This window comes from Festucalex cinctus, chromosome 8, assembly GCF_051991245.1.
Source record: "Festucalex cinctus isolate MCC-2025b chromosome 8, RoL_Fcin_1.0, whole genome shotgun sequence".
Taxonomy (NCBI): domain Eukaryota; kingdom Metazoa; phylum Chordata; class Actinopteri; order Syngnathiformes; family Syngnathidae; genus Festucalex; species Festucalex cinctus.
In genome coordinates, this window is record NC_135418.1 from 11461525 (window position 1) to 11571897 (window position 110373).

Below are 110373 nucleotides of genomic sequence, written 5' to 3' on the forward strand. Positions count from 1 at the left end.
AAGTACAACAAAACCCAAACCAAGGCTGGGAACCATCTTACTAGTTTCAAACTAAACATGCAGGACTCAGAGGTGCAGGGAAACAAGGTGTGATGACGACAAAGACTCGACAAGGACTGAACGAAAGCAGGGAACTAAATACACATAGTAACAAGATCCCTGGACAGGACACAAGTGGCTTGGGGAGCTGATTGGATAAACACAAGGGAACCGCAAAACGAGCACAGGAGGACATGATAAAATTTGACGAGACGGACCGAAAAGGAAACACAAGGAAAACATGACCAAAAAAAACCTCAAACCAAAGCCCAGACCATAACATTAACAAATTTAAACACAATTTACTGTAAAATGACATTTAAAAAGGTATACAAACCAGTAGGGGTGTTAAAAAAAATAAATCGTTTCGGCGATATATCGCGATACTACATCGCGTGATTCTCGAATCGATTCAATAAAAAAAAAAAAAGATTTTTTTTTTTTTTAAAGAGCTCAGAATTGTTCATTCGGTAGTCTTACCGATTCAACGTCTTATCATCATTGTCTTTTTTTTTTTTTTTTTTGGTGTGTGTGAATCGATTTTTAAACTTCTTTAAAAATCTTTAATTTATTAAAATATTCAACAAAACGTCTGACTTCGGGTTAGGATTCACACCTTGAGCATGGAAGAATGTTATATGAACGGAACATTAAGCCTTAATATTTTATTTTAATGCTGTTCACAGATTACAACCTCTATAAGACTGAAATTTCAGATAAATAAATAATACATTTTCATATAAATCTTACACTCTACAAGCTTACTGATTAGTATTTTCTAAATTTGAATGAAAAAAAATCGCAACAATCGACTTATAAATTCGTATCGGGATTAATCGGTATCGAATCGAATCGTGACCTGTGAATCGTGATACGAATCGAATCGTCAGGTACTAGGCAATTCACACCCCTACAAACCAGGTACACATTCATTTCTGAAGGAAATAAAAATAGTTTGTGGGTTTGTCAATATCTTTTGCCATCTGATTTACGCCTTACATACTTTACAGTACCTGTCAAAAAAAGTGTAGCACATGCCAGTCCCCAAAAGTTTTTTATTTTTTAACCAATGTTTTTATCTTGGTCAGAGTAGTGTGTAACTGACTGCTATAGTGTCTGATCATTTCAGACTGTGTTTGTGAGATGACAACAAAACATTTTTGAAAATATGTTTTTAATATGCGTGTATGTTGTGACTGAAGTGTGTCATTTCATGTCAACCGTGGAGGAGTTATACAAATTTAGTGTGGTTTTTCGATAATTGTGGTAATATTTTGAAAAAAAGAGCCCTGTTTTCAAAATTGTGGGTAAACAGTTTGAAAAAAAACAACAAAAAAACTGTAAGAAGGCTTTGATATGCTGCCAACGTCTATTTCTGGGATGTTCGTGCTTATTTCAGCAAGACAATTCCACGACAGTGAAGACACATTCTGCACGTATCCCGGCAGCGAAGCTTCCTAGTTAAAAGTGTGCAAGTACTAGATGGGCCTGCCAGCAGTCCAGACCCGCTGGACTTTTATAATTCCTTATTTTTGGGGCATTTTGAATAAAACACGTCACAAATGTTATTAAGACACATTGGAACCGATTTAAGATGCAAAATACATGTCAATAATATGTGTCTCCTATAAAGTATTGTTAAAAATACAATAAATGACCATTTAGAAATGAAGTCAACGACTAATAGATATGTCATAATTTCAGGCTGAGTTCACTTTCAGAGTTGTGTGAGTTTGACTGACCCCGTTTTCTTACATTCAGTTTTATCTACAGCATTTTTGTGTGTGTCTTATTGTGTGTGGCAACAGAATGATGCTCCGACCCGTCGTGTGTGTGCAACTTATCACCGTAAAAGCTCTCGGTCTCAGTGGAGACAAAATGGAGGAGCAAAGCATTCGATCATATTCATACTGTCAGCACAAAGACAAAGAGCTGCCTCCGAGCAAACAGTCGGTCGCAGGTGAGTCACACAAGCGCACACACAAAATGGATACATACAATATAGTTCAATGGTCCGTGAGCCAAATACACACACGCACACGGAAATGCTGGCTGGCGATCGCTGTCCAGGGTGTCCTTGGCATGATCTTCAGACCTGGCCTCTATTAATGGTCACAGTAGATTCACACGATACATGCCCAACCCACACGCACACGCACGCACGCCCTTCCGCTCACTAACCTTTGCCGTCCTACTGACCCCTCCCCCTCAGTACAGGGCCCCTGCTGTCCTGTCACGGTGCAAGGGGTGTCACCCTGGCTCTCCAGCTGGGATGTGTGCGTATGTCTTCATGGATATTAATGTAATGGGCAGTTTAATGTCCAGCTATTCGGCCACTTTCACAAACCGAAGTAGAAGATTGTCATTTATTTGTTAGAACTGGCAAGTTCATTCCGCATACGAGGGTGAAGATTTCAGTCGAGAGGTGGGAAAAGCTGCAACATTTCACACCCCTTGAGTGCTAAGTGCATGAAATGTTTATCTCATAATGTCAACATGATCAACATCATGTGGCGTGATCTCAGACATGTAAAAAACAAAGTAGAGAAAGAAACATTTGATTACCATGTTTAGTAAAAGAATATCTAGAGCAAGAATGTTGTTATTTTTCATAGGTTTTTTTAAATACGTTTTTAAAAATATTGACACTTCAGTTCTCTTGGTATCTTATTCCATTTTCGTGCAGCGTAACAGCGAAATGCTGATGCACCATGTTTGCTTTGAACTCTGGGATCCTTTTATTGACCAGAGTCAGGTGACCTCACAACCCTACTGGGTTTCTATTTCGAATTCATTTCTTTATTTCTCCAATAAACCTCAACATGACCTATTTGGGAATGTGGGAGGAACAAAGAAAACCCACACAAGCACTCAAGATCAGATGTCAACTCTCAGCATTAAAAACTGTGAGGCAGAAGTCGTAAATTAATAAATAAAATATAAAATAGTTCATAATTCACGTTTTCAGAATGATGCATTATTTTTATGTTGAATTAACATAATTACAATTGTGTGGAAGCTGCTAAAAAGAACAGAATTAATTAAAGTCATCACATCATTTTTTTTAGCAGTGTTTTCTTGTAAGATCTTAAAAGCCAAATGGTTATATAATGCCACATTTCTTATTATAGCACTTTTGATTTAATTCATCCTTAATCTCAGCAGCTGTGTATCTATGTTGGCACCACAGCACGGACCATCTGTATTACACAGATATGAGCGGAGGCCTTGGGAAACGTCCCCTGAAGGATTTTTTGGGGGGAGAGATTTGTTTCAGTAGTCAGCAGCCCGAGTAGAGAGACGGGCAGATTTAATAGCGCAAATTCTCATACGTGTTTCAAGTGTTGTTACAGTAACACTTTGTGTCCTCATTTAGCTCAAGTTTGTCATCTGGTTTGAGCTCATTTTTGTTCTTGTGTTACTTACAGTAATTGATTGCTGTGGCTGTTGAACGGATCCAAAACCTAATCTGGATCCAAGCCGGTTTAAGACTCCTTTTGGAGTTTCTTTCATAAAAGTGTTTTATCTTGTGTTCTTCACTGTGTATACTATTAACTATTTGTTAATTGTGACCAAAGTTTAAGAGTAACAAACTCATATGCAAGTCATTGAAGAGACAAATTGTATTTCCTAAACTACAGATCAGGGTTATAGTAGTTTTTTTTTTTTTTTCATTATATTTACTATAAATTTTTTGTATTTAATTTTTGACTTTTGTTCTTTAAATGGAGTTTATTTTTTTATGTTTTCAAAAAGGTTTCAATTTTCGTTTTCGTTTGTATTAGTTTTATGACTAGTTTTTTCTTTATATTTTTTAATATGGAGTGTTTGTCGACTGTAACATATTAAAAAAAAGTTACAATAAGTATTGTGTAATAAATTAAAGTTAACTACAATTCTCAAATGACTTTTTAACCTTCCTTCTTTTGGATGGACGTACAGCAATAAGACCAAATTAAATGCCTTTTAGGTTTATAAACGTAAGATGTAGTTTCTGTTAGTTTAGATTTTTCTAAAAAATAAATAAATAAATATATATATATATATATATATATATATATATATATATATATATATATATACTTTTGAAAATAGCGTAATTTTAAGATTTTTGATTTTGTAAATTTTTGTGAACTATCAAACACTGTCAAGGCCGTTGCTAGCTACAATTTAGCCTTTTCATTTGCGTAACCCTCCAAGGCCTGAAAATATTTGTCAACTGACGGCTGACGGAAACTTTTGACGTTGATGGTAATCAATGACTGGGTGGGGTGGAGGAGGAAGTGACATAAAATTCAGACAAGTGATTGCCAGTTTGCCATGCACCAAAACTATTTTGTTGAATTTGGGGGGACACAATGGACGCTCGAACCGCAGTGCATAAATATGCATTGTGCGAGCGGCGGTCCTGAACCTTGCTGTAGGCAAACGGATTGGCGGAAGTGGACAGAAATTGAATTACAATTTAAAACTACATTATAATGATATTGATTTTCAAACAAGAATAATCTTTACTCTCATTCGTTTTAAACTTCACACATGCAATTTGTCAGCTGGAGAAAGAAGCCCAAGGAGCAGTTTTCATTTTTTTTTTTTTTTTTAAGTGTTTCAGCGCTCACCCGAATGTCCGTGGTGGGAACGCTGGAGTCAGGCAGTGTTCTTAATCATGACCCGCCACCCCTCTGTAGCGACTGGTGGTCAAAGAGGAGCCTGTCCGGAGCCGAGGGATCTGCCCTCTACACCCTCCTCCTGTTGCCGCTTTGATTTCCAATATGTCCTCCCATCACCACAGATGGCTGCAGAGGAAACATTTCCTCGACCGACAGCGCTAGCACGGCCCCTGGGTCCTCAGGCTGATGGGGGCAGAAATTGGAGAATAATGTACAGTAATAGAATATTTGATTGGGCTCTGATGTGCAAGATACTGTGAAAACTGCCATGGTAGACTAATTGAATGCCTGAATCACCCCCTTTGTCCTTTCTGTCTCAATTTGGTCAGATGCACGATTGGATTGTGAGAAATTTGCATAATAGAAATAAACAGAAGCAAACAAATTGATCCTCAGAGTCAAGTCCCATGGTATGCTCACTCATGCAAATAGCAACCGCCACTATAGAAATACACAATAGAAATATAGAGGACAAATCTAAATAATGCACAAAAACAGAAAAGATGCAATAATGCAGACAAAAGCAGTAGAATTAGTAGTTCAGTTTCAGTAGTATTTCAGGCAATACTATTTGTCATCTGCTCGTATTGAAATACCGCAGGCGCTTCACAGTGCAGATGGACAATGACCCGACGCATACTGTGAAAGCAACCAATTTTGTTTTGTTTTTTTCTATAAGGTTAAAATGTGGTTAGCACGTCTGCTTCCCAGTTCTGAGGACTCCGGTTCGAGTCCAGGCTCCGGCTTTCCTGGGTGGAGTTTACATGTTCTCCCCGTGCCCGCGTGGGTCTTCTCCGGGTACTCCGGTCTCCTCCCGCATTCCAAAGACATGCATGGCAGATTAATTGGGTGCTCCGAATTGTCCGTAGGTGTGCTTGTGAGTGTGGATGGTCGTTCGTCTCTGTGTGCCCTGCGATTATTTTTTATTATTATTGTTTGATTTATTATTATTTATTCTATTTTATTTATTAACTGGATTTACTAAACATTTTGTGATATTTTTAAAATATATATTTTTTATTATTTTAAAATTTATTATTTATGTTTATTTGTATTATCTTGTTTGATTTATTAGTAGTTATTGTATTAATTTACAACACAGTGATATTTAAAAAAAAATATTTTGTGATTATTTTTAAAATATATTATTTGTTCATTTTTTTTAAATTATTTTGTTCGATTTATTATCTTTTATTGTATTTGATTTATTTACTAGATTTACCACAAATTTTGTAATTGTAATTCATATGACAAGGTCATGACAACTGTTATGTTAACATGTCATAGGGCCTCAGGACAACATTTCATTCAGTCATCAATCAACATGGACATTTGCAGCCAATCACACCCTTCCCCAACCAAGCAGAAGGTAACTCCTCCTCCCAGGTGGACGGACAGGTGAATCTTTGCTCACCTGGCAAAGGGACCACCAGACAGAAGCAGCGAGGGCGAGACGCGTCTGCAAAGAGCGCAAAGCAACGAGGGAGCTTTTCATGGGTCCAGATGGTCACGACTGGTGCTGAGAAGCGTGGCGGAGCAAACTTGATGACTCATCAGAGAGTCACAGTGCGACAAATCCTAATTTCATTGTTAATTTACTGTCATGCCTTCGCCCCTGCCCGAGTTTTGGCGAGAAGAGCGTTACACTGTAAACAGCCCGCTGCTGTTAAAGCGCCTCAGCAGCGTGAAGCCCGAGAAAGAAAAGCAATGGAGGAGTTTAGATTTCACGCCTGTACTGAGAGAGGAAATTGAACATGCGGAGTTTTGGACAAGGTGTTAATTGAGGAGTTGATGCCCTGCGCGCAGGTGTATCAAGGAGTGCATCCGTTTCAAAATATGATGCAGGGCCTTTAAAGCTCCCGACAACGGAGGCTCATTGTTTTTCTCACTGAAAGGATGCTGAGAGAACCCCCACTTATAGGAGTACCGGATGTACTAACTACACAATTGGTCTGAAAGTGGCTTGAATGCGGGAAAACAGTCAGTTTTTTTTTATTTTTTTTATTTTTATTTTTATTTTTTTAAGAGTTTTGGATTTTTCATAACATTATACTTTTTATTTCATTTTGACTAGGGATATTCGATACCACTTTTTTTTTCAGACCAATAACAGTATGAGTACTCGAGTAGTCACTGATACCGATACCACTAGTATTTTTGATACAGTCCACAAAATTTCTAAAAATAAAACAATGACAGATCATTTTAAAGAAAGACCTCTAGAGAATTCTTCCTTAAAATTGCATGGAATTAGTGGCATTTTTTAAAATTGTAATTTCTAGTTCTTGGTCCTAAAATGGCCACAAGAGGCCGGCCGATACTGGTAATGGTCACCTTCATGAGTATTGATACCTTGAAACACGTCCTGGTATCGGCCTGATACAGATACCTGTTATCAGCCCAATACGGTACCTGTATCGGCCCAGGACTGAGACTTGGCATTGGTACTTGCCCATCCCTAATTTTGACTTTTGGTTTTTAAAAAATTCAGTTAGTTAGTTGTTTTTGTTGTTGTTTTTAAATACGTAATTTTATTAGTTTTCAAACAGTTGCACAAGAATTGAACAAAACCATAAGCAAAAACAGATAATAATAAAAAAAAAAATCCTCGGTACATAAAATGTAATTGTTTTTTTTTTTTTTACTCTCTTATTATACTGCAGGTCAAATTGACCCATTTGAAAAATCTAGAAAAAAAATTGCCTTCATTTTTACATTTTTTGTTTTAAAAATATTGCATTGCGTTATGTAATATTTTTTTGATGATTAAACATTAGAGCGGGTCACATTGACCCATGAAAGTTGTAAAGAACAAACAAGAGGGCTACAAGCACTCATTTTGTCATGAGCTGGAGGTTGGATCCCAAAGCGCAGACACAAATAAGGTTTAACTATTTATTCACATCGAGAGGCGTGGAACAAACTTGACTAGACGAGAAACAAAGAGTTGTACAGAGAGACAGTGGTAACAGAAGTAATAATCCGACAAAGACACACACTTCTCAGGAGGCTTATATAAACAACGAATCGATCTGATTGGTTGTGGCTAGACATGTGGGTAACAGGACTGACATGGAATTATCTGATTGGCTGTTGACCAGGTAAAAAGGGATTTGCTGACATCACATAGCCCTTGACATCACATAACATCACATAGCCTAAAACCAGTTGAAACTAGATGCTAGTTACATCAATTCAAAACAGACACTTGTTACATCAGTACATAAAGACACTTGACTTCACGGTCATGAACCCAACTTAACAGGTCATAAATTCAAACTTAACCCTGGCGTTATCCCAGCCATGACACACGTTATTTTGTTAACAAAAAGCTTTCTCAAATTTCATTTTGTTTCTCTAGTTTTTATGACTTTACAGCGTTAGGAATAAAGTACTGCGTTTCATTAAAATGCGCTATTTGTTTTTAATTTTTCACCGTTTTGACACAAAGATCTTTTTTTTTTTTTTTTTTTTGTCAGTGGCAGCGGAGCCAAACTCAGATGTCCACCTGACAAGAACGGAAATGCTGTCATGTAAGGCCGTTTGGGGGAAATCACACCAAAGTGAAGAAGTACTGCTGCAGTCATCAATCACCGGGCCCGATCCTCCTCGGCCTCCAGCTCCGGGATCCATCAGAGGGGACAGGGGCTGACATGGAGAAAAATGAGCTCAAGCCCTCCACGCGTCAGGCGCCCAATGTCACCGACTCGGCCAGCCTGAGAGGCCCCCACTCAGGCAGGATCAAAGATACAGACGTGTAACTGTATCGTATCCTCTTCTATTTTTACTCCCATTCTGACAGTCGGACCTCACAGGACTACATCCCTCCTTGTGTCAAGAGCTGTACCGTCCCTGTCGTTCTTTCAGCCCCCCCAAAAGTCCGTCTCAGTGACACATTCACACTCAACAGTCTGAAAATGATTAATGCCCCTTTTTGACCAACCTGCCATCCGGTGCGCATCCGCCCCAACTTCAGGGATTAAGCTGCCGGGCCTCTCGTGAGGCGGCAGGGAAAGAGACCCATACCTGTAGTTCGACCACCCCCTATCAAATCCCGACGGTTTAGGACCACCTTGGAGCTCAGCACTGCAAGTATGGATGATATTCATGATGTGGAAATGACCTGCTATTTATTCAGCCTCCAGAGGATGTGGAGAAGATTCATTGTCGTCTTTCACGATTCCTCTGTCTACTGTTAAACCCTTTTTCACACTACATTTTTCTCAACTATTTAACAATAGGCTGGGCCAGAAGTTTCCATAAATCGGATTTGCAACCTATGAAACTTAACGATAAATTCTAAAAACAGTTTTGTTTTTTTAAAATCTGGGTTTAATCCACTCCTTAGGTCAATTTGACCTAATTCCCCCCCCGACCCCCAAATTGGATCATGTTGTATAAAACAGCCCCCACATTGGGTCGTTTTGTACAAAACAACCCAAAAGCGTATTGAAGAAGTTAAAAAAAAAAAAAAAAAGTGGTGTCAAAATTAGTGCGTTAATTTTGAGTTAATTTAACGCCACTAATTATTTTTAATGTGCAATTAACGTGCTCCTTACTTGGAAAGCCTGTGCTGGGGGAAATTTCAGTCACAGCACACCAAAGTCCACATCAAAATTTAGCAGAAATAAATGTAATAATAATAATAATAATAATAATAATAATAATAATAATAATAATGCATAGATTTGTGGAGACAGAGGTCAAGTTGTATTTTACAAAAATGTGCAGAATTTCACAAGTTACTTCATGCTAAATATTAGCTAGCTCTAAATATTTAAAGAAAAATGCACTCAGCTGTCACAAACGCAATTATGCAATCTAGTGGCAGAAAAAAATACCTCAATACAAATTAATATCACACCTGGTACATCTTTTTTTCTTTTTCTTTTTTTTAAACTCAATTTTATAAATTATTAAGTTACTATATCACTGACTAAAAGATGCAGCCATATTTCTATTAGTTTAACCCCCCCACCACCCCACTTTGTTAACGAGAGTATGAAGCTTACAAATATTTTATTTATTGTGCTCTTGTAATTTATCCACTTTGTTAACTAGAGTATGAAACTTAGCAAATAATATTTTATTTATTATATTTATTTATTATATTTAATATGTACATTTTACTGTACAATTAGAACAAATATAGAATTTGCGATTAGCCTTAAGTTGAAGTCATGCGATTAATTAAGATGAGAAAATTGAATCGCATATGAAACCCCTATAAAAATAAATAAATAAATACATAAATAGATAAATAAATAAATAAACAAATAAATAAATAAATAAATAGCAATTCATTCTCCAGCCTTATAAGATGTGACACAGTGGACAGAGAGAAAGCACACAACATTTTTCTTCAGATTTACCTCTAACACAAGCTTGTTACCAAAATAAATCCAGACTAATCAAAGAAAGCTCCATGCCCCGATTCTTTTTTTAAATCTTAAATCTTGTCTTTTTTTAATCTTTAGTCTTAATCTTGACAATATCTGGAACGGCCAGGATGATTCCAAATCAAAGAATTCCCTTTAACAGTGTGATTCCATGTCTGTCAAGTACAGCAAGCTTTTCATCCAATGATGTCGGTTAGGGTGAGTTACTGTCTTGCAGTCAACATATTTATATATATTAAAAAATATATATATCTTTGAATGCAACGTCTTCATGACATGCCCATCTATGAATAGACACCCATAGAATCAAGAGAAATATAATGCAAAAGCCAAAGTCCACTGGATACTCAGGACACCAATAACACATCGATCCTCCACATCCCACATGACGGGATTTGTGACCACTTTAGAGGATATTTTTTAACCTGACACACACACTGAAGCCAGTCGGAGAGAAAAGCTGAAGGGAGGGAGGAGAGTGTGAGGGTATGACAGTGGATCAATAGTTGTGTTTGTGGCAGCGCTCCCACAGGAGTGGAGCAGTATATGAAAAGCTGCAGCTGATGGCTGAAGGTCCCCTCAGTACATTCCCTGTGTGTTTAGCCCGCAGCCAAGGTTAACCCCGGCACAAAGACGCCACCAAACCTCAGCTAGTCTCCCCGGGGCGACATCCACTCGCACACACCGAGACCCACGGGGGGCTTTCTTCTTCCTTAGCCATGTGTGTGCGTGTGTTGGCATTAAAGATAAATACGTCGCCACTGGGAAGAAACAGTTGCTGAAGCCATTTTCACACATTATGTGTCCCCATTAATATGTGTCACTTGAACAAGTAGCTGCAATTAAGCTGGTTATATGGCTTCCGAAGTGAAAACGTTCAAGAAAATGAGCTCCTTCCACACAGTGCTAAACACATCCTAAGTACAATAATAAATGTTATGTTAGCGTAATTATGAGCCAACGCGGAGAGGAGCGCTTGTAATTTATCCAGAATTAATTTCCATCTTAACAATTTATTTCTTTCACTAACATTAAAGCGTCCCGATGAAAGGGAGGCAATAACTGTGGGGCCATTATGCTGTTAAATCATGCAGTACAATCCATATTACAAGGAGCTTTCAGTACACCCACAGTGACTTGAGGAATGTGTACAAAAAAAAACGAGGCTCCAAAGGCCCATTTTCAAACTAAATGACATTTGTATTCACCATTAGTGTGCATATACATTTACTGTACATGCATTCATCTTCTACATATACAGGCCAATGTGTGCCCTATCATGGCCGCAGAGGAATGATGGATGCTAATTAGCGTGCCACCACTTGAATTATTCATGAATCTTAATTAGGGTCGAGAGTTCCCATTAGGCTTTTTTTTTTTAATGTGTCCGAATCATTTGGCGCCTATTTGGTATTAAGTGTAAATGCACAAGGCCACACAAACAATATGAGGCAGTATTTTGCAGAAGACCTAATTGAATATCCATCATTCACTGAAAACATGAGGAAGTGTGACATTTAGAGAGCACACTACAGCGACATCTAATTAATTTATTCAGCAAACAGGTAGTAGACAACTCCATAAAAACAAAACAAAATGCTAATGCGCAGTTCTTTTGTTGTGCTGACAGATAGTAAATGTTTTATTTGTGGTTTTGTAGATTCATAAAAATATTTAATGGAGGATAAAAATAATACATAAGATGGTTAGTGACACCATTGTGTGTGTGTGTTTTTTGTTGTTGTTTTTTTTGTTTTTTTAATGAAAAGATCCCTAAGTGCCCATACTGGCCTCTCTTTATAATAATGGAACCCTTGTATAATGTGTTATTAGTGACATAATACAATGTAAATGTATGTTTGTAAACAACAAAAGCGTGGAACTGCGGAGTACTGGAATAGAAAGTTTCGACTGGGCTGATATCGTTGGAACGTGCTGCAAATTTGCTCGAGCATATTGATGAAGTCATTTGAACATATTGGTAAGTGTTTACGTTAGCATTTAGCCTACATTTTAACAATGCGTTTGAAGACTTCACCAATACATTCAGATGACTTTACTAATACTTTACAACACTTGTTTTTATCATGGGATCTTGGTCATCATGAGCTGCTACGACAAAAAAGGGGAAAAAAAAATAAAGTGTATAATTCAACATTTACAAGTTACTGCTGTAACATTTACTGTAAACGTAGCAAATCAAAGAGCAAGTGTAGTGTTGCAAAATTTAGCCTCACTGTGTCACAAAATGGAACCTTCACTTACTTATCTGATAACAAAACTCTTCACAGCGGATTAATCAAATAAGTAATCAATAAATATGTGAACATTTGATAAGGTACCCTTATCATAAATGTATAATGAATGCATGATGCTGTATTCGGTTGTAATATGCTGAGGTACTGAACACTACTTTTGCGCTACCGTCACGTCCATCTGCTGCAGTTCAATGGGGAAATTAGGTACCTAATGTAGCATATGTTTTTTAATTGGAAAGTATTTAATAACTTGACAACAGAACATAATAATCAGCAGCTCTTGTTCCACAGTCAGGTGAAATGAACTACCTGCATGTGCTCAGCTATACTGAAACAAAGTATTTGAAAACAAAAACAGGAGTGGAGGGTTATATATATTTGAGGTATTAATAAATTGCTCAACATGCCTGTGCTCACGTGCTATCAAAAGCCTAAACGCATGCAACATACCATACAAGTGGAGACTTTAAATAAAAAAAAATAAAAAATAAAAATAAAAAAATCTGAATAATGATACATGGACTTTACACCAAACCACACTTGTGATTATTATTATTTTTTATCTGATGTCCATGATTTGATTCTCTTAGCAGCAAAAGACAAGTGACACATGTTGTCCAATTACACAACAAGTAGGAATGTACAGGAACAAACAATCTTGCAGTCAGAAGATGCTTGAGAAATGATGCCTGACAATTTGATTTATGAAGGTTGAACGTTACTTTGAATGTATCTCCCGCTGCTTTTGCGATTTGACAAGTAAGAAAAAGATTGATGGCGGTGAGTACAAGTAATTCAGTTTGAAACTGCTATGCCAAGTGCTCACACAAGTCGGTATTTTGCAGCAACGTTAAAACAAGAAAACCTTATCATAAAAAAAAAAAAAGTTATCAAAACACATTGCCACATGCAATTGTACAAAATGAAATTAGTTATGGTGGTAAAAACATTTTTTCTGTAATTCCAAAAAATGTCTAATGACAAAGGCACCAAAAATAGTTAATATGCACTTATGTCTTATCAAGTATAAAAAAATAAAAAAAATGAACAAGTTGAACAATAATCATATAATCAAGAAAGTAAACAATAATGATTTATTACTTCATGATTCAGCAACATTTTCCAGAGTTCTAATAATTGGTTGTATTAGAATTTGCAGCACTACTGAGAGCAGGATCATGACAATTTGAGGCCAACACCTGTTTGTAATTATTCCAGACTGACAACAATTAGGTTTGATTTTCCGATGGCACACTAAAAACATTTTGGTCAAAAATAACCCAAACTGAGTCAAAACCAATCCAACTTTTGAAGTTATTCATTTACATCAAAATGTTGGGTCAAAAAACCTACACAGTAAATTCGGTAAATTTGAGTAAATTTGACACTATTTAGAGTGGGACCAAATAGACTCAGTTTTAGATAAATATTTACAATTGGAAGACAGTAAGATAAAGAATAAAAAATAAATAAAAGTCACTCAAGGGTTGAGGAACAAACTCACGATCTACTCCCTGAGCCACGCAGCTCCTGTTGTGTGTCAGTATATAGCTCATGGATATAAGCAAAGAGTAGGAGGGGCATATCTCAGGTGGGCGTGTAGCAGTCTCCAGAGCTGAAGGTGATGAGTTTGGTCCTCAACTCTTGAGTGACTTTTATTTTTTCAATTCTTTATTTTACTCTCTTCAAAATGTGAATATTAATCTCAAACTGCGTCTATTTGCTCTAAATACAATCAAATTTACTCTGCAGAATTTACCGTGTACAAAACAACCCAAAAATCGTGTTGATTTGTGGTTTATTCATTTCACACAAACAATGGACACTCAGGCTATGTGGGTTATTTTTGACCCAACTGTTTGTAAAGTCCGACCCGGCCTCACCTCTTAAAGACAGATGCAAGATAAATGCACAACTAAATGTGAATTATTTGCTGTTTTAAGTTGGTTGAGGGTGTGCTGTTTAACTCATTTGCTCCCAAAAACGTAGACATAAGTTCTATTTTAAATGTTACCAAGGTCCCAAAGATGTATTTATACGTTTTTTTTCTTTTTTACGTTTTTTTATGGTTGAGCTTTGATGCAACCTCTGAACTGAAGAGAACGATTGATTACAAACACGGCCAGCAGGTGGCAGCAGAGTATAAGAGCTCAACCAGGGCCATGTTGCAACAAGCTCTTTTTGTTAGTGTTTTCATTAGTAAGGTGAATAATGATTAAACAGCTATATTCTAATGCTAATTGCTGCAAAACGGAAACAGATAGAACTATACTTGTTTTGAGTTATCTATCCCACCCAGGGATGGTTACACCAGGCCTAGTGCCGTCAGAAATCTGTGTAGCCTCAGTTAAGCCCCTCCCTTATTTTCTAAAATATAGGGATGGACGAGCACCAATATCGTTATTGGTATAAGTCTGATGCCCAAACTTATTGCTCATGATGGCGCCATTCTACGACCAGGAACTAGAAATGAGAAGTAAGAAGAATAGAAAATCGCCATTCATTTTGTAAAATTAAAAGAAAACGCTATTGGGATATACTGTATGTTTTTCTTAAAAAATACAGGTAATTGTTTTTTTTGGGAAACATCAAAATTACTAGTGGTAATTGGTGACTACTCAAAAGTTGAGTAGGCTATTCATAATGGTATTGGTCTGAAAAAAAAGTGCTATCAAAGATCTAAAACTAAAACATAATTATAAATTATTTACCCAGCACCCCTTTAGATATAAAAACAAAAAAAACAAAAATGCTGGAGCCGTGCCTGACCCCACCCAAGGATATCAGATACGACTCAGTACTTTTGGCCATAAAAAAAGAAACAATTAGCCGACTCGGTCAGAAATTAAAGTAATCTATTTACACAGTGGCAACAGACTTAAGAGTGTGTACATTGTTCTACAGGCGAGCCATACGGCTTGTATGCCGAACGAACGGTTGGTACTTAGCGTGATGATGGAAGGAGAAAGGGAGGGCTGGTGAAAGGAGCAGTGAGCCGAAGCTCCGCGCAAACTCCAACGTGAACTCTACTGGTTTGCATAATTTAAGGTTAATGAGGAAAAACAGCAGATAAAAATCGCTCTCATTTTATGCCGTCTGGCTTTGCTCTACTGGGGCGCATTTCATTAAAAAGGCATCAGAAGCGGCGCTTTAATGAGGTGCGAATTCATCCCGCTTTCACCTCGTTTTATTTTGCGACATCAAATGCGGATGCAAGAATACATTTCCTTTTCAAGGGGGCGGATTTAACCGCACTGGTGCAGAGCAAACTTGTCATTCCTCCATCTACGTTGCGTGTAGTTACGGCAGCAAAATGTATCCTTGTCATGTCGTTCAAATATAATTTACAATGTGAATTACTTGAAAGTAAGGTACATGCGTGGCCTTTTCATCGCCAAAAGTGCCGAGGAGTGTTTTGGATGCAAATGCAGCCTTTTGCCCTTTTCTTTCAGTAATCCTCACAGAGGTAATTGGACGCAGAGCCACACAGCGTCATCCTCAAGTCTCCATGGCGGCCCTCCGCCGTCTCGTCCCACCTCCATTTGCATGCGAGGGCCCCGAGAATCAGCCTCAATAACGCGGCGGCGCTTTGAAAGATGAGTTTTTAATCTTGGGGAGGAGATGAGTTTCTGACCTGCACCTGTTTGTTTCGCTACCTCCTTTTCTTTGCTGTCATACAAAAGTGACCTGCGGGGAAATTTGCCGAGGCAGAAAGGCGGCCTGCTTCCCTAAGTACTGTCATTGTGCATTCATTAAATATCCCCGCATCTGACATGGCGGGGAAAATGCCTGTTGGCGAAAAAGGGCATTTGTCGCGTTGGGTGAAACTCGCTAACAGGCAATCAGATGGGCTGACAGCAAGTGTCAGCTCGTGTGTGTGCGTGTGGAGGCAAAGGACAACGTGGACGTATTTATTCTTCTCCCATTGCCCTCTATTGACCCATGTAATGGAGAATTTTACAAGAGGAAGTGTTTGAAATATCTTTTGGATGTGGGTAATGTGTTCATCAAAGGAGCGTGTGCCCTATAAACATTATACATCGTCTGCCACTTACACACATGGACAGAAATATCAAGCATATGATTCTCAACAGTGGAAATGGCACTGAGCAATATATTGTAACAGCTTATTTTTATGTTACCTTACCAGACACATCAGGTACTACCTATGCAAAAGCTGCATCAAATATTCTGACAGATAAGAAATAAAACGTACATGGTCACAGAACTAATAGTTTCAACATATGGTTATATTGGCAATGTTTTAGGCTGATTATTTGGATTTATTTGAACTCAATTGCAGTCGAATGTAATATTCTGAATGTATTCTATGTAATATGAAGTACAGGCATCTATATATTAGGGATGTAACGATAACGGCAATATCATGATATCGCAATATTAAAACTGCCACAATATATCGTCGTAATCATGTCACAATATTAAAAGCAGCACATCTGCTAAAAAAAAAAAAAAAAAAAAAGTCAGGTTGATTTCCATTTATTTGTGCAGTTCCAACACCCTCTGGTGGCTAATTTTTTATTTTTTTAGTGCAGTTTCATTTTCACAAGGCATGTTTTGGCCCTTCTATGTTTAAAATCCACGCTAATGGTCAGATGAAGGGACACAATGTGCTTGTGAACTGAGTCAATATGTGATGGAACTCAATGTGTTTTCATTAGCAAGTAAATACCTCAATATTAAATGTTATCAGAGATTGTAGGTTTTTTATATGCATTGCTGTAATGTAAAAAAACACACAATATTGCATTTTTTTTTACGATGAGCTCTTTATTATTATTATTATTTATTTATTTTATTTATTTTTTTACAATATTGTGACCTTTTTTGTATCCCCAACCTTCCCACAATATCGTGGTAATTGTATCGTGACCTTCATATCGTGATTAATATGGTATCGTGATGTTTGGATATCGTTACATCCCTACTATTTATAACAGTGTTGATTATACTGAATTATATATTTTCATAATTTTCAATTCGTATTTTTTCTCTAAAACCAACTTTGATAACTGATTGAACTTAACTGCCGTACTATAGTGCCAACTAACTAGCATGGAGGACTTAATATCAGATTTTCTGCATAGGTATTTGCCTATCTCTATTTTAGAGCATAAAGGTAGGACATTATGTATCCTTAAGTGGCAAAAATTAGGAATATGAATATTAGAACACATTCTAATCATAACAGTAAACAGCAGAGGAGGAAGAACACGTTTTGCTGGAGGGCGACTGGCCTTGCTTAATGAGCGCGTGGCGTAGCTAAACACACCGCAGGAGGTCACAAACACGTGGCAAAGTTCACCCAATTAGTCATCTTGTTGCTTTCAGCTATAAAAATTGCCACCGCCTCACTTTCCAGGAAATGCACCTAACTACAGAAGAAGCTGAAATGATTTGTCACTTCTTTCTGTTGAAAACACGGGCACATCAATGATTTTCTTGTGTATGTATCTTATGGTGTGTCGGTATGTCGTTGAAATGTGTATTACATATCTTGTGGTGTGTGTGTGAAACAGACCGCAACTGTATCGCGCTTGTCACTGGTAAAATCACAGCCGACAGACCACTTTTCCGATGGGCTCGTGCCGCCGGCCGAGTCATTGACTGCGATTGCACCCGACACGCACGCACAAGCTGGTTTAATTTATTCCACTTGAATATGAGATGGTCGAGGCAATGTTACCGTTACCGCTGTTAAGCGTCAAAGTCACCTTCGTCGCGTACACACAAACACGGCTCGCAGGATTCAACAGCTCGCGCGCACCATCACTTCAACGTAACAAAACAAAAGATTAAAAAACAAAAAAAATCTCTCCGCTCATCACACCTGCGTTTTTGTTCTTCTCGTTAAGTGTTATGTGACAGCAAGCACCTGCAGTGACTTCGACAAGGACAACTTGGGAGCATAATTATCAAAACTGATTCTGTCATCTGGGCCACTGTTTTAATCAGCGGCGTTTGCCTTTCACAGGTCGCATTAAATGAGCTTTTAAGTACTGCGGTATCCAGGACGGACTTTCTCTGCAATAGTTCAGGCCTGAACCACTGATTTACACTCTTCAATTAACATTTCAAACACGACAACAACAACCGAAAATACAAAATCAACTTTTGTAAAGAAAAGTTTGGTGTCAGGATTCTCTGGAAACATTCCTTGCTGCAGTGACTCAGAAAGGCTAAGTAGAAAGATAAGAACAAGTAAGAGATCATTTTCAGATTGCTGGCTGAACAATGCGAGTGTTCAATACTGAAAATGAATATTGACTGTGAATATACTGCCAGACCATGACAGAGGCTGGGACACAAGGTGAAAACAAGAGATTGTCACGGCAAAAAAAGGAATGCGATGAAGATGATTACCTTTTTAAACCCGTCTGCATCTCACTCAAATTCTCCAGGCAGTCAAAGTAATTCAAATCGATTCCAACTCCTCCAGTTACAGACGTCTGCCGACAACAGTTTTGGAAAGGAGGACATTGATTTTTCTGTTCATTTGCGAGCCAAGGCCAGCGCAACGCACACTCATGGCAGCACGACATGCTCGTTCCTCATTTTGACCATTTTTAACCTCCTGCACTGTGCGACTTTCCCGTCTATAAAAACCGGAAAACAACCACATAACACACGGAATATGCCCACTCAACAACAGGGTAGAAAAAGGAAAATACTCATGCCGATTTTTGGCAGAAAAAAAATACCGATCACTTTAACTCATTGGCTCCCAATAACATGTAAATACGATTTTTTTTTTTTTTTTTTTTTAATGCTAGGGCATACAGAAGGCTTTGATGCAGTCTCTCAACAGCAAAGAACGGTTGTAGAAATGGTAGTTATTACACAAATGGCCAGCAGGTGGCAGCAGAGCAAAGGGGAGCAACCATGGCCATGTTGAAAAAAAAAAGAAGCTAAATTACTCACAATTTTAAAGGAATACTTCACTTATTTAGCCCATTATAGCAATAAAAAGTTAATCTTTTGTCTATAATTAATTTGATACTTTCATTACTTTTCACGTACAATTAGTACCTTTAAAAACACATTTTGGACCTTGCTGTCGACTGAAAATTATATCACAAGGGCTCAGGTAGCCAATCACAGCTCAGCTTGTGAATGTCACATGAACAAACCTAGAAAACAGATGAGCTGATTGGTTACCTGAGCCCTTGACTATCAAAAATGGCTAAATAAGTAAAGTATAGATTTGCATGTGAAAACTGATGAAACTTGCTCTCTTCTAATGCTAATTGCGGCAAAACTGAAACAGGTAGAAACATACTTTTTTTTTTTTTTCCTGATGAAAGAAGGTACTTTAATCTTTGTTTTGATAGGCTCCCTGTTTTATAGCAATAGAACACAATATTCTGTGGGCCTTACAAAATCAGTCAAAATCCAGTAAAACAGCCTCAAGCGAACTGGATTGCTTCTGTGAAAATGGCGGGGAGTGAATGACTTAAGAATAAAAAAAAAAAAACGTCCACATTTTCGCAAAGCAAAATGAACAAAGACAAAGCGAGCCACTAAAAGTGCCTCGGCATAATAAATAGCTTCATTAGATGAGCACCTCTTGCTCCAAGGGCCGTCGAAAGCAACCCCACCTACAAAGGTACCGTATTTAGTGCACTTAAAAGCTTGCTTGACAGAAGTCTTCAGGCTGACCTCCAAAGCTTCTTTACCCTCATCTATATTTATATGATGGAGCGGCACTAATTTTGCCCAGTAAATCAGTGTGCACATTTCATCGTGACCTCCAGCCTTGACACTGAATTAAACAATATCAGGGCCCGAGAAGGCTGCTTTAACAAGCCTTAAATTCCTCCGTCCAATCCATCAGCGGAGAGGTTTCTGACACACGCAGCCAAGAGCATGAAATAAGGCAATTATTGAACCCTTCAGTCCATTTCTACGGCTTGGCTGGCAGGCATGAGCGAAGCTCAATGAGCCCCACACACCTCCGACTTCTTCAGATGACTCTTCGACACGGGTGACCAAAATAAAACACGATAAATAAGTTAAGACTCGAGGTACGGAAGTACTTTCACTTCTCACACATCCATAAGTTTCTGACTTGGATTTTGTTTTACTCGAACGTATCACATCTACTGTATGTGTATGGAAGACTGCAAGTACCAGCAGAGTTTTCTTGAGTCCTCCTGATTTTCCCCATAAATAGTCAAAAGTTCAGCTTGAGACTGTTTCTCCGCTGTGTTGTGCACAAAAACGACTTATTTTGTGTTTTCCACGCAGACGGCAGTCAAACCCGTTTTGTCTGGCTTTCCTTTCAGATTGAACTGACAGATAATCCATCACACAGTGAGCGCTTGTGTCAGGAGGAAGTCTCAGTCAACACTCTATCAAGTCCACCAAGGACAGTCACTCTGCTCAAGTCTGCCTGGGGAGTTGTATCAGAAAATTACAAGAGGGAATTTCCAGGAACTTGTGTGTGTCACTCAAGTAGAAGTAGATAAAATATCCTTTTTTGAAAATATAGAAATGCCAAATGATTTGCACAAAAGTAGAAAGGTATAGGGGTCATCTACAATTTGACTATTTATAGAATGTACAATTTAGGACGGACATCTACCACGGAAAGCTTTCTACAATGGTCGCACCAGATACTGTAATATTTTCAACTTAAATTAAAAGTTATGAGGCTAACAATTAGCCGTCTAAACAACACAAGCTAGCTAGCCACACAAGTCAAATGATAATGAAAGGTCATACCACATTACATGCAAATATGACCACTACATATCAGTGGGTAACTTTTTAAAAATTTTTTTTTTAAGTAGGTTTTTATTTTTTTAATTTTTTAGTAGTTGTGAGTCGGTACAAACCTTATATCTGCTCCCATGGGTTCTTGGCTGTCTTGTGGAAGATAAAAACTTCAACTTTAAACAGATTTCAAAATAAAAGTCCCAAATTGGTCATTTCTTTTAGGACTTTTTGGACACATGACAATTTATAAAATAGGCGTCATCGGACAAAACTTATCTGTTAATATGTAACAGAAATTGCTAACCACGGCTGCACAATTCTTAACAGTTTTTGCTAATTGAATTGTTACATGATTGTTCTAATAGACGTGACTTTTGTGGCTTTAAAAAGTGAAATCACAGGAGGTTTTGTGTACAGCATATAGCTGACAAATAATCATATTAAGGTATGAATCCTCACCTTTTATATAATCATTCAGATCACCTAGTGCAATTAAATAATTTTGCTGTGATGTGTATTAAACACGAGTCTCTTGCACATAAATAGAACAACATTGTTCAAGAATGCAAACTTGAATAGGAGCCAAAAGGGAAGCACTGAGCGTCGTGTCTGAACAATGTTGACTTTTATTGTGACTGCACCACACAAACAGGCCAAACATTGATTTAGAAATTGATTTGTGATTGTGTTTTATAGCTCCCAAATGACAACAGTAAGAATGTTACTGAATGAAATCAGGCACTCATCATATATTTGAATATTCATTCATTTCACCTTGGCCTTTTTTCCACACCCATTTATATTGTAGTAAAACGTATATACATTGTGTATATATTTATATAAAATATCTGAGGTTGCCCTTTAGACACTCCCACATAAAGGCTACAGCATGTTTGCAAACCACATGACACGGATTTACAATGTTGTCAAATCACTAAGTGAGGATCACATTCATTCGTATTCATTAATGCATGATGTAGAAAATTCACAGCACTTTCGTTTTATATACTTCATGTGAGACACAAGGCAGATCGGATGGATGCGTTAATGGAGACAAAAATAAGCTAAAATGATTTAGCATGACTTATCTTTGCTGAAGTCAAGCAGCATTTGATTATCTCAGTGTGAGCAGCTGCCTTTAACCTCAACGACCGATAAGGTGATTTATTTTTTCTTCCGATGCGGCTTGACAATACATCTTCATAAAAACGACACATCTAATCAAATGCCCGTAAAAGTGTTGCGGCATGACAAAGCAGAGCAGCACAATATGTGTTTGAAAACGGAATGTTAAAAGTGCCGGGGCTCTGTCTAATCTGTCTCTGATATCTTTACTGCGTGCTGATGTCAAATGAAAAGTGAGGAATTGTCAGTATCGAGAGCAGAAAAAAAAATTGGCAGAAAATTTGCACAAGGGAGAAGAAATGATTGGCTCTATGGTTCAGTAGCTTATAAACCAATGGACGATCTGTAGTGGTAATGACAGTTGTACAAAAAAAAAAAAAAAAAAAAAAAACACGTCTAAGGAGCTCTTGGCCTGAGGTCAGCTCAGTGACTGGAACAAAAAGTAAGGCCACCTGGAGGTTGCTGAGGAAGATAAATTGGACGTTTCTACTTCTTGATGGCGGCCACTGCTTTCTTGGCAGCATCGTCTAGATTGTCTGCAGCCGTGATGGGCAGGCCGCTCTCACTCAGGATTCTCTTGGCCTCATGCACGTTAGTCCCTAAACGGCGCAGGGGAAAAAAAAAAAAAGAAACATGAATCCTCACTAGATTGATATGTACTCACCTTTTGGATTTTTTTCCATACATCAGTAATTAAAATGAAAATCGCCCAAGGCCTTCAAAATACAATACACACACTGGAAAAACACTTTATGTTTTAACTAATCAGATGACAAATTGACCAAAGAATGTTTGCTAGGTGACATCAAAATTTTCCGCCCTCTGACTGGCTCAGCTATGTTTATCCCTCCGATTGGTTGAGCTTAAAATGCACATTTTCAAAGTGCACTTTCCAATAAAAATGTGACTTTATGGGGCTGAGTCAACCAACACTTGCTCGCTAACTTGTTTCAAAACAGAAACAGATTTTTTTTGGCACTTTCAGAGCAGCATGTATGAGCGGAATAGTTCACTTCCACAGACAGGCAACAGTAAAGAAGGGGTCTGCTGCGTCTGCATTCTCTGGTGATTATGATGCACTTTGTTTAAAGCAGGGGTGGCGAGATCCGGTCCTCGAGGGCCGCAGTCCTACAGGTTTTGGATATTTCCCTTCTTCAACACAGCTGATTCATGATCAGCTCATCAGCAAGCTCTGCAGGAGCCTGTTAATTGGAATCAGCTGCACTACGAGTAGGGAAATCTATAAAACCTGCAGGACTCCGGCCCTCGCGGACCGCAGTTTGCCACCCCTGATTTAAAGTGAAAGTGTGTAGAATTTAGTGCCATCTCGTGGTGAACAAATAGAATGCACACACTAAGGTGTCTCAGAGGGACCACGTTTCGCAAGCCCACTATCAATTAGAACCAATTATTTTTAGGGAGTGAGTGAGCGAGCAGTTCGGCCAGCAGGTGCTAGTAGGAGCGCCGAGCAAGAGTGGCTTGCAAGAACTAGCTGGAGAGGCTAACAAGAGCAGCTAGCCAAGCAGAGGGAGACGAGCAGCATGAGTTCAAATCACGGGACTCGGAAACGACCAGCTGCTCCCAGCTGTGCAAGGTAAGCGGGCGTTCAACCTGACCCATTGGGTATGACACTAGCTTAAAGCACCAACAGAGGCTAACTATGTTGGCGAAGTTCTTCTCCTTCGAGTATGAGCAGCAGAAAGATGGCGGCGAAACATGTCAGCATTATGTAAGGTGCAGCACAACCTATGTAATTGTGGGAATGCTGAAAGCTCACAAAATACCACGTTTTTCGTCTTTTTATTCTCCACACTTTTTTGTCGTGTAATAACTCAAACATAATACTTCCGATTTACACCGTTCAAATTTCAACTTGCTTCAAAAATTCACGCCATCTTGGGATATATGGTCTGATTTCACAGTACTCACACAATTTAATGTTAAGTATCAACTTTTCCCCATTCATTTTCAATGGGACTGACATTGAACTTTTTCCAAGTCCCACTTTCCCACGCCAAATTCCATACATACAACTTTTCATCATTTCCAGCTCTGTGATACTTCTCAGTGGAACACTTGGTAAAATGCATTGTCAAGTAACCAGGAGGTCACAGGTTCGAATCCCACCTCAGACTGTAAATTGCAAATGTATCCATGGCAATTATGCTAATTGATTACATGTATACCAACTATCTTAGTTCCACTTTTCTATCTAAATGAATGGCGGGTACTGCATGCCTAGGTGGCACTATTGCGTGAATTATATTTATTTTTTTCATTTTTCCATTGGATATCATTAGTTCCATTTTTCTATTTAAATGAATGGAGGGTACTTTCAGATAACACTTTTACATATAAATAAGCCATTGGCCATGATTTTCAACAAGCCAAGTTGGCTCACATGTCAAATACTTGCCTGGCATTACGGAGACAAGCAAGTGCAAGAAAATATTTGTTGCACATTATTGAAATGAATAATGGGTTTTAATAATGAATGACTTGTTAGTTCACCACTAGACGGCACTAAATTGTCGCACTAAAGTTCTTATATTAAAAAATATCGAACTTGTGGGAACAGTATTTTCTCTATGTCCTATACTAATAAGTTTTTGTGTCCCAATATTCACAATGTTTTAAAACGTGCTTTAATAATTTAAATTTGTTTTAATAAATTTAAATGAGCTTAAAGTGTGTGAGAGGGAACACACCAGTATTTCTGCTGGTACTTTATAGTCCTTTCATTGTTCAAGTTGATGTATAATAATCATCGCATCACTAATCACTCCCTTCCCCCGTCAACGAATACGATTTGGCGTGTCATTCGTTCACGTCTCCACCACCCCACCTTCCCGTTGACGAATAATTGATTCCTTCCCAGCCCGTCCCTGACCACCAGGCTTAGCAAATCTCTGGTGGAAACCCTGTAAAACACCATAAATATGCTTTTCATCTGTTGTGTGCTGAAGGGTTGGATCCCAAAACGCAGACACAAATAAGGTTTTAACTATTTATTTACATAACTTGACTAAGCGAAAAACAACGAGAATGCATCAAGAATCTCCAAGCCCCACTTGGGCAGCGGAGAAGCACAGCGAAACAGTGAGCAATAATCCGGCAAAATACACACAATTCTCAGACTCTTATATAGGCAGTCAATCAATCTCATTGGTTGTGGCTAGACATGTGAGTACTAATACTGACATGGAATTCTCTGATTGGCTGTTAACCCAGTAATTACAGATAGTTCCTGACATCAACAAACATCATATAATATAAAAGATTCCTGACATCACATAGTTCAGACATCATATAGCCTAAAACTAGTTGAAACTGGATGCTGTTACATCAATACCCAAAACAGACACGTAAAGGGTCGTGAACTCTGGCGCACGGTCATGAACTTCTACTCAAACTTAATCCAGGCGTGACCCCAGACATGAGACAATACCCAAACATTATTCCTACGTGACCCGAGTCATGACACATATAGTCCAACTACATCACAGATTTCGCAGGTGTGTCTGAAACGTATCGCCTCGTTCAGTGCACAGAAAAATGTCTTCCCGAGATAACAGCGCATCCGTCAGCAAACGAACACAACGGAGCAATCCACACAAACAACAGATGGGTCAAGTTCACTATTGCTTTGTCTGTAAACACTGCAGCTGTTTGTATGTGTGCGCTCCTCTGGCTGCAACATGGACAGAGGGTAGCAGATGCTGCCTGACATGGTGGCCCGGGACCGCCGTGGAGCAGCGCCCGAGCAGAGAAAGGCGCGCACATAACACACAGATCGAGCCACACGCATGAGCCAGCAACTCTCGACCGGCTGCCTCTGAGCGCTGCTCTCTATGAAAGCAAACACAAAGCTGACAAGGCTGTCACAACACGGGCAGGGGGCACCGCTGTGGACGGAAGGGCACGGCGAGCCGGCGAGGGAGCCCGCAGAGCATCAGCGGATATGATAGAGGCCAAACTGCACAAAGGTTAAGTAAAAGCAAAAAACAGCCCTGATGCTGGGATGCCGAGACATTCATGTAGCATGACAAAAAAATAAATAAATAAATAAATAAATGTTTTGCTTCCTGTTTGATCATAGTTGTTCATTCATTATACACATTTATTGTTAGGATTGTTGTAGGCCTATAAGACAATTTAAATTGTCACTCAATTTATTTTACAACTGAACAAAAATAATACAATTTAAATACATCCTCAAAAATATACTCAAAAAATTCTGAGAATAACATAACACATTTAATAATCCAAACACTTAAGAGGAACAAATGCGTCTCCTAATTATTTACCATGCAATTAATCATTTAAAAATAAGAACGTACAGGTTTTGAGGAAAAATTAGGGGGAATGTGGTGACTAGTGCTGTCACTATCGAATATTTTTAGAATTGATTAATCTCTCGATTACGCAATTGATTAATCAGAGTCATTGTAATTTTGCATTAATGTATTAAAAAAGCATTTCCCCCCCGATTACTGTTATTAACCAGTGATTGGTGTATATTTCATACTTGGTATAGTGATTAAAAAAAAAAGGGGGGGGGGGGGGGATTGATGTTGTATTATGTTACCCATTCGGTTATTGTTTTCCAAAGTAAAAACAGATGTTTGCAAATGTCTTGTTTTGATTTAAACACAGAAGATAATCAGTCTTCTTCCATGAAGGACTAGAGTAATCGGTGAACAATTACTATTGATATACTGAAACCAGAGGATTTGGACCATTTTTAATTTATTTTTTATTATTATTTTCTTTTAATTTAAAAATGGCTCCAAACGATTCCGCGATTATAAAATAGTTATCGATTAATCAATTAATTTTGACAGCTCTAATTTTAACCCATTCAATCACGTCATACAAAAACTTTTAAGAGGAACAAAACATGTCTATTAATCATTTACTTACCATCCAAATTAATCACTTAAAAATAAGGACTTAAAGGATTTGAGGAAAAATTGGGAGGGGGTCGGTCTAAGGTGATCTGCTGCCAGAAAACGGACCAGATTTAACAAGTTAGAATGTGAGAAGAGAAAAACGAACACCAGTTTGTGACACATATTTACAACATGTAAGGTAAAGTGTTTTGTTGTGTTCATTGGTTAACTTCTTTTAAACTTGTGCGAAGGTTCAAATCAAACAGATGTTTGTCATGAGAATGTTTCTTTGAAAATAAAATAAAGGGTGTTTTATTATTTAAACATTACAGTTTTATGTCAGCTAAGAACATAAAAAAACACTAAAATATCGCCTTCATATTTAATTGTAATGCTGGTCAAACAGTTGAACAGATGATTTCAATCTCCAACAATTGCAAAATTCTTTTGATTACAACTTTCATTCATGCATTTCACTTCGATGTGTCAGGTGACAATAACTTCCTCTGCTTTCCCTTTCAGCAAACACGAGCAGGTTTCACATGATGTAACCAAAGCTGTGTGTGTGAATGCTTGCGAGGCCCCGCCAGCCTGATCAATTGGGCTTTTGTCAGGCGTTGCATTACCAGTGCCACTTAACGCCTAATATTTCATCTCTTTTGTCCAGCCGGATAATAGGTCATTCCAAACACTGTGCACTGCAAACAATCAATTTTGCAGTGTAATTAATTAGTATAAAAGCAGGACGAGGTCCTTGGAAACAAACAAGAAGATATTTTTGCATCCACAAAGGGAAGCTGCAGATGCTGTCACTCTTACTGAGGGAGATTGTAGTCAGAATTCAAATGATTGAATTGTGAACTTCAATTGGATTGGCTTTACATTACCAGATGGAACAAATCGTGTCTGTCATTAAAACCAATTTTGTATTTTAAAAAACAACATGGGACAAACAAGTGAGTCATATATGACCAAGGCAAATCTATAATTCATTACATACTGTATTTTATTACAGACAAATGTCTACTACAAGTGCATACAGTAGTGAGAGAAAATAAATCAACACAGCGCTGCTATTTCTCCATCCCATAAATATTGATGAAGTGTGGACTGTGTACGGCACTCTTTAGTTACATCTGTGTTCTCCAGGTGTGAGAACACAACACACATTTACCTGCGATTTTGCAGAATGTGTTGAGCGTGTGAACTGGCAGCAAAGGCAAGAACGGAACTGAACTTGATGAAACCCTTCCGTGCGTGTGTGTGTGTGTATTCTGTGACTAAAATAGACGGGTGTGTGTTCACCTGCAGCCACTAGGTGCTGCTGGAGACCGACTCTCATCTTGGATGGAGCCACACATTCATGGACTCCACTAGAGAACACATATGAATGACTTACTATATATACCCTTCTTTTCTCATTGTATAAATATACACTGATACAGCTTCTTCTTTTTTTTTTTTTGTAAACAAGCCACAACTGGAAGCTCAAGTCTAGACAAACCCGTACAGTCAATCCGCTAACTTTTGAACTCCAAGCTACTGAATGATGCGTCTAGTCAGCATCCTTCCAAGCCCGCACAGCTTAAGGGCTTTAAATGCAGCGTTGGGGCCGTGACGATACAAGACAGAGCAGTTGGCCTTGTGATAGATTGCAAATTTCACAACAGATTTCTGTTGCATCTCCGCTGTAATTAGCAAGCTTACGAGACTATTGTGAGAACGTCCCTTTAATGTGTGAGTCAATTACAGGCCGCCATATTTCAATGGGATAATAAGGTTTGGGGCTGTGCCAAAGATGGTGCAAGAGAGTTTTGTTGACGAGGAAGCTCTTAATTGTGTGCCGGGTTCTGCTTTAAGGAGGTGGAATTACAAAGGCTTAGAACTGATGAGGAGGAAACAATGTCTTAGTAGTTTCATGATGCAATGGAGGGTGATTCGTTATAGAACTAAATGCAAAATTCTTATACATGTTGCAATTTATACAGTAAATGTATGAGTGTTTACAGTTTTGAGGTTGAGTGTTTGTACCAGGCTCGGACCTTCCTCCCACATTCCAATAACATACATGTTACGTTAATTGAAAACACTAAATTGTCATCTGAATGGGACTGTTTTTTCAAATAGCCCAATATTCCCTTTTGTTTACTTTAACTCTTTGTCCACCAAAAACGTTTAATAACGATCAGTAAAATCACGACGTATGCCGCCAAACATGTTAAATGACGATTTTTTTTTCTCTCAGTGCAATGTCTAAGTGCAGCGCTGCCTCGTCAATGGGTTGTGGAATCAAAAACACTAACTATGGCCAGCAGATGGAAGCATTCTATCTTTTTTCGTGAATGGTCAAAGCCTTTGTCATACCAAAGTTGTTTTTTTTTTTTTTTTTTTTTTTTTTGATAACGTGTGGCAATAAAAGAGTTAAGTTATTTATTTGTGCTTTGTAATAGAATGTGCAGTGTTCCCATTTCTGGGATTCCCCTTAAAAGTAATGTTTGGCTTTATTCACGTTTGATGATCCCTTATTCATAGCAAAACTGTATAATGTATATTTGAAGACTTTTGCAAATGTAGGGTTTAAAATGTGCATCTAAGAAACAAATGGGGACTGTAGTCAAGCGGAAATTGTCTGCAGGTGGTTTATAGTCTTTTTCATTTATTTATTTGTTTTATTATTAATTTTTTTTAAACAATTATCAATAACTTTCCACTGTTATACAAGATTAAGTTAAATTACAGGTGGTAATATCGGCTGTGGGCGGCACGGTAGTCGAGTGGTTAGCACGTCTGCTTCCCAGTTCTGAGGTCTCCGGTTCGAGTCCAGGCTCGGACCTTCCTGGGTGGAGTTTGCATGTTCTCCCCGTGCCCGCGTGGGTCTTCTCCGGGTACTCCGGTCTCCTCCCACATTCCAAAGACATGCTTGGCAGGTTAATTGGGCGCTCCGAATTGTCCCTAGGTGTGCGTGTGAGTGTGGATGGTTGTTCGTCTCTGTGTGCCCTGCGATTGGCTGGCAACCAGTCCAGGGTGTCCCCTGCCTACTGCCCAGAGCCAGCTGAGATAGGCGCCAGCAGCCCCCGCGACCCTTGTGAGGAATAAGCGGTCAAGAAAATGGATGGATGGATGGAATATCGGCTGTGCATCAGAAGACCAATTGAATGCTTGGGTTTCAATTTGTGCTAATGACTAATTTGTCGTACTCAAGTGTGTTTACTTTGAGCAGAAATAGCCATGACTTTATTCAAAGAAAGTGGCATGCAAGTGAAGTGCAGCATTTTTTCTCCTTAGAAAATGTTAGACACTATACAGTTGAATGGCAAGCGGCAATCACTAGATTGACGTTAATATCAAGAGTTTGTCCTCTTTCTGATTTACTTTCAATGTGCTTTGTGACTAAACAGTAACCTTATGCTAAAAACTAACCAAGTATTGGTATGCCAACACTGGACAACTAATCATTTTGGACAAAACACAGTACTTAATCAGGGACAGTAGGTTCATGATATTTTAATTATGATACATATTTCATTAATCTGTCACTGTAAGTAAAAGCACTTGAATTTGTGTGGACCCACGGAAGTTGAACACAGTCTGTTCCGCGATGCTTGTAGATTTTCATTTGATTTAAAATGAATGGTCTCGTGAAATTAAGGACAATAATCTGTCCAACTATCATAAAACCATTGGTAATGTTTAAGTAGTTTTACGGTGTGTAAAAAGTTCAACATAAGTTAACGACTGTTCAATATTGAAACGGGAAAACAACAAAAGCTCATTCAAGACGCATGCCGAAAGCGTAATCGGAAACTGATTCATGTTGCAGATGCACTGAAAGCATGACATATTTTAACATCCTTATCAGTCACTAAACGGTAAAACGATGTTAACCATTCTAAGATAAATACAACAACATCCCTCTAAACAAAAGTATCTGGGCACACTTGGCTGGCATCTGACTACTTTCCAAAATAAATCTGCTCTTGTCACACAACTCCCAGTTTATATTGTTCTTCTCTGAACACTCCTGAGTGAATTTATTTCTTCTTTTTGAATAAGTGCCACAAATTAGCCACCAAAAGAATATGGTAAGCAAAATGTGCAGTATGACATTGATAATCTAAACTGATCTAAAGTGCTGCAAAAAGCCCAATTTTTCCTGAAATCTATAGTTGAAACTCAAATTGTATTCAACAACACATGAAACTTCAGAGGTTCTGCTGAGCCAGCTTATATCAATTAAAGGTAACTGTTGCTTGGGTTTGACATATTATTATGTCAAACAAAATATGAGCTGACTACAAGTATATTACTATACTATTTCTGAGATCTACTTCTCCAAACACTTTCATCACACTTGTGTTAATCCTCAAATTATCAGTAGCAAGCAGCATGAGTTTTCTCTTTGCATCCAAAAATGTTTGAAATGTTCTCCTCCTATCACCATCCCGTGAGTCAAACATCAAATGTGCTCATCAAAAATGCACTCTCGATAAGCACACACAGTTTTCCTTTTGATGTGCTGCCAGTCAGTAAGCAGTTTTTACGTCGCTAATATTGTTTGGACTTTTGTTGATGATATAAACACTGTTAAGCACATTAGAATGACAAGCAATTGATAGCCAAGTTTACAATACAGCTTAAATCATAAGCAGAAGGCAATGAACGATTTGTTGTTGTAATGGATGGATGTTAGAGTGAGGTGCATGTACTGCACCAAACAATGGCACTGGCAGATATGATGGAAGTGATTTAAAAGGACCCCTAACTTTAAAAAAAAAGACAAATAAAGCCAAATCACTTTCCAAGGAGAAAGCAATTTTGTTGTTTGACAGGCGGTTATGGGACAAAGGGGGAAATTAATAGGGCAGGACCCACAGCTAAGCCAAGCCTTTACCTTTGTTACTGAGCCCGAAAGGGCTATTTTCAGTTTTTTGGTTTTCTTCAAAGTGTAACCAGAGTTACATTCACTTAAACATGCGTGTGCGCACATGTAAATTCTCAGACTTCTCCTGCAGTAAGGGATCAAAGGATGTTTAGTTTGACGCTTCCATCCTACAAAATGGCCTCACGCAACAAGTTGAATTCCCTCCAACTCTGCTTGCATCACAAGCACATGCCCCTTTCTTCTCCTTCACAAATGAGAATACACAACACTTGGGCCAATGCAATCATGCCAAGCCATTTAAAAGCGCTTTCCCAATTAAAAGTGCACCAGTTAATCCATTCTGATCCCGTTGGAGAGCGTTGGGCTGTGCCCACTGCCCTGCAGCCAACCTAGCAAGTTCAGCTGATTGATTCCCAACCAATCTTCTCCACTAGACTGAAACCCAAGATGTAATAACCCAAAGCTAAAGTGTGAATAAGGCCCAGGCCCAAACAAACATGGCTGACAGTGAGTGACCTTCTGAGGTGAGGTGAGTCATCTTCGATAATAGGGCTTGGGAGGTGTGTGCTTAAGGGTTGACGTTTTCCACTGTAGATCTTAACACCATCACAATTGTGTTAAGAATCATAGTAGTGTGTTAAAAAAAAAAAAAAAAGGTGAATAACTTTTTTTTTTCTTTTCTTTATAATGGAAATACTTTTGGAACACACAAATCATGTTAAAACAGGAATACAGTGTTCCCTCGTTTTCCGCTGGGGTTAGGTTCCAAAAAATACCCGCAATAAATGAAATCCGCGAAGTAGTTAGCTTTATGTTTTACAACTCTTATAAATGTTTTAAGGCTCTAAAATCCCCGACCGCACAATTTATACACTTTTCTCATTGAGGCATTTACATGTTCTTACATTTCTCTCTTGTTCAAACATTGACAATGTTCAAACCTTCATAAATTTTATAAAATGGGTATATTACTGTAAAAAAATATGCAAAATTGCACTTAAAAAAAAAATCCGCGATACAGCGAGACCGCAAAAAGTGAACCGCGTTATAGCGAGGGAAGACTGTAATAAAAATATCAAAAGCGCTATCCTTTTCCAGAAAGTGAAGAAAATAGAATAGGGTGCCTATTTTTCCCCTTTGAAGTGGACAATATAAATGTGAAGAAAATTTTTTTTTTTTTTTTTTTTTTTTTTTTTCTCTTAGCGATATTCCATTTATGCTACCACTAAAATAGTTCCTATTTGTAGAAGTGTCGCCCAGAACTACTGCATTTTTCAGACAATAAGTCACCCTTTATCCCCCCGACAGTTTGGCTCGCCCTATGATTTATACTCAGGTGTGACTATATTAAAATTAAGAGCTTGGCTGCATCCCCATTCTCGAATCGTGTTGACTTTCTGTACATTATCTCCACCTTCTTTCCACTCTTGGTAATGCAACAGTATTTGTGAACTGCAAAACAGCAGCACCAAGAGGAGGACGTGTAGGAAGAGTAGGAAGAAGAGGAAGAGGAGGAAGAAGAGAAAGAAGAGGAAGAGGAAAAGGAGAAGAAAAAGAAACTGAAGCAGGTGAATGAGCAGAAGCAACAGCAGAATCTGAAGAAGAAGCCTAAGAATGAGAAGCTGAATAAGAAGCTGAAGTAGAAGAAGCAGAAGAACAGCAGAAGAAGCTGAAGAAGAAGCCGAAGAATAAGAACCTGAAGAAAAAGCCGCTGAAGAAGAACCTGAAGAAGAAGAAGCCGCTTAAGAAGAAGCCGCTTAAGAAGAAGCAGCTGAAAAAGAAGAGGAAGAAGCTGAAGAAGAAGCTGAAGAAGAAGAAGAAGCAGCTGAAGAAGCAGCTGAAGAAGAAGAAGATGAAGCAAATGAAGAAGAAGCTGAAGAAGAAGAAGATGAAGCAAATGAAGAAGAAGCTGAAGAAGAAGAAGCTGAAGCAGAATTAGAATCTGAAGAAGTTGAAGAGTAAGAACCTGAAGAAGAAGCCGCTGAAGAAGAAGCCGCTGAGGAAGACAACTCTGGAGAAGAAGAAGAAGGTGAAGAAGAAGAAGGTGAAGAGGAAGAAGGTGAAGAGGAAGAAGCTGAAGCAGCAGAAGAATAAGAAGCAGCAGCAGGAGAAGAAGTCATGATTTACTGCAGGTGACCACCTTCTTTCCAGCGTACTAAAGCAAGGGGTGGTAATGCACCAAAATCTAATGCCAACTGCCAAAAGAAAGTAGAATAAGAAATAGAAGTAGAAGAACAACCCGAAGAAGAATAAGAACTATAGTCGTGACAACTATTTTGCAACATAACTGTTCCTGTTACTAGCATGTGGCATCTGCCGCAAGGATTTACTGTTTACAGGAGTAAAAGGCACAATAACCGACCGAGATTCTACCTTTAGCCACAATGCAATGTGGGATTCTAGTTAAGGTAAGCCATTTTAAACTAAAATGAAAAACTACTGTATGTCCGTAAGGTAGAAGTTAAAGTTATGTCTTAACACCACCAAGAGTGTAAGTGTTTGGATAGTCAGAGAGCCATTCCTTTTCCATTAATTTTTGAACGTAGCCTATATTATAAAGCAATCAGCATCTCGTGTTTGAAGTGCTTCCTTTCCTTGTACAGTCTGACACACTGGACTCCGGCACTCCCTTTTTTGGGGCACTGAACGGCACATTTGAAGGCGTTTGCGAACGGTCGGAGTGCAGGAGTGTGTGCTCAAAGCTCATTTCCAAATACACCCACGATTAGGGAACGGCGATTTTGGGGGCGAGTCAGTTTTTCACCTGGCCTTGTTACAGGCCCACAACACTATAACACCTGGTGTTCATATTTTTTTAGATGGTGATTGTTCACATTAGTCCTCCTCTCATTTCTTTGTTGAGCAACCGTGAGAATACTCCCCTGCAGTACGTTTACATGCCCTGACCTACAAACCCTATTACCGTGTGAGGACATACAGTGGGAAGTGATGCTATACACTCTTGGTGAGCTTCTGAGAGTCACTATTTGTCTCACATTCTCCACATGCACACAGCTGTACAGGTTACATTAGCATACACAGGTTGAAAGGTGATCTTATCAGTGGTGTCTCTACTCTTATTCTGGCCACCCTTAATGACGGGCGCAGCAGAATGTGACACATTTGAGAAATGCGTTGCTCGTCGTATAGGGACACTGGGATGCAATGAAGATGAATAATCTCATAGAGCGGTAATAACAAAAGGTTTCAAAGGTAAAAATCAAGGTGAAAAATAGGCACTCTTTAAGCTTTAGCTTTATTCTCTTGTTGATAGCAATGATGTTATCTCAAAAGAGTCAAGCCTGGCTTTTTTTATTTATTTATTTATTTTTTTAAGTAGAAACACACAGAGAAAGGTGTATTAAGCCTCATTTTACACTATGTTTCCATCTGCCACAGCAGCACTGTTTCAGGTAACGCGCACAAACCTAGATGAACGTGTCAGGAAAGATTTTATTTTATTTTTTAACTGTCCATATGCCACTGTCCAAAACTTAGTTGGACACTGTAAGTAACCACATGGATATGTGATAATATATGTACAGTAATAGGGTGGAAGAAAACTTGGAGCTGGTCCATAGTGAATGCCAGGTCACTGTGCAGTATGTGGGAAAAAAAGAAATAAAACAGAAAAAAAAAAAAAAACGACCTTTTGTTTTGGTACATGAGATGGAACAGGAAAGTAATTGATGACAGAAAAATAATGTGAATAAAAATTTACTGAGTGGTGGTTTGTGCCCCACATGCTGACCGAGTGCACCAATTGGGTGTGTTTTGATACTGGCTCTAAATTGGGTATAAAGTCATGTCTGTGGACTCAGAGACAAACCATAGTGTTCTTTGGACTAAGGAATTACTTCCTATATCATTATAGACCATGAGACAACTGAGCAAGACTTGAATATGGAGTGCTATGAAAAAATCCTATGGCACATTACATTTCAGGCTAACGGCTTCCGTGACTGCTCAGAACATCACAGCAACAATAAAACCATCAGCTAGCCAATGGGTGTGAGAAAGATCCTAGAAACATGAGTGATTTCAAGGTTATCATCATCTGAAAAACTTAATAATGCCCTTCCAATACAATTGAGGTGGTTATGGACGCATTGTTTTGAAGCACTTAGTGGTTCAGACCAGGGTTATTATAGTTTTGGAATTTTTCATTTTAGTTAGTTTGAATTTCGTTTTGAGCTTTGTTTTTTAAATTTAATTAGTTTGAATTCGTTTTCAGGGTGGTTCTGTTAGTTTTTATTAGTTTTAGTTATTTAATAAATGCTTAGTTTTAGTTAGTTATAGTTAGTTTCAGTATTATTTTAGTTTAAAAAAAATTTGTATTACTTGTGCGCAATATTTAAAGAAGGTGCTTTTCTATTGGCTGCTGCTAGATGACATCAGTTCTGTGTGACACACTTTCAAACGTACTTATTCCGGGTAATATCAAAATAAATCACATTTAAAATCATCCCCAAAGGTTCATGCATTGAATTAATTATCAAAGACTAAAACGAAGGACATTTTTGCTATAATAATAGTTAGTTTTACTTAGTTTTGTAAACATAAAATGTAGTTTCAGTTAGTTAGTTTTTTTTTTTTAAAAGCATTTTCGTTTTTTTTATTTATTTTTTTATTTCATTAATTGTTTTTTGTTTAAATTATTATTATTTTAGTTTTTTCCTTAGTTTTAGTTAACTAAAATAACCTTTGTTCAGACCTATCACAAAGCAATATTGTATTCGGGGGTGGGATTTGCTGCTGTGATGAAAACAAGAAGCGTCAAGGGCGGGGGGAACAAACAAACTAAACATGACACTGTTGGATGAATGCATGGATTTATGGAATTAATGCTCTTCTCGCAGAATTACCAAGTTTCTTTATGAAAAACAGCGAGATACGCTTTGTACATTTTTAGCTGGTAAAAGTGTTCCTGATTTTTTTTTCACCTACGAAAGCCACGACATTTTCGTCTGTTGCCGTGATTGGTCAAAACAAAAGTTTGGTAAGCGTGTACAAGGTGCCGCATCACCCAATCAGCTCTAAGTATTGTACTGAATGTCCCGCCTTCCCGAACAGATCATATTGGAGCAGTCCCAGATAGATATTTGTGGAGAATGCCTGAGTGATTCACATTATCAATCTAGCTCTTGCCAGGTTAGCATTTTCCTACCTTCAAGCCTGACCACCAGGGGCACCTTGAGTTCCAGCTCTCGACAGGCCTTGGTGATACCGTTGGCAATAATGGCACAGTTGACGATCCCTCCAAAGATGTTGACGAGGATGGCCTCAACCTGAGATGTAAAACATGAATGCTCAGGGACACACTTTGTACGCTATACTTTCTGCAATTAGCTAGAAGAACAAAATATATATAGAAACAAGGTTCCCAATAAGGTACACATTCTTGCTTATTATACATCCAAACGTGTTTTGTGTACAGTGGCCATGGCAGTGAACACCTGCGTACTTTCATAATGAAATCTGTCTTGCCATTTATTTTCAACTAAAAAAAAATCAGTCCGGGATACATCTTCACTATATTTTTGAACCCATGACTTCCCAATCTCAGGGCAGACACTCTACTACTGGACCATTGAGTTGGTTTCACAAAAATATACTGACTGCATTTTTCAAATCCAAACTACAGTACATGTTTTCTAGCCCTAGACAAAATAGTAACTTCTTACTGCTGAAAATGGCTAAATGAGTCAAGTATCCCTTAAGTACAATGTGTGAGTACTTTTACTACCTCTGCTGGTTAAACAAAGACGACTTCAATTGTCGCCAAGCTATCAAGAAGACACAAATACATTTTGCAATGTACCATCCAACCTCTGATGTCATTGTCTTTACCAGAAAACCGTAGAGTTCATTTGCTTGGAAAATAAAACCAGCAGAAAGCCATGTATTGAACAAACAAAGAAAGCAAGCTTAGCACCTGTGTTTGTGTGTCTAAGTTGCGATTACATAAACGATCTCCTACTTGATAATTAGCCTGGCTAGCTGACTGGAAAAGTAGACAGAACGCACAGGATTAATCCTCTATGCTTGTTTATAATCACTGCTAATCTGCTCGTGCCGATTTGGATGGATAGCTTGTAAGTGTCTCATGCGCGCGTGTGTGTGTCCGATGTGATGTGTATGCTTTCAGCATGTGGTAATGATGTTTACTGGAGAGAAGATCAAGGACTTGGGATAGCTAATAGAGTGACAGTCAAGGCATTGTCCTTTACATGCTGTCCAAATGAATCTCCTTGTAAACAGCACGGATCAGGACCGAGCGCTGCACAGAGAGAGAGAGAGAGAGCGAGGCGGCAGCATGTCGAGAAAATGGGCAAATAACTACCTCATGGCGATTAAGCAAAGGGACTGCAAACATCGAAGGGAAAAAAGTGAGATGGCTTTAGTATAAAAAAAATGTGACACCACAGCACTTTGTCTGAGGTTTTTCTGATATTTAGAATTTGGAGGGGGCCACCTCATAAATTGTGCTGCCTCTGGCTCTAAAATGAAATCTAATCTAATCTAAATCATGGCACACTTTCTTTCCAACTACAAATGTGTTAGACCACTGTGGATTTTTAAACAGGTAAATATTATATCATAACTCATGTTGATAATGAGATTTTTTTTTTTTTGTTAGGCTAAAAGTAAGCCTCATAAAATGGAGTGGATTAGTGAATGCAAGAGTTCAGAACAGGATATGGTGAAGGGAGGGCATTCAGCTAAGACTTAGTAATGTTATATTGACGCAAAGCCAACATTGGTAACATCAGAAAAAGTGGTGTGTTCCTCAAAACATCTGTCAAATAGTTTAGAGGCAATGGCTGGACAAGTTTGGTTCAGACACAATAAGGAAGGCATATTTGATAATATATGCCAGATGCATTCACTTGTGGCTGCTCTTGTGAAGCAGCTGTCCACCGGCACCAACTACAAAAAAAAACAAAACAAAACCCCCCGACAATTCTGGGGGTTCAAAAATAATGTGTCATATCTGCACATATTGTGCACATGCATCTTGTTTATTTTGATCATTTGAAGTAAATGCTGTTATTTAATTGTGTGTTAAACATCTTCAAATTAACTGTGGGCCTGTATTTTCAGAATGTATTTTAGTATATAATTTAAAGAAGAGAAAATGTAAAAGAATAAAATACAAATGAAATCTATACCTTTTTATTCTATTCCTATGCAGTTTACCACCATTAGATTTATGGAAAAGTCTTGCTTGCTACACTCTCTCACAGCAACACACAAAAAACACACAAATAATACTTGCTTGATGTCTGCTGTTAACATAGACTTAAATGGAAGACAGTGAAGAAAAAGGAAAATTCATGCAATAATTATGTGTGACATGATGAGGGTTAATTTTCAGTTTCGTTGACAATCTGTGAACATATTTATAAGTATGTCTACAATATACTGCTAAAACTGGCACATGTGCACTTCATAACCATACTGAGCAAACAATTTATAGCAGGGGTCAGGTGTAAGGTCAATACTGTTGTTATGGCCATTAAATTTTACACAGCCAATATTTAAAATAACAATAATAATAAGTCTGTATGGAATGCACAATCTCATAATGAGCACCAGCAAAAAAAAAAAAAAAGGGAAAGAAAAAAAAAATACACCAGATGTATTGTACTAACTAACCCAATAAACTAACTGGCTCCCACTAGGGGGCAGCATAGATTCAGAAGCCTTTTTGATTACCTCACTAGGCAAGGTTCTGCTCTCTTGGTGTTTGCAAGCCATTTTTCAACCCTGTCTCGTTTGGGAAGAACAATATTTCTTCCATTCATGCGTCTCCTATTGACATCCATGTATATAAATGATACATAAGAAAAGATTTATGTTGCTTGGCACAGAGGTAAGTGTTGTTTATAACAATGTGTATGTGCCGAAGACTTTTTGCAAAGTTTGCGTTTTCTTATTACTTGTGGTACACATGCGAGTACACAGTCTGTGGAAGATAATATTCTCTGTATAACGTGGCGAGTAAATGGACCGTTTAAAGTAAAATAGTCAAAGATTCCCAAAAAAGAATGAGAATTCGAACACCATTGGAAGTGACTGGTGTGTGACCAGAGCAAAGTTGGTGTAGAATGTTGGAAAGTAAATAATAAATAAATAAAATAAATAACTGACACAATTTCTATTGAAAATCGTGCACCAGTGGCCACTTTAGTCTTGCAGAAAAGGCTCAAGGCTTTACGGGGTTACAATGCCACAGTGGGAACTGTCAGAGTAGATAGCAATTTAAGGCTAATCTTCACAATGTGACAGCCACTCCAATCAGAAGTTTTGCCCTGCTCTATGCCAGTTTCAAAATTCCTACCCTAAGATATGAAATAGTGCCAATCTGTTTCAAACATCAAACTCCGGAGCAATATACTTTACTTCTTGTCACAGAAACTGGTGAGCATGCTTGGCAGCGGGGAGGATTTTTGTCATCAAAGCTCAGCACATGTGAAGAATCACATATAATGTGCCAACTCTCTCTTTTTAGGCGATCTTTGTGCAATTTTTACCCGGCAATGTTATACAGCATGAGACATTGCTCGCTACCTACCTGGGTGCCATGTGAAATTATTCAAATTTTACTACATAGGATCATTGCTGCCGGCATTCTGAAACCTGTCAAGGCATATTTAAGTCAAACTGGATAAAAAGGGATACTACAAGTTAAACAAACACATCAGAAAGACATAACGCTAGAGATGTTCAATACCACTTTTTGTCTGACTGACACCAGTATAAGTACAAAACTTGAGCAGTGACCAATACCATTACTACTTGGGATACATCAAATTTCCCCCCAAATAACAATTACAGATAATTTTAAAGCAAGACTTATAATATATCCAATACATTTTGCTTAAAAAAAAAAGAAAAGAAAAAGTTTTTCTTGAATTAAGGCCAAGTATCGGTACTCTTTCCTACATAGTGTCTATTCAAGCCAATATGAAGAGAGAGAGAGAAAAAAAAAACTAATTAAGACAATTTGTACGAGGTCAAGCAGTATATTTGTTTTATTAATCAGTGATCATCTGTACGACCTTTACAAATAAAACATGAATACTTTTTGTGAAAGTCAACAAATTCTATCCATAGACTAATAGAGTGTGTGTACTTCTTCCCCTCAAGATTCAACCCAAGGGCGGAACAGAAGCATTGTGTTCCTTCTCATTCTGCCAGGCTCCTTTCAAGAGTTGTGCAAGCGTTGCTGAATTATCAGTCAGATACACATTTTCATGCCCATATCCCTGTTAAGCGCTCTTAATCTCTCCTCAGGAAGGGACGGAAAGGGAGAGCATCGTGTTTTCTTTGTTACCAGAAAGGAGATAGGGTTCGAAAAAGACCAGGCTGGAGATGGGTATGTGTCCCTCTGTGGCCTATTAGGGGGCCATTGTTCTGTCTTATCTTCAGCAGACAGCCTGTACTGTCACCACGTGCTCTGGCAGGCCTTGTTTATTTGTTTTCGATCACCACTCTATGCCCTGCAGCCACAGGTTAACATGCACAACTTCAAAAATAAGGCAGGCCTGATGTCTGTAATCACACTTCTTGGAATAATGGGACCGCTGGTGTTACTGAGCAGCAATTACAGTGTTGCACTCAATTATGGAGTAAATTCGCATTGTGATTAGTGAGTTTTAATTATCTTTTGAAACATCTTTTGTTTCTAATTTCTACTTGTCACCTTGAACAGAAACTGCAAAGTGGAAGGCATTTGACCCACAATTTTATCAAATAGTAATTTAATTCACAGATGCAGACCCGGGTTTACTGAGGAAAGGAGAAAAGATGGAAACAAAATGCCAACTTTGCTGGAACAAATGCTTTCTGTCATCACATTTCTTACTCACAAATGTTATAAAGGCCATTTACAAATTCTTCAACAAATACAAGAAGATGTTAATGGATGACGAGGCTATGAGTTTTTTTTTTTTTTTTTTTTTTTAATGATTACTGCTGTACAAAATGTACAATTAATCCAGTTCTAGCATGCCTGGATTTCTGCAAGGGTGTAATCTCATCACACATACTAAAATGAGAAAATGATAGGCAAACTATTGAGAATGTGATTATCAGCCACAAGAAATGTTTAACAAGCATAAACAGGTACAAATATAAATTTATCATATTGTAATTAGATTAATTGTATATGTAGGGCTTTTTATTTTTTTTTTGAGTAAGCGTTTATAACGTACACTAATATTCGGAAAGTGTATGTTCTGTTTATTTTCCATTCTTTTTTTCCCTTCATTTGCTTCTTTTTGCTATTTTAATGATATATTATTAAATATAATAACTTATACATTACAGTACATTATCATGACACAAGTTAACGGGGGTAGGAGTAGATAAGTTATTGTACTTCTCCTATTCCCTTTGAATATATGAATTCTGACTTTGCTGATAATTAGTTCCCTTTTTGGCTTTATTTTCTTTCCTTCACTTTTATTTTATAATTTGTATTGCATGTTCGATGTTGAATAAACCAAACCTTACCAAACCAAACCAAAGAAAAGTGATATTTTCTACACCTAGCAAACAGGATTCAGCTGTGAAGCAGGCTGCATGTGGATATCTCAACAGCTTTATTTGTCACTAATCTTAAAATATGACACATTGCTGTAAACATCTGTGATGGCAGCTCATCGCTTAAGCAGTAGCATAGTAGGAACACAGAAAGAACGACCCGCTCCAACATGCATCCTCTCTAACACCACTCACTATTGCCAATCATTTGCTACAGAAGATTGACTGTTCTATGACATATTGTTTTAGACTGTAACGTAGCTGAGGCTCATAATCACGCTAAAAGGTGAAATTCCTATTCAGTGTGTACTTTTACCATGCAGTTTTTGTACACAAGTTTTTGCTGAATTTAAAATTTATCCAGACCCGGAGGCTTGTGCAAAAACAGTACTGTGCATTGACAATGCTCGTAGTGATGAACAAATAATTGTGCTACCATTCATACATTCACGGCTAACACCATTATTTAGTACGTTGCTTTTATATATCATTGGAATCTGGCTAAAACCTTATAAGTCACAATTTGGTAAAATTGTTAAGCGTTTTATCAAAAATCTACACGTTTGGGCACTCCACAGATGTGGGTGTTATTTTACCAAATTATTGACCAATTAGAAGTGTTGAAAATGGCTTGCTCCCTTTGATGATGCAATTTTAATGCTTGAACAAACCATGATGTTCTTGGGGTCCCCTGAAAAGTGACAAAACATTTTGGAGGTACAAGGGTCAGCCCGATGCCAGCGATATAGCAGTTGCAGTTTAACCAGAAAGGTCTGACGCTGAGTACCCTATAACTAAACTAAACTAAACTAAACTAAACTAAGATTGAATTTAAATTCCATAAATGCCCAGATCTCCTTATATTAATAAAATTAAAAACACATTTGAACATGAATTGCAGGACATGCAAAGCCTGTGCTCTAAATCTAAATGAGCAATATCCTGCCCTGATCCAGGTTTCTGACTTCAGGCATCGGTAAATGTGATGAGATTGCTTGAATGAAATCAAGTGTAAATGTTCATGCCTTTGCATAAGTGAAGGAGATTAAAATGAGCAGTGCAGGCTATGTAATAAAGATGCTCCTTCCACACATTCTTTCTGGCGCATTTACCTTTTGAACATGATACTGTTACAAAACTGAAAAGCTATTATGCCCGTGCAAATCTCTTCATAGGGTTGATACAGGAAAAAGAGAGACTAAACAAATAGAGGCTGCATGAAAAGAGAGTCTTGGCGTCTTTTTGGAGTGAGGCGTACTGAAACCAATGGAAGAAGATAGCTGGAGAAAAAAGAAGATGGAAAGAGGTGATGGGAAGTGGTGCAGTCCCTGACTCCTATTGAAGACTAAGACCGGCCCTGGCAAGGACGGATAAGAGGGAAATAATTATCCGGCCTGCTGAAGCATGACAGGCTCTTCTCGGGTCTGGAGAGACAGACTGAGCATTATGTCAAAGATTGGCCATGTCACTAGCAAAGATACCTCTTGACAGACAGTGGCGGCTTAAGTTTTACGTGACTGTAGGAAAGCGAATGCAACTGGTGACTGCTACTTGCCTTGAAAAAGGCAGAGAATCTTGGGGAGGTTAAGGTTAAGGTTAAGCAATAGTTTGTGATTGCTATAGTGTCAGCAACTCAATTATATTACTGTCTCCTACATGAGATTATTGTGACACAAACCAAATCAAAGGCCCTTACAATATCAACAAGTTAGAACATCTAAAGGCCTCTAAACTGTTTCAGCGGCGGAAAGTCGAATTGTTTACATTTTTTATATCCCGCCCCCGTGAAGAGCTTTCCAATTGCCTTATATAGAAGAATAGTGACTACTGTCGTTGATGTTATGAAGGGGTTTTACTTCTCACGCATGCTCAGAAGGTACTTAGTAGTCGGCATCGTGATCGGTTTGTTGAGGTCTGTATTTACATCATTTTTTGGGCGTGATGTGCCGACGTGAAGCGACAGTGGGTTGCCATAGGTCATATTGGCCGACACCGTCTTGCTGTATTGAGGCCTTTACAGGTTGAACTTCTACTCAAACCATCTAGGTGACATTGTCATTCTTGCATGACAACTAAGTACAGTTTCCTTTTTAAATCTTTTTGTCACGTTGTTGACACAGTATTGTTGTGATTTGAACTTTGTCAGGTTTGGTCAATGACATCCATTTATGTGCAGTGCCCATGATGTTATATGCTCCAATGCATTTGCAGGGACTTTTTTTCCCCCCTTTCTTTTTATTTATTTTTTATTTTTTTTTAAACAGGGCCATTGCACAACAAATGTGTTGCACAGACCAGAAATAGTTAGAAGCTAATTTTAATCCCTGGTAAAAAGCAGTGACAACATGTCTGTACAATAAACTGATAAAATCTCTTTCTTCTATGTTTAAAATAGGCAATCAGTGACTGTAGCCAACTCACAACATAGTGCATTCTGACAATCAGGAATATTTTACTGTATGGCATATCTTTGTTTGCATCATGACATGACTTGAGTAGACCTATTTACATACCCACAAAGAAATTCTGATTCAGTCTTGACATCAATTTATTGACTAATAGTAATAATTGTCACAACATTTGTGAGCGAGCAAATAATGGACTTGCAACTGTTATTGTTGCTTACAGAAAAAGTAATTGAGAGGTGGCAAACATAATTGAGGGGAGACAGACTCCTGCAGGCAGCGGGAGGTTTGTCATGTCAGTGAGGGATGTAGTGCTGCTGCTCACCTCAGGCTATGAAGATGTCCCTGGCCTGAACACACATGCACATATTGAGCGCACATATACACCACTTTGCGGCAGACCGGACAGAACAATTGGGAGCCGAGGTAGGACAGACATATTATTCATCTCCAGAGGGTGTCATGTCACTGCTGACAGGCAGACATAAATATTCGTCAACCCCGTCACTGCGGGTTAATGGTTGTCCATCAGGCAGCCGTGAGACATGTGAGGGGCCACATGGGTCTGGTGTAGACACACACAATATGGACACCTTCAACTGAAATAGCAAGGTCACTTATGGAGATTGGAACAACTGATAGGTGGTAGGTAAGGTAGGTGAGAAAATTGCTTTGGAGAGCAAATAGTGAGGTTTTGTGGCGTACAACTCACTCTGAGCATGTACTATACTGAAACAATGCATATAATAACGAAATGGCACACATACTTAGGTCATAGGCAGGGTACTATAAACCGACAGCTGAATATTAAAAAGCCAACATTCTCCGCTTTGTTCCTAATGTTGCATGCCTGACCCAAATTAATTTATTGTAATGTATGCACACAGAAGGTCAATTAACCAAATAATTCCAGTTCAGATTGTACCATGATCTCGGGAGCCAATGAGCCACTGAAAGGGCAGATGGGTGTATTTTGCAAGGCAAATTATTGCCCCAACTTTTTTCTTTGACACTCCCACAGTATTTGCATGTCGATTTGCAGGCTATCCACACAAGTTTTACTTACTGCGACGAACGAACAAGTACGTCTTGTATCAATGGTCACCTCATTCAGTTAAATTCAACATTTGACGGATACTTAACAGAAGATATAAGAGGTTTGGAAAATGGATGGATGGATTGTGACTTTGTTGAGAAAACTAATTCCTCACTTCAAGGATTGTTCACAGGTACTGTGTAAAACAAACATCATTTTCACCTCTATAACTGAACAACATCACAGGATACACAAGTCTCAGGTGCTAGCTTTTCAAGCTGCTAATAACCTTGTGTTAATGTCACATTTTGTCATCACACATATAGTGCAGAAAGTTGAGCAAATATATAGTACTAGATGGTGGAACTGTAAAAAATAAATTCCATGTAGCTCACTCGACCCATTTTACTGGAAAGACAATTCGGAACAGTTTAACCTTGGGTTCGAACCACAACATATTTTTCAAACGTGTTGGAAGATTTCAAGTGTTTTTGCTAAATCTTGAAACCAAGGTTGAACATTTTGGCCATATCCTCCTGACTACCATCAATTCAAAATTGTCCTCTGTAGTGGACCTTTTAAAACATGAATATCTCCCACCCAGTGCATACGATTGAATTAACTCCTTTTGTCCTCTATAGAGGACATTCAGAGCTTTCCAATGATACCAAACGTGCAGGGGTGGGGCTTTGCTACCTTTGATTGCATCAGACAAGAAAATGGCTTCCCTCAGTACAAGCACTTTTTAGGGAAGTGTATAACACTTATTGAACAAATTTAGGCTTGAAATGTTAGCACGTTTTCTATAAGACTTAAGAACACAAAGTATTGTTTGAATTATTTTAACTGTATATGAGCTTAGCATTTAAGTTTTAAAAAATGTCCTCTGGAGTGGACACATAATAGCTTAAAAATAAAAACTTTTTTGTTTTTCAAAAATTTGTTTTACAGTATTACTTCACGAAGATTGGGGAATATCAAAATAAACATGATTAGACAATATTTTTTTTCCTGGTAGTCAGGAGGATATTCCAAAAAGTATGCTTGACGTCGTAAACACAACATTGGTCATCCATCGCCTGATCATAACCACATCACAGCAGTTATTAAAATCTATTTGAAGTTCGTTTCGTAGTTTGAAATCCGATAAATAGACCTGTTTAACCATAATTATAGTTTGTTTTCAATTTGTGAATTCTGGGTGGCAAAATTATCAGATATAGTATAGGCAAATCTGGTCAAATACGCACAATTCCTTTCTTTCCAAAGGGGGTAAAAAGATGTGCATGTAGACTGACAAACTGAGTCATAGGTTTGCCTCATATGTAAATGAGAAGAATTTTTAGATGTCTTTAAGGGGAGGAGTGTAACAAATGGCTCCAAATCTGACATTTTGCCCTACAGACATTTGATGGAGCTCTAAAGAACAGAACAGCATATCAATTAGCCATTAAGGTTTTGCTCAGGTATTAGGAGGATCATCGAGACTAATAAAAGCCTTAGGAAGGGAGAAAAAGAAATTGAGTAGATCTCAATCGATGGAGGTCTCATTGAGGAGATTTGCCCATGTCAGAAATGGCATATGAGATGAGAAAATAAAGTCACCTTTGAACTGTAGGTGGAGCTTTAAGTTTGTATCCAAATAAAGATTTTAGAACAGCAATTTCATTTCTCCTGGTGTCTTGTGGATATTTTGCATCCTTAGACTAGGGCAAGTTCACTTCATATCCCGCATTACCAGCTACAACATTACCTTCGCGAATGAGATATGACAAATTGCCCATTGGGCGTATGGGACCCAAAAGTAAGGAAAGGTTCTTAGGCTTCATGCATCATGCTTTTTAATATTCTTCGTAGTCTTACAAATGTAAAAATATGCTAACCACAGTGTAGTAAAACAATGAATTATGCATATGTACTTAACTAAGGACGACACGGTGACAAACTTGAATTGGAAGGATTACTGTGCATATCTATGACAGGAGTCTATTCCCATTTACAGTACACACAACATTGCAGTGTACATTCAATTCTTCTTCTTTTTTAAATTTATTTATTTATTAATTACGTAACCTAAGGCTTACTGTCATTTTAGCAAAAGAAGCCAGGAAAGAGTGTGCATGTGTGTGTCACATGCACTGCTTTTCTACATCGCAGAAGTTAATTTCCCAGTCCTGTGGATATCATTCATCACTGCCATCACTGACACTCTTCTGTGACATCGAAAAACAACAAAACAATGCCGCCCCCCCAAAAAATAAAATAAAATAAAATAATAATAATAATAAAAAAAAAAAAAAGAGGTACTAATCACCAAAGAGTCTTGTATGACTTGTATGACCACATTGTAAGAAGCATACTGACGACTGAATACAACACTGAGGCTGAGTCTTGAAGTTATGTGGACAAAAGCCTGTACCGGCTGTAACTGGGTTGTATAAGGGATGTACATTAATCCCCACAGGTAATAATAATTCATCTACGACTCTCAATTTTAAATCGCAGCAAAACTACTTGATGATGGTCAAATAGTCGAACCATACACAGCACGCTACAGTTCAGTCATGTCTGATGGCCTCGCTTGGTGTGAGGTTTGGTGGGGCCCTTACTAATATTATATATCGCAATGCCTTTAAAATGAGCTCACTTCTCTTGAATGCATGCACACTAGGAACATATGCAAAGCACATCAGTCACATCTTTTACAGTCTGCCTGCCAAAGTGGTAAAACTTCCATTAAATCAGTTTCACAGGCCATAAACCCCGAGTTCCTCCATGTTCTCCATTGCTGATTTCAGTGAGCCCTGAAAGGGTGCCTGCCACACTTGCCTCCCCTCCACCCACCTCTGCTCATGGTCTTTTTCAGTTCCTTAAGAATAAAGTGGGACACTCCCATCTTAACACTCTATCAAGCCACTGCCCCATATACCAGTCAACTACAAATGGCTTGGACTTGCTGTTTGTGTGTGAGTGCGCAACTATGCATGTGTGTCAGTGACAGCAAATGGAAGTCTTCTCCTGCAAGATGAGCTCCAGTGATTACAGGCTGAGACAGTTTTCTAATTATTCTGTCAACCATCAATCCTGTGGGTTGATGCAGGCCATCCTGTGCCCTGATGGACAATGTAATCACTGCGAGAACCCCTGACTCTCCCACTCCCACAACACTGAGCTCTCTTTTCCTCCAGTTTTCCTGACTCTTGAACATAGCAGCTATCTTTAATCTCTGTCCTTATCTTTCTAGTCAGCTCTCACTTAGGCAGGATTTACACTGCAAGTGCCTCGTTTAAGTTTAATTCCTATATCTGATCTTTTTTGGACGTTTGTTTACATGTACTTATACAAGTGACACTAGACAAGATCGACTAGCATAAACTAAACAATAATAAATGAATACAGAAATAAATATATTAAATACAGTTTAATTGGTATGGGCCATTGATTTAAAATGAGGCTAACTTCCACATTATTCCACTTGCTGCCTTTGGCATTTATGTTCCTTGTTTAATGTTCAACAAAACTCTATTAAAACATACTTAGACAATATTTATTGGTCTATATCTTGACTGTAGTAGTTTATACAGTATTTACAGATTGTGGTTTTAAAAGTGTTTATTGGCATTGACTGGGCAGATGAGAACTATATACATCAGTGATCTACAGTATTTTGATGATGTCTAGCTCGCATTGACAGGGTATATCCGATCTGTACGGGTATGATGCAGTCACATTGACAAATATCCAATATGTATAAGATTTTCATCTACATTTCCATGAGGCCTGATTACAAGATATCGGATACCGAGCATACGCTTCTCTTTTTTGTTACTGTCACATATATCCGAATTGTACTTGTGTTTCATGTCTTTGTCACAGTTGGTCGTTAATGCAATACTAGACTAGTGTACTATAATAGCTCATACAATTTGTTGCATGTTTACATACTTGGCCAATAGAGAGGATTCTGATTCTAAATTGTTCCATTCCAGCCATTTTTGCGCCGTCTAAGTGGTCGCCTTATATTATCTGTATTCTTGACACCTACACCTGCATAATAACACAGAAGCCAAAATCAACGAAAGATAGTGTGGGAGAAAAGAACAGGAAAGTGCTGTTGTGGTCACACACTGAAAGATGATCACAGATGGTATCTCGCTGTTTCACGGACACTATAGATATTAAAATGAGCTGCTTAATAATATGTAAGTTGTTTTGATTAAATGCAGTAGTAGAGCAGTTACCGTACCAGCTCATGCGTGCGGCAGGGCTGCGTAGCCGCCACCAACTTGTTCAACGTTGCCTTTGACTAATGGGTCACATCATTCCTCGCTCGCTGCCCAGAGGCAGGTGCTAGTCTCCACTCCACGCAGTGGAATCGTACATGGGTATCGATTCCCAGGTACCAAGTATTGGAACAGTACCGGTTCAAATGTGAAAGGTACCCATCCCGAGTCAGTAGCAATGGACCTTCACAGTAGGGATGTAACAATATCCAAATGTCACAATACGGTATTATCACGATATGATAATTATCACAATATTGTGGTGGTGTTGGCAATATAAAAAAAACTCAATACTATATATATCAAGTTTTCTGCTATATCCATGCCACTATGCCAGTATGATTGTTCTCCGCCATCTTGAATTACATGGTAAACAATGCACAGCGTATGTTACTACTGGCTCAGCAGCGTAAAGTATCCGACTATGTAGTTCATAATGGCAGAAGCAGGTGAAAAATAAAGTTTTTTGATAGAGATGTGGTGCTTTAAATACAGTAGCATGACAACGACAATATTGTGGCAATAATAATAATAACAACATGACATCACGATATTGTGGTTATTGTTACATCCCTACTTCACAGTCGGTCAATTACGGAGGCCCGTGTGACGAATGACAGGAGCACTGATGGATGCCGACTTTGCTGACGCACCGCAGAGTAACCGAGCCACTCTTTTTCTCCTCCACTAAACAAGTAGATTAACCAGGTATGGAAAATTCCTCGCAGACTATTCTCCAAGCTTTCTCCCTTCTGGCTCTGTCCCAATATTGATAGTTCACCGTGTTGTTGCGCTCGGGTGACTACAGACCATGATGATCATGTTTTTCTCGTGTTGTAAATGCCTCGTTGTTGCTACGTTTTTGCAAGCATTAGTTTAGTGCTCATTTGTTTATTTTACATCAGGCATGTTTTTAGATAGCTAAGGGGTCATTCGGTATTTCATTTTATGTCAGGCAGGTTATTCATCAGCTAAGGGGTCCTAAAAAATAGGTATAAGTATTGAGTCCGTTGGCCGCGCAGTATTCTCGGCAGTTATGACCGTGCGCACATACTATATGTGGCAAAATTAGTGAGGAAAAGAATACTTAAATATCATCTAGCGAAAATTTGTATTTTTTTTAATTTAGCATGACAGAAGCGTGCTTAAAATAATTTTGACGGATTAACTATACCAGTTGATTCGTCTTAAAATATTGAAGGACTGACAATGTCAGAAGGGCCCGACTTTGACTATTGCCGACTGACGGACTCTCATAACTCATTGATGAGCCCACCTCTGATAATCCATCAATTCTAAATTGTACAAATATGGTGTCACAGAAAAAAAAAAAAAAAAAAAAAAAACTACAGTACATAACTCTTTTTCTTCTGTGATAATGTTCGGTTAATCCAGTACAAATCTCTTGACTATCTGCAGCCTCATCTGGCAGTAGCAGATACTGTCTGTGATAACAACTTCACTAAGGCATTCTGCATTGTCTCGCCCGCTTACTGAACATGGCAGATTGCTCTAGCATCAGATTGTCACATCAGTCCAGACAGCGAACGAGGATCGTGCCGGCTGATACTGATATTTTCTTCTGGCTGACGCTTATCAGACTGCAGGGACAATAATGTATGGATGAAGGAACTGTTCAGCAACATGATGTTCTCCATAGATGTCATAATGCAATACAGGCCTGAAAATCTGCAGTGAGCTACTGAGCTATATTAACTTGAGTGTTGCATCTGTGCAGTTCATATTACCTTCTGTCCAAGACCCAGTACATAAAAACAAAAAGGCAGAGGTACATATCTTTGCAGATATCAGACGGCCAATGTTACGAGTGAGGCTCATCATCTCTCCATTATGCTAGATAATATAGACATAAGAGAATCACAGACGAGGGTAGTATTGAATCAGGCCTGGAAAATTCAATTACACTGACAATAATCTCTTGCTCTACTTTGGCTGGCATGTCTTACAAAGCAACAAACACCTACAACATGGACAGAGGGAAAGTGAGGTCAATGAGACATGGAAACTCATTTTAAGTACACAAAACATAGTAGATATCTGCATTAAGTACATGAACAATGAACAATCCTTTTTGGTTAACAGTATTGCTGCCAAGATTAATCGAAAAGTCACATTTACATTGATGATCAAAATCAACAATTGATTTAATTATCAAAATCGTCTTTTATTTTTTCTGAATCTTCGAATTAGTAACTACCTTTTTGTCCTTGAACACATGCACAGTAGCAGTAAACCAGGTAAGCTGTGATATAAACAGAATAAACATGGTTATCTGCCAGAAATGGACCTTGAATGTTTTTCAGCATTTACTAAAAATACTAAAAAAAAGAATGTGATGCAAAACCTGCAAGGCAGAACTTTCATTTCATGGCAACACGACCGTGGTGTGCATATGCATCTAAAATGTGGCTGATTCCAATTCTGATGAAGAGGCATGAATAGCAACCGGAAAGTGGTGGCTACTTTTGGTGAATACATTGAAAATAAATTAGAACTTGCTCATTTCTCAATTGACTTTCATAATGTTTACTTTTTTGAAACCATCAAAGCATGTGCTATTTATACAGAACATTTGAAAAAGGAGCCCAAAAAGTTCTTACCACAATGTGCAGTCATCCTTATTTTGTTTTATCTGCCGTCTACAAACACTTTGCATAGTACGTAGGTTTTGGTTCTATTTTAACTGAACTTAACAAATACTGTACAAATATTAAAGACAAGACTATCACCTTCAATTTATTTGGTACTATCATACTGTATACAGGAAGTCCTCGAGTTACGAATGAGTTCCGTTCCTACGCTGGCGACGCGGTCCGAATGTTTTCATAAGTCAGATTTCACCACTAAAGTCGAAATTTATGTCAAAATACTTTGAACAGTAATTTTAAAATATATTTGCGGCACCCGGAAGTTGCCGGAATCCAATACTTTGTGTTTCCGCACGGATATCTGACGGATGGTAAAGCGAAGCTTGGAAATACTCAAAGCATCTTTGTACAGTTTGTCTTTTTTTTTTTTTTTTTTTTTTTTTTTTTCTTTTTTTTTTTTTTACTCGTGACTGCCACCTTTTTTATTTATTTATTTTTTTTTTTTTACTCGTGACTGCCACCTCTGGCCCAAACTGTAACTGCAGCATTTGTCAGGCTCATTCATGGTGCATGTGCGAGTACGTGCATGATCTTAAAGCAACAGCCACAGTTGATAAACGAAGACTCTGCTAATTAATTTGCAGCGGCATTGAATTGCTCTCATGGCAATTAACTTGAGGCAGACCTAACCTCAATAAATGGCTTAAAAATATAACAATAATAGCTCAGGCGGACAAACAAGGGTATAGTGTTTACGGTTTTAGTAGATGGCTCTGAGAACATGAATGATTTCATCAAGCCGGTATTTGAGTGGCTTCACATAATCTCATTGCATGTGAACACATAAGCGCTAGGGGGGCGTGAAATGAGGGAGATCTAAGAGCCACACTACTCCTGCATTGTTTTTCAGCTCTAGACAGGAAGAAGTGGTCCATGACAGTGTCAATCCCTCAAATCTTGGGGTGGTGCTCAATCCTCCCTACGAATTAAAACCCTCCTCTGTCCTCGATGTGTCATCCAATACCCGCAAGTCATATTATTGAAGAGCTCACCTAGGTGCAGAAGATCAGTTTTATAGTTTTGGTTACACAAGAAACATAAAACTGCCGTTGACATGTTGCAACAGTTATAAAAACAGTCTTGCACTGTACTTGGTCAGCGTGAAGCGTCAATTACAAAACAGCCACCTCACTACATATACAATGAATGGGTTTGTCGACGGCATTCTGTACGCGGCAGTTGGTCAGTCCACACCTGTGGGTGTTTTACAAATTATTGCCCAATTTAAACTGTTGAAAATGGTTTGCTCTTTGATGATGCAATGTTATTGGTTGGACAAACATGCTGTTTTTGGAGTCTCCTGAAAAGTGATGATTTTCTGAGGTACGAGGATTGCACCTGATGCCAGCGATATGTACTTCAAATATTTTTAGAATCAATTATTTGTTCAATTCGATTAATCGAATAATCAGTTAACATTTTAATCTGCATAAAATGTATTTAAAAAGACATTTTTTTTCATTTTTTTGCGATACCACTGGTATGGCTGAGTGATAAAAAAACAAACCAAAATAAAAAAATCAAACAAAAAACATCAATTTAGCAACAAAACAGACAGATTCATGTTGTATTAACCAACCCTTTTGAAATGGATTCAGATAGTGATTTTTTTTTTGTTTTTTTGTTTTTGTTTCAGCTTTGATAAAGGATTACAGAAATCAGAGAATAACTCATTTTTGAGAGGATGACAAATGATTTTACGTTAAACAATGGCTATAAATGATTACTCGATTATTAAAATAGTTGTGGATTAGTTTGATAATCGATTAATTTCATCAATGAATTTTGATGACCGTGATTTCAATACTTCAAAAGAAAATGGAAGTTAAAAAAAATGACACTGCCTAACCTCAACCCTGTATAGGCCTGTTCTATAAAGTTCACCCATAAAAAGAATGTATCACCAATCATGGTAAATGTAAAATAGAACAGAAAATCATGGCTGCTATCGGAATACATAAAATATCTGGAGGTAACCGCCTTGCGATATTGCAAAGACATTGACTGCAGTGAATTTTAATTTGTTCCCTTGGCATCTCATAGTTAGCAGTGGGATGTAAAATGGATGCAAATAGATGCAAGAATTTCCTTCATTGCAGCAACTGACAACCTGGTAGCATCAAACCGAAAATGATATTTGCAATCAAACCATCAAGTACTTAAAACTGTGCAGTACACTATTTCGTTTTTTTTTTTTTCCATTATCAGAAATGAATTATAATTTCCAATGCCATTCTGGCTGCTCGACTATAATGTTACTCAGTCACAAGCATTTTCCTCCCCCGGTGGATCCAAAGGGCCAATTTGATAACGGAATGGCGCCCCTTATTCACACAGTGTGAAGCAGGTGCTGCAATGACAAAACACTCCTGGCAGCAATAAGAGAATAGAGTGTGCAGAGCTCAATTAGCTGCCGCTCCAATCCCGGATTCTGTATTGATTTCCCACAGATAAGGAATGCCGGACAGGGGAACACTCAACCAGACATGCCGTTGGGACCTGTCTGTTGGTGTGTGAGAATCCACAGGGACAAATTGGACAAGGTGACATGATGCAGACAATGTATTAGCGGTCCGTTGTCTTCATACATACTGTAGAGTATGGTTATGTAATACTGCTGTTTAATGATGCATAGAAACTGATATAACTGTTTTGAAACATACAAGGCACTGTACTAACCCTTACGCAATGGCAGAGACAGACAAGACAAAGGTTCTCTGAGGGGCAAATCAGCCTGACAAGTCTTCAGTTCCCTTGTGCATTTCTAGACAATCCCCTCACTTCTTCAAATTAACCTTCAAAAGACAAATGTGGGCCTGAATGTGTGGCAACCCATTAATACTTTTCTCCATCCTTCCAGAAAATGAAGCAAAGTGTACCGTATTATTTTTATGTATTTTCTGGAAAGGTGGTTCAAGAAATTGGTAAATGGAATGGGTTCATTTTAAATTGATTTGTGATTGAATTGTGATTTAAAACATGTTTGTTGTGCAAATTTTAACTTGTTTTGGGGTTTTTTTCTGTTGTTTTTCTTTTTTTTTTGTGGGGGAGGGGGTGGTGGCTTGTATTAGTAGCTGATTTTTGCCACTTGCAGCAGCGCTCTGTCATAAAACAGTACACTATAGTAGTATAATGTTGTTGACAAGCGTATTGGTCTAACAATGTGGGTTTCAAAGGACCATACAACCTATTTTGTGCTTCTCTCATGGTCTATGAATGCATGAATTAACAGATTTTTCATGTTTTTTTTTTCCCCCAAATTATTTGAGTTGATGCATTCCCTATCTTGTCAGCGCGAATTCTGCGATAAATAAATAGGCTAAATTAAGATATCGGATTAACTGATTACAAAATCAGCTCAAAGTGGCATAAATTACATAACTCACAAATGACTAGCTACGACTTGGGCTACAAGCAGCGATGTCGCCACTCGACAGCCGGCCTGACACTGCCAAAGTGTGATTGGCATCTCGTGCAGTGATTATGAAGGAAACTAGTAGCTGTGAGAGCTACCGTCATTTCACGAAATTAACAAGCTTTTTTGTTTGTTTGTTTGGCAACAAAATAAGTAAAAAAATTGTTTTTTTTAAAAATCAGACATCATCATGCAACATCATTATACAAAGATTTCTGGAAAAGACAAAAGGAAACTGCTTTCATGTCACTCGTGTGGACTGAACAAGACATGCTACTAAACAATAATGACAAACACAGCTCTGCTATATTTATATTTATCGCGTATACTGTAAATGGCCCACCCAGTAAAGAGAAATATGTGAAATACTGTACAGCAGCAACCACAACTAAGGCAAAGCAACAAGTTGAAATAGTGACAGATCAAAGCTCTTTGTGTGAAACACAGCAAGATAGAGAACGTGTGCTACTTCTTGAACAACTGCATTTTGAACTATTGCCTTCTCTCTGATACAGAGATACAGTATTAAAATGTATTAAATGTGTGTCGATATGTAGCCATATACTGAAGAATTATAGCCCCCTTAATACAAGGTCACAGGGTCAGTGCAATTTAGCTTTACACTTTGCATATACCATTGTTAATTCAAATGTACCAAAAGTATCTCATAATACAAAAAAACCCAGACTGGTCACAAGAGGAGCATTTTAATGCATTGTAAGCAAATCTGCAGAAAAACATTGGATGAAGTCTAACTTCTCGCTTGTAATGCAATGGCTTTGTCGCAATAGGTGAACAATTTGAAAAGAAATGAATCACAAAGACAGTTCATTCTCCTTTAAGCACACAAACCCACACACTAACTGTCACTATGGTAGATCATTGGCCAGACTAAATACATGTCCCCTCCACGGCCAGCCCCAATATTTGGTTCTTTTGTAATATTCCGCACCCAGGGAATGAACTCAATTATTGTGGTATGTTGTTTTATCCTATTTTCCCTCCGATTCTTGTTGCCTTGCATTGCTTGTGTTTACAACACAGGGGACCAGGCATCTCCCACAGGCCCTCTGATTCAGGCGCAGTGGTGATTTCTCCTTCGAAAAAAGCCAGGTTGTGATTAAAAGTTGCTGTGATCCTATTGTATAATATGTGTGGGGTCTGACAGACTATATAAGCATTCACGCTCCCTCCATGTGTGAATAAGATATGTGATTTCCATTGCAAGCTTTTCTTTGTATCATTATAAAGTATGTACATTCAATGCCGATGGGCTGAGGCGACGCAATGTGTCTTCCGGTTCAAATTTACCGACTGGAGCAAATGTGCTAGTCTACACTAGAGTCACCTGACCTCAAACATGTCAATCGTGCCACCCGGCACTCATTCATTCACACACAGCCATCATGAACTGCATCACATCCTGAGAATAGGTACATTTGCGTTGGGTCTGACCGTAGCATAATGCAGATGCTACTTTCTCACCATAGACATAAATTAGACATGGTATAAAACAGACAGAGAAAGATTTAGCTACCATGTACGTAAGTAAAGAAAAGGGGAAAAAGAGAGAATAATACAAAGAGGAGCCAAGAAAGAACAAGGAGAGATGGCGTGAAATGAAAATTACGGTAAATAGTTGGTGGAAGATGCAGTAGAGCATAATCTCCAAATCTCTAGGTATGATTCACCATGTAAGTGATTAGGAAAAACAACACTCTTGAAGGGAAAATGGGTTTGAAAGAAAGTCATCATAATATGCTCCATGTGAAAAGGGCGAGATAGGACATACGAGCTCTTAGGTTCAAGTGAGTCACTCCAACACTGAGAAAAGCCAAAAAGGATCACGAGATGAAGAAAAGGCACTGACGTATGATGAGAAAAAAAGACATTGAATAGAAGCTGGGATGCTAGGTGGACATGTCTAATGATTATACACAAGTGGAAAGACAGTGAACATCAGAGCAAATAATTATTCTGAACAGAGTCAAAAAAAAAAAAAAAGAGTACTGTGATTAATATTGCATTAAATAGGATAATTAATCAACTTAAGTGGGGGCACCATGTTGGGCAAAATTATTATCAGCCGCAGGCCAGAAGACAGGAAGTGACGACAAAGAGCCAGTGGAGAATTGCCTGCTACCTCAGTGCTCCACTGAACTGTTGGCTGACAAATTGCAGAGAGTGACAGATTTCGCAAGTGCAATACTACTGGTCAGTTCCCACGCCGTCTGCTATTTTTACGCATGATTAACCAATGTGAAGTGTTGAGAATAGCTTGAGAACAAATCTATTATAGCTCTTGAATGCTCCACAGTCTGCTGTAAAACTCCACGGCTTCCCTCACTTCTGCGAGCCATAGGAATGATCTCACCTCACGATTGAGTCTAGATGTTTTTCTTACATAATAACGAGTCAAAGTAGTTAGGTTTGATACATTTGAGTAAGCTAGTTTTGTTCAAATGCACAGCTGTGATGCTTAGGTAGGACTTTCTCAGCGACTATGGTGAGTGTGTCCAGTTTTATTTCCACTTCTAAAACTACTCATCGTTTTATTTATTGCCTCACCCATGGCTCTAAGACCAATGAAAAGAAGTTGACCACCCGTGCGAGCAGGGAGTGGCTGGCCATCCCGAGCTAGCACCATAATATACAATTTTAATCAATGACATAATAATTAGTGATTTTAGAGATTATTAAATTAGAGTTTGAACATAATTTTGGGGTGATGTGTTGATATATCTGCCAATAACAGCTTATAATGCAGCTTCATCTACGAAGGAAACCATACAGATTCAAGCAAATATTCAACAATAAGCTACATATCACTGTCAGCTGGATTTTTCACAGCTCTAAATTAACTTTCTTTTTTTCTTCTTTTATAAATCTTGCTTGCACACCAATAACACATTCTCGCCGTAGTGAAAACACTTAAAAATGGCAGCCCCATAAATGATGTCTAATCATATTTTTTCAGAATAAAAACTTATTACTTACAAACTTCATAGATTTAATTTAACAGCATCTGATAAAGAAGATACTGGATATCCATCCATGGCACATTTGAAATGTTTACATCTTTAGTTTCAATATAGACCAATGCCTATTATTAGTAGTCAAGGAGGCCAATTACAATTATTGGAAGCAAATGTTAATTTTCGATAAATAGGGAAAAAATATTTGCAATTAAAAAAAACAAACAACAAAAAACAATACAAATTCCAACTCTCAACTTTATTGAAATGTCTGAAAGCATGTTTATTGAACAACTTATATATGAGATTTTCAAAATGTTTATTTTTCTTTATTATTATTATTTTAATAATTTTAGACAATAAACATCCTTGTTTTAAAATTCTAGCAAGAAGTTCAGGGAGCTCCCACGGTCACCAGTATGCCTTAAAAAGTTAAGTGAAACCTTAAACACGTAAATACCACAGCTTCCTATATTGTTCTGCAGTAAATAAATTTAGTCAGCACCATCTCTTCTAAGTGAAGTCAACTGAAATGGTTCCCTAAAGAAAATACGGCTTTAAACTGATCATCAGATTTTTAAAGAAAAGGCCGATACAAATATTTGTCAAAATGTCGAATATTGGCGCAGACTACCTGTCAACCCGATAATTGCCCTATCCCTATTCCCTAGTTAAGTTCCCCTTTCCGTGTAGGAATTTTAAACCACAAATCAGGATCTGACCACGTTTGCCATTCTTCAGAAATGTCATTATTTACTCAACCCTATAACATTTCAGAAAACAGCCTTCAGCCCTTAGAACAAAATGGATCTTGAGTTGGACAAAACATCAATCTGTCACTTTCTTTGCTGCAATGGCACAAGGCAATAAAAGGCTTATTTGGTATTTTCTGCCTTCACCAGCATCTTGCCTACAGGTGAGGTGAAGTAAACCTCGATGAATTCAGGAATTTTGTGCACAAACATTCCTATATGCGGCCATGGGGAGAGTTGTGCAATATATCGTTGTTTGGAAAACAAATCTGTGTGCTTTAAACATGCTTGAGGCCTAAATACAAAGCTGAATGGTCTGTTTCTGACCCAAGATACAGAAACCTGTTACAGGAATACTTGGTAAAACAAACACACACAAAATGATATTTTCTCCTTACAATACTTTGAAACATATTTTCCCAGGTTGCCTTCTCATACAGCAAGGCAATTTTCTCAGCATTTCCACCTCCATTTCTTTCAGGAAGAAATTATGGTTAAGGCAATAAATGCGCTAATGGCAGATAGAAGTGTGCAGAAACAGAAAAGGGCCTTTGTCATCTCAGGCCCAGTGTCTGCTATTCAGTGCTAGCAGTGCACTTATGTCACTTCCATTCCTCTCAACACAATGAGCTTGTGACATCAAAGCCAGTGACACAGTGGGGAGGAAAGGGGAGATGTAAAGAGGTAAGACGTGTGTGAAACAGAGGGAGGGTTTAAAAAAGACCGCCACATAATATCTGTTATTGTGGAAATGTATAGCATCATTACAGGGAGATGGGAGTCAGTTATCAAACAAGGGGAAAAAAAAATGTTTTGATCTTACCTTTGGGTCAGCTGTAAGAAGCTTGAATGCCTCATACACCTGCCTCTCTTTGACTCCTCCTCCAAGATCTAGGAAGTTGGCTGGCTTTCCTCCATGCAAGTCAATGATGTCACATGTGGCCATGGCCAATCCAGCTCCATTCACTACAAGCAAAAAAAACAAAGACTTACATCAGCACACTAAGACTTGAATTCAAATATGAAGGACAACCAAAATGACATTCATTCTTAAAGCGTGGTACTAGTACCATTAGTGGTACTCAGGTTCACTTTAGTGGTATTTGAAAGAATCACGGTCCAAGTACAGTTCAGTTTGCTGTACTTAACTTTTGAGAACAATATTCCTACATTTAAAAAAAAAAAAAAGTCTTTACTACTAAGAAATTACTACAATAGATGGTCAAAACTTAAGAAATAGCTAATAACTACAAAGACAGCATTCTTTTTGAGCCTACCTAAAACTACATTATCAACCAAAAGGGTACCCTGCTGGACGTCTCCTATTAAACAAAAATAAACTGCTTGCCATATAACACCCCAGAGTCAATTAGTACGATCATAATGACTCAACAGTCAACATCATAATGATAAGCAATTACGAGTCATTGTTTTTGTTTTGTTTTTTGGTCTTTACAACCTGTCATCATGAAGCAAACGACTTGAGCAGGTACCCTGCTGAGTTGTGCTCGAGCAAAGGCAACAAAACTGTCTAACATTACCTCTGTAACTCCATCCTATTATGTCCGCTGATTGACACAGTGCAAAATGAAATTCAATTATACAGATGTTGCTATGGTGGTTTATTAACATCTTATTGTAACTGGGCCCTACAAACTGTTGTTACTTTTAGAGGTGGGCATACAGTAGGGGTTGTGTGTATGTGGATTGAGAACAGTACTATGAAAAAATCTGCGTTTACGAGGCAACGGGGTAAGAAGGCAGTGCACCTGTTGGTGCTGCTATATTCTGTAAAAGCTTTGATTTATGACTATAATGTGGGCCTTTAATGAGAATGCTAACAATTCAGCTCACAAGAGACTTTCTGGGTGGATTATCACTAATTAGAACACATTGGTTATGGTGGCATCCCTTCTGGAGTCCTCTGAAAACTGCTTGTAATGTGGATTAGAGGAGAGCCGAGAGTGTCTTTACTTTGGCAAGGATTTAACTGTGTCCCAAGGGAATTCACATCTACAGCGGATACAAAGAGTCACCCCTGTTCAATGCAAGTTTTTGTGATGTAAAAAGAGACCAGAATATATATATATATATATATATATATATATATATATATATATTTTTTTTTTTTTTAATCACTTTTAATGTATGACCTACTGTATGACCTGTACAACTCAACTGGAAAACAAATAAGTCTTTATCTAGTTGAATAAACATGCACACTATCCAATTAGCCAATTAACCTGTACAGATTATAGGTCTCCTTAATGATTCAACATGTTTTGAGGAGAGAAAAAACAGGGATGTGTAGACTTTTTAAATAAATAATAATCTGTATTTGTGTTCATGCAACTTATTTGGCAAATGTTTAAATGTGCGTGTCAAAAAATAAAAATAAAAATCTGTAAAAGAACCCCTTCACATTGTGTAGGTTCCATACCAAAGCAGGCAATGTTTCCATCGAGACCAATATATTTGAGATCCCACTTGGCTGCCTCCATCTCTGTAGGGTCACTCTCAGTCATGTCATCCATGGCAAAGACAGCCTTTTGACGGAACTCAGCGTTGTCGTCAAAGTTGATCTTAGCATCAAAGCAGACCACTGCTCATGGAAGAAGAGAGGGGACAAAAACAAGCACTGGCTGTGGTGACAACAGGAGAAAAAGCACAAATTTGAGCCATTGAGGGTAGCGGGGGAAATGAAAGCAGCTAATTATAAATAATAATAATAATAATAAAAAAGAAATTTTAAAAATGAAAGGTTTCCCGTGGCCTGCTCGTATAAATTATTTCAGAGGTTAGCATGCTAATAAATTGTTGCTCAGTGCCTTCTTGGTGCCTCGAAGGGATAGACCATTATAGTAGACCTCATGGACATCTCCTTTACACTTCAAAGATTAAATTTCAAAGAGACCACATTCATTAACTACCTACAAAAGACAGCAGGCAAAAATATTCACTAGTTAGTCTCGGGCATTCCTTTGAAAAGAGCAAGAATATAGTGACAAAAATGAAGGCATCAAATACATAATATCAGAATAAATATTTGCAATAGGCCTACATGACCTTTTAATGTGAAAGACCCACAAGGCTATGAGGTAACCAAATGTAATGATTGTATTTATCAACCAAGTACATTGAAAATGTTGAGTTTTGCCAAATCAATATTAAGAGTTAAATATGCCAGGCAAAAACAGATGGTCTGAAAAAATATTTAAGTGACAGTAGTCCATTTATGTTACGTGAACTCCATAAAGATTCATTTTTAAATTAAAACAATTACTTATGTTCACTGTTCAGTCAAAAATACTGTATTTATTTCATCTTGAACTTTAAGAAATAAATAAATAAAATAAATAAATAAATAAATAAATAAAAGGTTATTCTTAAACATCCCTGTTAAAAATACATAATTAAGTGATTAAGTGTTAGCAAAACTGGTCGTCAATTTTATGTTGTCCATCTGCTGACTTTAACGTAGTTACTTTGACTTTTAAAGTCAAGTCATCACTGATGTAACTACTTTTGCAAGGTAATTGCGACATTCAGTAAGGTATGTAATTTGTTGAGGTGTTATCTGGTGTAAAATTTTGAAGAACTACTGCAAAAAATATGAAATTTTCACTCAACTGAAAATCTACATTTTCAATTTTAGATTTTAGTCGAAATCTACATCAACATGAAATACCTCCTCTAACATTAAATTCACGGTTCTGAACGAAGTCATCCATTAACATCCAAGGAGAACAACACATATCTCTTGACAATCTTTGAGTAGGAATGTGAATAAATACCTGACTTTGAGGAATCTAAATACCGCCAAAGCAGTAACATATGCTTAGTTTCTCATAAGAAACCTATCACTTGTCTGTGTGTTTCACATTCACAGCAAAAATTGTCAAGTGAATGTTGTGAATTGAGTCTTTGATGACTGAAGCGTTGACAATAAATTCAGGGGACGGGGTTCAATAAGCCACGGCTTCAAGCCATCAGCCTTTTTTTTCCCCCACAGATGTTGTTGATGTTGCAAATGAGATGTGGTCGGTGAAGTCTGTTGTAATAACATGTCCGAAAGAAATAATAAATTAAAAAAAAAAAAAAGTAAAGAGATGAGATATTATCATCGCAAATCTTATCTAAAGAGTTCAAGAGTATGGGCATATATTAAAAGTGAAGGCAAAAACATTTTAACGACACAAATTTAAAGACCTTTTGATCTAAGCACTCGCTAAAGCCTTGGATATACTTTTCAGGTTGTCCTTATACTTATAATAAAAACTAACACATTTTACATGTAAAAATAAAATGTATTTAAATAATGATAGAAGGCACCTTGTCCTTCAGGAGTCTCTCCAAGAGGGTTGACTTCAACTTGAGTGGCGTCGACTTTCAGAAAGAGATCATAGAGCCTCTTAATCTGATCTGCTGCCTGCGAAGTCCATAGAGGAAAATAATTACCCGATGGTTCGGATCTGAGCAGCCGGCCCAACCAAGATCAATCAGCCTCCCACATACGCAACAAAACATGGCAGATCACCTTCACTGTCTGATTTTGTTTTGCATGAATGTCAGGTACCGATAAGTTACTTTAACCAAAAGGCAACAAATATGGCTTACAGCACTTGGCAGCAGACTTGTACCTAAAATACACAAGGTTCCACATTGATGTAAGATGTGAAAATGTTGCTTTTTTTTTATTGCTTTATTGTCAACAAGGCAGACAAAATTTCCAATGTGTGAAATCATAAAACTCATGTAACTCTCACATCCAGACCAACATGCGTGTTCTTTCCTTCTTTTTTTGGGGGGGGGTGGGGGGGAGGGGTTAGTAAATACAATTAAATAATTTTCTCCCTCTAAACACAACCTATGGATATACCACTTGCACAGCACTGTACAGAGCTGCCAGATGTGACAGTTGACCCCCTGGCAAGTGTGCTTTGTGCGTTGACACTTCACAGAACACGTGAAAAACTAATAATATCAAGTTTGATCCGTTTATAAATAATCATGCAACTGTCTTTGGGCACACAGTGTATATGTATATTTACAGTACAATATATATCAGTGGGTCTGCGTCACACTTGATTATGACTTTATAAACACCTTACTGTGCTGATTACCTGTCTCTGTAGAGGTCCTTTGAAACCCAAATTAGCTGCCATGCGAACTGCCTGGTCATCTTGTACACCTTCGAATATATCTATGACTTCCTGTGAGAGTTGCAGTACAAGTGAAAGGGAAAACAAGATAGAGGACCAAACATGAAAAATGGTGACAACATCTTAAACACTAGGGTTTAATTTTATACCAAATGTCTGGTCATATTAAACTATAGATATCATAAGGAGGCATATCATAAGGAGACAGATAAAGCAAAAAAAAAAAAACAGCAATTGAAAAGATGAATACCTGTATGATAGGAACTGAATTTGGGTGTTGTGTGATGCCATGTATTACAACAAAAGCACCAAAGAGTAGTGTGTACTGCACAGTAGACGTGCCTATTTTTATGCTTGAACAAATACTGAGCCGTCAGACTTGAAACAATCACAATAATGTTTATTGGCCAAGCATGTAAAAACACACGGAATTTTTCTCCGGTACTATGAGACGAGGGATGTTCGACTTTTTTTCAGACTGCTACCCGTACGATGACTCAACTCTTGACTCATCACCGATACCACTAGTACTTTTGATATGTAAAATGTCCATTAAAAAAAGACAAAAAAAAAACAAAACAATATATCCCAATATAGCATTTTTTTATACTTAAAAATGCAATAAATTGATGACACTTTTCTATTCTTCTAAGTTCTAATTGGTAATGTCTAGTTCCTGATCATAAAACCCTCAACACTAGTTCCAATACCTTAAAATAAGGCTGGTATGTGCACGGTCACATCTCTATATGAGACACACTTGTATTGCAGTAACAAGCAACGCGACACGTCACGTATTGTGAGTTGATCACAATAAACTGAATTCTAGATTCCTCTTCCTACTACAGAGTGTTAACAAATAATGACATACCTTAAAAATGAGTTCTGGTGTGCTGGCTGCAACTTCCTCAATATCCATACCTCCCTGGGGACTTCCAACCATAACAGGACCATTACAGGATCGATCCATTAGAATAGCAAAGTAGGTCTCTCTGGTTATGTCCAAAGCCTCAGCAACCATCACCTAGACATGGATGACAGTGTAGAGGTGACTGATGGATGACTTTAGTTGACTATAATGACGGTCTGACACATTTGAAAGCTAATAATTTGCTGATCCCCTTTGACCATGGCAAATACACAACCACAATGCAAATGCAATGGTTTGAATAGTAAACACCAGGCCGAATTGGCAGAATTACTTGAACATGATCTGAAGAAATGAGATCAGAGAAGGCACACAAGAGGCTAATTTGGAGAAGCAGTTGAGGGACAGTAGGGGTTAGGTTAATTCTGCTTCCAACCTATCACCTAGTAAAATACAAAAGGGTTCCTTATCTACGGTATTTAAAGACTATACATTTAGTGCTATTTTTCCCTGATCCGTTGTTGTCTCACAATAATTTGCCTTACAATAGACACCCCAAAACAAAGCAATCTTTATTCCGCTTTTTCCCTATATTGTCTTATTCCACAACAATATTTCACATGCTTCTCTCATCAACTCTGCTCAATCCTCTAGCTGCAAATCCATGTAGCAGATGCACACGTGCTTGCCACTGTATGCCATTCTCTGCTCTGCGGTGCAGTAAGGCCTGGGAGTGGATTCAAGCTTCATTGGAAGGTTGACAAGTAAGCTCCGGCTGTCATATGATTGGCCAAGCTTAGACTAAAAGGACTACACTTACTCAGACCTTCAACTCTTGCCAGTGGTGGATCTTCACTGGTGGTGCCCAAAAACGGCTCTCTATTAAACTTTCAAGAAGTCTAGTTTGGCAAAAAAAAAAAAAAAAAAGTCTCAAGCTGAGGTCCACAACAGAGTAACGCATAGAATGCAGTCCCGTTCTGTTAGCACTAACCATTGAATAAGATGAGAATAACAATTCTCTAGTAAAATATTCCAATGAAACGTATTTACTAAATTGGAAAAACAAATCACTTTTAGACTAAAGCATGATGAAGAATACTGTTAATATATATATTTTTTTCTTTTTGAACTATAAAATGCATTGGTCCATGTGATTTAAACATCCCTTGTGAATTTTGCCATACAGCTCCTTGCAAGGGACTACTTAAAAGGGATTACTTAAACAGTGGCCAACTGGCCATGTGTATTCAAAAGTTTACATTAAGCATTTTACTGCATTTTTTGTTAGGTTCACTTTAATATTTCATTTTCATTGGCACATAGACATAAAAGGCAATACCTTTAACATGTAACATTGAAATATTTTTATGTAAGAGAGATCAGAAAACCTATAGGCCTATAGGTTTTATATTAAATAATAATAAGAAGAAAAGAAATAAAAGATTTCACCTCATTATACATGATCTTTATATTTGAGATACATATTAAGTACAACAAACAATATAAAAAAATAATATATACGGTAATATGAATATCTATGAAATGAATATATACATAATATTTCACTCAAATATACTTTTGCTGTGAGCAGTGTCATTTGAGGAGCACCTTGCATTGTAAAATAGACAAGGCACTTTATACCTGAAATGCATATTACAAAAATGTGTCTTGTTTTCTGGGGGGACGAGAGAGCAGAATCATGTGATTTCCTTTTAAATACGAGTGTTTGGCGTTATGAGAACAAAACTGACCAAATTAAAACTAGTGTCTCTAGGCACCATTGTACCTTCAAATAAGAAGGTAAGGTAAGATAAGGGGGGGAAATAATAATAAAATACAAAAAAATAAAATAATAATAATAATAATAATAATAAAGCAATCTTCCCTGGTTAACAGCTTACCGTTTTCACTTTAACTCCATCTTTAGGTGTCTGCTTGGTTGTCAGATTGAAACCCAGCATCTTATTGGCCAGCTCACCAACAACTGCAGGGCTATGGGAGACGATAACACATTGCCACTACTGTATACAATATGAAGGACTTGACAACAGTCCAAATGACATAAAATTGTGGACATCAATGAAGTGACTTAAATCATAGCTCCTCTTTGCAGTACTGTCAATGAACCTCATTTTTATCTATATGCAAGGATTGCTTCCAAAGACTAAGCCAGATTTATAAATGAATACAAAAGAAGCAATAGGACTGATTATCGAGAAAAGAAAAGTGCTCAATTCATTCCAGTTTCCCATTGCATATTCTGGAGTACAGATGCACACACAATTATTCAATTCCCATTGCAAATTGTATGTTTGCAAACATTAAAAGCATAAAAAGCATACAATCATTAGCAATAAACCAACAAAACTACTATGTAAATAGCTCATCACAACTAATATTAGAAACACTCGTGATTTTGCATCTACTACTGTAAATGTAATTATTTTTGCATATACAGTACTGTAAATCTAATTTGTAACATTACTGAAAAATGTTCAGAGAAAGAAACAGACATTTTGATATTTTGAAATTAAATTGGCAAAGCAGTAATATTCACATACATGCTCTTATTTAATAGTTTAAAAACAACCAAAATAGTAAAAACAAATACAAAGAACAACATTTAAAAATATTCACAATACTTCAGGGTAAACCCTCCTGCAAGACTTCACCAAATACATTTAACATGCAAAAATCAAACTGTGACTGCACAAAGCCCAAACAGAGGAAAATAACTATGTGGATCCACCATGCGGCACAATCAAATTTGTAAGTAAAACTCAAGGTTGCTGCATAAAACAAGGCACACAAAGAAGAAAAAAAACAGAACAGTATTTTCATTTCAAATAATACTGACTACTATGTATGCACATATGTACTATGTATATGTAGATATGTACTATGTATTGTTTTTGGAGCACCCTTACAACAAATAATATATTTTGGTTTGTAATAGCAAATAAGGGGCATACTCACTCCTTAGTTAGATGCACTCCACCTTTGAGGCCACTATCAAATACACCCTTGCCTCTCCCACCAGCCAGAATCTGAGCTTTTAGCACAATCTCTTTGACATCTGAAACAAAAATAGGCATATATGGAACACACAACACAAGGAAAGCACATAAACTAGAGTGTGCTACTCATCTGATTGAGGGAAGAAAAAGAAAGAAATATGTCGGGTGTACCACTGAATGTGATATGTGAAGTCTAAGGTGAAATATACAATGACAGAGAAAACGAGATAAATGTTGTTCCAAACAGAAATGAGTCTTTGTACTGTATACAGAACATGCAATGTAAATTTACTTTTGTATATTAAAAATAAACATGCTCAAATTTATGCATTTTTAAAAACCCATTGTCCTTGCGCTCATACAAAAATCAAACAGCCTCTCCTTTCCTGTCACTTTTACCTGACAAGAGCAGAAAATTCACTATGCCACTTTGTTGTCTCTTCTACAGTCATCCTACAATAGCCCCATTTAAATGGAGTTGGTGCTCTTGATGAAAGATGGTTCCAGGCAAGGTTATTATTATCTAAGGGGACAAGTTCAGCCATTGACAGGAGGCTCCCGTCAGGTAGGGAAATGCTTGGCGGAAAAAAAAGAATGGACAGCTAGATGGACACCTTGACCCTCGAGGCAAGAAACAAGCTCATCCTATGTCAGGAAAGGAAGGAGAACATGAAGACAACCTGGGAAGTCACGGAAGCCTTAAAAACATTTCCTGCAGGAAGAGCTAGAAAAAAAAAGCACCAGAGAAAATAGTCTCTGACAGGATGGCAGGGATTAAACTAACACTGCATTAGTGAGGCGCAGTCTTCACAGTCTGGAGTTTAGAGGAAGAGGAAAAAATAAAAAGGTGTACTCGTACACAAAAGGGGCTTGAGGAGTCATAAATGAATAAATATGTTAATAAAAAGTGCCACTTTGCAAAATTAAAAAGAGTTCAAAGTAAGATAAAATAGAGTGTCTTGCGGGCATAAGCAGCAGAGGGATGACATCATAAACAACTTGAGCTTTAAACGGGGGGGGGGCAAAATAACACTGTTGCATGAGAGTGATGCTGTTTTGCGCTGGCTTTTGAATTGCTTGTAAACAAATACTTGGAACTCTACAGTGCATTCCCATCCATCAAGTGTGAAACTAAACAACTACAAAATCTTTTCCCTCGTCTGGACATGGGCCACAGGGACCCCACTCTCGTGTCAGGCTTGGTCACTTGTACAGACCACTTCATGTTGGGCAAAGCCTATGTAGAGTTGTCTGGATATTCTAAGTTTAGCATTATGCTGCGACTTACGGTAAGCAAGCTAAAGATGCAGCATCGACTACAAGCACAGGTGATTGATTCGTCTTCAAGAGGTATGGTTTTACACTTTTGCCCAAATAGCGTAGAAGCCACTTACATTTGTGGACTGATGAAGAAAATAATTTATCATGAAATATATATTCATAGTAGCCTACATATCTACAACTACATATCAGCTTGTATATGGCTATCTACTGTGAGCTTTGAGGCTCATTGGTCGTATACCCAACGCTCTGTGCTTTTGAAAATAACTGACACAAAGACCTATTACAGATACTATTAGACATAGTATTAAGTTAAGTCTGCAGATGCCTTGCACATCTATAGAGTGATTAAACATTCATTACTGTTGTGCAATTTTTATTATCACATTGGCACAGAAGGGCCAGAAAATGTAACAGCTAGTGTTAAAATGTTTAAATCTCCTCCGAGAGGCTCATTTCAGAGTAGCGGTAAAAGTGTATCTTTTTCAAGTTCAGCTTTTTACCTATTACAATTCTGCAAGAGAGAAACTGGTTCCACATTGCTCATGGTGGGCGGTGAAGTATACATTACGTTAAAAATGAAATTCACTACATCTAGCTTGAAATGTGTTTAAAAATTAACGATAAATTTATTAGTCTGAAAAATTCATACAAAATACATTTTCTTTGCTAAATTCTCCTTTGACTGGTACATCTGTGCGATTTATAGTGAAACAGATAGAAAGGTAAAAACAAAAACTTTTCAGTTTAAGGTCCTCATTCTAGAGTCCATATGTCCCTCAGGCACAGCTCCAGGATATTTTCTATCCTGTTGCTAAAGGAGGGCTTGACCAACGTGTAGGGGAACTGAGAAAATGATTTATAAATATGTTTTTAATAATAAAAATAAAAATGCTGGAGGGGCTTAACTGGGGTATTACAGATTTCTGATGGGGCTAGAGCAAACCTTCGCCCCGGTGTAGTGCCCCCCCCCCCCCCCCCGTCTCTCTGATGAGGCAATCTCAGTGTAGTGCCACAAACCAATAGTAGGCTCTCAATAAACACTTGTATGATAGACACATTCTCATTAGAGTACATATCTCCCTCTCTTTTTTTTAACTTGAAACGCCAGGACAATATTGACTGTTGATCGATTGGTTGGTTGGTTGATTAATTGATTGTGCCTAAAGGTACAATTATATTCATATATTTCAAGTAACAGTTTACAATTTTATTGACTTAAGTAAAATCTAGTTCATATCAATTGTTGTGTAGCTTACATGAATGCAAGGCACCATGGAAACAAGGAATAGCCTCCAGTTTACTTCTGCTGGAACATTAGTATCATGCTAATTCAATAGAGGGGGGATGTGTGTCTAAAATAATTCCATGTCTCACCCTCAACGTGAATAGGTTAGGGTGCGTAATGAGGAGGTGGAAACACTAAGCTGCTTACAAAAATCATCTCTGAGAGAGACAGGCGGCTTTACCCTGCAAAGCCTATTTACAGCTGTTAGGACAATTTAGAAATTCATGGCCTTTTCAGAACCAGCGACTTAAGAACAAGCTAATTTATGCTGTGACATCGGGTCCAACGACAGGCCAGTGAACAGTGGTTGTGCATTCATGTGTCTCTGTAAGCCCTTGTGTTAGCTGAACTCTTTCTTTGCACATTTTGTTAACCATTAAAAATGTGTTTGTATCTTTTTTTTTTTTTTTTTTTTTTTCCAGATACTTGAATTCTATATCTCCAGCCTCCCAAACCCTCCATACTAATCGGATATTTTCCACAATGGATAGAAGTTCAGAATCATCTGTCTTACTTTGTCACAAGTGAGTACTCTTAAGGAACAAGAGCTGCTCTGTTCATCCAGGGACTCTAGGAATCTGCTGGTGAAGCACAGCACTCCCTTAGTGCACTCAATTTATTCACCCTATGTAACACAGAATTGGCTTGAACTAGGACAGTGAGGTAAAGCTACTGCACTGCTGTTGCTTTACTATTTCATCAACACAAAAGGTTAGGCACAAAATTGAGTTTTATGTACTTAACATACCTGTTTATAATGCTTAATTTTAAATGTGAGACTGACAGACAGACAGACAAAACTAAAGGAGTGTAGAACAAAATCAAATTATAGTAAAATGTGGGTCAAAGGTTGATTAGATAGATAGATAGATAGATAGATAGATAGATAGATAGATAGATTGTCAGACAGACAGACAGACAGACAGACATTTACCGAGAGTGACAGAGACACAGACAGGTAAAGAGTGTGGAACAAAATCAAAGAAGGAATAGCTAAATATGGGTCAAAGGTTGTTTTGATTTGCTAAATTAAAGTCCACTTAGTACTTAAAATTAATTCAATGGATGCAAGTAAAACTGTTGCACTCAAGTACATCAAGGCCTTCAATACATACACTGCACTTTCCCCAGCCTCTTACTCATCCATATAAAATGACCATAAATGAATAGGCCAGCTCTCGCTATCATGGGGAGATTCATATTAAATCACTTGTGAAACTTAAAATGGTAGCAAAAATAGCACACCAACAACTGTGGTTCTGTATTCTCATAAAGTTTAAGTACATTTTTTTGTAAAACCACTTCCTTCAAAATAACCCCATCTAGTAGACCATCAAGAAGAGGACACAACAGTCTCCATCTGCTGCACAGTTAACCACACAAAGACAACGCACACACGAACACACCATGCACAAAGCTATAAGAGGGTCGTCTTATCCCTCAGCATTTCTGACAAAGACGGTCGCAAAAGGGCTGCGGTTAAGCCAAGTCTACTCAGCACGAAATGCTACTGTCAGCACTTTTCACCAGAGACACTGCCTTATTTTTCTGAAAGGGAAAGATGAAAGTAATTTGAAAAAGGCACTTGAAGTGTTAAGGGGCACAAGGCGACTTCAGAGGGGACAGTTGGAACAACAAAAAGAGGGTTTGTGGACAGAGGAGGAGGACCAGTCAGCCATATGCCGTACTTTCACCATATTTGATGCGAGTATATTTGGCTCAGAGTACACTGTATGAATTAATCCCTTTTCAAGCCTTCTAACTGCGATACGCTGGCAACCAGTTCAGGGTGTACCCTGCCTACTGCCTGAAGCCAGCTAGAATAGACTCCAGTACCCCTGCGACCCTTGTGAGGAATACGCGGTTCAGAAAATGGATGGATGAATGGAAGCCTTGATAGTTTGAAATAGTACATTATCGTCAGTATACATTGATGCAGTGAAGCTGAGTTATGACTAAATGTCCCAATATATGAGTGCTTAAAGTTTCTACTCACTCTGAAAATTTGATGGCATACCATATCCCAGGATATAAACTCTCAGAAACGGTAACAATTTAGAGCTACATTGATTGTCATTTGTTGTGTGGTCTCAAAAGAACTGAGGAAGTAGGTAATGACCAATCATGGCTCACCTGTTTTCTGAGTTTGGTCAGTAATCTGAGCCATGATTGGTCGTTACCTACTTCCTCAGCACAGGTGATGTCATCGTCAGTCGGCAGCAAGTAGAAAAATTACTTTTTAAAGGCACTAATTTTCATCCATCCATTTTCTTAACCGCTTGTTCCTCACAAGGGTCGCGGGGGGCGCTGGAGACTATCTCAGCTGGCTTCGGGCAGTAGGCGGGGTCCACCCTGAAGTGGTTGCCAGCCAATCACAGGGCACACAGAGACGAACAACCATCCACACTCACAAGCACACCTAGGGACAATTCGGAGCGCCCAATTAACCTGCCATGCATGTCTTTGGAATGTGGGAGGAGACCGGAGTACCCAGAGAAGACCCACGCAGGCACGGGGAGAACATGCAAACTCCACCCAGGAAGACTTAGACTTAGACTTTACTTTATTGATCCCTTTGGGATGGCTCCTTCGGGGAAATTTACATGTCCAGCAGCTATGAGAACAGATAATAAAATAAAAAAATAATTCAATCAATCAATGAATAAGGTTATTACACCAGAGATTGAATTAACAATAATAATAATAGCCATTCAACAAACACTGGCTTATAGTCAGTATAGGAGGATCCTGTGTGACGTTTTGTTTATGTTCATGTGTTGCATCAAGAGCAAGAAGTAATGTATTTTACATATAGTTCAATGGTTTTTGTACATTCAGAGGAAGATTAAGAGAAGCAGATGGTTAATTCTTGTTTTGTCATCAATGTACAGCCTGTTGGGGGCCTGATAAAAACTTTTTTTTTTTTTTTTATTACAAGGAGCCGCAAAAAGGGAAAGAAATGGCTTCGAGCCGGCCGGGAGGGTATAACTTGACGTTCAAAACCTGCGTTCCGACTGATGCTGACGGGTTTTGTGAGGCTCACTTTGCCAACCACGCATGCGCTAAAAAATGTCAAAAAAGGATCCTCCTATTATCATTTGTAATTCCTTAAAGAAGAAAAAAATAAATGACTTGTGGACATAGTAACAGATTATGTTGAGAAATGGACCACAGAACACAATGTCTTCAACAAACAGTGCTACGAGAGTCCCAAACTGTTTCACTAGCTCACTGTAGTGCTTTTCTTGGCTTTTTAGCTCTTTCTTTTTTTTTTTTTTATATTTTTGAATCTCCGTGTTTTTCTTCTTTATTATGGACATGGACGCACAGTTTGTACTGGGTAAGATCTATACCTCCTTTGTTTATAGTCAGTATCAACTGTTAGCGAGAGCTCCCAGAGCGTAAATCGACATTCGCTGTGTGCCAAGTTGAGCAACAGAGCGCGGTGTCGTGCCGGGACAAAACGTCAAGCAAGGAGGAGAAGATAGCAACCTGTTCTCCCCTATTTTATTGTGGGGAATGCTAGATCTATTCCCAATTAGATGAAGCATTAGAGGGACTTTCAGGAGGAAAGCCTGCTGCTCTTTGCAAAGACGTGGCAAACAGCACTATTACCGGACTAGTCGTTTTATGAGGCATTGCATGAAACTTTTTTCCCTTTACACTTTGCACAGGATCATGAATATTTGTTAATATGCTTAATAAGCAAATTAGATGGATGTATTTTCTGTGTGTGCTGTGTGTAGTCTGGTGCTGCATCTTTAGCTTACTTACTGTAATTTTAATAAAATATTTGTCCCTTGAAATTATATTAATTTGTTTAAAAAATACATACTTTTACAGACAGTAGCAGCAAGGTAAACAACAATATGAACGATAAGGATTGTATTGTATGACAGATGTTTTGTGACACATCTATGACATATCATTAAATCACACAGTTCTATTGCATGCTATTGTTCTTTTCTTTTTCAATTTCCTGTGTCCACTCTGTCGCTGAAAAGATGCAAAATTCCCCATTGTGAGATAATGTTATCCAATAGGTGTACAAAATAAAATAAAAAAATAAAAAACTCATATAAGACTCGAGATTCTCATTTACTACGATTCAGAATCGATATAAAATGTCAGAAAATCTGTTATTCATTTGTTTATACATTTGTGTCCAATGAGTTAATTAATGACAAAGCAATTAGTAGCAACAAACAAAATTAACGGGAAACAACATTTTTATTAAAGAATTTTACAGACATTCAGATGTTTTAAAAATAGAGACACATCTGAAAAGGTAAAAAAATCACACTTTATACTTCACGTGCGTTTTAGTAATGGTTCTGGGCAATTAACTTTTGACTGACAGAATGCTAAAACTGCCTGTTTTCTTTGAGTCCCGTGGGGTATGCATTACAAAAGCTTTGACTTCCTGACAGTTCCTTGCATGTGTCTCCCAGTATGGGTCCATAAAAATTAAAACAATGAGCCATTATTGTTTGAATCACCCATCTGCCAAAAATGTTAATAACCCCATATCAACCTGCTAAATTGTCATTAAAGTCAGTGGGAGTCAATGAATCAAAGTATTTTACTTTTTATGTTTTGATAGGAGCAATGGAAAACCTTTAATTAGTTTTCCAGTAAAAGGTATTTAATTCACATCCAATTGTACAGTGAAATTTGTTCTCTGCTTTTAAGTAGTCACACGCAGGGATCAAATTCAGATCTTGTGTTATTACACGAATCAAGGGAACTGTACATTAGTTAACAGTACAGTGGTGCATGTGGTTTGCACGTCTGGCTTAGACTCAAATGTTACGGGTTTGACTTGGGGTCCAGACCTGTCAGTGTGGAGTTGCATGTTCTGCACGTGCAGGCTTGGGGAGTAACAGAATACATGTACCGCCGTTAGGTATTAAAAATACAAAAATTTTTAACTGTATTATGTTACAGTACAGGGAAAAAAAACGGAATAGATTACAGGTACATTTGTTAAAAATGGGGATTATTTTGAGGGATTGAGATTTCTAAAATGAGAGAGAGGAGAGAAAGAGAGAGCGAGACAAAGTGAGAGACGCCATCGTGTCTTCCACATGCGGCCTTTTTAAAAAGCTGCACGGACGAAAGGAGGAAGTGGCAATGTGGGATCTGATTTTTGGTGCTGTCTCTTGAACTATTGACCTATTCTAGGCCAAATGTTCAAGTGAAATCCTTTTCATGCTAAACAACTTTATGATTGCTACTTGTGTTTAAATAGCTTAAAGGAACACTTTACTTATTGATCCATTTTTAGCAGCAAAAAGTTGCTACTTTTTCAATAATTAATTTGGTGACGTGATTATTTTTTTATGTACATTTAATAACTTTTAAACCGATGTTAAAATGAATCGAACGCCGGCATGTTTGTTACACGTGACTAAATAACCCGGATGTTTACGTCACTAGTGTGTAAACGCTACACTATGGAAGCACTATGCAACGCAGCCGTGCATCTCGCGTCAAACCCGGAAGGATTAAACCTTATCGCTTCGAGCCAACACGACAAAATAACTCTACCGAAGGAAAGTCTGCCTTGGATGTGAAAGTTGTGGCGCCAGATGGTCTTTTCGGGCACAAAATAAACTTTGACGAACGAGTGAATCAGGCGGGGGGTGAGTGGTGTTCGTGCGGGAGCTGCACATGAATGGACAATCCGCAAATGAATGTGTGCTGTCTGGAAATGAAAAAACTCGAGGATCGGTTCCTTGCGGACAATCTCAACTGCATCCTGGAACATCAGACATTCAACATGGCAATACTAAATAGACATTCTCAGGATAGCTTTGGTTGCGATGAAAGATGTGAAGAAGAAAAGTCTTGGAGGAGCAAATATCCAACAGGTAATGTGACACACAGTACGAGCAATGCAAAACGTGTGGAACTGACGAAATATTTCAGGAAAAAGAAAAAATAGTAAAATTAAATGTATCGTCGTTACAGCACCCAACCTCCCCTAGCTGTTTTTTTTTTTCTTTTTTTGCGGAGCGTCCCACTGCGGTCAGGCCAGCCGCCACTCGAAAAGACGAAGTCAAGCCAGCCGCCCCAACGATTGTTAATACTGTGCATTACGGTAACGTGCCGACGTGCCCCTGCGTTGGCCACCTTCAAATGAATTATGAAATAAAACAGTCCGTGCAGTATAATAACGAATGCCCCCCCACCCCCGAAACATGCCTACCTTTCGCTTTACATTTGCTTCGCTTCTCCGAGATCTTTCAGTGGCCGTAGGGAGACCTCGATTTGTGCCGGCTGTTGTGAGAGTGAGCTCCGTGTTGCTAGCAGAAGTAGCCGCCAGAGATCCTCCATCGGCTTGATTATTTCCCACGTCTGGTTCTTTAAAGATACTCGGTACTGCGTTGGGCTTTAGTATTAGGCGTGTGGCGTACCCCATCTCAAATTGTAACATATTTTGTATGTAAGTCCTCATGCCTGAAATGTTCGCTGCGCGCACGCCTGCTTGTCCTTCTACTCATGTCGTTTTTTTTTTTTTGTTTTTTTTGTTTTGTTTTTTTTTTAGGGGGTCTCGCGGGTTTTTCCTTGCCGACGCCTTGCAAAATTTTGCAATACACAAAGGCATAAGTGACAGTTTGTGTCCTCCCCGTTGTTATGTCTGCGTGAACTACTGTTCGCCAAGCGAGTATACACACTAGTGACGTCACCACTCGGGGGCGTTGCAACACGGAAGTACTTCTATGTTGAAGAAAAGTTAAATAAATCAATATAAGGGTGTATTCTTCAGCTCTTATGCATTTTTCGTAGCTAAACTAACTATTTACTGCCGATCAAGCCATACATGTAAAATTAAAGGAGCCTTCCTTTAAGGGAATTGAATGCCAGTGTGTATCCTGACTTGTCACAAAGGGAATCATGTATTTGTTACCAATTAATCATTTTACTTAATTTTGTAACTCTAAGGTGCCAGCTGAAAATACCAGAAATCACATGTTCACTATGGTCAAACTGTTGAAAAACTGCTCCTTCGCAATCACCTGTTCACTAGGGTCAACGGTTGAAAACTGCTCCTTCACGCCTAAGGGCTAACGAACAAGGGATATCCTGAAAAGCTTACAAGCATGACGGGGAAAAAAAAGGTCAGAGCAAGAATCTTAATTACTTTATGACTTCTAGTTGACAATCATAGGAGAAGCTCAGAACAAGGATCTCATTATCTTACAAACTGTCAGATGGCAGTCAAATGACTCAGGACAAGGGTCTCGTTATTGTTAGCTGAGGGACGATGCTTAGGACAAGGCTCTCATTATTTTTGGGTGTCTGCAAAAGGTTAGTTTAGCAAAATTGTTAGATTATACAATGTAAATGATAGATCACCTTATTTTTATGAACGAATAAGTTCTTTTGAATGTAAATGATAGGTCACCTTATTTTTATGAACGAATAAGTTCTTTTGATACCAGTAAAACTTGTTACTACGTCTGGTCTCAAGAATGGGGGGGGGGGGGGGGGGACGTATGATCTGCGGGCTACTTAACAATTGGATACCAGTAGAAGTCACAAAACTAAGCTCGCACTACCCCCTAGTGGTCAAAAGCAGATACCATTAGCATTCAATAATTTGCATCTCATAATAAGTGGGTTTGGCCGAGGCTTTCCCGTGCCAATAAGATCTAAGCGTGAAGTGGGCAGACAAGTTTGATAGCCAATCGGGAAAGGAGGTTGCACCATGGGTGACGCCTTATAAACTGTTGCATTTCCTGAGATCAGATTTTTTCCATTTGCGCAAATTGAATGGTCTCATTGTGCTTTTGCCAATAAAGCCGCTTTTTGTTCAGCTTGACTTTGGATTCCCGCCTATTCTTTTCTCCTGACTCGCATCTGATTTTCAACACACAACGCTAAAGGGGACCTGGGGCACCAGCCTGCCAGCAGGTGCTGAAACAGGTGACGCTGCGGCCAGCCTTCCGGCTCCAGGCCTGACCAGAGAGCCGACAGCAACCTGTGTTCACTGTTTAGAACATACTTGGCTTGCTGAAGGAGAGATTTATCTTTAACAAATAAAAATTTGAGCTGAGAGTACTGTGGCATGCTACACTGAGCTTCTTGCTAGCCGCTACTACACCACAATGTGAGTTACATCTTCCGAACAAATCTCCCTCCTACCAATTCACTATTTAAACTCCATACACATTATATACGGCTAAACTCGAGACTGGGATAAAAGTTCATTTTGCAGTTGACGCCGATAACATGTAGTCATCGTTGTATCATTATTATGTGTGCGTGGGTGTGGTTGAAATGAGCTACCATGGGAAATGTTGCTTTCAAACGCCTAATTTGTCCCTTTTCTCCCCAACAACAGCTTTGTTTGCAAGAAAAGTTTTACTTTACCTCATTAGATTGATTGATTGCTTTCTATCTATCTATCTATCTGTCACTTTCAGTTTAAAAACAGCATACTGCCTTGTCTCAATCAATCAACCTTCAATACATGCATTTTAATAGGTGTCAATACAAGGACTTGCTGCCCGGATCCCTATCACCCTATCAACAGGAGGGTGGCACTGTATAGAAATATATATTGTGCTGATATTTATTTTCATTTTGTCTTCATGAGCACACTTGGTATTGTTGGGGTAATCCAAAAGTAATCCAAAGTAATCACGTTACATTACTTTAATGTTATGGTACTTGGATTACTTTTCTAACTACATTTTTTTTAGCAGGTAACATGTAACTGTGACGGAATACATTTTAAAAGTAACCCTCCCAATCCTGTCCATGTGTTATGTGTCGGGATAGGTATCAAAGTTGGTACTTTTTCTAGTACTGACTAATTTAGGTTGATACTACAGAGCAAACAGCGATTCATATGAAATCAAATTGGATCTGTTTCAGTTCCTAAGTACACTAACAAAAAAAAATTAAATCTGCCAATAGGCAGGATTAGTTAAGTTAACCCTCTCAATTAGATATAATAATACAAAATGTGTATGACCTTTTGTCGAGCAGGGAGTAATACGGTTTAAAAAAAAAAAAGGTTTAATGCAAGTTAAACTTTATATTTTATGCTTTGCCCTCATCCAATGCCATACAATCCCCTGCTTAATCCTACCAAAAAAAAAACCCCTCAAAATACATCTTCTGGCGCCAATTCAGTAAAAATGTGCATTTAATGAGGCCCTCGAAAGCCTCCAATTTCCCAAAGCCAGACAGTCTTTGCTAACCACAATCCTGGATGCACAGCGCAATAGCTGCAGAGGGGACCAAAAATAAAAAATAAAAAATAAAAAAATAAAAAAAATAAAAATAAAATAAAAAACGAAGATGGTGATATATGTGTTGGGTAATTTGGTGAGTGGGCAGAGAGACGAACATAGAAGCTGGTAGTTGCAAAAGCAAAATATGTTTGTGTGAGTGCATACGAATTCAGTTCTGTTCTATTTTATTTATTTATTTTATACTATCTTGTCACTTTTCAGCATAAACATGCAGGGGAAATGATCCAAATTGCAACAACGGTTCAAATAAATTATAAAAAGAAAAAAAAAAGCCATGCAATGTGTAAAAAAACTGAACATGAGAGGCTGTAAAAAAAAAAAAATAATAATAATTTGGTTGCGTGCCATGATGAAGAAACAACAACAACAACAACAATAAAAAGGCAGGCTGCGATGCATTAGCAAAAATTTGGAAGACATGATTAATCTTGATAAAACTTCATCCCTGATAAATCACGTCTTGTAGCACAGCCAAAGAGTATGCAATGTAAATAAGACTTTATTATACAGTAGTTTCACTGTGTAGAGTAAGATTATATAGCATTTTACAGCCACATTATTGTTTCTAAAATCATTGGTAAGTAGTAATGTAATGAAATACATATCTTCATCTTAAGCAACACACATATTTTCAGATAAATGTATTTTTCCTGTCCTGAGGCAGGATTAACAGCAAAAAATAATTCTAAAATAAATAATTTTGGACGTGATATGGCATTTTGGGGGTGAAGGATGATGTTTGTTTTTTTTTTTCATTTGTTGAAAAATACAACAGAGAAATAAACTTGGGTCATGCTTCCAAGTGACTACTTGACACATGCATATCATTACAAACTTCATAATAATGCATTACATTTTATATTACCGGTACATTGTACAGTGCCTTTCTTGGCACTGTACAATATGTTGCAGAAGACTAGACAAAAAAAAAAAAAAAAGACAAAAAAAAAAAGACAAAAAAAAAAAGACAAAAAAAATGGTGTTTTGGGAGGTTGGGGCAAAGCATAATGACATTACATTGGATCGGCAATTTTAAACAAGTTGTGTTTGAAAGAAAGTTTAATTAGACATATGGACATATCCTTTTATTTAATAGAATACACAGAAAAACTAAAGGTATGAATGCAACATTTAATACAAATGTAAATCTTATGTTAATGTAGACATAGTAGTAAGACATCAATCTCGTACCTGATCACTTTGATTTCCAGTCCAATACATTGTGTGTGTAAGTGTGTTTCTTCTACTCACCGAGTCTCTTTGCAGCCTCTAAGGCCTCAGAGGCTGTGTCGGCTACAAAGAAACGTTGAACAGCCACGCCACACTCTTGCATCAACTTTTTGCTCTGGTATTCTTGAAGATTGAGCCATCTTTTAGGACTCAGCCAGGTGCATCGAAGCTGATAAAGGAAAACAAGACGTCAGAATTCAACAGTGACCTAAAGCCTAATGTAGTTAAAATAGTCCAAATACAGTCTAAAATCTACACAAGCTCTAATGGGAACATTTCTCTTCTTGTGTGTCAGAAAAGGTCTATCACAATACACGTGTCTTACTGAGATATACACAGACTACATCCTCTCTCGACTCCCTGACTCTGTCTTGTCTGCTACCTCCAAACATCTCTCGTTCTCCTTTTCCAGTAATGAGGTGTTAAGTCAGGTTGAGCAGCAGGACAGCTCTTGAGCTATTTGCACCATCAGCAGACACAGGCCCTGTCAGCTCCAGCTGCTGTTGCTATTAAAAAGAGATTGAATTTTAAATGTGATGGAAAGACAAAGGCATGTTGGAGGTAAGATTCCCTATAGTGCTGCTGTGTGTGAATGGAAACAAGGATTCTACGCCAGGCATACATGTAATTGATTCTCCACTGTGCAGATCTTCATCAATTAAAATCAAATCTTTTATATTTAAAGTGAGACTCAAGTGACAAAATAGGAACATAGACTTATTAACTAGTGTAAACTATGCCAGGTTATATAGCCACACTTTCTCAACCCTCATACCGAACACTGATGTTCCACAGGGCTGTGTACGGAGCCCTCATTTATTCCCTTTTGGACATTTTTTCCAATTTTTAGCACACCTGTGCATTTTCTCTAATAGCATTGTCAAGTTTGCAGATGAACATTAAGTGCTCTCATCAGCATCAAGATGTTATCTAATATATAAATATACCTGAGAAAAATAAAATACAGCTTAAAATACAATTGAGCCTGTTACTGATCCAAACGCCTTCTCTTAAAGCACAGGTCTCAAACTCCAGTCCTAGCGGGCCGCAGTCCTACATGTTTTAGAGGTTTCTCTCCTTAAACTCATGAATCAATCATTATCAGGTTCCTGTAGAGCTTGCTGATGAATCAGGTGTGTTTGAGGAGGGAAACTTCTAACACATGCAGGACTGCAGCCCTCAAGGACTTGAGTTTGTGAACTGTCTCTTAAAGGGACATAACAGCCTATATTTGCAGAGCTCTAGTCAAAATGATAATCACCATTATATATGTATGTTTTTAATATTCAACCAATGTATATGCGGCACCACACTGACCCTAAAACATCAACACACAGACAGTGGGAGTAGTTTTCAAGATTTTTTATTTTTATTTTTTGTAACATACACACATTTCCACATGATATGGGACAAAATATGACGCTCAATGTCCCAGGATAACCCAGTAAGTGGCAGGACTGGAGAATAAAAATAGAACAACAAAATAAGACAGAATAAATATGATAAATACATAAGGGAAGATGCTTATTCATGGTTTGACTGTGTGCAAAGATGCAATTCAGCAAAGGTGTGGGGATGTGGATGCAGCAGAATAAAAATGCAAGATGTCTGAATTGCACATCTTTACAAGGTCATTTTGTTAAAAAAACAAACAAACAAACAAACAAACAGATAGTGTCCATTAAGAGTTGATTATGCAGGAATGAATAGGCACGGGGGGTTAAATGATCGTTTTGAGTAGGTGAGATATGGTTGTCCTATTTACCATGGGCTGGTTAGCAGGTCCGCCTCCCAGTACTGAGGACTCGGGTAGTCCTATTTACCTAATCATGAATTTTCATACAATGTGTTTCTTTCAAATTATATCAGTGTAATGTGCACACAACCTTGTTTATTTAAACACCACTTAAAGTTGATAAACAAGAAAAACTATCTACTGCCAGGAAAATCATCCACAGTGAGAACGTTTCCATGGTCGCATGTGTAACTGGAGATTTACTTTCCTCGCCAGCCATAATTACAAAATTAGGGAACATTGACAGGCATGACCCGATGGACATTGACTTAGATGTCACTCAACAAAATGCATTGTGGACAAAAGAAATAGGACACACTTCATTAATCATATCATATGGATCAGGCCAACTCTGCCTGTTGCATCAAACCTCAGTATGGTGCCAGAAATGGGTTGCCCTCTCCAACAGCAAAACAATCCACACAGCACTAATCATAAAAATGTCATATGCTGTAATTCTATGTTGAAATGTTCAAATTGTCACAATGATGTCCGAAAGGAAAAATGAACAAAATAAACCAAACCAAACCAAATTTTCAGAAGACAAGGAGAAGTATATTAAAGATGGCAGTACCGGTACCTAAACGCTCAACTAATGAAGTTACAAAAACTAAAATAATATAAGTTATATAGATAGTTAAAGAAATATATATATTTTTTTTATCTTTTTTTGTCTTTTTTTTTTTTTTTTTTTTTGTCATGGCGCATGATCACGATGGTAGCACCTCTGCCTCAATTTGAGCCAGGAAAAACCCTGAAATTGTCGGAAAATTAGAAATAAACAGATAATTGAATGATAGCTGGATAGCTCAGTGGCTGGATGTGCATTTGTCAGTTTGGTATGTGTCCAAATAACAATGATAATACTGTAGCATAAATTATTAAATTATACTGAATATGTACACTGGCCGTCTGCCTTGTTAACAAGGCGTGGACAGATGGCAAAATTCCTTTTATGAGCAACAAAGCTTCTCATTTTGTCACCATTACAGCTGCACAAAGAGAATGAGAGCAGCTGCACCATGATCGTGCATCAGCGTTGCACAGGATATATGAGGACTAGTATACCAAATACAAGTGTAATTACTAATACATCATATCTATTGGTGTTGAGTAATTAGACCACAATCATTCACAGGCTGTGGGCCAACAGTTTACGCAGTCTATGTGAATTAACACGGAATGACCAGAGTTCTAAGTCTCTATCGTAGCTCAAATTGATAGTCTACCACATAAACTGTATGTAGTATAACACATAGCCCTACCTTAAGAGTAAGTTGTGTGATATACCATACTTTATGCTTTTACACTACAGTCTGTCATAAAGCAAAGCAGATTTAGACGTGCCAAGCTGTTTTCACTGTTAACATTTTTTTCTGCGCTCAATGACTCCAACTTAATGATATATCCACATTTTCCCAGCGCTGCATGATTAGTAGGAAAACATGGGCAACAAAGGTATCTCAATGAGACTCAACCCTGAATATTTTACACAGAGGGGCGGAGAGCCCTCTGCTTGCAACAGCACTTGCAGGATCTTCAAACAACGGGCAGCTTCTCGTTCTGTCTCAGCTAGAGAACACATTTACATTTCCTCCCCGCAAGGGACAAAGTTAGCTCTAACTAGATTTGAATACTGCTTTACCAAGGTTAATAGGAATTTCTGTAACTAGTGAGGTGCTTAAGGCTTTTCAATAATTTACATGAACATTTGGAAATGTTGCAGGTTTCCAAAACTGAGAAAGTGATGTGTGGTGTAACAATCCCAACGTCTGTCATAGTAAGAAAAAAGTACAGTATGTGGCACATAAAACAGTTGATGCCATGTAACTTACTGTTGTTTATAAGAATATGAAACTGCAGTGCTAAGGATTATGTATTGTTGGGGCCAAGCCAACCCTACACCAAACATTATTATATAGTTATTTATATAATGATGCTGCGTGCTTTCCATTCTGAAACAGAGCTTGCCAGAGGGGATTCCATAAGACATTTTATTAAAGTCATGGAACATTTTATTAAAGTCAAGGATACCTTACTTGCCTTTATCAGAGGAAGATAATTTATCAGCCAGACAGTGTCATTTTTGGGCAATAAATCTAGTGATGGCAGTGTTACTACGCGATCGGACACGTTGTTATACATCAATATGTCTACTGCCTGAGGCATTAAAAAGAATGACGATTCAGAAAGTAATATATTTTCACCAGACCACAAGCACTTGCAAAGTCCCATGAAGATACTTAAGTTGTATTTGAGACATTAACATGAGGTTCGCAAGTTGTAGCCCTCTAAACGTTTTTTTTGCCTCTCAATAAAAGGCAACAAAACTAGTGCTGCTGTCCCACCCAAAGGAGACTGACTGGTTTGCCCCTATTCCTAACAACCCAGTGATTTAAGTGCTGACAGAGCATAGATGGATCGATATAATAACTATTTTCATACTATATTTACACACCAACAGTTTTGTAGTTTTGCAGTGCCGTTTCCTAACTCGTCCGTTATCTTTTCTCAAGTATGACACCTTTGAATACAATTACATAGATCCAAGCTTATTAACTATGCTAATTACTTAAATACCTGTAGAGACACAACAGTCAGGCTTTCCATTCTTAAGCCTGTCTGCTAGAGATTAGACCGACCCTGCCAGGATGCAAATCTACCAGATCTAAATCCAGGAGGCCATGCTCTAATGCTCCTGCCTCTGCTCATCTGTACTATTTACAGGTCTTTCACAGACAGATGCCATTTTTCTCTATACCCTAATGGTTTGGAAGTGACTTTCGTTTTCAACAGACAAGGACACAGAACAACACGTTAAAGGGTGAAGAAGTAAAGTAAAACTATTTTGTGCTATTACAAATATCGCAGAGTAAGAAATAAGAATACATTCTCTTCTGGTAGTTTTTCATACTGCATACAAGAAATAATACTGTATACAGTGTTCCCTCGTTTTCCGCTGGGGTTAGGTTCCAAAAAATACCCGCAATAAATGAAATCCGCGAAGTAGTTAGCTTTATGTTTTACAGTTCTTATAAATGTTTTAAGGCTCTAAAATCCCCGACCGCACAATTTATACACTTTTCTCATTGAGGCATTTACATGTTCTCACATTTCTCTCTTGTTCAAACTTTGACAATGTTCAAACCTTCATAAATTTTATAAAATGGGTATATTACTGTAAAAAATTGTGCAAAATTGCACTTAAAAAAAAAATCTGCAATACAGCGAGACAGCGAAAAGTGAGCCGCGTTATAGCGAGGGAAGACTGTATAGGACATTTGAATAACATTGTACTGAACTTCTTCAATTTCAATGAAAGACAACAAAATCTATGGTGTTTTAGGTCACAGTAGCTCTTGTACATTCCACCATGTTGACTTAGAATCCCTGGCGTCTTACCTAAAGCCAACAGAATCAAACTTCATTCCATCCAACCATCCATCCATCCATTTTCTACCATTTGGTTGGGCCAGCGGGCCAGCAGCTTTATCAGGGAAGCGCAGACTGACCTTTCCCCAACCACTTCTTCCAACTCTTCCGGGGGATCCCAAGGCCAGCCGGGAGACTTTAGTCTCTCTAGTGTGTGCGAGTCATACCCGGGCCTCTACATGCACGGAACATCTCACTAGGGCGGTGTCCAGGAGGCAAGCTAATCACATGTCCAAGCCACCGCAGCTGGATCCTCTCAATGTGCAGGAGCAGCGGCTCAAGTCTGTGTCCCTCTCGCAAGACCCGAGCTTCTCCCACAATCTCAAAGGGAGAGCCCAGACTCCTTGTGGAGTAAACTCATTTCGGCCACTTGAATCCAGGATCTTGTTCGTATAATAATAATAATGCCTTCGTTGCACCTCAGAAGGATAATTGTAATGCATTTTATTTAGGAGTCAGCCAGTCCTCTCTCAAGCATCTCCAATTGGTCCAAAATGCCGCTGCCCAACTCTTAACTGGAGCTCGTAGGAGGGAGCACACAATTCCAATTCTGGCCTCACTTCATTGGCTTACTGTACACTTAGTACAAATGGTCTCGCCCCACCTTACCTCTCTGAGATCCTCCACCACTCTTGTCATAAAAAATTTTGGAAGTTGATTATCTTAATTGTCATTTATCTGTCATGCCAGTCATTTAATCATGAAATATAGATTATGCTGTTTTAAGAGTAGTAAGGAAGAAAACAAATATATTTACTTTGATAATGGGAAATCATACTGAATCGCAGACCTTTGCATTGTAACAAATAGAATCATAAGACGATGAAACATTACCATTAACAGAAAAATACAAATATAATCTATATCTAAGGATCATTATTCAGATCCTAGTAAATGATCCTTTTTGACTCACTGCTCCAACTAATCGTTTTTGTATCAAGGAATAGTCAATGTTTTTAGGTTTTATACAGCAAGATGCATATGATACAGTGGTTTAAGATTTTGCTAAGCGTTAACAAATAGAGATACAAAAACAACAACAACAACAACAACAACAAAAGTACAGTACACAAAGGAACATCAACACTAATTTAATTAATTAGATGAAGTCGAGTTAGATGATTTTATGTTTAGCACATTCACGCTCCATAAGGCATACAACCGCTACATGACTGACTTTAAGTGGAAATATGCTAATTATTATCTCTTGTTAGTTTATGCGGAAAATTCGCATCAACTTTGAAACTTTGCCTCCATTTTATTTTATGTATCACCTCTCTAACAGCTAATTTCAACACAACCTGTATTCATGAGTCATAAAAGAGAAGCTGCCACCTCATTAGCAGAACAACAGTCGACGGGCAGTAGATATGCCAATGATTTTCATGTTTCTCGGTTCGTGCTATTTGATGTCTGTGCTCATGAAGGTGGACACGATTAAGTTCCCTTAAATTCCGCCCCACATGGTTTACTAAATGGTCAGGGAAAATACAAGCGTTCATAATGTGACTGGGAACAAATCAATTACTTGGAATTAGTGAACTAGCAATCTGTTAATTTCTTGAGCATTTGAAAAAGCCCATGTAGGAGCATTCTGGTTAATTAACTATGTAGCCATATGACATTACCAATCAGGTAGTGTCATTTGGAAGGGGTTAAGGTCAGTACATGACAAGTAATGAGGGTGTTAACCTCATCAGACTTGGGGTAGACCAGTTTGTATAAATTAGACTATGATTTGCCTCTGAAAAACCAAACAATGCAACATCCAGGACAATGTGCAAAAGGTAATTAAACATTGTTGTCACAATACCAATGTTCTGCTTTCGATGCTAAACAAGCATAAAATACCCAGCACAAATATTGACACTGAAATGATACCATGGCAGAAACCTAAAATATCACTAAGAATAAGAGCAGTGCAATAATAAATGATAAAACATGGAACTTCAAATTTCTTGTATTTTTATGAATTTAAAGTAAGATTGGGCAGTGAATGATAAATCATATATAATTTAGTGTTTTCATTGGACTTTACACGAATCTGATCGGCTATCTTGGATCGGCCTATATTCAATTTATGCACATTTTGTGATTGGCTGTAATGTCTTAATTCTCTATGGATCGGCTCTGCGAAATTAGACATTACAGCTGCAGTGTTACCCATATACACCTCATACCTGTTCATAAGCATCACCTTTTCACCATTGACTGTTTTGTGCTCCTCCAACCACCATTGCTTTTTGCACCTAGCTGTTTTTTAGAACAACTGGGATGTCTGCTATCTTTTGTTGACACACATGTTGGACGAGCCAAACCAAGTATCCAGACTGCAGTCATATCTGATACATATTCGATTTATAATCAGACATGCATATAGGGAAAAAAATCTGAACTGACCTGCAGCACGAACATAGCCAAATTTACCACAATCCTCAACACAGCAGTCAATCACAGGGAGTACATGGACAAACAACCATTTATGGGTACATTCACACTCGAGAGAACTTTTTCTGTTTCAGTCAACCTAATAATATAACACAAACTCACACAGTAAAACCCCGGACGGAAAGATTCGAAACTAGAATCGTTCACTGCTTTAACACTTACTGATTCTTGCACATCCCTATTTATTTATTTAGCTTGAATAGACTCCAGATTTCCAGTGACCGTGAACAGAGCAAACTGTATAGAAAACAGACAAGCGGATGAATACAAGGATGACATTCAAGCCTACACTGTACATACAGGACTATAGTTTTCATCTTTAAAACATAAGCACCCCTGAGACCAAAGTACCCATCCCTGCTACAGGATATTACAGTGACATTTTGTGATCACTCTTTGAATGTCAAGACTCTTGCTGCAAGTCTGCTAAAAGCTAAATTCTTTCATAGATGAGGTGTTACTTTATTCTCAGTTTAATTTGAATTGCGAGAGAGGTTTTAGTCCTTTTACCGGAAAAAAAAAAAAAAAAATGCAGTGCCTTTGCAATACTCCTGGAAATAAAGTGCGAGTGTGAATTGCTGTCGCATCAGAACTTTGGAAGAGCTTTGCAGTAGTTTTTACCTTTGGTAGCTGATTACCTGCCTGAGCCTACTCTAATCTAACCTCCCAGAAGTTAAGACATAATAAATCATGCTTAAATTGTGATAGAGGGGTTTAAAGCCCGCATACCACTGAGGGGTGAACATTTCCAAAGGTAGCAAATGTGAATTTCTCGGCAGGGTTTGTCCAAGGTCACTAAACGTTCTCTACGTTCGCCTAATGTTTTAGTAGGTTTTCTTGCCGCAAGGAAATTTTTAACAATTTGAGTCCGCAGATTTGGATGCATAAATTGTTTTACTGTATGTGTTCTATAGAACTTACTTGAGACATACATGTTAATAGACACGCAAAAAAATTGCTATAAGCATTAAATTGTAATTGGGCACTTTAGATGTGGAGGGTAAATGCAGCCATCCAGATATTATGTCAGCCAGAGCACATTTGTGTGCATACACGCGTTTGTTCAGTGAAGAAGTGTTGGGGCGGGTCGTTGTGCTGCATTCTTGTGTGGTATTAAGTACAGCAGCAGTTAGGTAACAGGAGGGAGTCAGGTTGTCCCCAGAGTGCCGTTGACGATAATTACTGTCGAGAGAGTGTCTCGCGAGACAGTGAGCCAGCTGCCTGCCTGGCTCCATCCCGACCATATGCCACTTTCTCATTCTGGGCATACATGTAGCACTCGGGCTGTTCATCCAATGTCAAGACCGCAACGGTATCAACATTTGACAGTCTGATAACACGAAAAATGAAACGATAAAGTAACAGAACTATGATGGAATTAAAAAAAAATGTCCCCAACGGAACATGACTATAAATGTCAGTAACATCAAACCAATGTGAGCATCATTACTGCTAAACACTTTCTATTTATATAAACAGTGGTGACAAGCAGGTGCACTGGCACTTTGTCAACAGCATCATCCCCACTCGCCAACTGCTTTTATCATTAAATGTTGTTTTTTTTTTATCATATTTAATATCCTTTTATCAGGTTTGAAAGATCATTTGCGTTGAAAGTTATATTACGTTATTTTCGTTGGTCAGATTCCACAGAGGAAAGCTGGAACCTGGATCGACACCGCAACCTCTGAACAGTGCTAACCAGTAATTTACCATGCCGCTGGCCATTATCTACTTATGTTCAAAGAAATTAGAGATGGAATTACACTGGCAAACATTTTTTTTTCTCAAGTGCGTAAGATATTTTAATGGTTTCTGGGTAACTGACTTACTATTTAACTTACATATTCTAAGCACATATCTGAAATAAAAAAAAAAAAGTTTGGAAGAAGAAAAGAAATGTTTGGTTTCAGTTACATCAAAATACTCGAAAACTGTTGAAATTTTCTTGGCACCAAAATGTGTGTTTTCAAATTATCCATCCATCCATTTTCTTGACAGCTTATTTCTCACAAGGGTCGCGGGGGGGGGGGGGCTGAAGCCTCAGCTGGCTTTGGGCAGTAGGCGGGGTACACCCTGAACTGGTTGCCAGCCAATCGCAGGGCACACAGAGACGAACACCCATCCACACACACAAGCACACCTAGGGACAATTGGGAGCGCCCAATTAACCTGCCATGCATGTCTTTGGAATGTGGGAGGAGACCGGAGTACCCGGAGAAGACCCACGCGGGCATGGGGAGAACATGCAAACTCTACCCAGGAAGGCCGCAGCCTGGACTTGAACCCGAGTCCTCAGAACTGGAAGGCGGACGTGCTAACCAGTCAACACCGTGCCGCCCTGTTTTCAAATTAATCAATAATAATTTTTGATAATTGATTAATCGGTTTGATACTTTTTTTTTAAAAACTAAAAATTGTCCAAATCATCTGAATTTCAGCTTCCCAAAGGTAAATATTCTCTGATTTCTGTTGCCCTTCATGATAGCAGACTGTCATTTCCCCCCTCTTTATCCTCTTTTAAAATACGTCTAAAAACACATCTGTATTCTTTGGCTTTTGGCGCACCATGAGACTTGTTCTTGGTGTTTTGTGGTGTGAGTTTGATGTTTAGTCTACTTATTTATGCATTTATCTCTTTATTCACTCGGCTACTTCTTATTAATTTACTGATGTAAAATATATTGTTAAAAAAAAAAAAAAAAAAAAAACTTGTATTCACACTTCAAAAATGTTTGCTTTGATCTTATTTTGTTACCTTATTCTTTACTGCACAGCCGATATTTATGTTTATGTACAGCACTTGGTATGCAGCAATGCCTGTTCTTAAAGCGCTTTATAAATAAAGTTGAGTTGAGTTGAGTTATTTGATAAAACAAACCATTTGATTATACTTTGGAAAACAATGATGAACATTTTCACTTATTTTTCGACATGTTATGGACCAAACCAGTAACTGAATCATAATTATTTTTTTCTCTGCACTATTGATTTGAAATAATGTCCTGTTTTTATAATAAAGTGATGGAAATTAAAAATAATAATAATAATAATAATAATAAATAATTAGTTGAAGCCCTAAAACATTACCGTTTTCCTGGCAAAGAACCTTAATGTGGCCAAAGAAGTGTCCAAACAATAGGTTTGACGCTGTTTAATTAGGGTTCAATACCACTTTTATTCAGACCGATACTAGTATGAGTACTGAACTCTTGAGTAGCCACCGATACCAATACTGGTACCACTCGTACATAAAATTCCCCCAAAAAACAATGACGGGTAAGAGGTAATTTTAAAGACCTATATTCCCCAACATAGATTTTTCCTTAAAACTGCGTGAAATTAATCGCAATTTTCCATTCTTCCAATTTGTAGTTCCTGATCACAAAACAGCGAAGAGAGAGTGGTCGATACTTGTATCGGCCACCGTCACGAGTACCGATACCTTTAGATAAGGTTTGTATTGGTGTAACGTTGTTACCTACTGGAGTGATTCCAGTTGGTTTCACATAATGGCGCAACAGCGCCCCCCTCTTGCATGCAGCAAGTATAAATAGCTGGCTGTGCCGCAGGTGCTGCCAGTTCATCTGCGTCACTGCCAAGGTGAGATGGAAGGGTTGTGCACTTGTGAGCAAGAATGCTAATTTAACAATTTACTCTTTAGTATGCAGAAACTGCCGATTAGACCTTGCAGAACTGACCAGTGCACGCCGTGTGTTCGTGCAGATACATTTTCATTATATTTCATTTTTTACATTTATATGTCTGTTTGTTTGTTATTCTAATACGTTTGCAAAGCATCTAAAAAGTGTTTTCAAAAGTTTAAGTGTACTGTATTGCAATAAATTTTAATGTCCTGAATAGTATTGAAGTATGTTTGAGGGGTTAAAGTACTATTTCAAACATGTTTTTCATGCTGTATGTCTAGCACTTTGTCACTTAGTGTATTGTAATTCTTGTCACATATAACTGTTAGGGGAATTTTTGTTGCATTGTTTCTTCACTTTATACATTCAATGTAAACAATGTGATAGTTAACTAGTTGCCATATACAGACTACAGATATAATCAGGACAAACGTGTTGTTCAAAGTACGAACATCAGTCAACAATTGGTCAAAGTACAAAGTTTGACCTTTACACTGGTCTTATCTGTAAAGTTGGTGCTCATTGGGGGCTTGAGGCTGTTCTCTGCTTCAAGCTTTAAGACAAACGGTTCTGCTCAATTCATCACAATAATATGACAAGGTCACTGAATGTGATTAACGATGTGCCTGCGATCTTTTATGGAGTGTCAGATGATAATCCGAATGATGCAATTGTCATTTATTATGACCTGTCATTCTTTCTCACATTTGTTCATTGTGCAACTGGAGTGACCGAACGCCAAGTTACAATTATTACAGGGCAACAAAATCGTGATGTAATGTCAACAAATGACTGCTGTCAACTTTATCTTGTATGCCTCTCGTTCTTAGACGCGCTAACATGCTAACAGAGTATCAACTGAGCATACCATCGAGCAGACATTCATCGAATCTGACATGAGAGCGCAGCCCTGCATTCTGACGATGAAGGAGAAGACAGTACCTTCGGTTTGTTAAGAAGCAGGTGCTTTGACGTGGCTGCCCGGAGTCCTCTCGTTGCAGCCTGGGCTGCCATGGATGCCGCCATGTTGATACGGAAATGCGAGTGCCAGACGTCACGGTCACGTGCTCGTTTCCAGGTCAACTGACACACAAGGGCGGTGCTTGGAGAAAGTTTTTTTTTATTTTTTTTATTTTATTAATATATGTATGTACATATATATATATATATATATTATTTGCAGTAAAACATACAAACATGGCAACAGTCAAACATTTTCAATACAAATCGACAATAATTGCCAAGAGAACAGTAGTCTACAAAAAGAAAATTAACAGAGAATCAACCAGAATGCACACATAAATAAAACAAATGACATTACACAATTGAAATCAGAATATTCAACTCAACACAAGAGGTAAATTCTTCAAAATATTATATATAATTTGTACTTTAGGTCTTTTAATCAATTGTAAAGATTTAATATACATACCAAATTCGTTTACAAAATTTTGAGAAATGGGTTGAGATTTTTGAAACTTTTTTTTTTGTGAATGAAGAATTTTGCCATACATAAAATAACATTAATAGACATTAATTTCCTCATTTTTGTTTTGAAGTATGAGTCCAAAAGTGATGGCTTGGAGAAAGGTACACTCCCCTTGCAAAAAATCAGCGTCGAAATGTAATAAAAATAGAAAAAGAAAAAAAAAATTAAACCATCATATAATTTGCTGAAAAAAACATTTTTAAAAACTCAAAAATTATTTACAATTTAGCTCAAACAAATGAAATGAGGTATATGCCACGGAAGAGGCGGGACGTGATTTTGCACATCAGTTTATTTCGGGTCCGGGTTGCGAACGCCCACACGTCGCAAACCGAACCAGAAACAAACTGTTGTTCTTATGTGGGAAAAGAGTTAAAATCAGCTTACATATATTTTGATTTTACCGCAATGCAATTTATTGTTTTTTAATCGTTAACACTAATACTAATTTCACCAAGTATTTGTGTACTTAAAAAAGGAAAGGTAAAGAACAAAGCATGTTGTGAGTCAGATTATTTTTGTCCGATGCTTTCTTTACACAGTCATAAATTGTATTTTGATTTTCCAGTGACACTTAGATTTAAGGTCAGCAAGGACAAAATGATGCCTATTTCTATAAAATAATATAGATGGAGGTATAATATTTGTGCTGTTTAAAATTCACCAAAAGTTTGCTCGCTAAACCTTTGAATGCCTGTCTGTGTTAATGACTTGTAATTGCAATAATTTCAGGGCGTCACATTGCTCACAGCTTGGTTCTTATGCAACTACTGTGTTTTAATGCTTTATGTATGCACAACAGAGTGCCACCTGTGTGTGAACCTGTGATATAATATCATTCATCCAGCCTGAAGGGATGTGTGTGTCACTGCCGGCATCAGAGCTGCCCAGAGTTAACTGCCAGATGCTATGGGGCTGTCATCGTGGTGTCGCACCACTCACCGAGTATTTCCGTCTCCAGCATCGGCACCCAGCTGCCGCCTGCTGAGAGCAACTTAGTCCAAACAAGGTCGAATAAAGGTCAGCTAGTAGTCTCTGTGGCCCTTGTGCATAGTCTGCTTCAGACTGTGTGGGAAGTGTATTCTGGCCTGTGCTCAGTCTCCAACAAGCTGGAATGAGTCCCTCCCCTGAGAGGCGCTGTCATGGGCGGGAAATGTGAGGAGGAAGACACTTTCTCCAACCACTGAACAATGGCTGACACAGGGCTGCGAGGACATGTATAAGAGACAGATTTGGAGCAGCAAAGAAAACATCAATTATTTATAAATGGTTTGAGAGTAATATTATCAAATCATGCATTTAAGTGTTGGAAACAAAACAGGTCTGGATAGAGTTGAACTCCACCTTCCTTCATGTCATGAAAATTACACTCCTAGTATATCCTCAGCTAATTGTTATCAACATAAAGTACAATACACTATAAATATGAAAAAAAATACAGTTATTAAGGCAACTCTTGTAGAAAAGAAATTGATTCAGAACAGGAAAGATATCGCATAAGACTTGCTTCACAAAAGGAATGATTTATGTTTGTAAGCTACTTGTTGGTTCCACAGAGATCCTGTGACTGAGTACAGCAGTGCTTCTCTCTCTCTTTCTCTCTCTTTTTTTTTGTTGTTCCACTTCCACCCTAAAGGAAGAAACTATTTTGCGCCAAACTATCCGCCACAACTATAAATAGAATCATTTGTCTATAAAATTGTTGCGCATACAACTCTGATCAACCAGTATAAAAGTAATAATTCCTCTGTCCTTATGAGCTTTGTAGATGCTTCTAAAGCATTTGATCGAATTAATCATAGAAATTTATTTGAAAAACTAGATCGAAGAGGTGTGCCTAAATACTTGCTGAGGATCCTGGTATACTGGTATGGCCATCAAACTATGCAAGTAAAATGGGGGAGTAGCGTCTCGGCCCCATTTGGTGTTAGTAATGGGGTGAGGCAAGGGGGAATTCTTTCCCCACTACTATTTAATGTATATATGGATGACCTCTCCAAACAGTTGGGGGCCTGCAAAACTGGTTGTATGATTGGAAATTTATTAGTAAATCATATTATGTATGCAGATGATTTGGTGATTTTTACTCCAAGCAGTGCAGGTCTCCAACAGATGCTAAATAAATGTTCAGAGTATGGGGTATATCATGATATAAAATATAATGCTACTAAGAGTGTAGTAATGATTTGTCGAACAAAGGAGGATAAAATTCTTAATTTTCCAACTTTCAGGCTTCTGAATAATGATCTTTTACTCTGTGATAAAGTCAGGTATCTTGGCCATTTATTTAAAGACAAAATGTCTGATGACGAAGATATTTGTAGGCAGCGCCGGGTTTTATATGTACAGGCAAATATGCTTAGACGTAAGTTTTATGCATGCACTAAGGAGGTGAAGCTGTCGCTGTTCAGAGCATACTGTACTCCTCTGTATACGGCCCATTTGTGGCTAAATTATACCCAAACTAGTTTACAAAAAATTAAGATAGCTTATAATGATGCACTGAGAGTATTACTAAATAGACCTCGATGGTCTAGTGCAAGTGAAATGTTTGTAACTGAAAGAGTTAACACACTGCAGGCAACATTGAGAAATTTGATGTTTAAATTTGTCTGTCGGTTAATAGATTCGAACAATGAAATTAATGTACATTTGTCAAATATCTGTCGAAGTGCTATACGATATCAGCCCCAGTTCTGGAAACATTGGTACTGTTGTCTTTTATATAATGCTTCTTAGTGTATATTGATATGTATGTATTTCTGCTTTATTTTTTATTGGTCTGTGTGTGTTTGGACTTCGAGTCTGTAATAAAGCTTCATCATCATCATCATCATCTGCAGAAATGCTGAAAATGTGAGCGCCATTACCACCTAATGGAGTGGATGTGCAATTACACTTCATTCTGGTTAGAAAAACAAAAACAAAACACATAGCCTATGTTCTCCGAGGTCACATGTCACATGTGAAGGAATGGTATATAGGAATGTGTAGATAGAACAACAATATTTGAGTGTATGCACGCGTGCACTACAAGCAATGTGGTTGTCTCGAGGCCAGTTTCGCTGCACATTATGCTAGTTTAGTCAGTGACCTTGCTCACCCCATTCTTCTGCATCTTCTAAATTATATTTAAAAGTGAATGGAGTTTGCCATAGATTTGCAGATGCACAGATTTATGAACCTATAACTGTAAAATGTTATCCAATAGTCTGTCAGTCTATCCTGAACTGGTGGCCAGATAAGTGTAAAATATTACAAATGTAATGCATACATATATATATACCGGTAGTTGTCTCAAGAACAAGTAATTAACTACTTAGTAGCTACAAATCCTCTAATCAATGCAAAAAATATGGTGAGCATACCCCAAACAAAGATACAGTATGTAACTTCTTTCGAGTGACAACAGATATTTTTGTTTGAAATGGAATGCGTAGAGAAATGAGAAGGGAGAGAAGTGAGTACATTAGGCACACAAACACAACCTAACATAAAAATGATCGAACTGCACAAAATCCAATTCCGAGGCCTAATCATAGCAATGCTAAAGGGGAGTGAAAAGCAGGAGCTGAGGTGGAACAGCGTGTCTGATGAGATTATTGGAGCGCACATCAACATCCATCTCGCCCTGTGTCACGGACGAAATAGAAATTGTGTGCTTCGCTTAGAAAATCTCTGAATGGTGACAAATCAGACAAAGTATTTTACTACAAAGGGTCAACTTATATAGATCACAGATTCGATTAAATGCAGGCGGGCAAAAGATAAGAACGAATTGTACCTTTTGGATTTCAAAACCTTTTTGTCAGCGCTCCTTCAACAAAGCATTATATTCCACTATTCATTTCAAGCCATGTTTGCACAACACAATTGCCTCGTCTTGCATCTTAATACGAAACATGAGAGCGTAACATCAGGAGCTGACATGTGAGTTCATGGCTGATATCACCTGCTGATGTGAAAGCCCACCAGCAAGATCTTTGAACTATTCGCATATAATGCTCGAGGCGGTACAGCAGGGGGCTGATTTGAGGCATTTGATAGAGAATTCCACATTCATCATGGGGTATAAAGTCTGGGCTACAATCCCATAAACTAGTTTTCATTAATGAAATCCGAAGCTGTGCATTTTGACATATCTATCCATCCATTTTCTTGACCGCTTATTCCTCACAAGGGTCGCGGGGGGTGCTGGCGCCTATCTCAGCTGGCTCTGGGCAGTAGGCGGGGACACCCTGGACTGGTTGCCAGCCAATTGCAGGCATTTTGACATACTTTAAAAGAAACATGATGACTTTTGAGACACTTACTTAGTGTATTTTTTCCCCTTTCTGCACCAAATTCCTTGATCAATATGTATTCCAAGTGACTACAGTATGTTACTAGTGAGTGTATTTCAAATAAAAGGCTGCTTGACAAATAGCCATTCTTGAGTGTTATGGTTTGTGCAAGAAAAATGCATTTTGGGTGATTGAGTGATGTCGATATCATATTTCAATTTTACTTACATGGATTCATACATCATGGACAAAATTGCCGAATTAGTGTACAGTTCGTACCGATACTGTCCGTCAGGGGTTTCGAACATAAGGCCCGTGTGCAAGAACCTGGCCTGTGAGGACAGAACACAAACAGCAGCTTTTGTCCACTGGAGGGCGCACCGACAACCACGTAAATGACATTCGAAATTTAGCGGTTACTCAGGACTTGATGCAAACATTTTGTGCTATTTATAGAAAATTTTGACTTGAATAATTTTTGACCTGTTTATTTATAGCTTATTTTGGCACGGGCATACGGGCACTCCTGACTATGCATGGGAAATATTGTCCATTTATCCAGTTAATGGACAAGTGAGTGAGTTGAAAGGTTATTGGTTTTGGAGAACTGTGCCTGGTTCAAAATTTGTATCCTAGTTCTCCCCGAAGGAGTTTGTTAAGGTTGAAGTTAGGGATCAGTGAAAGGCCAGGGGATTTCTTCCACTGTAAAAACATGCCTTTATGGACCTTGCCACAAATTTAAAAGGATGGAATTGTCCAAAATGATATGGACCAAATTAGCATGTGTGCTGAGTTCAAAAGTTGAAAAACAGCTTTCTTAATTAAAATAGAATCAGTGCATATCCTGAAATGCTAATGACTATGACTATAAAGAATCATTCTCTTATCTTGTCTCCCGCGGGTATATGAATAAAATACACAATAAATCTGAGCTTGACACCATATTGGTCCAAAAGTAAACCCATTGGGTCTCCATGTCCTAGTCTTCCAGGGCGCCCCTTGTTCATAATGTTCTTATGACTGTCTGCCAATTCTCCTGGAGCAAGATCATATTTCACATTTCTTTTGAAAAGAGTGTACATTTGAGTTCATAATCACTACTGCATTACGCCAGAGGCCCATTCCTCTTTTGCTTCTCTGATTTATGTTTCACTAATCTCTCTTCCTGTGCTGCCTTGTTTAGAGCATATTGTACATATAGTGGCAGACCTGAATATTTGAGAGCTTTGATAAAAATGTACACAAAAAGCACACAAGTGAGTATATATACAGTATGTCCACTACTAATACGTTATCTGTATTAAGGTTAGGTTAGGCCACATTAGGTTTGACTGCAGTTTTCAACATGCAACCCAACAGATGAACGTGATGTATTCAATATGACATCCACTGTACAACATTTGAATGGAAGTTGTCTAGAGAGTAACCTTACAGTCTGCTGCGAGCTGTCAACACAACAGCTCACTAAACTCCCCAAAACCCCAAATTGGGTCAAAAAGGAATCGGACCATAGTTTTGGTTGGTCAAATGAATAAGCCGGAAAACAACAATTTATTGGGCCGGCCTAACTTTTTTAGAATGCGTTCATACTGCAGGCATATCTGACTCCAACCGGATTCCTCCTCAAATCTGATTTTTTGAGCTGACTGTCCAGAATGTTTTTAGCAAGTGTCCAAATTGACCCTGTTCAGACCAACTAACTAAACTAACGAAAAAACTAAAACTAATATTCTAAAAACAGTTTCATTAACGGAATACAATAAAAACTAAAATGCTTAAAAAAAACAAAAAACAAAAAACTAACTGAAACTACATTTAATGTATTCAAAACTAACTAAAACTAACTATAATAATAGCAAAAATGTCTTTCATTTTCATCTTTGGTAATTAATTTAATGCATGAGCCTTTGGGGATGATTTTAAATGTGATTTTAAGTACCGGTAGATTTATTTTGATATTAACCGGAATAAGGACGATTGAAAATGTGTCACACGGAAGTGACATCATCGAGCAGCAGCCTATAGAAAAACACCTTCAGATGACATCGCTCCCATGGTGTTTTTGAATATTACAAACAATTAATACACATAAAAATGGTGTTTCGGACCAATCACAAATCAACAGTGTGTTTGGGGGCGCGATATGCGGCTGTGATGAAAGAAGCGCCAAGGTCGTGGGAAATAAACAAACCTACAAAACCGACACCGGTAAACGAATCATGGACGCTGCAATAAATTCAGTTCATATTTGTTAAAAGAAAAATGGTTACCACCATATTATTTCCATATTATTTCAGATTAGACTGAGCAAATTAGTTCCTATCTTGTCACCAGAATAGACTCAGTGCCATTATCAACAAATCAATCACACTTACTTGTGAAATGCACGCATATTCTTACAACATTATCTGTGCCTTTCCTTACAGGGTACTTCTGTGCCCCGCCATGTTGTGGTTTTCATGTGTTTGTTGGGTTTTGGGTGTGTCAGTGGGTACGATCATGGGGATGGGGGGGCTTTTTCTTTCTTTTATTTTATTGTATTATGGATGTCCAGCACTTTGAGTTGCATTTTAAATGTATGAAAGGTGCTACATAAATAAAGTTGATTGATTGATAAAATTGACTTGAGTCTCACTTCTGATGTTACACATGATACAGGCCAGACATTCTTGCAATATAACTAAAAAGATGTGTGTTTGTGTGTGTTGCAGTATAGGAACATATTGGATGAAAAGGAAGATAAATAGAAAAAAAAATCAGAGGAGTGAACCGAGCATGCTAAATAAATGTGATTGCTTTGTTCTCATGCCATGCAAATCAAGTAACCACATCAATGATGTTCTCTGTTAGCAGTGAGTGGGAGATAGAGCAAAGCAAGAAGAGGAAGAAAGTGAGCGTAAACCATTTAAGATTCTGGAAGGAACTCAGTCCTCCTTGTCACTCGTCCATCCTTCCCAGGAAACACAAAGAGCATTATGCATGAAGCCCAGAAGGTGTCTGAGCACGTGCCATGCTGTCGCCTCACTCTGAAAAAGTCGACCCGACATCAGTTGCCTGCGAACACACAATGCAGCATTACACAATATAATACACAGAGATCAATGAGTGGGTCAGAGGTGTTAAACTTACAACTTTTTCCTTGACCACTTCCTAAATCCTTCGGCTGAAATGTGACTAACTGCCAGCTACCTTTCAGATCTGACATCTGTTTCCCTATGGGAAGGGATTTAATACAAAATGTCACAGAGGGAGATGGAAAAGATACTGAAGTGCATCGTGTCCTTTCGATGCAAAATCTCAAAGTGCTGTCAGGGAGTTTTCACATTTCTGTGGATTTTCTCTTGGGTAGAAGTTCAAAACATCCATCCACTTTGCTGCAAAATTCAGTGAAGTGGAGCAAGGTAGGGATGTGTCAACCACACAAACCTTGTGCAGGTTTTTTTTTGCAGATAAAGTAAAACACACTGGAGAGAGAAGGAATACAAAGAAAAAAAAGAACACCATGTGGTGGCATATTGCAACAAGGAGGTGGATCTTCATTCATCATTTTAGGCATTTCATTTTTTCCCCCGCTGGAACGAATCCCAGAATGACAAGTAATCACAATTATATCTTATTAAAGATGTTAACTTTCTCTTGCTTTCATGCAACCATGCTTGTCCATCTGGTTTTCAAGGTATGAAGTGAGGTAACATGTGGTTCCTAGAGACAAATTTAAATTTGTCTACACTACAGTAAAATGTTGTACATCACCATCAGTCTGGTCACGCAGTCAATACACACAGGAATAACAGACCATGTGACTCTTCTTGGCCTTCTGCTGCAAAGTGTCGATACTGGTATTGGCCTCCATCGTGAGAACCGATACCGTCAAATAAGGCCGGGTATTGCCCGATATTGGTATTCCACCATCTCTAATTAAAATGAGCGCACCCGATGGAGTCCACTACATGCAGTTCTCTAGTTGCACATTATCAGATAATGTAATGTATCGAGAATAATGCATATTAAAAAAGAAAAAAACAATCATCCAAAATCTTCCCACACCATAAACCATCTAGCTTCACTTCTGCCTCAGGCTTAAGTGTGTTATTCGCGACTGTTGGCAGTTTGGCTTTTTAGTGTGTTTCGATAAATGACCTTGAATTATCTATTATTGTTGTTAAGATCCATCTATGTGAAGACACTGATCATGTTAATGATATCAATAATCAAACAACACTTTATTTCCATAAACCTCTGCAAGTGTTTGCATTTTCAAATGATTACTTGTCCAACATTCAAAGGAAATCACAATATCTCATCACTGCTGAGCTGTTTTTAGAACATACCAGTTAGCTACTCAAGTGGAGGCTAAATGTCAATGTGCTTTTGACATCTTGGACAAAAGATTCTTTTTTGAAAATGTTTTCCAAGAGAATCTATTCTGCCTTGTTCTTGAATATTGCTGCGGTTTTGTATGACGTCGTCAACCTTCTTATTTACATCCATTAAGGATTTTCTTAAGTGTAGACTTTGACAATAAAACACCCACGAGATGACTGCTGTAGATGTTATGAAGGGTACTTTATTCTCCATGGAAAAAAATAAATAGATAAATAAATAAATACATAAATAAATCAGAATTAATCTGCTTGTTTTCCACCAAAGAAAGCTTTTTGAAGAATTAATTATGCACAATGAGTGGGTGAGTCTCCTGAACTCATCTTAACCATGCTGTTACTTTGACTGAAAGCAAGACCAGCAAGTAAATGACCAAGGCCTGTATGAATTAATGTACATTTGATATTTACATTATATTAGCTTGAGGGGAAACCAAATTTTGAATTCTTTATTGTTTGCAAGCAACCCACTTAACACAAACTGTCGATTTGCTTAATCAATTATTTGGTGACTAAGGTTTCCGTAATGTTAAAACAGGTGCCTCTAAGAATTAAGCTTCGGTACTCCTCATAGCGTTCAGGTACAGACAAATACTGGTTTTCTGTCAAAAAGGTACTTGAGAGTTGGATGTGTTTATCTCCCTGCTAATGGCCAGGCAAAGGCCTCCTTATTATTCTGGCCCCAGCCTCCTTTGCCGAAGGTGTCTCCTCAAGGTTAATTAGTGGAGGGTCCCCTGAGGTTCCTCAAGCAATGTGGGATATGTTTGGGATAGTGGAGGTGCTTCTGCACAAACAAGGTTAATGGAGCCTCAGACAACTTCCTCCTCTCTCCCTTATCCACTTACATCCACATGTGTGACTGTGCGGGTGGGGCTGGCTACCTTGGGACCACGAACTGTTGGCATTGCCTATTATGATGACATATATTTACATTACATTATTTGACTATTATTTCTGTTTGCAGTCCTAAAGGGCAGTATGGGAAACAGACAAATGCTTTTTTCAGTTGGTAGCTTAGTGCTCAATCGTGTGTCAAGGTGCAGAAAAAGGCCTTTTCTTCCACTGAAATTGCATATTGCCCTAAATTATGACTGGAAAAATAAACATCATTATCATCCATTAGTGCTCTGGCGCTATGTCAGCTATTTGATGAGCGTTATGTCCTTCGGTGCTGTTGCTGTAGGAGTGAGTGCATTTATCAACATTTCTTGAGAAAGTAGCAGAGGTGGACGCGTCAGTAAATTTTGCCGGTCCGTCACCACCATCATCATCAGTTATTTTTACCATGCTTTCGTCATCGCTAAATTACAGTTTGTCATCACTATTGTAGGACTGTTGCGTCAACGACAGCCAATCACCGTCAAGAATATACTGCTAAGTCACACGCAGGGAGTAGCACAAAGCACACACAGACAAATATAGTAAAAAACAAAACATACGGATGCGCTGTGGAGAGGTAAGACTGTATGGAAATTTAGGGGGATTCGCTGGAGCACCTGATCCACACACCCACTCAAGTTAAAGAGTGTGACCAATCACAGTAGGAGTAATATTGCGGCTTTAATGGTGACTCAGTTCCAATTGACAAGATTGAATAATTCACTCAGCTCGCCCGATATTGTCTGTTATGTTCCTAGTCTCTTCCTTTCTCACAAATGTCGCTAGTACTGCCGTGAATGGCCAAACAGACTCCTATAGATTCTATCATAGGACCCCTTAGCTGTCCAGCAATGTGCCTGACGTATAATACACTAACTGAGCACTAAACTATTGCCTGCATTCGTCAGTAAAATAGAAGTCGGTCAGTAACAGACTGATAAGTCTGTCGGTACTGACTCGGTTAGTCCATCAGTTTTATTGAGGTGACCCATCATTCGTCAGCAAAACAGGCATTTGTCAGTGACAGACTGACGGACCTTCCATCTGACTATCATGTTTCGCATTTGATGCTTTTTGATGATATGGTTGGATTTTACTTGTCATGTTTAATGGCCACGTTTATGTAATCCAATTAGAATGAATCCGAACGGCCAAACGGAATGAAAATGCTCCATATAAACACCTCAGTCGAAATAAAAAGGATTAACATCCATCCATCCATTTTCTTGACCGCTTATTCCTCACAAGGGTCGCGGGGGCTGCTGGCGCCTATCTCAGCTGGCTCTGGGCAGTAGGCAGGGGACACCCTGGACTGGTTGCCAACCAATCGCAGAAAAAGGATTAACATGGGTGTGTAATTCCTTTTGCCAATCCAAACAAGTGTAATGTAAACAGGATAATCGGAATGGCGAGACTGAATGCGCATGCTCTGTTTTGACACAAATACGTCCTTTCCGGCCATTAAAATGGCGACGTATTGACTTGAGCTCGTCTGCGAGGGGAGAACTTTTTGAAAGTACCTGCAACTTGTTTTTATCAAGATGATGCTTTAATAAAAGTGTTAAAACTATCACAACTACTGTGCTAAATGACGAATTAACTCCTCTTAATCAATGTTCGCCCGTCTTACGGCTGCTACGGTCTGATCAGATTAACGCAGCGGAACGTGTTAATGGCAGATCGAAATGGATCACGTCACATGTAAACAGGTGACCACAAATCTTCAATCAAGATGATTTCAATTGGAATGAGAAAAATGTTTCTTTGATAACATGGCCATTGTCTCGTTAAGTTTTATTTTGCCTCCACCTGTGCTTGTCATACCGGTCCATGGTGTCATATACTTGTCCAAATGTCTTGTTTCGGTAGCATGTGTATTTAGTTCCCTGCTTCCTTTCAGTCCTTTTTGATTATTTGTCTATGTTATGTCCTTGTTTTGTCTTGTCCCCATTGGGTGTTTGCGACCTTGAATCTTGTTTTGAACTTTATTCCTGATACCTTGTTTTCCTTTTTGTTTTTAAATAAATACCTTTTTTGAGTATACCTGACTCTTCTCCCTGCTTCCCTGCATGCGTTTGGGTCCTCAACCCCATACCGAAACCTGACAATGAGGACTGATGAAATGCCCACCTCTAAAGTAGCATTAATACAAATAAAAGAACACGCACATGCGCACACTCTGAATTGAACCTGTAACAAAGTCCATCTTCAAGCTATTCCTTGAGGATGATTAAGCAAGCTGTGCCCTTACATGCGCAAAACTCTTCTACTTGCCGCCTCTTCCTCCTCCTCTTACCTCTGTGACCTCTGTCAGGAACAACATGATTTATCACACCAATATCCCCTTCAGCACCTTCCTGATTGCTTTGATTCCTCTATTGACATTTCCTACCTCCCCACCTGCATGCATTTTTCATGCTTACCCTGGGAATACGCAAAGAATAGTCATAACGCCACGCTATATTTCACTCTATATGTTTAGAAGTGTACGTTCAACAATGATGTTCACTTACGGACGGAGTTTTGGACAGCATGTCAAGTGCATGTCGGAGTGTTTGTGTGTGACGTGCGAAGCTCACTCGATGACGCGTGTCCTTGCACAAAATGGGGCCACTCATGGGTACGCACAGTGCGTGATCTGCGTTTAGGGAAAGGAGGCCCTAAAATATACCTGTTAGCAGAATTCCAATTATGTATTCTGATTATGTATCTTCGACAACCTCGACACAAAGGATGTACCGCAACATTCAATTCGGACAAGCAGCCCAACCAACCCCCCTTTTCCTAGTCTAGAATTTTGACTTTAGGAACAAAACATCAGAAAAAGCTCCTGTATGAAGCAGTAGGGATTTAATATCCAAACTTCAAAATACAATAATTATCATGATATGAATCTCACGATACAATAATTATGATATTGTGGGATATTGGCAATATAAAAAGCTATTTTATAAAAATATGCAATTTTTTTTTTTTTAAATCTCATAGTGACATACATAAACAATCTACAATTACTAATATCACTGAATATCGAGGCCCTTACACGCTCATGCACACCCACATTGTGAATCGAGCCTTTTGTGAAGGACGTGTCACATTCCCCTTCAGCTGGCCATTAGCGCGGGTCTTAAACGTAGGTGACCAAAACATGCCTAATTAAAATTAAACTGCACTAATAAATTAACCACCGCAAGGTCCTGGAACTGCACAAATGGAATACAACCTTGCCTTTGAACAGATTTTCTGTTTTTAATATCGTGATACGACGACAACGATATTGCGGCAATTTTAATATCACGGTATTGCCGTTATCATTCAATCCTTATGAAGCAGCGAAGGTAATGATGAGCATTAATTATTTTGATGTCACTCTTAATGGACATCATAAGACTGCCTCTCTTTCTCTCATGATTAGCAAACGCCAATTATCTTTGTAGACAAAGACAAACTTTGTAGGTGGTATGTTCTTGAGCAGTTATGTGAAAGTTGTGGCAGGTAGTGCATAGAATTCAACACGCCGTTTCTTCTTGTAGGAAAAAAATATTTACCATGCCATAATCTGTGCAACTCTTCTGGGCTAGGATGAGAGGATGAAAGGAAGATCATGATCATACATATGCATATAGTAGTGACATTGTAAACCGAAGGTCCCCCCCCCAAAAAAAAAAAAAAAAAAAAATGATGACTGAATGTGTTTGCCATCTGTTATATAGAGAGATGTGCTGAATACATGATGGCAGTGACCGTCCTGTGCACTGTCCATCTCCTTCACTTTCTCTCCTCTTTTTCTTGCCTATTTTAATTTCTTATTCTGTCAAGGAGCCTGCGCTTGCTATCTGACTAAGCTGTTAGAGTCCTTGAAGTTGAGTCAGCAGTTAAGTGCATTAATTCACGATCCTACTCACTTATTTGGTATTCTGTTAACAGAAAACTAAGATGATCTCTGGCTAGGTAAAGCTGCAGAAATTCATTGTAAACAAAACAAAACAAAAAAGTCTAATGCGCAAACACTTAGAAAGTGGATAACTTCAAAAATCTAAATGGATTTTCTGTTGAGTAATTTTGAGGCCTATTCACTAAAGGTTTGCGTCGCCTTTGCACGACGCTAACTGGTAAAAATGGAGCAATCTGATAGCACCTAATTCGCTAAACACGCACAGATGGCGAAATCCGTCACTAAGTGCGCCGCAAACCAGATTGCGCTACGGTGCGCCAGTGTTATTTGAGCGTATGTAAATTTGGTAATTTGCATACATCTGACGCAAAATATGCCCACCCCAATGCAAATGAGACTCATTGATATACAGTGTCTAATTCACTAACGCCTTCCTCCCACATTCCAAAGACATGCACGGCAGGTTAATTGGGTGCTCCGAATTGTCCCTAGGTGTGCTTGTGAGTGTGGATGGTTGTTCCTCTCTGTGTGCCCTGCGATTGGCTGACAACCAGTCCAGGGTGTCCCCCGCCTACTGCCCAGAGCCAGCTGAGATAAGCGCCAGCACCCCCCGCGACCCGTGTGAGGAATAAGCAAGAACATGGATGGATGGATGGATTCACTAACACCAGTGCAAATAGCCACATGTAGTTTGCGTGACGCAAATAACGTTTATGGAAAGCATGTATAAACTTGCCGCAACCTCGATCACGACAGCAGTGCATGCCATTTGTGTCACAACATGCACGGCAGAGATAGAGAGAGAGAGAGAGAGAGAGAGAGAGAGAGAGAGAGAGAGAGAGAGAGAGAGAGAGAGATAGATTTCCTATGTTGGGTTAGGAAACATAATGTAACCCGGGCAAATTGGCAATGGCGGGGAGGCATTTTACGATCATTTTTACGTGCCAGATGCATACTGTACGCCCACGCCAATCTCCATCCATCCATTTTCTTGACCACTTATTCCTCACAAGGGTCACGGGGGGTGCTGGCGCCTATCTCAGCTGGCTCTGGGCAGTAAGCGGGGGACACCCTGGACTGGTTGCCAGCCAATTGCAGGGCACACAGAGACGAACAACCACACCGAACCGCACACCTCGGGACAATTCAGAGTGCTCAATTAACCTGCCATGCATGTCTTTGCAATGTGGGAGGAGACCGGAGTACCCAGAAAAGACACACGTGGGCACGGAGAGAACATGCAAACTCCACCCAGGAAGGCCGGAGCTTGGACTCGAACCGGAGTCCTCAGAACTGGGAGGCGGCCGTGCTAACCACTCCCCACCGTGCCGCCCACGCCAACCTCTGAAAATATATATTTTTTTTAAAAACGATCGCACCAATAATTTGTACTTTATGAATGACATCGTCCTCTCTGTTCTGTACAGTTTAATGGCGCTATAAATGCCAAACTCTCGGTCCAACCTCTCTTTCTGATCATGTCATCTGTCTCGCAACTGTTACTATAACAACCACGTTTTTGTGCAAATCCATTGCCATGTGTGGTAAATCAGGTGCAAATTTGCTCCAAGCTGTCAGTTTTGTGAGTGTGTTTCCGCCGGTATATGATTAGAGCAATATCCTTAGTGAATAGGTGGGTAAATGGGCGCAGACTGCGGGTGCAGTTGTGGTGCAATATTTCGAGCTATTACCGGACGCAGCGCATTCTTAGTGAATATGCCCCTTAGTGTGTTAGAAGCTATACTGTACATAAACAGAGATCAAATTTTCTGAATTGAAATTTGGTCAATGGTCACACCAGTGCTAAAATCTGAGAGACAGAGTTTATGAGTGCATGGCCATTCAAATTTCATTCATATACTTTATTTACATGCATTCAGAGGGTCATGTTTATGACTCAAAAACATTAAAATGCTGT

At 38.3% G+C, this 110373-nt stretch overlaps 1 protein-coding gene across 1 annotated transcript; it reads right to left on the reverse strand.

Annotated features, from left to right (window-relative positions):
- Window positions 1-21713: 21713 nt before the first annotated feature.
- Window positions 21714-94605, reverse strand: suclg2 (succinate-CoA ligase GDP-forming subunit beta). The gene is made up of 11 exons (XM_077530593.1): window positions 94470-94605; window positions 82227-82374; window positions 69097-69196; window positions 68022-68112; window positions 66124-66276; window positions 65214-65303; window positions 64423-64519; window positions 62531-62692; window positions 60914-61056; window positions 37172-37292; window positions 21714-22829 (listed from the first exon to the last, which is right to left on the reverse strand). Exons 1-11 carry the CDS (start codon window positions 94551-94553, stop codon window positions 22717-22719), a joined length of 1302 nt encoding a protein of 433 aa, XP_077386719.1. The 5' UTR covers window positions 94554-94605; the 3' UTR covers window positions 21714-22716.
- Window positions 94606-110373: the final 15768 nt, after the last annotated feature.

Coding starts and splice junctions, on each gene's coding strand:
- suclg2 (XM_077530593.1), bottom strand. CDS start 94,553: ATGGCGGCATCCATGGCAGCCCAGGCTGCAACGAGAGGACTCCGGGCA. Junction 65,304..66,123: donor CACCAGAACTCATTTTTAAG/GTATGTCATTAT, acceptor CAACTCTCACAG/GAAGTCATAGATATATTCGA. Junction 22,830..37,171: donor CCTGGTGGTCAGGCTTGAAG/GTAGGAAAATGC, acceptor TGCGCCGTTTAG/GGACTAACGTGCATGAGGCC.